Source organism: Amblyraja radiata, chromosome 24 (assembly GCF_010909765.2).
Source record: "Amblyraja radiata isolate CabotCenter1 chromosome 24, sAmbRad1.1.pri, whole genome shotgun sequence".
Taxonomy (NCBI): domain Eukaryota; kingdom Metazoa; phylum Chordata; class Chondrichthyes; order Rajiformes; family Rajidae; genus Amblyraja; species Amblyraja radiata.
Genome location: NC_045979.1, coordinates 12,414,006 through 12,558,184, shown reverse-complemented (window position 1 = coordinate 12,558,184; position 144,179 = coordinate 12,414,006). Strand labels below are relative to the sequence as shown.

Below are 144,179 nucleotides of genomic sequence, written 5' to 3'. Positions count from 1 at the left end.
AAAATGATCCACTTATTTTTATTCAGCGGGTCAGGCAGCATCTTTAGAGAAAAATAATAGGTGACATTTCAGGTCTTCCTTTCAGTCTGAGATGGGTTTCAACCGGAAACTTCACCCGCTCTTGTTCTCCAGAGATGCTGCCTGATCCATTGAGTTACACCAGCATTCTGTGTCCATCTTCAGTATAAACCAGCATCTGCAGTTCTTACCTGCATTTATTTTTGTTTTCTGTTTTCTTCCCAACAACCAATCCTCAATCCAATCCAAACCCATGTCCTTCCCCAGAGCAAAGGAGGCTGAGAGATAACCTGAAAGAGGTAGATACAATTATGATAGCCATAGATAGAGTCAGTGCTTATTTTGTGATGGTACGTACCAGTTTGGTGTACTGGCAGCACTAACACTAAATGGATGTATAGCAGCTATTAGATTGCATGAATTGTTCTATGCAAACCAGCATATTAAAAAAAAGCACTGGATAGAGTAGATGTCAAAACATTTTCCCTACGGTAGGGAGTGTCAGAAACAAGTGGGCATGGTTACAAGGTGGAAATAAAGTGTTTTAATGAGGATCTGAGAATAAATAATTTCCATGGACGGTGGTTGATATCTAGAACATGTTGCCAGAGGAGATGGTAGAATCAGACACAATTACTACATTTAAGAGGCATTTAGACTAGCACTGTTACAAAATGTTCAGATTTAAAAAAACAAGTCTGCAATTTATCCCATCAGATAAAGCATAAAAAGAAGTTTAATTTGACACCTAATTCACTTTCATATCTTTAGTATTAAAACAATTATGGCCATTTTCATACTGAAATTAACATCTTGTTCCCTATTGCTTTTCCATTGACCTCAAAAGCTGTGATCAAGGACAGTCAAAAGCCCATAACTTTCTTAAAAATTAAGAGAACTGAATGAATTTTTCAGTTATTATAGATTGAAGCATTCTGAAACAAATATGAAACAATCTTACTTGGATGACCTGAAATTAAAGCATATAATTAGTTAGTTACCTAATTGTAGCTAATTCCAAAATTCAATTACTAGATCTAAACATCTAATTCCATTTCTTAAAAGGTTAACATTTTTAAATAGCCTAAGTGTCCAAATAACATTCACACAAGGTTAGCAGCTGGCTTTCATCCTGAAGTGTCCATGCTCCAATCATTGCAACAACCGCTAATGCGACAAGGATCTTCCTGCCACAATGCTAATTATTATTCAAATCAGCGTGTGATACACCTGGCAGAGTTAAGCTGTTGAAAGCACTCTTCAATGATCAGATTAACCTGTTCAAATCATCAATGCCTGCACTGGTGAGGACTCGGAGCGAGTGCCGTGAGTGCAATGATCTCAGTGTGTTGCGGGGACATGGCTCCATGAGGCCATCCCAGAGTCTAATGCGAGTGTGGACAGCATTCTGACTGTTTGGGCGGACAGGGACTGCAGAGAGGGTGACAGTGGTCAGTACAACTCTGGTCACATCACGGTGAAGGAGCGTGTGTGTGGCCCGGACATTGAACTGATGGCTGTGGGTCTCCGCTTATGCTGTGTGCCCTGGGGATTCTCACACGCCGTTGCGGTGGCTGTCTATGTTTAATTGTCATGTGGTTATCAATCTTGCTGCTTTTTGGTATGACCCTTGGCAAGTTATATTCCTTGTATGTTTACATACTTGGCTAATAGATTAATTACAAGTGCACATTTAACTCTCAAATGCATGTGCCTCCAGCATTTTGTGTGCCATGTGTAACCTCAGCACACAAATGTTCAATTCTATTTAACATTTAACTATTTAACAGCACAGTTAAAGGCTATTGAGAAATGTGAAGTCCAGCTAGAGATGTGTGCCACTGAACACAGGGAGCAATTAATGGAATAAGGGATTATTGGAATTCTTTCAAGGTTATTGATACTGTAATAAGCTTCTGAGAGCTAAACAAGCTGATCTCATCTCTGGAGACACAAGAGACTGCAAATGCCTGAATCTGGAGCAAAAAAAAGTGTTTGAGGAACTCAACGAGTCAGGCCGCATTTGTGGAGGGAATAGACATCTGACATTTAATAAGGTCATAAGGTCATAAGGAATAGGGATAGAATTAGGCCATTCAGCCCATCAAGTCTACTCCGCCATTCAACCATGACTGATCTATCTCTCCCTCCTAACCACATTCTCCTGCCTTCTCCCTATAACCTCTGACACCTGTATTTTTCAAGAAACTGCCTTAAAAATATCCACTGACTTGGCCTCCACAGCCTTCTGTGGTAAAGAATTCCACAGATTCACCAACTTCTGACTAAATAAATTTATTCTCATCTCCTTCCTAAAAGAACGTTCTTTATTTCTGAGGCTATGACCTCTAGTCCTAACTCTCCCAGATTTCCTAGATTTTGGATCAGGATCCTTCTTTAGGCTGATGGAATAGTGGAGAGAAAGCATGGAAAGAGAGGAGAGGCTATACCCTTTCAAATGATTCAAATTTCTTAACAATTTTACTTTTTGGATAAAATAACTTTCTACATAACCTCATTCTTCATCCCATCTGGCTTCATCTTACTCTGAACATTATCCATTGCACCATCCACATTCACCATCCACATTCAGATCTCTTGATGTGTGACCAAAGACCAGAGCAAACTCTTCACATAGTCTTCTTCATTCCTTTTTTGAATTGAATTGAATCCTTTATTTGTTGGACTTACACTTGAGCTTAGTGCCTCTGGGCCAGAATTTCAAGCTGAGACCTCCCTTTGAGTAGAACCGCTTCCCCTACTCCTGTGGCTTTAAAAACAGGTCATGGTTCTCATCTTTGTACATATGTTGGCTTCATCCACAGGGTTAACGAAGAAGATTGCAAAAAGTGGTGAACATTGCCCGGTCCATCGCAGGTACTGACCTCTCCACCATCGAAGTGGTTGGTCCCCACCAGGAGTTGCTGCCTCATAAAAACAGACAGCATTGTCAGAGACCCACATCATCCTGGCCTCAATCTCATTTAACTCCAGCCATCAGAGAGAGGAGCCTGAAAACTGTAACATCTAGTTTCAGTAGCTGCTTCTTGCTTACAGCTATCAGGCTATTACACACTATAACTTCCAAATAAGCTCTGAACTACATAGACTTGAGGGCATTGTTTTTGTCTTTGCACTATTATTGTTTGTTTATATATTGTTACAACAGAACAGGTTAAACGATCTGACTAGTAGAACAGAAAAAAGGCACACACGTCCGTTAAGTTGTTATTTTATTGACACGAGAGAGAACAAAAGCAATGCGCGGGGGCCCATCTTAAGGGCCTGTTCCACTTTCACGATCTAATTCATGACCTCTGCCGAGTTTGCCCTTCACTCATACTCACAGCATGGTCGTCACAAGGTCGTAGGAGGTTGTAGGTAGGTCGTAGGTAGGTTGTGATGCTAGTCGTAGGTACTCGTGGCATCAAGTAGGTCGAGGCGTTTTTCTAGCCTGATGAAAAATGTCCACGAGTAAAAAAGGTCGTCAATTAGTTCGTGAAAGTGGGACAGGCGTTTACAGCAGCACATCTCCCTGTCTCTCTCAGCCTCCATCCGCGGCGCTGATCACAACCCAGCCCATCGGTGAACCCCTCTTGTCAAGAACTACCTCCTGGCTTACCGGCGCCTGCCTTTATACTGGCAGAAATCAGTTATTGAAACAACTGCCGGTAAGTCCTGGCTAATAGTGCGGTTTCCAAATTCAAACTACAACCAATGGCAGGGGACTTCATCCGATCAAGCCCCCCCCCTTTGGAAACAAAGGGCTATCAGCTGCAGACTGGCGCGTAAACCAATACACACAGCGCTACAGACGGCGCACAAAGCAATACACACGGCGCTGCTGGTTTGGTGCGCAAAGTTTTAAAAAGAGCGCTGTCAGCTTAGAGTGTGGGAATTTAAACAAAGCCCTGTCAGTTGCAGTGTTGTGGGTTCTAAATATAGCGCTACCGGCCGCAGCGCTATGAGCTTTAAACTTAGCGCTATGCGTTTTAGACAGAGCGTCGTGGGTCACAGACTTCGGGAAAAATTCTCGTATAACATATATATACTGAACTTTTTTGTTTAACATGATGTTTACAGAGCACTATGCTTACCAATCTATTTTGCTACTGTAAGTGGCAGTTGGGGCCGCAACTGTTTACCATATATATTTATGATTTGGAAGAGGGAATTAGGAGCAACACTAGCAAGTTTGCAGGGTGACCTGGACAGGTTGAGTGAGTGGGCAGATGCGTGACAGATGCAGTATAATATAGATAAATGTGAGGTTATCCACTTTGGCGGCTAAAACAAGGCGGCAGATTATTATCTCAATGGGGTTAGGTTAGGTAAGGGGGAGGTGCAGCGAGACCTGGGCTTCCTTGTTTAAACTCAAAGGTAGGAGTTTCTCGAATAACATAGGCAACTCATTCTCCTCCCCAGCTAATCTCTGCTGTGGGGTTCCACAAGGTTCCATCCTTGGCCCCATTCTCTTCTCCCTATATATGCTCCCTTTAGGCCAAGTCATTGAAAGGCACGGCATTTCCTTCCATTGCTACACAGATGATACCCAACCCTATCTCCCCCTGAAGCCCAAAAACCAATCTAATCTGTTTAACCTTACCCACTGCCTCGAGGATATAAAGTGTTGGATGGCCCAGAACTTCCTTCAACTAAACGAGAGTAAGTCTGAGGTCATCCTTCTCGGCCCCTCGGACTCAATCAAAATGATAGCAGGCAGCCTTGGAAGCCTTACCCCACTACTCAAACCTCACGTCAAAAACCTTGGCGTGATATTTGACTCAGCACTGAAATTTAACAAACAAATCAATGCCGTGGTGAAAGCTAGCTTCTTTCAGCTTCGGACGATAGCTAAAATAAAACAATTCCTCCAGTTTGATGACCTGGAAAAGATCATCCACACATTCATCTCCTCCCGCCTAGATTACTGCAACTCCCTTTACACTGGCATCAGCCAATCTTCCCTGTCCCGCCTGCAACTGGTCCAAAACGCCGCAGCGAGACTCCTGACGGGCACCCGAAAAAGGGACCACATCACCTCGATCCTGGCCTCTCTCCACTGGCTCCCTGTGCGGTTCCGTATAAACTTCAAGATACTCCTCCATGTCTACAAAGCCCTCAATGGGCTTGCCCCCACCTACATAAAAAGTCTTCTCACCCACCACTCCACCTCCAGGCCCCTCAGATCTGCCGACTTGGGGTTGCTGAATATCCCACGGTCTAGGCATGAGCTCAGGGTCGACCGCGCCTTTGCGGTTGCAGACCCTAGACTGTGGAACAGCATCCCCTTTCCCATCAGAACTGCCCCCTCCATCGACTCTTTTAAATCAAGACTAAAGACTTATCTATACTCCCAAGCCTTTCCTGGCATCCTCTGAGTGAGGGCTACATGTATATATGTATGTAGTCTGTTTTGTTGTGCTATTCTTATAACAAATGTAAAGCACTTTGGCCAGCGAGAGTTGTTTTTTAAATGTGCTATATAAATAAATGTGACTTGACTTGTCTTGACTTGTATACCGGTCACTGAAAGTTGGCTTACAGGTATAGCAGGTAGTGAAGAAAGCTAATGGAATGTTGGCCTTCATAACAAGAGGAGTAAAGAGGTTCTTCTGCAGTTGTATAGGGATGTATGGAGATGTGGTCTCCAGATGTGAGACCACATCTGGAGTATTGTGTACAGTTTTGATCTCCTAATTTGAGGAAGGACATCCTTGTGATTGAGGCAATTCACGAGATTGATCCCTGGGATGGCGGGACTGTCATATGACGAAAGATTGAAAAGATTAGGCTTGTATTCACTGGAGTTTAGAAGGATGAGGGGGCTCTTATAGAAACATATAAAATTATAAAAGGACTGGACAAGCTAGATGCAGGAAAAATGTTCCCAATGTTGGGCGAGTCCAGAACCAGGGGCCACAGTCTTAGAATAAAGGGGAGGTCATTTATGACTGAGGTGAGAAAAAACTTTTTCACCCAGAGAGTTGTGAATTTATGGAATTCTCTGCCACAGAGGGCAGTGGAGGCCAAGTCACTGGATGGATTTAAGAGAGAGTTAGATAGAGCTCTAGGGGCTAGTGGAGTCAAGGGATATGGGGAGAAGGCAGGCACGGGTTATTGATAGGGGATGATCAGCCATGATCACAATGAATGGAGGTGCTGGCTCGAAGGGCCAAGTGGTCTCCTCCTGCACCTATTTTCTATGTTTCTAAGTAAGAATTTCATTGTTCTGTTTCAATAAAACACTCTTGACTCTTGAACCTTCTAGCTCCCAATTTTCTAATATATTAACTCATTCTATTTCCTAAATTTGCCAGTACAATTGAGAATAAGATTAAATCTCAGCAACCTTTAATAAATTGAATTAAAGTTCATCTTGAAACTTGATCTCAACTAGTTTATTTTGAATGAGGAGAGGGCAGGGATTGAAATAGGAATGGTGGTAGCAAAGTGGAGATGGCATTCAATCCATTTCGCAGTCTGTTTCTCTCCAGACTGGAGAAGCAAATCTGCTCGCTCAGCTTTACAAAATTGATCACAACTCCTCTTTGCTTGTTCTGTTCTCAGCATGAATTTAAATTGCAGTTCCTGCAGGCGATTTTATTCTAAAGAGTCAAGCATATTGAAAAGCATGCAAATGAGTATTGTCCTGGACTCTGTCTGTAAAACACAGGAAGAGAGATCTGTCTACAATTTAATTTCCTTCAGCCTGCAGTAGGTCTTTTCATTGTATCTGCATTTCCTTGTACGGCCCCTCTTTTTCATCCAAACGCAAGCTCATCCATGGGGCAGGTATCCTTTCTCCAGTGGCGATAACCATTCAATTGGCTTCCAAAGTAACTGTAAGGCATTTACTTCTGCAGGTCTTATGAATAGACTATGTCCTCTCAGTATTCTGATCAGGTATTCTTTTCAATGTGTATTTCCTTATGACTCTTTTGTAAATGCATCGTTCACTGTTTTTAAGGCCAGCGTGCACCATTAAAGATGGGGGTCAAATATCAAGCCTAAATTGAAGAGGCAGACTGGAATATTTTTTGCATTAGAATTCAATCTCGCTATGTGAGTGTTGCTGCCCTGCTTAATGTTTAAACTTGATTCTTGATGCTCTTGAAATATTTACTTGCTGGGTTCAATCGGGAAGTTTGAAGCTGGTCACAGATGTGTGCGGTTAGAGTTACATTTGGACCCCACACAGGATAACGAGAGCACACTTCATCCCTACGGGACATTAAGATGCCAATTGTTATTTTACTCTCATCTGCAAGTGGCTGTCATCCTTATTCCTGAAAGCTCCAAACCAGCCGAATGCATCAGCCAAGCAAAATACTCGAGCATCAAGAACCGACTTCAAACATTAACAAGGCCAGAAACACTTACATGGTGGAATTGAATAATAATACCAAGAAAATTGAAAAGTTGTTTTTATTTTATATTATAAAACATCGCACATAGAACAGTGCAGCATAGCCCTTCAGGCCCTTCAGCTCACAATGTCTGTGCCTAAGTTCAACTAATCCCCTCTGCTTACACATTCCCCTCCATTCTCTGCATATCCATGTGCATACCTAAAAGTCTGTTAAATTCCACTGTATCTCCACCAGTACCCTTGACAGAGTGTTCTAGTCGCTAGACACTCTCTGTGTAAAAAAACTTGCCCCAAACATCTTCTTTAAATATTGCTCTACTCACGTTATGCTGTAATTCAGGCTTTTCTTGCACTCGTATTAGGGTTATTAATTAATTTATTATTGTTATCTTTAAGTATTGTGTTTAGGATAATATTGGTCAATTTAGCATGTGACAAAATGGAGGTTCTCTGTCTTTGCAAAGCCTGCTTGTCATCTTTCTGCAAAAAGCTGCAAAGCCATGAGGCTCATGGCTCCAGAGTGTCTGGACCCTGGGAGGAAGCTAAGCACAGGGTGATGTCCAGATGTCCCCTCAATTGTTAATATGTATGAGGGTTTTGCAGAAAGAGCTGAGCTTGGCTGCAACTGCATGATCAGGATTGGTTACAGAATGGGGTGTTGTAAAAGTATTGTTAACTATGTTGCAGGGTCTTTGCACTGTTATCTTGTGATTGGTCAAAGCATGGAGCCTTGCTCGAATTGTTTATACTACCTGGGGAAATGGACACTGAGGGAGATCCCGATATGGCCAAAATAATGAAAGCGGAACAATATCTCGTAAGCAGTTCCCTGTCAGGGAAATGCCTAATTCAGCCTTTGATCCGGCTAGTGCAGTGGGTGTGAACAATCCCCGAACCATTGATGTATATACCTCATGGAAACCTAATGAGTTTTTAGAAAGATTCTCAGTTATATATGGATCAGTCAGGAGATCGAAATTTTCAGAATGGGGCAAATTCTCATCAGTACTGCGCAATATTATTGAACTGCCGACCAAGTAATGTGGGTGAAGCAATTAAAACAAACAACATGGATTGGCCAGAAAACAGTTCGAGTCAGATGGCTCAGGCAGTGAGGTATCACTGGATATTAAAAAGCAGGAAAGTCAGCCTGCAGTAAAAACGAAAGCAGAATATGTAATTAAAAAAGAGGCCAAAGTCTGACTTAAATCTGTGGAGTCCTAAAACAATAGTGAAGTATGGAATGAAAGATTGGACAAGGGTACCAGAATATCCAGATCACTTTTATGATGATATGCCTGCCTTATGCTCCTGTCCCACTTAGGAAACCTCTGGAGACTTTGCGCCCCACACAAGGTTTCTGTGCGGTTCCCAGAGGTTTTTGTCAGTTTCCCTACCTGCTTCCACAACCTGCAACCTCCGGCAACCACCTGCAACCTCCGGGAACCGCACGGAAACCTTGGGTGGGGTGCAAAGTCTCCAGAGGTTTCCGCTCAGGTTTCCTAAGTGGGACAGGGGTTTTAGAGCCAATTTCCCCGAGACCGAATTGGAGAAGAAAAAAAAAAAATACAGCTACCAGACCAATGCTAAAGTTGTGGTGGGACAGGACACTGGAGTAGGGCATGTCTGACCAGGGGATGAAGTGAAGTGAAGGAGGGGATCAGAGAAGAAACTCTCGAGATCAAAGAGATCCTCGAGATCATAGAGACTTCAGAGATCAGAGGGATCTAAGAGATTTCAGAGATCAGAGAGATCAGAGAGTGAGCTGGCCAGGGAATCAGGGACAGAGAAGACAAACACCTTTTTCTCAGACCAGTCCATTTTCGCAGTCCTGATTAGCCAGTCTGTCCAAAGTCAATGGACAAGATTGCCTGACCCCTATCCCTGGACCAATCAAAATAATTTGTCAAGATGAAGAAATTAGACATCCCATCACAATAATTACAGAAAATTGTACAAGGAAGAAATTAATGAAGGATACTCCCAAATCAAGGAAAGATGACAGACTTTCCCTGAAGAGATATTTTAAAATTGATAAAGTAATAGCATCAGGTGCTTGCTTTAATTGTAACCAGCTGGGTCATTGGAGCAGGGAATACTCTTCACGAAGACAGAGAAGGAGAGGATGGAGCAAGAGCCAAGTGGAAGCTACAGAAAAACTTAGAAGGGAAACAAAGTAACTGCTATTGAGATGAGGGAACAGAGTGGAATATACAAATGTTGGTACTAGTGATAGGAAAGTAGGGCACTGCTGAATATGCTGAAATACCTGTGAACGTATGGAAATGAACTGCAGAGGTTGCTCCACATATTACCGGAAAAATAAACTTTCCAGCAAGTGCAAAAGATCTAGGAGCAATGGTGAAAAAGGCAATTGACATGGCAGACCCGAATAAGTACGAAAAGAAGAACTTGTCTAACCAATGTTCTGTTAAGTTCTATCAGGCCCCAAGGACAGTTGTTACCCAGCTACGCCAGCATCTGGGGAGTGAAGTATGTGAGTATGTGGACCCGCTAGTGTGGGCAGAACATGCAGCTCAGGTAGGATGCGTTCGCATTGATCCAATCCAAGTAGCTTACCAGAAAGGGGTGACACTGCCTTCGATATAACCGTACCCATTGAAACCACAGGCCATTAACAGCATAGACAAGTTAATTCGGGGACTGATGGAACAAAACATCTTAGTAAAATGCCAGTCTATTTGCAACACACAAATCCTTGCAGTTCCGAAACCAGGAAAGGAGGGCCAGTACAGATTGGTCCAAGACCTAAGATCAATGAATGCAGTTGTAGAACCGCTCCATGCACTAGTGCCAAACCCTGCTCACATCTTAGCTCTAATCACAGCCGAAGCAAGAATCTTTTCAATAGTGGGCCTGTAACATGCCTTCTTCTCATTGCCTCTACATAAGAACAACCAATATTTGTTTGATTTCACGTACAGGGGCCAGCAATACACTTGGACCAGATTGCCTCAGGGATTCATTAATTCGCCTACCTTGTTTTCCCGATGTCTACAGGAACAATTGAATACTTTACATTTCAGAAGAAGATCTACCCTAGTACAATACGTCGATGATTTATTGGTAGCCAGCATGGATGAGCCAAGCAATCGTGAAGACACTGCTCAATTACTAAATCACCCAGCAAATTTGGGGTATGTGGTCTCTCAGTCAAAAGTACCAGGAACCCAGGAAAAGCTGAGCCCAGAAAAAAGTGAAATTCTTAGGAGTAATAATTTCGGCAACAGAAAGGAGTCTGGAAAATAGTAGACTCGAACCAATTTGTGAATTCCTAAAGAAGCAAAACAAATGAGGCAATGGCTTGGTATGGTAAATTACTGTAGACCTTGGATCCCGAACATGGCTCTAGAAACCAAAGAATTGACACCCTATACAAGCAAAGTGGGTGAATTCCAACTGTCCAAGGAAGCACAAGAGACTTTTGAGAACTTGACGAAATCATTGATGCAGGCCCCAGCATTGGGAAGACCACTTTATCATAGACCCTTCCAACTGTATTGCACTATTCTCTCTGAATGCTCGACTGCAGTCCTCACTCAAAGACATGGGGATAGGCACAGACCAGTGGCCTATTATTCATCTAAACTCGACCCAGTAGCAAGGGGACACCCATTATGCACCCAAATCCTGACCGCCATTTACAATAGTTTACAGTCTGCTACAAATGTAACCCTACAGCAGGAGATAGTAGTATTTAGTTCGCATTCAGTGGCAGCCTTGTTTGGGCAACTCCAAACTCAGCACCTAACAATGGCTCGTCAAAACAAATATGAAATTTACTTATTAAATAACCCGAAGCTTCAGTCTAAGCATTTTACAACAAGGTCCCCCTCCGAAAAGCCGATGCCAACCATCCAGGAAATTATACAGTTGCAGGAGGAGGCGACTGAAAGGGATAAAGATCGATGGAAGCAGGTTGGTTGTACACTAGATTGTATGACAGGATTATGGACCATGCTGGCAGGGCAAACTTGTATGACAGATCCTCTTGTAGTGTGGGTTGTAGGGTGCATGCATTATGCAACTCATTGTGGTGCAAGAGCAGTAGGAGACACTCTCTTAGCTACTTGGTGGCATCCAAGATTACAAACTTTGGCCCAGAAAGTGAGCAGTAGTTGCCTGATTTGTCAGAAATACAATCCTGGAAAAGGTGTATATTGTGGAGATGTAAAGACACCTTTACCCATGGGTCCTTTTGAAACATTACAAATGGATTACATTGAGTTAGAAAAGTGCCAGGGATACAGATATGTACTCGTCATAGTCCATGTATTCAGCAGGTGGATCAAAGCTTATCCAACACTTGATAACTAAGTGGCTACTGTTGTCAAGGTGTTAATTAAATAAATTGTCCCTAGATTTAGTTCAGACAACGGTCCACATTTCATTGGGCAAGTTAATAAAGAGTTTTGTAATAAAGAGAATTGGTTGGATTAAATTACTCCCCATGGCTTTATTTCAAATGCGAGTCACGCCTGCAGGGAAATATAGACTGAGCCCAGCTGAAATTGTTTATGGTAGACCCCTAAGAACACCTTGGAACCAGAATGCGATGAAAGTTATAAATCTCCACCATATGACTGTGGAGATGACTGACTACATTCTGGCTTTGACTCGAGCCCTGAAAGATTTGCGTTGTGGGGTGTGAGCAGCGTATGGTGAGTTGCCTTTGTTGACGTCTTCTATTAAGATGGAGCCTGGAGACTATGTCCTTATAAAGAACTGGGTAAGGAAAGGGTTGGAGGTTCGCTGGGAAGGACCTTACCAGGTTCTCCTAATGACTCCAACAGCTGTGAAGGTAGAAGGTAGAAATGCATGGGTGCATCTCCACCACTGCAAGACTATCAGTGGAAGAGTAGGCTGCTAACTTATTTTATCTAGGAATCTCTTAGGTAACATCATACTCATCGAAGATTCAAGAACAGATGCACCTGGCAGGATAGATGGAGGGGATTCACGCCCATGAAAACTCGGGAGGTGGAGACTCATCAGACAGGAATCAGAACTATGCCCATGAAAACTCGGGAAACTCTTTGAAATTCTGAGAAATTACATCCGCATCGTCATGTTAGGATATCTGGCTAGAATTGGGTTATCTTTGTGTGTTTCGGTTATCATAGTATGATAAAAGAGGGGAATGATAATACTGGTCAATTTAGTACGTGACAAAGTAGAGGTTCTCTGCTTTTGCAAAGCCTGCTTGTCATCTTTCTGCAAAAAGATGCAAAGCCATGACGCTCATGGCTCCACAGTGTCTGGACCCTGGGAGGAAGCTAAGCACAGGGTGATGTCCAGATGTCCCCACAATTGTTAATATGTATGAGGGTTTTTCAGAAAGAGCTGAGCTTGGCTGTAAAAGCATGATCAGGATTGGGTACAGAATGGGGTTTTGTAAAAGTATTGTTAACTATGTTGCAGGGTCTTTGCACTGTTATCTTGTGATTGGTCGAGCATGGAGCCTTGCTCGAATTGTTTATGTCACCTGGGGAAATGTTTCTTTAATTTTGTGAACTGTCTTCCAATAGAACCTTCTGTGGAAACAATGTAATGGGGTATTTTGTGATTGGGTTAGGGAGCTGTCAATAAATGCATAATAGGATCTTTATTTGTGACTGGCTTGTAGTTGCCCCCCCCCCCCCCACACCCCTCATGTATTTTGCACCACGGGTTACTGCATAAAAGAGGGGACACCACATGGATCAAGGTTGATCTTCTGGGGTAGCACTTGGGACCGTGCTGACCATCTGGAGGTGTCTATTTGCACGAGGCTGAAGGGCTTGGACAAATAGAGACAAGGATCGGACCCATGGTGTTGGTTAGGTATCGTATAGGAAGTTTGTTTGTGATTGAGAATAAAGAGTTTAGTAGATCCAGTGCTTGACCCAGTGTTTTACTGAACCAGACCAACGGGGTAAGCTTCAGGAGCATAATTACATTTACAGATTTGTTATGTTGCCTCAAGTAAGAATTTCATGTGTAAGAAAGAACTGCAGATGCAGGTTTAAACCAAAGATGGACACAAAAAGCTGGAGTAACTCAACAGGCCAGGCAGTATCTCTGGTGAGAAGGAATGGGTGACATTTCAGGTCGAGACCCTTCTTCAGACTGGCCTTTAAACGTTTCGACCCGAAATGCCACCCATTCCATCTCTCCAGAGATGCTGCCTGCCCCGCTGAGTCACTCCACCTTTTTGTGTGTATCTCCAGTAAGAATTTAATTATTCTGTTGTCGGCACATATGACTATTTAACTCCCTCTCCCTCTCCCCCTCCCCCTCCCCCTCCCCCTCCCCCTCCCCCTCCCCCTCCCCCTCCCCCTCCCCCTCCCCCTCCCCCTCCCTCTCCCTCTCTCTCGTCTTTGACATTCCCACCCTGTGAGAAAGGTTCTGACTGTCAATGCAATACTGTCTATTGCCTCTTATCATTTTATATGCTTCTATCAGGTCGCTCCTCATCCTCCAATGCTCCAGCACCAATAATCTGAATTTGTCTAACCTCTCCTTTATGTTATGTTGTCAATTTTGATTAAACCATTATGTTGACATGGGTAAATTGTGTACTTTACCAAGAATGAAAACTCAGTGAGTGAAGATTTCTATGTGCTAAATAATTCTGTTTACAATATGAGTCCCATTGTTGATTCAAGTAAGTCATCGGCCCAGACACTTTAAGAAAAATAATACACTTACAAAAAACTGAATAATTTTAGGTTATATTTCACAGAGACCGGAAAAGCATTTTAATTGTACTAAACACAAACATTATGCAATTTATGGTTTTAGTTAAAAAAGGAAGATGATATTTTAAAAATCCCAATCTATAATTCTGTGTTGGTTTAGTTGAATACTCCCTGTAATGAGGCCTGTGGCTTATTTAAACCGTGCAATAATGGAAGCTTTCTTTAAAAGACCAGAGCAACAAAGAATAACTTCAGCATAAAAAGGAACTAATTGTCAGTCCGTGCTATTAAGTAAACAGAATAACTGGGGCCTGTCTAATCATGTGCCAGGGCTAAGGCATGCTTAATTATTTATGATTAAGGTCAAATTATTAAAGCAGACAGATAAATTAAGCTTGTGTTTACTTTTAATAAATGCAACTTGGCAGTGGGTGCATATCTAATGTTGAAATCAACTGGTGCTTTTGTTGAAGGCAAAAATGTGCTAGTTTGCATTATCAATTAAAAAATGTAGCTACATTGATCGACAATTTTTTCTGGTCAATTCTCCCAATTAACTTGTAATATAATAACATAACTTTAAGTCTAAATAAATAAATCTTCTAACTCATTCAATCATGTTATCCATTAATTAAGTATGAATAATAAATATATCTGTTATGCTGTACTAGTGCATACTGTCATAAAAAAATTGCAATGAGATCAACTCAAATTATCATTAGAAATTTAATTCAGTTTTAGAGATGTGATGCTCAGGAATGCATCATTTGATCTCAGTGATAGAATATTTTCTGTTCATTGAACCCTTGAGTGTGCATCTGCAGAGTGAATAGAATTAGAATTAAGTTTTAATGAGACATCACATTTCCTAAAAGCAAATCTACCACAGTGGCGATGCGGTAGAGTTGCTGCCTTACAGCCTTAGAGACTCGAGTTCAATCCTGACTACATGTGCTACCTGTGCGGAGTTTCTACCTTTTCCCTGAGACCAGGTTTTTCCCTGGGTGCTTCCGTTTCCTCCCACATTCCATAGACCTACAGGTTTGTAGGTTAATTGGCTTCGGTAAAAATTGTCCCTAGTGTGCAGGATAGTGCGAGAGTACGGGGATTGCTGGTTGGCATGGAACCGTTGGGCCGAAGGGCCTGTCATCACGCTGTGTCTCTAAACCAAAACTAAAAATTAATCTCTCTTGCCCAGGTCCCCCATCTGCCACAGTGTCATATCAGTTTGCTTAAGTTGAAAACGTGTAATCTTGAAGGAAAAGGTGAATAAATGACTGAGCCATTCACCAGAAGGTCCAGCTGAATTACACAAAGCGCTGCCTGCGCTCCGTTCCACCACCTTTGTTGTATCATCACTAAATGCAAAGACATTTAGATTCCTTCCCCTTCAAATGCTTTGCGTAAGCTGTCTCCTCTATCATCTCTACCGGCACCTCCAGTCTGTAGTTCAAGGAATTCATGGACTTTACTACCAAGTCTCAACCTCCCTGTCAGGTCCTTTTGAATTATTCCCCCTTTCCCTGGCCTAGTCTCAAACTTGCATTATTTTCCTCTTTCTCGTCTCCTGTTTGTGGGTGGTCTGAGCTTATCTTGACAATGTTGGCCCTTATGTACCCATACCATTTGGTCCTTCAGGTTGTTTGGTCCTTCCTAGCCCCATTGAGAGTTGTCATTAATAAGTTCATAAGTTCATGTCAAAGGGGCAGAATTAGGCCATTCGGCCCAGCAAGTCTAGTTTCCATTCAACCGTGGCTGATCTCTCTTGCCCTCTAAACCCCATTCTCCTGCCTCCTCCCCATAACCTTTGACATCCTTACGAATCCAGAACCTGTTAATCTCCGCAGCCGTAAGTGGTGATGAATTCCACAGATTCACCACCTTACCAACTAAAGAAATTCCTCCTCTTCTTCTTTCTAAAGTTATGTCATTTTATTCTGAGGCTGTTCCCTCTTGTCCTAGACTCTACCATTAGTGGAAACTTCCTCTCCACGTCCACTCGATCCAGCCCTTTCACTATTCGGTAAGTTTCAATGAGGTCCCCCCTCATCACTCTAAACTCCAACGAGTAGATGCCCAGAACTGTCAAATGCCATGGGTTCTTTCCCCTTGGGTACAATAGTCCTCACTTCCAACTACTCTCAGTTTGTAGCTGGACGCTTTGGGCCATACATCCAGTTTAAAATTATATTGCAATGAAGAACTTAGTGTATTGTTATATTGTAAATAAGAACTAAGATGGTGCCGATGACGGTTGCCACAGTGTACTGCTCCTTGCTGTTTTGTCTGTACTTGTTCATTTGTATCTTCTATGGAAATCCCACAAAGATTACTTACATGAGAGAGGAACTCATTAACATCAGACATTCGGTTCCTCCAAACATCATTCCGGATTTCTCTCACTCGCTGGATTATTTGGACATACTTGTCGGCGGGGATGTGATTATGCCCAAGGCCATGAGAGGAGGACCCGGAGGAAACAATCAGGAGCACTTGTCCGACTCCAGCAACAAGGATTACGCACACCGCTCCTGAGTATATTCCTTGCAAACCTACGATCTTTCACCAAAAAAGTGGACAAACTGCAACTCCTGTGCCAAACAAACAAGGACTTCTTTCAATCCGCTGCCCTGTGCTTCACCAAGACCTGGCTGTGTGACGACACTGGACAATGCGCTGCAACTAGCTGGCTTTCAACTACACGGAGCGGACCGCGAAGTGGAGGCAGCGGGGAAATCAAGAGGCGGTGGAATATGCACCGTCAAATTCCTTGTATACATACCTGGCTAATAAATTTGTTCTGATTCTGATTCTGATGAGTGCTTTTTACTCTACTCATGCTATATTCTTGTTTGCACTCTTTTGTTATAGGTTTAAATATTTTATCTGAAATTCCAGGCCCATGCACATGGACATGTGTCTGGAGAACATGGCTGCACCTCACTGACCCTGCACCTTTCCCCAGGAGTCACACGCACGAACCAAATGAGGCGGGAACTAATCTACTCTGATCAAGTTCCAGGTGGTTCCCAATCTGAATGCCCATGAGACACTATTTGATCCATCAGATAGACACACAAGCCCAGGAATTTGCTCTCAGTGGTAAATCCTGTTAGTTTTCTGACCTCTGAATTAACCCTGAAACTTGCCTCAGAATGATCTTTCCAATGGGTACCTGTAGGATTCATTGGAATCCATCGTGAGGGCGGAAGGCAAGAACCACTACCCAATGCTATCCCTTATTTCTAAATATCATGGAGCATTCTCCAGGCCAATTGCAACATGGTCCAGATATGGGGCCTTCTTTCTCTTTCTTCCCTTGCAACACTTCTTTAAACCCACCTTTTAACCAAGCATTTGCTATTTATGTGGTTCGGTGTCAACTGGGCATGTGACATTCTTTAGGATGTTAGGTTAGATTAAAATCACAATGTAATGGTAGGTTTCATTAACACATATTCAGTGATATATTTTCCAACTTGTTCAAGTCTGATCGTCAGTGACTCATTCTTCCAAAGATTGGCAGTGTCATCACTCTGAGACAAAGCTCTGCCTGGTGGATGTATGTGGAAATGGGGGGTTGGTGGATGTATGTGGAAATGGGGGGTTGGTGGGTGGGGGAGAGCAACTACATGGAAAGAATAATTCATGTTTATTTATCTAGCACCTTTGATAGCGCAGAACATCTCAAGGAACTTCACAGGAGTGATAATCAGACAATTCTTGATTGAGTAACTTCAGGACATATTTTCTCAAAGTCGTCTAGAAAGATGAAATCATGGTGGAAACAAGAAACTGCAGATGCTGGTTTCCATAAAAGGACACAAAGTGCTGGAGTAACTCAGCGGGTCAGGCAGCATCTTTGGAGAGCATGGATAGGTAACGTTTTGGGTTGATACCCTTCTTTGGACTGCTTGGTGGATCATCAAGATCCTCACCTTTGAGCCCACAAGGCTGTAAATGTCATGCCAGCTTTGCTGCTGAGACCATAGAATGAGGTGGAGCCAGGCAATGACCGCAGTGGATCGGTAAGAGTCCAGAATTGGAGCTATTTCAAATCGATTAAGTTTCTATCATACTTAATATACATAAGGATTTATTTATCTATTTATTTATTTATTTGTTTAATTCTTTATTTCGAACAGAATAAAATAATAAAAAGCAAGTGTGAAACAAACAAAAACATACAAAAAACAAAACAAGAATATTTATAAAGTGTCATAAACAATATCTACAAATAAATGAAATCGTATGTGTCCGAAAAGGAGCAGGAAGAAGCCAAAGCTTATTAATTCCCACCCCTTATTCAACTGCTTATAATTATCTTACACAAATTTAGCAGCTATATGTACACCATATGTACACCAGCAGCTATATGTACACCAAATTATTTACATTTATACACTAATCAAATATTTACAAAGCCATACAAAAAAGAGAGAAAACCCCCCCAAAAAAAACCCTCATATACTATACAGTATCTCTTAGTCATATATACAACCCATCACCCTATAATCACCGTTCCCAATACAATCAGTATAACAAATATCCCACTCACAATCACCTATCCTCATCCAAATTTCCTTTTAAACAAGTGTTTTTGTACATCTTTTTAAACTGAATAATGTTTGTGCTAAATTGTATCTCCTGTTCCAGACCATTCCACAAATTCACACCACAGATTGCTATGCACATACTTTTAAGAGTTGTTCTGACATTGAGTATTTTAAAATTATGTTCCCCTCTCAAATTATACCCACCCTGTCTTTCCATAAACAGTTTTTGTATATTTTCTGGAATTAATTATTTCTTGCTTTGTACATGATTTGCGCAGTCTTAAATTTAACCAGATCGGTGAACTTCAGTGTATGTGACTTTAAGAATAATAAATTGGTATGTTCAAGATATCCAACGTTATTGATAATTCTTATTGCTCTTTTTTGTAATGTGCATAACGGCTGTAGGTTGGTTTTGTAGGTGTTACCCCATATCTCCACACAGTAACTCAGATATGGCAATATGAGTGTATTATACAGAGTATGTAATGATTTGTGGTCCAGAATGTGTCTTGACTTTCCCAATATTGCTATAGACTTTGCCAGTTTTGCTTTGACGTGGTTTAATTGTGGTTTCCAGCAGATTTTGTGGTCTAAGATCACACCAAGAAATTTATTTTCATATACTCTTTCTATACTTATGTTATCTATTTTCAATTGTACTTGAGGATCAAATACTTTATTGAAATAAGTTGATTCTGCAGGCAATGGGCAATGAGTTGAATGACTGTATGGAGTTTGTACATTCTCCCAATGAGCGAATGGATTTTCTCTGGGTGCTCCGGTTTCCTCTCACACTCCAAAGACGTCCAGGTTTGTAGGCTAATTGGCTTGGTGTAATTGTAATTGTCCCTAGTGTGTATAGGATAGTGTTAGTGTGCGGGGATCATTGGTCGGCGCGGTCTAAGTGCCGAAGTGCTTGTTTCCGCACTGTATCTCTAAACTAGACTTTTGTAGCCAGTTTTCACCATGATGTAACTGGTGGAGGTGTTGCTTCACAGTGCCAGAGAACTGGATTTAATCCTGACCTTGGATGCTACCTGTGTGGAGTTTGCACGTTCTGCCTGTGACTGCGTACAGGGGCGGAAAACCCGGGGGGGCCAGAGGGGACACGTCCCCCCATGTTTTGAGAGGTAGGGGACATCACCCCAAGTTTTTGTGATCCCGATTTTAAAATCTCCGCTTTCCGCGAGGCAGTGGGTGTGGGACTGATGATCGAGGGTGCGATGATTGGAGGAGGGAGACGTGACACAGACCTGCACCTCATCCACAGGCAGGATCGATCCCGGCGGGCTCTCCGGCGCTGTCCCGAGTGCCCCCCCAGAGAAACAGCGCTAAACCCAGCTCAACTCTGCCTGTCCTGCCAGGTGAACCTGCCTGGACTTGCGGGAAATATGACCAGCATGGAGAAGCAGCGCTGGTGTCCCGTCAGTCCAGTCAGGGCTGTAGTTAACCCGGCGAGACAGGCAGAGTTGAGCTGCATTTAGCATTGGATTGAGCCTCCGAAGCCTCGCGTGTGTGTGTGTGAGTGTGCGCATGCGCGCGCGGCCGCCAAAAAATTGTGTCCCCCGTGTGCTCCATGTTTTGATAGCGAGTTCCGCTCTTGACTGCGTAGGATTTCTCCAGGTGCTCCAGTTTGCTCCCACATTCCAAAGACTTGTGTGTTTGTAGGCTAATTGGCTTCTGTAAATTGCCCCAAGTGTGGAGGGATTAGATGGGAAAGTGGATAACATAGAACTAGTGTGAATGGGTCGTTTTGGGATTCAGTGATCTGAATGATTTGTTCCCATGCTGAAACTCTAAACTAAACTAAAAATATTCCCTTTCCTGATTCATCAGGATGGGGAATTGAACCAACATATATATATATATATATAATTATATCTGCAACAATGAAAAGGTAATTTGCCTCGCCAGTACAAGGCCTTGTTCTCGACACATTTGCTGCAATGGAGAATTAGTTTGAGAAATTTGTGAAATAATTGTAATGCCAAATCCCGTCAGACTCACAGGCAGCTCAAATTAAAACTGAGTGCAATATATGAGTAAGCTTTCAGTCTTACACGGACTCTCAACCCAGGGCAGATACCCACGTGGAGGTTATGTCATTTGACATCTCATTGAAAACCATGGCAACCCAGAGGCAAGTTGTCACCAGTTGTCGAGGTGCTGATAATGCAAACTAGTTGAGACGTGCATAGCAAAGTCTTGCAGCACAAAATCTAGTGCCACCTTCAAAATTTATCACAATCTGCAATGGTCAGCGCCATTCACTTTCAGAATTTAATTTGCAAGCTAATCTAAATCCTCAGTGATCAAAGGAAGTTTATTTATGGAATTTTTATCATTGTGTCGGGGGACACAATGATAAAAATAAATCAGAATTGAAAAACTGGGAGATTGTGAGGAGAGTTTAAATTAGTGAGAGGGAAGTTTAGAATTTCAGGACAGTTTTAAGTGAGTAAGTGAGTGTTGGAATCAGTGAACATCAGAGAACACTGATGAGAGATGAAGGTGGTGAGAGAACTGGTTGGCAGGAGGGAGATTAAAGCAGCAAGACATTGCAACAGCAGGGAGTGGGAGAGCAGAAAGACAGCTGGAGCGAGCTTGAAGCAACGAGAAAATGATAGTAGGAGAGAGACTAAAGCAAAAGGAAACCGAGACAAGGCTTTATATCAGCAAGAAAACAAGGAGAGAATTTAAGGACATCAAGATTATGGTGAGACTTTAATGCCATAGATGTTTGCCTACTATCTCAGTCTTTCACATCAATTGAGACGTGGGCAATAAAGATACCATAGCAGCTAAACAACTAATATAACTAACTTAAATGATCATTAACTGTTAGTTGAAGTATAAAGAGGCGGATTTAATAACGATGATTCCAAAAAGGAAAATTTAAAAAAAATCATATTTTGTATAAGAAGGAACTGCAGATGCTGGAAAATCGAAGGTAGACAAAAATGCTGGAGAAACTCAGCGGGTGAGGCAGCATCTATGGAGCGAAGGAAATAGGCAATGTTTCGGGTCGAGACCCTTCTTCAGATTAAGGTGGCAGTGAGATCATAACAACAGGTCATTTGCAAATATCTTGCATGAGAACTTCATGTGCTATATTGGAGAAAGAGACAAATACCCAGACATTAGGAGGCAACTATACTCATTTAACTTTAAATTATCCTAACTTTAGATTTTGTCAGTGATCTGCGATGATAAGGTTCAGCTACATGCTAGGTTGGATTGGGAGTCAGTCTCCAGTGAAGACTTTCATCCATTAGTGATTGAATGGAGGAGCAGGCTCAATGGGCCTAATGCCCTAATTGTGCTCCTATGTCTTATGCTGACTGGAGAAGAACTTGGTAGGAGGAGGAAGCTCGTTGTTGTGGTGCACAAAAAAACCCAATAATATAGTAAGATTAAAAGGAAGATATGCACAAAAAGCTGGAGTAACTCAGCAGGACAGGCAGCGTCATCATTTCACTGAACACCTTTGCTCAGTCTGCCTGAACCTACCTGATCTCCAGGTTGCTAAACACTTTAATTCTCCTTCCCATTCCCACACACACATTTTTGTCCTAGGTCTCCTCCATTGTCAGAGTGAGGCTAAACGCAAATTGGAGGAACAGCATCTCATATTTCGCTTGGGCAGCTTACAGCCCAGTGGTATGAATATTGATTTCTCTAACTTCAGGTAGCCCCGGCATTCCCTCTCTCTCTTTCCCTGACCCACCCAAGTCACACTAGCATTTTCACCCAACAAACAGCTACCAATGGCCTGTTTTCTTTCCCATTGTTTCCTTTTTGCATATCTTTCATATATTGTTTTTTGAGCTTTTGGTGTCTATATTTTTGTGTCTATCTTCTGTTCAACCCAGCATCTGCAGTTCCTTCCTACAGATTAAGGAAGTTCTATTGAGTCAATGTGAGGAGCATGGGTCTAAATTAAAGACGCTGAACAGTGGTGGTCAATATATCTGGATTACCACTGTGCTGCCATAGAAACAGATATAAATGAAAAATGTTGTTAGGGCTTTAAAACTAATATTGCTGAGGAATAGATTGGGTAGATGCACAGAGTCTGTTGCCCAGAGTATGGGAATTGAGAACCAGATTATATAGATTTAAGGTGAGGGGGGAAAGATTTAAAGGAACCAGAGGGGGTAGATGAGACAGGTAGTATCGCAACGTTTATGAAACATTTGAATAAGTACATGGATAGGACAGGTTTAGAAGGTTATGGGCCAAACGCAGGCAGGTGGGACTAGTGCAGATGGGACATGTTGGTCAGTGTGGACAAGTTGGGCCGAATGGTCTGTGTCCACACTGTTTGACTCTATGGGTCAATGAATGTGACAATGAGCCATATCCAAATTGGTGAAGGGTTAAACTGGCCAGAGAGTGGAATGTGTTCTTGAAGAGTGTGTGGAACAAAGAGGTTTTTATTCACGGGCCATTTGCAGGGCCTCTGTGAGGAATTTTATCAGTGGGCACAAAGTTTATTTCAGGCCCCCTTCCCTTCACCATTAGTCATCCTGTTTTTATCCACTACGGGTTTATGCCATGAGCTGTAGCCTGTAAGGCCATAAAGGGTATGGTAGATGAGAGGGGTGGAATGGAGCACTCTGTTGATTGTCTGCATTTGAGGCCTATACTCCCTCCATGATAAATATTAATAAAAGAAAAGGATCAAAGAGAAGAAAGCACATTTGTTTTGAACATCTTTGTTTATGCTACAATACAGATAAGGAGAAAGAATTCACATTGAAACATCCTTTTATATTTCAATGCAGATCAGATCATCAAAAGACGTAATTATTAGTAAAAAGTTTTAAAAAAAAAGCCAGATATGCATCGTATTTACTTTAAATAAAGAGCTTTCCTGGCCTTTTTTTGTGTGAAAATTTTCAAATCACAGCATAAAACATTATTGTTCTGGCAATTGATTCAATACTTAGCCTGACAAATCCACAAGATGTTCCTGAGACATTGTAGACCTTAAATAATTGTTAATAAGCTTTAGTTTGCTGAATGACCTCCCTGCAGAAGTTACTGTTGCTGGAATTGTTAATAGTATTCTTTAGCTAACACAAACATTTGGAAACAGGACACCAAGTCTGTACTCTGTTAACAAGTTCAACAGATCTGATGGTTTTAACAGTGCATTTACAAAATTTGCTTTATGTACTGAGGGTAAATGTTGCATTTCTTTTCCAAAATCATCATCGTTAAGGCCAGCAGCATATTGCTCTGATAAAGATAAAGCTTTTCTCTCCACATCACTTTCAGAGAAATTTCCACAAGAAGTCATTTTTTTCTGCCAACTGCTTAACAGCATTGAAGCGGAAAGTTAATCATGCTATAGCATTGTCTACCAAAACGTAAAACACACACCTTCTGAAATAGGCCTCATAGACAATAGACAATAGGTGCAGGAGTAGGCCATTCGGCCCTTCGAGCCAGCACCGCCATTCAGTGTGATCATGGCTGATCATCCCCAATCAGCACCCCGGTCCTGCCTGCTCCCCGTATCCACTGACTCCGCTATCTTTAAGAGCCCTATCTAGCTCTCTCTTGAAAGTATCCAGAGAACCGACCTCCGTTGCCCTTTAAGGCAGAGAATTGCACACTCACAACTCTCTGTGAGAAAAAGTGTTTCCTCCTCTCTGTTCTAAATGGCTTACCCCTTATTCTTAAACTGTGGCCCCTGGTTCTGGACACTGCCAACATCGGAAACATGTTTCCTGCCTCTAGCGTGTCCAAACCCTTAATAATCTTATATGTTTCAAAAAGAATCCCTCTCATCCTTCTAAATTCCAGAGTATACACTGCCACCCACCTTTGTGTCATCTGCAAACTTGCTAATGTTACCTTGAATCCCTTCATCTAAATCATATATTGTAAATAGCTGCGGTCCCAGCACCGAGCCTTGCGGTACCCCACTAGTCACTGCCTGCCATTCTGAAATAGACCCGTTAATTCCTACTCTTTGTTTCCTGTCTGCCAGCCAATTTTCTATCAATGTCAGCACTCTATCCCCAATACCTTGTGCCCTAAGTTTGCCCACTAATCTCCTATGTGGGATCTCAACAAATGCTTTCTGAAAATCCAGGCACATTACATCCACTGACTCTCCCTTGCTAATTTTCCTAGTTACATCCTCAAAAAATGTCAGAAGGTTAGTCAAGCATGATTTCCCCTTCGTAAATCCATGCTGACTCGGACTGATCCTGTTACTGCTATCCAAATGTGCCACTATTTAATCTTTTATAATCGATTCCAGCATCTTACCTGGCAGGGGAGAATCGGTGGTCACGATGGCCGATCTCCCAGGATGAGGCTATCCCATTGCACTTCGGGTGTGCTAAACCTAATCTGAGGAAGGACATTCTTGCCATAGAGGGAGTACAGAGAAGGTTCACCAGACTGATTCCTGGGATGTCAGGACTTTCATATGAAGAAAGACTGGATAGACTGGGCTTGTACTCGCTAGAATTTAGAAGATTGAGGGGGGATCTTATAGAAACTTACAAAATTCTTAAGGGGTTGGACAGGCTAGATGCAGGAAGATTGTTCCCGAAGTTGGGGAGGTCCAGAACAGGGGGTCACAGTTTAAGGATAAGGGGGAAATCTTTTAGGACCGAGATGAGAAAAACATTTTTCAACAGAGAGTGGTGAATCTCTGGAATTCTCTACCACAGAAGGTAGTTGAGGTCAGTTCATTGGCTATATTTAAGAGGGAGTTAGATGTGGCCCTTGTGGCTAAAGGTATCAGGGAGTATGGAGAGAAGGCAGGTACAGGATACTGAGTTGGATGATCAGCCATGATCATATTGAATGGCGGTGCAGGCTCGAAGGGCCGAATGGCCTACTCCTGCACGTATTTTCTATGTTTCTATCTTCTTCACCACCGATGTCAGGCTAACTGGTCTATAATTCCCTGTTTTCTCTCTCCCACCTTTCTTAAAAAGTGGGATAAAACTTCTGGCGTATCATCTGTGTCATTCATTTCTTCCAAATTAGCATCAGGTGTGCTGTCATCATGTGGCCCTACCCTCTTGCGCCTAACTACACCACATCTAAGGGAGAGTTTTATTTCTATCTTTAGGTTTCACGCAGCCGATTTAGCTTAATTCTACATGGATTTCCAGTTGTTTCAAAGTTTTGTCAGATCTGTGAGGAGAGTTTCTATGTTTGCTGCTTCAACATCCAGTGTGGCAAATATCTATGCCAGCTAATATTTTGTACCACTCAGCTGACATTAACACACAGGCAAAAGATGTCACATATAATAAAATTCCACGGACATCATTTCTTGTTTTGGCCATCACTTTGGCCACTGCAGCCACTGTCGCCGACCTTCACTGTCTTCAGAAAGCCACTGATGCTGCTGCCCATATCTCTACTCCAGCCCCCCCACCAGCAACTCCGCTGACCCTCGCCTCTCCACCGACCACCAGCAGGCCAGAGCTGTCACCTCACCAGAGTTCCAGGCGCAGCAGTTGGCCCACAACCTCCATGATGCAGACAGCTCATGGTCTGACTCTATTGGGTCCTAGTGCTCCCCCCCCCCTCCTACAGAGAAGACCCATCAGTAGTGAGGGTCTTCCCCCTCACCCTCTTTTAGTCAGGTTACCCCGACCACGGGGTAACTTGTTAAAATTCCCCGCTTTATTATCGATCATAATTTCTACAAATGACGATATATAAAACTATGTAGGCTCGCACAAAACGTGAATGCTAATCTTCACAAAATATATGCTAACAATTTCTGAGATTTCAGGAAATTCCCGGCCCCCCGTCTTTGGCTCCCGGGCCTCCTTTTGGACCCCGGGCCCCGGTAAGATGTACTCCCTGCACCCCCCTCTCATAGTCCCTGACTACTGGTTCCTGTACAGCAGTATTTGATTCTGTGGGGATAGACTTTGTGAGTTGGGCTGGAACTCATGTCCTAGAATCAAGTAGTTACACACTAATTGAGAAAAACAGCATTGAAACAGACTGTCAGACCACCAAGTCTGCACTGCAATCATGAACCTATTTTTCTACACTAATCATACGCTTACTCATTTGTATGCTGCCTATATTTCCATCCAGTCTCCTCATATTCTATGACTTATCTACATACTAAAATGCTATTTAGACTGGCTAATTAACTTACTAACCCTCAACGTCTTTGAAAGGTGGGAGGAAACTGGAGAACCCCAATCAATAGTCATAGAGTCATACAGCGCAGAAACAGGCCCTTCAGCTCAACTTGCCCATGCCGATCAACATGCCCCATCTACACTAGTCCCACCTGCCTGCATTAGTCCATTATTCCTCTAAACCAATCCTATCCATGTACCTGACTAAATGTTTCTTAAACACTGCGATAATACCTGCCTCAACTATCTCAATCGGCAGCTTGTTCCATACACCATAGGGAGGGTCATAGGGAGAACATGGAAGCTCTCACACAGACATCTCCAGAGGCCAGCATTGAACGCAAGCCTCTTGAGCTGTGGGGCAGCAGTTCTATCAGTTGCACCATTGTGCCACCATATAAACAATGATGTAAATGAGAAATATAGATAGACTTTAAACCACACAATGTGGAGGAATGTGACAGTCAAGTGAGGGAAAATGTAGAACATTAATGAGAAAAGACAAGGTAATTATGCACTGTATTGACATAATAATTAGTGCAGGTGTCAGGGGTTATGAGGAGAAGGCAGGAGAATGCGGGTAGGAGGGAGAGATAGATCAGCCATGATTGAATGACGTAAACTTGATGGGCCGAATGGCCTAATTCTACAATTCCTTATGATAAGCAGCATTTGCCAGGGTTGGACAGTAAAGACTGTCCCTGGGACATGAGCTGATTCCGTGTTTACAGAAGTACACGTCCACAAGTTGATTGTGACTATAATTCATAAAATAGACAATAATCACTGTGTGGTAACTAGACCTCTACAGTATTGTAATAAATAGCATCCGAAACACGTGAAACTGATACGAAAGAACACTTACTAACAATGCAGAGAAAGAAAAATCTAACTGTAGGAATAAACGGATGTACGCTCTCCCAACTTTTGAATTTAATAATATCATGGGAACTCGTTTGTATATATAGATGACAATAAGTTGGGCATTTGTAACATGGGGACATCCTATATGCAGGAGATAGATACCTCATGGGAAAAAAAAACAGAAAGCTCCTCATCTGAATGCACAAAATATTTATAAGAAGCTAGTTGAATTAATGGCACAGTGATGGTCCAAAACTCAAAAAAATACATGGTTGCATATTGACCAAGACTTTGAATCGAATATTACAGATTGCTCGACATTATAGGGCAGACAAAATGAATTACATGATGAAGATAGTTCTGATAATATCAGGATGATAATGAAGAATTCTTGGCTCAATGAGCAAAATAAGTCTGAATGGAGATAAGAAATAACAAGTGGCAGAAAACACTGGTGGGAATAATCTATCCCACTCCCCCACCAACACTACTAAAGTATAATAGGATCTTGCAACAGAGTAATGCAATAATACTGAGTGACTCAGAGCTTTATATAGTCCAGACATATCAAATTGGCAAAGTAGTCTTGAGGGCTAGTTCATTGAACAACACGCTATGTCTCTAACCAAGATACATACTATATTTGAGTTTGCCAGGTGTAAAATTAAATGATTAATTCATAATCTCATAATCAGTGTCCTCTGAAAAATGTTCTTCCGTGACAGAATTTCAAGTTTTGTTAAATTCTCTTGAGGCATGAAATTTATTAGTGAAGTTTTAAGTATGGAAGACAGAAGGGAAAAGCAAAAAGAAACATCGAGGCTGATATTTGTTTTATGTGTTTAAATTGATTGATATTTGTTTTGTAATTAGTCACATCATTAATTGTATATAAATTAATGTTGCACACCTCTAGATTCAGAGACAGTTTCTTCCCAGCTGTTATCAGGCAACTGAATTATTCTACCACAACCAGAGAGCAGTGCTGAACTACTATCTACCTTATTGGTGACCCTCGGACTATCCTTGATCGGACTTTGCTGGCTTTTCCTTGCACTGAATGTTATTGCTTCATCATGTATCTACACACTGTAAATGGCTCAATTGTAATTGTGTATTGTCTTTCTGCTGACTGGATAACACACAACAAATGCTTTTCACTGTACCTCGGTTCACAATAAACTAAACTAAATAAATACAGACAACTAAAAACAAACACACACACGCACGCACGCACACACGCACACACACGCACACATATATATATTTAAACATAAATCAAACATAAAATCAAAGTAACATATTTTTTAAAAGGTCACATTTACCCCTTCCTTCAAACCAAAGTTCCCCATTAATTTGAATAGGACATCTAATCTTAGGGCATATTTGGCATGGTGTAGGGTTCGAGATGCTATTTTACTTCGGAGTCACATGAGTGACTACGTGAAGAACCCCGCCAGGACGCATGCGTGTCATTTATCGCCTCACGCTATGCAACGAGTCAGCACGGGAGAGGACGTCTCCCTCAAGCGGCAGTATTTCAAAAGCCGACAACAGCAGGTAAGGGACTCTGCGTTTTTCGACTTATTTTTAGGTGAAAGATGGACAGAGTAACGAGGAGAAAGGCTGCGAAGAAGCTGGAGGGGGAGAACCGCGGAGTTGCGGACAGCCGAAAACAGCAGCAATCCGACGGCAATGGATCTTCTAATTGGAGTCAGCTGTCCCGAATTCGCTCTCGCTACGGCGAAATCCACTTTTCGGCCGGGCGGGAATCAAATAGAAAGACCACCACCAATGCCGGACTCAATGAGTCGGACTTTGAGGAGCCGCAAGCGCCCAGTGCCCTGAGCACCGGGGCCGGTTCAGCGACCGGCAGTAGAGCACCGGGAGCGGCCAGTGGTGAGCGTAGCTTGAGGGTGTGCTCCAGCGAGAGCCGCTCACCAAGTGCTGCCCGACGCTGGGGCGAGGGAGGCTAGCCACAGTGGGCACCCAATAAGCCCCACAGCGGTACCCCTTGCGGGCTGCATAGTGTCTCCTCCTCGTCAAGGAGAACACGGAATCTGTTCTGCGGTTAGACTCTGAATGTTCGGTCCACAGAACCACATACCCCAGTAGCCCTGGGGTGAAATAAGGCATGCTGGATTGTGAACCAATTCTTCCAGCCAGACCTAACCGGGGAAGACCTGGAGCCCAAAATTGCAGCCAGTGTGGAGAGCTGAAGGCACAAGCCCCGTAAGGGATCAGCTGTGCCGACTTTTGGTCCCGCGCCGGCCAGAACATCACGGCCGGGCGGGAGACTATTTAAATGGGGCCGTTGACTTTTGGACAAGTCAATAACGGCAGCAGACGGGGTGGAACGACGTTCACCCGTAGCGACAATTTTAACCTGGACCTGCAGGTAAGAGCTGCGGTCTTTTTGTGTTTTTACCATGCTGATTGCAGGTGGAGAAACCAACGGGCTGCGACAAAGCTGGTGGGCTAGATGGGATCAGCAGTGCCCGATGTCGCCTCCACACTGGCCATATCCACTCCACGGAAGGGCAGTAAGGACAAAGCTGGAGAAGGAGGACCGCGGAGCAGCGGGCAGCCAGCGGCAGCCAGCGGCACTCGGATCACCGATAGTGGGATCAGCTGTGCCCGATGTCGCCTCCGCACCGGCCAGATCCACGCGGCCGGGCGGAAAGGCTAGACACAAAACAAACAAGGTCGTGGACTCAGAGGAGTCCGACTTTGAACAACCGCGGGCGGCCAGCGCCCGAGAGCGCTGGAGCCGGATGGAGCGGTATATGGAGCTTTGCTCCAACGTGACAGACTCCGGGAGATGGAGTCGGGTCACTGTGGGCCCTATGATAAACCCACAGCAGTACCTCTTGAAGGGCTGCACAGTGCTTCTACCTCATCAGAGGGGAGCACTGTGGGTCAGTTCTGGGCTGACCTGGAAGAGGGGTCCGCAGAAGGAAAGACAACTGTGCAGGGGGTGCAAGAACAAGAGAACCTACTGGAACCCACTACGGCCAAAGACAGCACCCCCACGCACCCACCAGCAGAACTAGTGAAAGCTCGAAGGTCCGGTACCCAAAACATGAGTCTTTTTAGGCCATGGCCCAGGCCGGCCTTCTTGGAAGATGCGGGGACCTCCAACGCCAACCAAACCGAAAATCCAGACCCCAGCGCGACAACAGCAGCAAAGAACCTACAAAAAGTAAACCTACCACTGGTAACTATGGAGGTAAGTGGGTCTGGTTCCCTACAATATACAGGGATCACGGAGGTTGGGTGCAGATTACACTCTTTCTGAATGCATGGAGCATGATAACAACCGATACTTACATCTTAAGCAGTATCCAAGGATATACAATAGAGTTTATACACAAGTACAGCCCTCCAGTTCAACATATACTGAACCGAATGTTCGTGCCTTCTGATAAAGGAATATCAAAAGCGCAAGCTGAACTGAAGCGGTCTTTACATAAAAGGTGTAATTGAGAAAACTCAACACGAACCATTAGAATTCATGTCCAATATATTTATCAAAAACAAAAAAGATGATGGTTATCGCATCATCATAGATCTGACAAAATAGATACCTTTGTTACTCCTTAACAATTAATTCCCAAAGGTTACTTCAATGGCCAGCATCGATTTAAAAGATGCTTACTATTCAGTGCCTATACGAAGTGACCACAGATGTTACTTAAAATTCAACTGGATGGGACAACTCTGACAGTATAAAGCACAGCCAAATGGGTTATCATCAGCCCCAGGCTGTTCACAAAATTTTTGAAAACAGCCCAAGCGTTTCTACGGAAACGTACTCACATGGTCATGGCATATTTAGATGACATACTCATTGTGGGCAAAACTTTGGAATTGGCCAAACAAACTGTAACAGCCACAAAAAAGTTATTTGGAAAACTGGGATTCATTTTCCATCCAGTTAAATCTAAACTAACGCCTTCCACTACTATGGACTATCTGGGGTTTCACCATTGACTCAGTTCACATGTCGGTGACTCTGCCTAAGGGAAAGGCTAGAGATTAAATAGAGGCTTGCAATAACCTCACTGACATCAGCAAACCATCCATCAGATTAGTAGCAAAGTAATTGGCATAATGATGATGGCTGCCTTCCAGTCACACAATTTGGACCTCTACATTACCAAAACTTACAGAGAGCAAAATACAAGCACTCTAAATTATGCAGGTCACTTTGACAGATCTATGAAACTACCAATCAAGCTAAAATGGAACTAAAATGGTGGATAGATAACATCTGGCTTTGTTCCAATCCAATCATTGTCAGTAACCCTTCCATGGTACTACAAACTGATGCCAGTGCACTTGGGTGGGGAGTCACCAATACCAATACCACCGTGGTAGCATACATTGACCACAGGGTGGAAACAAATCGACATCATGTGACAATCTGGCTATACAATTTGGCAATGGTGAATCCAGAGAGATATTTGGATATCAGCCACTTACCTACCAGGAAGACTAAATTCAGTGGCAGACACCAGGTCACGCAATTTTAATGAAAACACCAAATGGATGTTGAATAAAATAGTATTTGCTGATATCACAGCAAATATGGAACACCAGATATTGATTTATTCGCATCCAGACTTAACCACCAGTTATCAAATTATGTTTCATGGGAACCAGACCCTGCGGTAGCGGCGACAGATGCATTTTCGCTGCATTGGGGGGGGGGGGGGGGGGGGGGGGGGGGGTGGGGTGTGGAATTGTTTATTTACGCATTCCCTCCTTTTCCTGCCTCATCAGTCGGGTATTAAGGAAATACAACAAGACTCTGCATCTGGTATTGGTAGTACCCGATTGGCCTACACAACCATGGTTCCCAGTGGTATCAAACATGGTATCAGAGACATGAACATCCCGTCTGTTCTGGAATATCTGGCAGGCCTCCACTATGATGAGGGGCTCAGTTACAGTGCCATCAACTGCGCCAGAAATGCCCTATCGACTTACCTATGGCAGGGGACAGAGCATTACACTGTTGGGATACCACTCACCCACTGGTACTAAACTTATGAGGAGAATTTTTAATACTATCCCCAAGAACCAGATACTCCCAAATATGGGATGTAAGAATAATCCTGAAGATGCTCAGGAATTGGTCTCAGCAACAGTTCTGTCCCTACACAGACTGACATTAAAACAGTCATGCTAATGGTATTGGTCACGGCACAGAGGATACAGTCACTGCAAAAACTAGACTGGACAACATGACTTCCTCAACAGAAAATATTACGTTTCATATTTATGAGTTAGTAAGCAGAACAGAAAGGGATCAGCAGGCCTCAATATACAATTAGGTCATACCCAACAGATGACCGTCTGTGTATGGTAAGACATCTGTCGTTATACATGGAGAAAACGAATATCCTAAGAGGCAATGAAAAGGCACATTTTGGTCAGCCACTAGCAACCACACCAAGAGTGACGGTCCAGACCATCTCAAGATGGCTGAAACAGGTGCTAACACAGGCTGGGGTGGATACTAATATTTTAAAATCTCTTTCCACCAGGGCTGCAGCTACATCGGCAGCAATACAGTTGGATGTACCAATGGACCAAATCCTCAAGGCAGCAGGATGGTCTGGAGGGGAAAACATTCCAATTATTTTATAATAAACCAGTAACGAAACCTGGAACGTTTGCAGAAACAATTTTAAGTTCTGTAAATTAATTTAAACCCATAAAAAGGGGTTATAAATTTGTATTAACGAATTTTATGATTTCAATGTCACATTCATGTCCAAATTATGTTAACACAATTCCTCCCACAGTCAAGGCAGACGTGATGCATGGACTCGTTTCCACGGCATGAAATCACAGAGCTTTAAAATCTTCGCGTAGTCACTCACGTGACTCCGAAGTAAAATAGTAAGATTAAACGAGAACTTACCAGTTTGAAGTTTGATCTGTATTTTATGAGGAGTTACGATGAGGGGTTACGTGCCCTCCGCTCCCACCCTGATCATATACTTAACTGGTATCTCTTCTCTAATCTTACTATGTTTAGTCATTACAGTTATCTGTGATTTCACACCGCTGCTTTGAAGAATGACACGCATGCGTCCTGGCGGGGTTCTTCACGTAATCCCTCATCGTAACTCATAAAATACAGATCAAACTTCAAACTGGTAAATTCTCGTTTAATCTTACTATTCCTAAGCATACTGCTGGGAACCCAGAAAGCAGCACCTATCCTCTGTGAGCTCTGGATTTATAGCAGATGTTTGGAAGTCTAGGATTTACTGGCATGAGAGCAGCTGAATGCTGGAGGTTCCTTTGCATCTGCCAAACACAGCTGGAGTGAATTGGCCCACTAGAAAAAAAAGTGGGATCTAAACCAAGGACAAATCCCCTGGACTTTCCCTGCGAAGTTTGAAAAATACTGAAAATATACTGCTGATCTTTTTTTTAGCTTTCCAAAATTACAGTTGAAGAAGGTAACTTGACTTTGTCTTCTTGAGGGCATCAGGGGAAGGTCAGTTGGAACTGAGGGATTGTTGGAGGCAGGGGATCTCTGCGTTTCTGTGGCAGATTTGGAGATGTTGTGAGACTCCATAGGCACTGACGATATTCTGGAGGCACTGGGAGTGAAGACTGAAGATTCTGGAACGCGTGAGGCTGCTATGCAGAGGCACCGATTCAATCAATTGAAGATTGGAAAGGCCTCAGTGGTTTATAACACAGCAAATGTAACATAACATCTTCAGGCAAGAAGCATGGAGGAGAGAAGTGAAGAACTTCAGGCTTTGTCAACATCAATTGTCGGTCAAATGCTGGAATTAGTTGGAGAAATGGCAATAGAACAAGTGTAGCATAATTAAACGGGTTCATTGAAAGGATAATATTGTTTAATGAGATTTACTACACTTCTGGGGTCAAGGAAAGAGCGTACACTTGGCGGCCTTGTTTCCACCAATCTTTCCACCACCACGCACTAGAAGCACAAGAAGCGACAAGACAGACACCATTGTATGCAGATGCCGAAAATCAAAGCACCAAGCACACAGATGATAACTGGTGTTCACTGGCTAGGATAGAATGTCATCATGTGCAATCACTACCTTTGATTAGTTATCTGGCTCCCAGATATACAGAGTAACACCATTCCAAACACCCAAGAAGATGAACATCAAAGATAATTTTGGTTGTCTTAGGCTGCCCATGCTGGGTCTCTTGTTAGCTTCCCATTGAGCCACTACATTATTGGAAAAGTAAATATCAATGTGACTCATGTGTAGGAAGGAACTGCAGATGCTGGTTTAAACCAAAGATAGACATAAAAAGCTGGAGTAACTCAGTGGGACTCATGGCTGCCATTGGAATGATAATGTCAAAAAAGAGGTACCAACAGTTACATTGAAAGTCAAACATCAAAGGATAATCAAACTGTAATGAGATTAGTCCAATTTACACAACAGGCAACAGTAGAGCTGCTGCCTCACAGCTCCAAAGACACGGGTTTAATCCTGACTACGACTGCTGTCTGTGCGGAGTTTGTCCGTTTTCACTGTGACAGCGTGAGTTTTCTCTGGTTTCATACCACAACCAAAGACATGCAGGTTTGTAGGCTCATTGGCTTCTGTAAATTGCCCCAAGTGTATGGGTGATCGATGGTCAGTGGTGGCTCGATGGGCCGAAGGGCCTGTTGAAACGCTTTATCTCTAAACTAAACCAAACAAATCTAAACTAATAAAGAAAATATTTCCATCTCATGTTTTATGTGGTTTAAACATGAGTGCATCCAAGTAGATTATAGTTCCTGCACCAAAAGTTATTGATTAGTATGGGTGTCTGGGTTTATGGGGAGAAGGCAGGAGAATGGAATTAAGAGGGGAAGATAGACCAGCCATGATTGAATGGTAGAGTAGACTTAACCTGTACCTGCATGCTTACTTTCAGTGACTGATGTACAAGCACATCCAGGTCTCGTCTTTTCCTAATCTGACACCATTCAGATAATAATCTGCCTTCCTGTTCTTGCCACCAAAGTGGATAACCTCACATTTATCCACATTATACTGCATCTGCCATGCATCTGCCCACTCACCCAACCTATCCAAGTCATCCTGCAGCCTTATACCATCCTCATCGCAGTCTACACTGCCACCCAGCTTTGTGTCATCCACAAACTTGGAGATGTCACATTTAATTCCCTCGTCTAAATCGTTAATATATATTGTAAATAACTGGGGTCCCAGCACCGAGCCTTGCGGCACTCCACTCTACACTGCCTGCCATTCTGAAAAGGACCCGTTAATTCCTACTCTTTGGTTCTTGTCTGCCAACCAGTTCTCTATCCATGTCAATACCCTACCCCCAATACCATGTGCTCTAATTTTGCACACTATTCTCTTGTATGGGACCTTGTCAAAGGCTTTTTGAAAGTCTTTCCACTGGCTCTCCCTTATCCACTCTACCTGTTACATCGTCAAAAAATTCCAGAAGATTAGTCAAGCATGATTTCCCCTTCATAAATCCATGCTGACTTTGACCGATTTTGTCACTGCTTTCGAAATGCACAGCTATATAATAATCGACACAAGCATCTTCCCCACTACCAATGTAAAGCTAACTGGTCTATAGTTCCCTGTTTTCTCTCTCCCTCCTTTCTTAAAAAGTGGAGTTATATTGGCTACCCTCCAGTCCACAGGAAATGATTCAGAGTTGAGAGAACATTGGAAAATGATCACCAATGCACCCACGATTTCTAGGGCCACTTCCTTGAGTACTCTGGGATGCGCACCATCAGGCCCTTGGGATTTATTTGCCTTCAGTCCCAACAGTTTACCTAACACCATTTCCTGACTAATTTGGATTCCCTTCAGTTCCTCCCTCCCACTAGATCCTCTGTTCCCTAATATTCCTGGGAGATTGTTTGTGTCTTCCTTAGTGAAGACAGAAACAAAGTACTTGTTTAACTGTTCTGCCAATTCCTTGTTTCCCATTATAAATTCACCTGTCGCTGATTGACCTACATTTGCCTTCACTAATCTTTTCCTTTATACATATCTAAAGAAGCTTTCAGAGTCGTTTTTTATATTCCCCGCAAGTTTTCTTTCATGCTCTTTCCCCCCCTCTTAATTAACCCCTTTGTCTTCATCTGTTGAGTTCTAAATTTCTCCCAGTCCTCCGGTATGCTGCATCTGGCCAATTGACATGCCTTTTCCTTGGATTTAACACTATCCTTGATTTCCTTCGTTGGCCACAGCTGAGCCGCCTTCCCCTTTTTATTTTTTCTCCAGACAGGGATGAACAATTTTTATAGTTCATCCATGCGGTCTTTAAATCTTTGCCATTGCATCTCCACCATCAACCCTATGTATAAATTGCCAGTCTACCCTAGCCAATTCCTGTCTCATTCCTTCAAAGTCTCCTATCTTTAAGTTTAGGAACACAAGAATCTGACATGATTAAGATGGACGCTGGTATTCAATCAAAGAACAGACTGCTGGAGGGACAGGCTAAGACTGAATCTTCATCAATCTGTGGCTTTGGAAGGAGGGAGGGATGGAGTTAGTATATTAAGCATAACAATATTGAAACTCCTGGTCATTGCACTCAGCACCGCCCATAATACCCCAAGGTGGACTTAGTGTAGAATTGCCAAGATTAATTTTAAGATTCCTTTTTGAAGATCAACCTCATCACCCTGACTGAAACGTGTTGCCCGTACAATGGTGTAGCTCCTGGTGTTAAGGTGTGTAGTCAGAGATTGAGACGCCCATGGGGAAAGAGGTGAGGAGAAGAGCAGAGGAGTGTGCAAACTCATGTTTAAAGCTGTTGTCAATAAATCTTCCCCACACAAGCGCACTGTTAAATGATGCTGACTGAAGATGCTTGGGACCAGTTTCACACTAGCTATTAATGATAGCAGTTGGGATGAGGAAGAGACACTTGTTAATCTTTATACTGAGAATATGGTCACTCTGTGATAGTTTGTGAAGAACATCAGATTAAGAAATTGTCACCTGAGGGTTTCAGACTGTATGTACTGTAAATACATAAGAAGCATCACTGAGGATTGATGAAAGAGATTCAGCAACAGATATGACAAATAGGCTGCTGGAGTACTATTGTCTGAAGTATGATGATGACAAGTAGTTGGCGTCAAACAAGCTCTGAGACTTGGATGGCACAGTGGCGCAGCAGTAGAGTTGCTGCCTTGCATCGCCAGAGACCCGGGTTTGATCCTGACCACTGGTGCTGTCTGTACAGAATTTGTACCTACCTTCCCATGACCGCGTGGGTTTTCTCTGGGTGCTCCGGTTTCCTCTCACATTGCAAAGATGTACAGGTTTGTTGATTAATTGTCTTCGGTTGTAAATTGTCCGATTGTGCCAGTGTATGGAGAACGTTGGTTGGTGTGGGCAAGGTGGGCCGAAGGGCCTGTTTCTGCGTTACATCTCTAAACTAAAAGCTAAACTTCACCTGTCTGTCTACTGTTGTGTTCTGCTGAGCCTGTTTTCCAAACAGTAAGAAGTCCACTGACAATTCATCCATTCTACTAATGATTCAGGCACATAATGAACGTTTGCATCTGGATAGACAAGACAGGCAAGCAGAGACTCTAGAAGGAATCAGCCATTGGTTGGTGAGCGCAAACAGTCCATGCATCCTCCATATAAGCTCAAAGCTTGCAGTATTGATTTTCAAGCAATTATTCCAGTGTCTTCTGCATCTCTTCACAGCCCTAGGGCACAATACGTTCAATAATACCGTTCCGCAATCCAAGTCAGGTAATCCGGTCCACTCCCAGGGCTGCTGGTTCAACCTATATCACATAACTATGAAGGGTAACTGGAACCATCCATCAGAGCCAGACCTCAAAATCTTACCCATGACGCTGAAGATATCTCTTGAGTACACCATTTACATTTACCTCAGAGAAATAGAATGGAAATATCCCTGAATTTCTTCTTATTTCATTACAATCTAACCATAGCCTTAGCCTACATATATTTATAGTGAGCCTTTCAATCTACATTTATCATCTTCATTGCTTTTCTCAGACATGCAATAAGTATTCGTATTTCCAGCTCTGATTCCATTATATGTACTGCACCCCAATATGTTCCATAGACTTGTCTCTCCACTTCCAAGAAATAGCTTTCTCAACTAACCTCGAAGTGAACTTGCATTTTTGTTTGCTTTTCACTATCTTATGGGGCAACTGTAAGATCCAGCCATTTTGAATGAGCCCATGAGTTTCCTGTTTATCACTCAGGGTGTTCCATGGGTGTTTAGTTGAGTTTAGTTTAGTTTAATTCAGTTTATTGTCATTTGCACCAAGGTACAGAGAAAGGCTTTTGTTGCGTGCGAACCAGTCAGTGGAAAGACAATACATGATTACAATAGAGACATTCGCAGTGTACAGATACATGTGGCTGATCCTTTATCCAGTTTGATCCAAAATGTTCTGGTCTTTTGTCTTTTTGCCTGGTTCTGGGCTTAGTCCAGCCTAGATGTTTGATCCGTGAACCCAGACCCTGCTTGTTTCCTGGATCTATCAGTCAGACCAGTCTTTTCCCAGAGTTCAATGATTCAATTCAATGATTCAATTCAATGAGTCATTGATACTTTATTGTCACATGTACCTAGGTGCCGTGAATTGCCTTGTTTTGCAAGCAATCCTGTAAAATCATACATCAGATCTCATCTAGGCAGTACACAAGGATGTGACATGAGGAGAAAATTGGAGCAAAACCAAAAGCCAGAGGGAGGGATACAGTACATGTGGAAGGAGATTGGGGGGGAGGGGTGGGGGGGGGTGGGGGTGGAGGGGAAGAGGATGGGTGGAAGGGCCATGAAACGGGCATGATACATAAGGGCCACTTCCACTTTAGAAGATATCAAGATATTTTTATTTATTGTCAGTTTGATTTTTTTCTCTCAGTTTGACTTTTTTCTGAAATACACTCAAAAATGTTTCATGTTAGCTTTCTGACTATTTCCATGACCGTTTGATTCTCCATGCGTTGTTTATAATATTGTCTCAAGATGAATTAAGCAACTAAATTGCTGATGCAAGCTTGAAAACAACGTTGAATCGTAAAATATTAACAAAATGACTAGCAGAAAATACTTGCGGAATTAAAATTAAGCCAAAACACAGAAATTGAATCCCAATCTCATCTGAAGAAGTATCACATATGTACAAGCTAGTCCCACATGACCAACTTTAAAATAAAGCCGCAAGCTATTTAACACCCCAACTTGAAATACCTAGTTTATCCATCTAAAAATAGCTCTATATTTGAAGAAGAAATCTCAACTAAGCCTATAGTTATCTTGAAAACTCCTTCTGAAAATAAAGTTCTTCAGAAAATAACGTCAAGAAAATTAAGTGAAAATAAAGTCAGTCTCTCAATTACGGCTGACAAACCACAATTACTTTGCTTGCCTTGTGGTTTCAGCTGATAGACAATGTTTTTTTAATGGTTTATTTGTCACATGTACCCAGGTACAGTGAAATTCATTTTTGTATAGAGTTCAGTACAAGTATCATTATACATAAGCAATTAGATACATCTTCAATAAACATCTCAGATGCAGTACAAGTGTATAGCAGTGGTACACTGAGACAATATACTGAGTCGCCAGTTCTTGGCCCCATTTTCAAGTCTCAGTTGTTGTACATGCAGGTTTCTTGACCTTCCCTTAAAGGCCTGTTGTCCTGGCAGCATCCTGGAATCCTTCTGTAGAACAGATATGTTGCTTAACGGCTAAAGATAGACACAAAATGCGGAGTAACTCCACTGGTCAGACAGTATCTCTGGAGAAAAGGAATAGGTGACGTTTTGGGTCGAGACTCTCCTTTAGACTAAGAGACAGGGAAGAGGGAAACTAGAGGCATGAAATGATACAGAACAGAACACAGCCGGCACCGATGATTCAAGAAAGGGGAAATCCACAATGTTAGCTGTGGAAGAGGTGACAATGAAGGGATATAAACAGCAAAACTAGCAAGACGACTCTGGTGGGGGAGTGATGGAGAGAGAGAGGGATTGCAAGGGTTACTTGAAATTAGATAAATCAATTTCTAACCGCTGGGTTGTAAGCTGCCCTAGCAGAATATGAAGTGCTGTACCTCCAGTTTGCTTTAGGCCTCACTCTGACAGTGGAGGAGGCCCAAGACAGTATGGGAATGGGAAGGGGTGTTGAGATGTTTGGCAGATGCTGAATATCAATTCGTCCACATAGTCCAGCCTTAAGCAGTGCAGTAAATGTACACTTTGCTTGCATAATTTACTAATATGCATATAAATACATGTCCTCAAAAGAAAGAAATATTTTCTCAACTTTTCAAAAACAAGTGGCTTATAGTTTATCTGGCGTGTGGAATGTATTGGTGATTGGATCCGATCACACTCCTCTCCATTATTCATTTGTTCATTGTTAGAGGATGACAGCTGGGCGCATTGTTAATTTATTTGGTAGCATAATGCAAACCACTATGGACATTTTTTTTCAATTTGCATGCATGCATCATATTTCATGGTGACTGATTGTGGAAAGAATATTCACTGGGACTTTGCTGAGAAGAATTTTTATGTGTCCTTTTACACATAAATCAAAATTACAACGAAACATGGCCAAGCCGTTCCGCAGAATGGTTATGGTACAGAAGACTTTTCATTCCCACACACCACCTTCTTTCCACAGCCCTAAAAAATATATGCTTTAGTTATCGAGCTCCCTTTAGAATGCTATACTTGAATTCATCTCCGCTACAATCTTACCAGTCCATCCCAGCTATTCTTTACAAATGTTTAACCCGTCCAAAATTCTTTAAATCTTTTTTGCTGTGTCTCCAACATATCTTCTTCCTTTCAAAGAAGTCTAATCTTCTCTTCCTCTACTTAGGTTGTCCTTAAGGATTGATGAGGTCAGTGTTGGGGGACTCGCTCCTGACAGTGGTGGCTGATGGGTTGTCACCTTGATCCACCTATCATTTATAGACACAAAAAGCTGGAGTAAACTCAGTGGGGCAGGCAGCATCTCTGGAGAGAAGGAATGGTGATGTTTTGGGTTGAGACCCTTCTTCAGACTAACCCTCCCCAAAGCACAAAGTGCTGGGGTAACTCAGTGGGTCAGGCAGCATCTCTGGAGAAATCTCTATAGGTCCTTTTCATACCTCTGGTTTCACTCTCAGTCTGAAGAAGGGTCTCGACACGAAATGTCACCTATTAATTTTCTCCAGAAATGCTGCCTGACCGGCTGAGTTACTACAGCATTTTATGACTATCTTGGGTGTAAACCAGAATCTGCAGTTCCTTCCTACACAGTATGCCTTAAATGATGCTTTAAGTTGAATATGATAATGACACAATCCCATGTATAATTGATAGTCACTTGAAACATTTGCATTAGCATTTTGCTTAGCATTTTGATAACATAGCAGTCTAGGATATGATACCAGTCTATAATATAGCAGACAGCACAGAGAATGCTTGTTCTTGGAAGAATTACTCACGTTGTTTATACTCTATATTCAGTACAAGGAGTTTTTATATGAATAATGTAATCGTGTACACTGCAGAATTCCAAATAAGAACAGCTATATCTGGGACTGTTTCTGGTCTGTGTCCTGACCATTGATGATTAACTGGCTGTGATCTAATGGCTATCCACAGTTTCATCTAAAGTTCATGTTTTCCGATATAAGAGAGAAGGCTGAAACTTTCCGGGGATATTGCACAGGACAACTAAAGTAGCTTGATAATTAATTATATTTTTACACTCACTCAAATGTTGCACTTATACAAACAAATACTTTCCTTCAAACTCAATACTCCCTCCCAAAGTGGAATTACTGTGCAAGACAAATATAAAGATTTTTTTTTTTTTTAAATGAAGGCCTCTTTTATCTGAAAATGATGACACATATTCCCCTTGAGTCTGCCCTCGCCTGCATGGCCGCCTTTTAAGCTGCACCATTGTGGCAGCCATGACAAGATTCCTTTGAGACTGAGAGGTTGTGCCTCACTTCCCAAGATTCCAGCTGCTGCAGTCTCGAAGGCAGCAGGCAAATTAACTGTGTGGCACACGTTTTAATGCAGCAACACTCCAAACAATTTTATTTTAAAGACACATTTTCCTCATGTTTACTATTTATTTGAAGGACAAAGTACCCTAAATGATAATCAACATTAAATGTAGTGCTCTTCTGTGTGTAACCAAATATGGCTTGTAAGTTTTGGGAGTGCAATAATATCATGCAAAAGGAATTTGTATGAAACTCATTTGGACAGTAACTGAGTTAATATCCTCATTACGATTCAAAGAAGAAACACTTCAAATTAATGAACATAAGCACACAGAATAATTATTAGAAATAATTCTACACATATGTATTAATTCATGCAAATACTAATATGCAGAATGCGATTCCAAACTCTTTTCAAATTTTAACAGAACTTGTTTATTTGCTTTCTAATTTTTTTTTAAATTAGTTTCTTCCCCTTTAGTTTGTATGTATCTTAGAGCATCATCCTTTATCTTCCTGCAGGTATTTTGTGATTGTCTTTTCCAGTCTAGCTACACCACATTATTGAAGTCACAGTGCTATGAAACATGGAAACAAGCTCTTCAGCCCAAATTGTCCATGCGAACCAAGTTAGCATTTTGGCCTGGTCTCATTTGCCTGCATTTGGCTCATATCTCTCTAAACCCTTCATATCCATATATCTGTCCAAAACTCTTTTGAAAGTCATAAATTATCCGCTTCTACTGTTTCTTCTGGCAGCTCGTTCCAAATACGAAATACTCTATGAGAGAAAAAATTGCCCTGAGGTCCCTCTTAAATCTCTCCCCTTTAACCTTCGGCCTATGCCTTTAATTTTTGAGTCCTCTAAAAAATTAGATAAATAAATCCCATCTTATCCATCGTCTCCCTATGACTCAAGCCTGCAATGCATTCTTGATTAGTAAGGGCATCAAAGGTTATGGGGAGAATGCAAGAGAATGGGGTTGAGAGGGTAAGGTAGATCAGCCATGATTGAATGGCGGAACAGATTCAATGGGTCGAATAGTTTAATTCTGTTCCTATGTTTTATGAACTTACAAGTCTTGGTAACATCCTGGTGAATCCTTTCTGCACCCTTTCCAATTCAATGATGCCCTCCTATAACTGGGTGACCAGAACTGCACTCAGTACTCCATGTGTGGGTCAATGTAGCCTGCAACATTCTCCTACAGAAGGCTGTGGAGGCCAAGTCAATGGATTTTTAAAGCATAGATAGATAGATTCTTGATTAGTACTGGTGTCAGGGATAATGGAGAGAAGGCTATGGGGAATGGGGTTAGGGGGAGATAGATCAGCCATGATTGAATGGCGGAATAGAGAATGACGGGGTAGGCTGAGGATAATAACATTATTGAGGCATAGAAAGGGTACACGGTCACAATCTTTCCCCAAGGGTAGCACTATCTTAAACTACAGGACATAGATTAAGATGTTTTGGGTCAGGACACTTCTTCAGAGTTCAAATTTAATTAACTTCCACCATGCCCTCATATTAATCAGGTCCATTTTTGACACTTCTCTCCCCTTTCTTTGACCATCACAGGGGACAGACTATCAACTGCCATTGAGTTACTCTGGCATTTTGTGTTCTTTGGTGCAAACCAGCATCTGCAGTTCCATATTTCTACCCTTAGTAATATGTTGTGCGTGGAAAAACAGGTCAGGATATTAAATACATTAAATACATATTAAATAAGATTAGCCATGATTGAATGGCGCAGTGAACTCGATGGACCGAATTTCCTAATTCCTCTCCAATAACTTGTAATATGAGAATAGATGCAATAAAGTGTTCAAGTATTGCTGTTTGTCATCTTATTTATTCTAATACAACTGGTCACAACTGTAAATATATATTTCATTTACATGTTTACCCATTGTATGAACATTACATTGAAGTCTTGAAGTTTGCATTCACCAAATAATTTGAATAATATTTTATTTGTACAGATACTTTTCCCTTTGTGCTTTGTGGGAATTACATTTTATTAAATAAACAGTATCAAATGGAAAATATTGTATACAGTACAGGAACATTCAAATTGCCTAACAACATGAAATGAATGGTTCAGCTGTGGAATGTGAAGAAAAGACAACATATATTCAAAAGAGTGGCAGAAAGAGCTCAGCTCAATGATTGTTTAAACACCTTTTAATGGTCATTACATTTTTTTTAAGAGAGAATGAAATAGTTAAACTTTAGAATCAATGCATTTCACCACAATGCTCAATTCCATTGGTAAAACACAATTGATGTAATTAATGCAAGGTAATATTGCCAAAGAGGTCCAATTCAATGCTTTATGCCCCTGTCCCACTTAGGAAACCTCTGGAAACTTTGCGCCCCACCCAAGGTTTCCGTGCGGTTCCCGGAGGTTTTGGTCAGTCTCCCTACCTGCTTCCACTACTTGCAACCTCCGGCAACCACCTGCAACCTCCGGGAACCGCACGGAAACCTTGGGTGGGGCGCAAAGTCTCCAGAGGTTTCCGTTCATGTTTCCTAAGTGGGACAGGGCCATTAGTGTTATGATCTAGCTGAAGGGCCCAGTGTATTTTTGACAATAATGGTTGTAATTGCTTCTTGTTCATTCTTCAAAACTATCATTGTGTGGGATCACTCTTAAATCTTATCTCTTATTGTAATTAATGGTCATCATAGTCGTATGAATTTTTCATTCCTCTCTTTGAATGAGATATAGTGTCGCTGGTCATAAAGCAAACAGACATTTATCGCTTGAAGAATTACTACTTCAAAAAATCAACTAAGCAGCAGCATTCATTTTATCTCGATCGTAAATTATTTTTCTAATCTTGATTAAAACTTTATTCTTATAATGTAACAGAAGAAAATAAAAAAAAGCTTTGAAGTGCATTTGTTGAGATGTCATTCAAGTAGCTTGCACAAAGGCAAGGAAACATTGTGTTATAAAGCCCTGATAATGGAGCCCACTGTGATACTGTTAACACAGCGCGCACAAATACCTCACACTATTTCAGATATTCATAGGCACAAATACCTCAGACTATTTCAGATATTCATAGGCACGATGAAAGGAAACTTGTCATCACGTGTTAGTTTTTAGCTGGCTTGTGTATGACGGATTAAGGAATATTTTTAACAAATTCACCAACTACATTCTTAACAATCAATAGAAAACCTAGAGGTTTAGAAATTGGTCTAGGCAATTAAAAGTGTGCTAAAGATTCACTGTGTTTCACGTCAGAGCCTGACCATTAATAATTGCCATCTCTCCACCGCACAAGAAACTGCAGATGCTGGAATCTTGAGCAAAACACAAAGTGTTGGAGGAACTCAGCAGATCAGTCAGCAGGTGTCCAACTTGAAGGGGCTCGAGCCAATATATTGTCCCTTCATTCTCTCCATAGATGCCGCCTGGCCGACTGAGTTATTCCAGCAATTTGTGTTCTCCACAGTATTTTGCTGTGCAGGTCATGGATTCCTCCTGGTATTGGTGGTGGTGAAGGTGGGGTGAGGGCAGAGTGATTCTGGTCCATGGGGGAGAGGCGGAGAGGGGAGAAGGGGATTAGTGTGGGGATGGATGTCAGGGCCATATTTTGGATTGTGGAGTGGCTGGAGATGAGGGAAAGGAGGATGGATGAGTAAAATGCTTGGCAACGGCATCTTGGTGGAATGGTATGAGTTGGAACCCTGAGGATGACAGGTAAGTTAGAAAAAAACACAGGCGCCATATTTGGTCGGGTTCCAAAGCTGGACTGGCTATAAGTCCTTTACTATAGTAATGCAACTCAAAGGCCTAGGAATGTTTGTGTTAATTTTTTAGTGTGTTTTTGTGTGTTCTTTATCATTGTACCGCTGCTGGCAAATTCATTTCACTTGCACTTTATGTGCAATGTGACGAGTAAACTGATTGTGATTGTGATTGTGATTGATAAAGGAAATCACAAAGAATGGTGGACAGCTCGGTCCATCACTGGTACTGACCGCCACCAATAAAGGGATGTATAGGAGATGCTGCCTCAAAACGACGGCCAGCTTCATCAAAGACCCACACTACCTGCCACACATTCATTTCACTCCTACCACCAGGAATAGGTATACAGTGCATTCAGAAAGTATTCAGCCCCCTTCACCTTTTCGACATTTTGTTACGTTACAGCCTTATTCTAAAATGGATTCAATTCATTTTTGGTATCATCAATCTACGCACAATACCCCATAAAGCAAAAACAGGTGTTTAGAAATTTTTGCAATGTAAATAAAAATAAATAACTGAAATATCACGTTTACATAAGTATTCAGACCCTTTACTCAGTACTTTGCTGAGCCACCTTTGGCAGCGATTGCAGCTTCAAGTCTTCTTGGGTGTGGTGCTGCAAGCTTGGCACACCTGTATTTGGGTAATTTCTTCCATTCTTCTCTGCAGATCCTCACAAGCTCTGTCAGGTTGGATGGGGAGCGTCAATGCACAGCTATTTTCAGGTCCCTCCAGAGATGTTCGATCGGGTTCAAGTCCGGGCTCTGGCTGGGCCACTCAAGGACATTCACAGACTTGTCACGAAGCCACTCCTGCGTTGTCTTGGCTGTGCACTTAGGGTCGTTGTCCTGTTGGAAGGTGAACCTCTGCCCCAGCCTGAGGTCCAGAATGCTCTGGAGCAGGTTTTCATCAAGGATCTCTCTGTACTTTACTCTGTTCATCTTTCCCTCGATCCATGACTAGTCTCCCAGTTCCTGCCGCTGAAAAACATCCCCACAGCATGATGCTGCCACCACCATGCTTCACTGTGGGTATGGTATTGGCCAGATGATGAGCGGTGCCTGGTTTCCTCCAGACATGATGCTTGGCATTTAGGCCAAAGTGTTCAATCTTGGTTTCATCAGACCAGAGAATCTTGTTTCTCATGCCTTTTGGCAAACTCCAAGCGGGCTGTCATGTGCCTTTTACTGAGGAGTGGCTTCCGTCTGGCCACTCTACCATAAAGGCCTGATTGGTGAAGTGCTGCAGATATAGTTGGCTTCTGGAAGGTTCTCCCATCTCCACAGAGGAACTCTGGAGCTCTCTCAGAGTGACCATTGGGTTCTTGGTCACCTCCCTGACCAAGGCCCTTCTCCCCCGATTGCTCGGTTTGGTCAGGCGGCCAGCTCAATGAGGAGTCCTGGTGGTTCCAAAGTTCTTCTATTTAAGAATGACGGAGGCCACTGTGCTCTTCGGGACCAACAATGCTGGCAAAATTGTTTTATACCCTTCCCCAGATCTGTGTCTCGACACAATCCTGTCTCGGAGATCTACAGACAATTTCTTTGTCTTCATGGCTTGGTTTTTGCTCTGACATGCATTGTCAACCGTGGGACCTTATACAGACAGGTGTGTGTCTTTCCAAATCATGTCCAATCAATTTAATTTACCACTGGTGGACTCCAATCAAGTTGTAGAAACATCTCAAGGATAATCACTGGAACCAGGATGAACCCAAGCTCAATTTTGAGTGTCATAGCAAAGGGTCTGAATACTTATGTAAATGTGATATATCAGTTATTTCTTTTTAATTATTGCAAACATTTCTAAATACCTGTTTTCGCTTCTTCACTCTGGGGTATTGTGTGTAGAATGATGATAAAAAAAAATGGATTTAATCCATTTTAAAATAAGGGTGTAACATAACAAAATGTGGAAAAAGTGAAGGGGTCTGAATATTCTGAATGCACTGTAGAGGTATGAAAAATGTGAACGCCATATTCAAGAATAGCTTCTTGAACATCAGGCTCTTGAACATTACACAACACTAACCTCGACTATGAACTATAGACTATCTCTGGTGGCACTAAAGACGGGGCATTTATTTTTGCACAATTATTAGAGGTATTAATTTATTGAATTTTTCTTTATTACATATTACCTTTGTGTATTGTGTTTTACATGCCTTCTATGCTGCTGCAAGTAAGAATTTTATTGTTCCATTATTGGTACATATGACAATTAAACACTCATGACTCAAAAAAAGACACAAAGTGCTGGAGTAACTCAGTGGGTGCGGCATAATCGGCTGGAGAACATGTGGATAGATGACGTTTCGGATCGGGACCTTTCTTCAGACCAGCCTTTATCAGACGTGCCAATCTGAGGAAGGGTCCTGACCCTTATAAAGAAGGGTCCTAACTCGATATGTCACCCATCCATGTGCTTCAGAGATGATGCTTGACCTGCGGAGTTACTGCAGCACTTTGTGTCGATTTAGTAAACCTTCAGCTGCTTGTATCCACTCTTGACTCTCTCTTGACTCTTGGTCCAAGAATAGCCAATAATGCATTTTATTTTGTATTGATCAACATTAACAATAAGAATGCACGTTCCTTCCAAAAAATGACGATTTCCCAGCAAAATTACTGCACTATTGGGACAAAACTCTGATTATTAACAACCACTTTCTGTTATTTGCACTTTACCAGTTTATGTATTCATGTGTGTATATATTTATATCATGGTATATGGACACATTTATCTGTTTTGTAGTAAATGCCTACTATTTTCTGTGTGCTTAAGTAAAGCAAGAATTTCATTGTCCTATACAGGGACACATGACAATAAACTCACTTGAACTTGAACTATTGTAGAAATGTTTCCTGTATTTCTTGCTTTGCAGGAATTTCACTGTTAAACAGCCACTATCTAGTGATAATCTTTCAACAAGGTCAGTTCTACTGTACATTGCCCCAATAAAAACTGTCAGTTTTATGGACATGAAATAGTATGAAACACTACAGCCAGTATCACATCCATTTAATTTTAGAAAATGATTGAAAAGGAAAACAGGCTAATAAAAACCCTTAATATTCACAAGTGTTTCAGATGCTATAAAGCTTATTAATGCCCGGTTTTGAAATCATGGCATTGACATCTGCTAAATTGCAAAATTCAAGCATATTCATTCATTTCTCAAGTTGCCATCGTTAAAATTAATTTAATGCAGTGGAACTTATTCACAGTTGTCTAGGTCACAAAAGGGATACCCTGAATTCACATCTAGATTTATGGGGAACATTGAGGAATGTCAAGCCATCACTTTGCTTCTCACTCTGACTTTCTTCCTCGTAAAGCTGCAACTGCAACAATAGAAAGATAAAAGAGATTCCTCTGAAGTCAATAAAGTATATTTGTGAGGTTACTGACATAAAATAGATTTGCCATCTTCCCTAGAATATATATTGTGCGCAGATTTTATTTCAAAATCGCAGAGACCAACAAATTATTGATTTCAAAAATCTTTAAATAACCGGATTTTTTAAAATTGAATTGTTAATGACCGTACGTTAGAATGTGTAGTTCTTTAGAACATTCTCTCATGAAGCCTAACCTCTACATTTGCAGATCACTTGATTTCTCTCTAAAAGAAGAATTTATTTTTAAAGGAAATCCATTATCCTATTAAGGATGGAGCATAGTGGTAAATTGCAGAAAGCTAGGTTTCATTCCTGGAACAGATTCTTGACGTATTATTCTGCAGGAACCAACAATGATCTGGTATTTCACATAAATGGACATATTTCACAATTGCAGACTAGACTGCAAATAAACGGGCATTATCTCACTAGGAAATCGCCCCAGTGTTTCTCGCACCCATTAACCACATGCCGGTGGTTGAACATGAGTCATTAGATAATAAGCAGAAATAGAGACTAGCATTTTATCGGGATGCATCACTGCATGGTTTGGGAACAGCTCCATTCAAGTCCACAAAAAATTCCAATGAATTTTGGTCGCAGCCCGGACCATCGCGCAAACCAACCTCCCTTCCATTGATTCCATCTACACCGTGCTGCCTCGTTAAGGCTACCAGCATAATCAAGGATGAGTCTCACCCTGGTCACTCCCTCTTCTCCCCTCTCCCATCAGGCAAGAGGTACAGAAGTATGAAAACGTACACCTCCAGATACAGGGACAGTTTTTTCCCAGCTGTTCTCAGGCAACTGAACCATCCTATCACCAACTAGAGAGTGGACCAGAGCTACCATCTGCCTCATTGGAGACCCTCAGGCTATCTTGCACTAAATGTTACTCCCTTTATTCTGCATCTGTACACTGTGGACGGCTTGATTGTAACCGTGTATAGTCTTTCCACTGACTGGATAGCACACAACAAGAAGCTTTTCACTGTACCTTGGTACAGGTGACAATAAGCTAAACTCAACTAAACTGAAACGTGTCTGATTTTTCAACCTCTTTTACAGACGGATGCCAAAGTTAATTGGAACACCTTTATGCTGCTCAGGTTGAAATCAGCCAACATAACACAAGTTCTGAATCTAAACTAAAACCTTCTGCATAGGATACTTTACGTTTGAATTTTTAAGGAGATGCATTTGACTGTCAGTGAATTGATGCCAGACATTTTTTAGTTTGATCTGTAACAAAGTGAGGCTCAAACCCAAATATATAAAGGTGGAGAAAATATTACATGAAATATAATTATCAGCAGGTAATGAGGGATGAAAGTAATTCTTATTATGACAGTGGCTATTGACATCTCTATATAAACCAGTGTGTAGGAGTAGGAGAGAACTTAAGGTCAGTCATTCCCATATCTAATATTCAACAGATTCCACTGAATCATTTTGCGGGCAGTATATACCTTTCCTGAACCGGTGGCATTGGTGAAGAGGAAGGCACTTATCATTTTTGCAATATAATTCATTAACTGCGTCTCTTCAAGAGAGTTAGATTTAGCTCTTAGGGCTAAAGGGAATCAAGGGATATGGGGAAAAAGCCGGAACGGGGTACTGATTTTGGATGATCAGCCATGATCATATTGAATGGTGGTGCTGACTCAAAGAGCCGAATGGCCTACTCCTGCACCTATTTTCTATGTTTCTATATTTCTTACGTTAGATCAGCTTTGCTAAGTAGCGCAGCTGGTAGAGCAGCTGCCTCACAGCACCAGGGACCCGGGTTCGATCCTCACCTCAGGTGCTGTCTGTGTGAAGTCTGCACATTCTCCCTGTGACTGCATGAGTTTCCTCTGGGGGTTCCAGTTTCCACATCCCGAAGATGAGCATGTTTGTAGGTTAATTGGAGATTGTAAATTGCCCCTAGTGTGCAGGAAGTCGATGCGAAAATTAGATAACATGTAACTGGTGTGGACGCGCGATCGATGGACAGCATGATTATGGTGGGCTGAAGGGCCCTCTCCATGCTACGTTGTTCAATGCTGTTTCATTTGCTTTCTTTGCAATTTTCTGTTTATATTACCGATTCCAAGCATCTTTACTTTACTTTCATCCCTTCATTTAACTTACTCTTTAGGGTCCCTAAATATCCTGAATATTCTAAATATCCATGGAACGCCAAATGCCAACAACATTGATGTGACCGATTATGTAGCTTCTATTCAAGGCTTCTACTGGGCAGTTTTACCCTGTTGTGTTCACTCCAGTTGTAATGCCAGCAATGGAGGAACTGAAACTCAAAGAGAAATAATGATTTCAAAGAGAGATGGTAAGAATTTGCTGATAATGATTTTTGGAAAAGCATTGCAGATGAAAATATTTTCAGTAGTACAATCAGAATGAACAATATTAATAATTAATATCAAGTGTTGTAGCAGTGTCCACAGAAAATATTGCAATAAGTACCTTCATCACAACAATTGAAAGATAAAACCATCGACCATAAGACTTAGGAGTAATATAGAAACATAGAAAATAGGTGCAGGAGGGGGCCATTCGGCTCTTCAAGCCAGCACCACCATTCATTGTGATCATGGTTGATCATCCCCAATCAATAACCCGTGCCTGCCTTCTCCCCATATCTCTTGATCCCACTAGCCCCTAGAGCTCTATCTAACTCTCTCTTAAATCCATCCAGTTATTTGGCCTCCACTGACCTCTTTGGCAGGGAATTTCAAAAATTCACAACTCTTCGGGTGAAAAGTTTTTTCTCATCTCAGTCTTAAATGGCCTCCCCTTTATTCTAAGACTGTGGCCACTGGTTCTGGACTCGCCCAACATTGGGAACATTTTTTCCTGCATCTCGCTTGTCCAGTCCTTTTAGAATTTTATATGTTTCTATAAGATCCCCCCGCTTTCAAGAGAGGGCTAGATAGGGCTCTTACAAATAGCGGAGTCAGGGGATATGGGGAAAAGGCACGAAAGGGGTACTGATTGGGGAGGATCAGCCATGGTCACATTGAAAGACGGTGCTGGCTCGAATTAGGAGACTAAAACTGTACACAATACTCCAGATGTGGTCTTACCAGAGCCCTATACAACTGCAGAAGAACCTCTTTACTCCTATACTGAAATCCTCTTGTTATGAAGGCCAGCATTCCATTAGCTTTCTTCACTGCCTGCTGTACCAGCACGCCAACTTTCAGTGACTGGTGTACAAGGACACCCAGGTCTCGCTGCATCCCCGCCTTACCTAACCTAACCCCATTGAGATAATAATCTGCCCCCTTGTTTTTGCCACCAAAGTGGATAACCTCACATTCATCTATATTATACTTCATCTGCCACACATCTGCCCACTCACTCAACCTGTCCAGGTCACCCTGCAACCTCTTAACATCCTCTTCACAGTTCACACTGCCACCCAGCTTTGTGTCATCTGCAAACTTGCTAGTGTCGCTCCTAATTCCCTCTCCAAATCATTAATATATATGGTAATATATATGGTATGCGGAATGGTATGGTATGGTACTGAGCCTTGCGGCACTCCACTCGCCACTGCCTGCCATTCTGAAAAGGACCCGTTCACTCCTACTCTTTGCTTCCTGTCTGCCAACCAATTTTCTATCCACCCTACCCCCAATACCATGTGCTCTAATTTTAGTCACCAGTCTCCAGTGCGGGCTTTCTGTCCAGTTCAAAGGCTTTCTGAAAGTCTATATCCACTTCATCCATTTTACTTGTCACATCCTCAAAAAATTCCAGAAGATTCCCTTTCATAAATCCATGTTGACTTGGACTAATCATTTTACTGCTATCCAAATGCCCATTATTACCTCTTTAATAATTGACCCCAGCATCTTTCCCACCACCGAAGTCAGGCTAACTGGTCTGTAATTCCCCGTTTTCTTGAATTCCACAGATTCACCACCCTCTGGCTAAAGAGGTTCCTCCTCATCTTCATTTTGTAGATGTGTCCTTTTATTCTGACACTGCGCCCTCTGAGTCTAAACTCCCCCATCACTGGAAACATCAAATCGATCTTCTCAAGGGTAACTAAGGATGGGCATCAAATGTTATTTTTACTATAATTTCCAGAGATAATGTATGAATTAAATAAATGAAAAGCAATTTGGAGTGAAAATAAACAGTTGGTCATATTGGGAGCATGTGTATGAAGTGATACAATGCTAAACATTTAATATATACATGGAAATAGTTCAAGTTTGCCTTTGCTCTCCTGCATCAGAATGTAGTAAGAGCTCAAATTAAATATAGAAGAATATCATATACATGTTGTTTTTTACAAACTCTGTTTTCGGCAGCAAGATATATACATACGTACAGTAACATCAACACAGCTAATATTCACCAATGCTAGTGCAAATTTAAGGTCAAAAACAATGTTTTCTGTCTTCTAACATGTTGATAAGGATTAAGATGCCAATTTAAAATACAAGCTTAATAGTTTTGCTTATTTTCAACTAAAATTAAGGCTTGCTGGTTATATCTTACTGTGTAGAATGGCAAAGTGAATTATTTTGTCACAAAAATGTACATAATTTATTAAAATCCATTTGCTGGTAAAGTATATTGTCAGACTATTATGTTCTTTAAAATGATTCACAGCTATGGCCTTAAGCTCTGCTTTCTTTTAAAATACATCAGTGTTTCGATTCAGACAAAATGCTGGAGTAACTCAGCAGGACAGGCAGCGTCTCTGGAGAGAAGGAATGGGTTCCAAAGATGCTGCCTGGCCCGCTGAGTTACTCCAGCATTTTGTGTCTATCTTCGGTTTAAACCAGCATCTGCAGTTCCTTCCTACACAGTGTTTCGATTTAAATTGGCTCCATGTTGCTGAAAGTCTCCTTCTTCTGTAAAGTTGCTGCAGTAGCCCGGACCCTCGTCACTCAGTTGTCCAGCAATCCATCATCATGTTAGTGCTTCGGTGCCTTTCTCTGAAACTGAGAACGTTGTGAGCTCGACAAGGAAGCAAATTAAAAGAAAAAACAGAGGAGGAACAAAGAGTTGCCAAAGCTTCACCAGATATGTTCTAAATGTTTGAAAAAGATTCTTTGCTCGATAGCAGGTGACTTTGACAGTTGTCATTTTGCAAGTTTATTTTTGCGTCAGAATATTCTGATGCTCTTTCAGTTAAATCAATAGTAATGTAATGAACTCAGCATCGATAATGATCTGACTGATTATCCAGGGCAATTACTTCAAGTACAGTATATAAGTTACATAGTACTTCTCTGTTCTCTTCTACCTCTTAACTGTTCTCTGCTTAAGTTATTTGAGTTGTGATCTTTGTTACAGCAAATGTAATGGGTCCATATCTGGAGAAAGGTCACTCGAAACTTGTTGATCTTGAAAGCGTACACAATGGGATTTACAGCAGAGTTTGCGTGTGTTAGAAAGATGGCAATGTACAGTACTATCCTCGGTTTGTCGCACGAAGGACAAAAGAGTGTAATGCAATTGATGATATGTAGAGGAAGCCAACAAATTGCAAATAACAGCAACACTAGAGCCAACGACTTTGCGAGTTTTAGCTCCTTCCCGAAGTACCTTCGTGGATCAGTATTGTTGATTGAGATGTTTTGGTTCAGATGTTTCCGTATAAGATTAAATATCTCCACATAGATCACAAAGATCAGTACAAGAGGTAGCAGCACCCAACCAAAGAAGTTGAAGTAGACCATATAGTCCATACTGATTACAGTCTCAAACTGGCACACAATGATATTGTTCATGCGACTGGAGTTCTCTCCACTTTGGGTAACTTCAGTGTACTTGTTCCATCCAAACATGGGAATCATGCCGACAATTATAGATATGGCCCAGCATAGAAACACAGCAGTTCCAGCTCGTCTCTGTGTCACGATACTCTTGTAACTGTAGAGGAAGAACAAGAGAACCAAGTGAAATCATCAATGCACATAAGCTCATTTATTTTATTTTATTTTCTGTCAATTTATTTTCTGAATGATTTAAGTATGATATCTAATTTGGCTCAAAGTGCTTGAGCTGCGTTATAAATGGCCATGGACTGATAGGCCCACCATATCTCCATCACAATAGATGCCAACCTGAGTTTTCCATCGATATAAGGAGGAAAGCTAACGTCTCCCTGCCCTGGGCCCCACGTGGACTCACACCTATTTACCCCATCTGCCCCCCCCCCCCCCCCCCCCCCCCCCACCTACATTCCTTCCTCTAGCTTCATAATTCGCAACTCGCCAATCCTTTTGTTTCATACTTTTTTTTCATTTCTGACCTTTGTCCAACTATGTTGCTATCAAACCGCCCTCGCTTACGTTCACCTATTACTTACCACAATCTGTCCCGCTCCTCCTTTATTCTAGCTATCTTCCCCCACCCCACTCAAAAATCAGTCTGACGAAGTTCCCAACTAAAAACATCACCTATCCACGTTCTCAGAGATGCAGCCTGACTCACTGATGTACCCCAGCACTTTGTGTGGGTTTTTTGGAAACCAGCATCTGCAGTTTTGGAAAGCAGCATCTGCAGTTTCTCATATATGTTAGGTATCTCCAAGATAATCTCTGATAAAGGAACATGGAAATATAGTGTCTAGGGTGTAACTCACATCATAAACCTTCATTTGGAGTTACATATAATCAAAACGTGACTGGCATACATTGATTGATATTCAAATCATTTTAAATAGAAGGCAAAGCACAGAACCAAGTCCAAGTAATAGATGACATGAAAAACTTGCCTGCTCTATAGACAATGATTGGTCACTCAGAGTAGCTTGCCAATATTGCTAAATATTTACCTAGCAGGGATTCAGCAGGAAATGAATATTTAAATTATAATCAGTTAATTGATTAAGATTAAAATCGCACAATCAGCATTATCGTGCGAGCACATGGGTCTAGCTTAGATGTGGCATTTTGGTTGGTATTGACGAGGTGGGCAGATTGGCCTGGGTAGAGCCTGTTTCAGTGCTGTATGACTGTGACACATTGACCAACGTCTTTGCTTCAGGCCCCTGGAGTGGAGTGCATGGTGGCATAAAACCTCACAACATATTGCGAGCATAGCTCAGGCACTGCCAACCCACCATGACATCAATTCGATTAGTAAAAGGAAACTCCGGAGTTGAATGCTCATCTGCAGTCAGTCACTTTCCAGCAAACATTGCTCTCTTAGTCAGTCAGCGTTAATGCTGAATTCTGAAGATGTTTTACACTATGTTGGGTACAAAATCCTTGTTACACCCTATCCAATCTATTTACTTCGGCTGTTCTATTTAATTTACAATCTTGGTGTAGTTTAGTTTAGTTTAGTTTTCAGAAACAGCGCGGAAACAGGCCCTTTGGCCAACCCAGTCCGCCCCGACCAGCGATCCCCACACATTAACATTATCCTACACTAGGGCCGATTTGCAATTTTACCAAGCCAATTAACTTACAAACCTGTATGATTTTGGTGTGGTGGAGGAAAGCGGAGATATCGAAAAAAAACGCATGCGGTCACGGTGAGAACGTACAAACTCCACGCAGACAGCACCCGTGGTCAGAATCGAACCCGGGTCTCTGGTGCTGTAAAAGGCAGCAACTTAGAAACATAGAAACATAGAAAATAGGTGCAGGAGGAGGCCATTCGGCCCTTCGAGTCAGCACCGCCATTCATTGTGATCATGGCTGATAGTCCCCAATCAATAACCCGTGCCTGCCTTCTCCCCACTCTCCCACTGCGCCACCGTGTAAATTCGCCCAATTCCACACTGTACTTTGGAGTTAATCCATGTCTGAACAGAAGTTCACCAGTCTCGAATCTTCCACGATGCTGATGTCTGAAGTACACCAGTTTGTTCAAGCCAAACAAAAGGTAATAATTGGCCTGTACATGGAATCTGTGAGCAGTGTACCTTATTCATTATTTGAGGTGGAGCCATCTTGGTGAACGGCTGCTAGCCAGCAGCCGTCCGTTTTAAATTCCGTTTTTTTTATAGTTTTTAGTGAGTCCTGTTTTTTGTTTGTAGGGGATATGGTCTTTTTAATGTGGGGGGTAGGTGTAAACTTAATTTCTAGGTCCCTACCTGGTCGGTGTGGCAGCTTCTTCTCCGGGCTGCCCGTCGATCCGTCCTCGTGGCCTACCTGCGGGCTTGGAGCGCCGTTTCCTGGCGGGAACCGCCCAGCACCTCGGCCTCGGCGGCAGCACAGCATTGGAGCGCTGGAGCGGAGCGGGCGATGCCTTGCCTGGGTCGCCGCGCTGGAGCGACGCGCTGGAGCTCTGGCGAGCTGGACCGCCGAGAGCAACAACTCCGGGCTGCGGGTCTGCGGAGCGGAGAGGCGGCGCCGACTTTGTCATCTGGAGCCTGGGAGCTCCAAACCGGCGCGGCCTTGTCGGCTTCGGCAGCTGCGGGATCCAACCAGGAAGCGGCCGTTCCAAGTGGCCCAGCCGCCGAAAGGACTCTCCCGACGCCGGGGCAAGACCACCCGGTGAGAACGGCCAGGGACATCGGGCCTCCGTAGAGGCAATTGCGGTGGCCTCAATAGGCCTGACTTTGGGGTGAACATGGGGTGGGGACTGGACATTGTGCCTTCCCCCACAGTGCTATCCATTGTGGGGGGATGATTTTTTTGTCTATTTGTAGTCTTGTAGGTCTGTGTTCAAGATGGCTGCCGTGAAGAGAGAGTGGACGCTGGCACGATTTGGTTGCCGCTGCTCCCTCTTCACACTGTGTTTTTGATTTTCTGTTTTTGGATTGAATCCTGTTTTTAATTTGTGTCTCTGTGATGTCTTTATTGTTATATTCCGATTATATGTTATTCCGATATACTATGTAAGGTGTCCTTGAGATGTTTGAAAGGCGCCCATTAAATAAAATTTATTATTATTATTATTATTATTCATGGGAAAGATACTGCAATTATGTTATTTGAAGTAAGACCAGAAAATCACCATGTTGTTTTTTTATTTTACAATCTTAAGGTCAGATCAAATGACTTCAAAGAATGTGTACTTTACTCATTCCTACGTCATCTGCTGGAAATACTCAGCTGAACAAGCAGCACTGATAGAGTGATAAACAGAGCTAACATTTCAGGAAAAGGATCTCTGATCAGAAACAATTTAATAGTGTCGCAAAACGTAATTCAAAAACCACCTACTTTAATAATCTGAAAAAGGATCTCGCCTTGAAACTTCACCTATTCCTTTTCTCCAGAGATGCTGCCTCACCCGCTGTAACTCCAGCATTTTGTGTCTACCCTCGAGTTATACCAGCATCTGCAGTTCTTTCTTGCATACTTTAATAGTCTCCTGGAAATGCTTAGAAATAAAACCATGCTGACATTTTTTCACGCAATGGTGATCTTCTGACCTCATATTCATAGTTATTGAATCCATTTATTACCACCCTTGTAACATTACCCAGATTCTAAGCTGCTGCATTCTATCCACTACTAAATTCGACATCCGTGCCCTCATTACCCCAATATTTCACATAAAAATAAGTTGCAAAATATAAATTCACATATAGGTGCATAAAATCATGAGAAATATATTGGGTAGATGCACAGTCTCTTGCCCAGAGTAGGTGAACCGAGGACCAGAGGACATAGTTGTAAGGTGAAGGGGAAAAGATTTATAGGAATCTGAGGGATAACTTTGGTGGGTGTATGGAACAATCGGCCTGTTTCCACACTGTATCACTCCATGGCTCCATATGATGGTTTGCTTAATATCCTCATTTGAGACAGAAACTCTAGAAAATAGTAAGGAGACCAAGTCTTGATGGGATATTGTGTAAGGGTCTTTCTCATCATAGACAGAGAGAGCACAGAAGCACCCATTAAGTGGTTTATTCAATGGATATATTCTCCAAAAAGCACTCTTTACTAGTTTGAATGCATTCTATGCATCTTGTGTGAAATTTGAGTGGTCTTTAATATGTTGTGGAACTGCCATTTGATGGCCATTTAAATGGCATGTGAACATAAAACTCAACAGCTTGCAATCCTCGTTGATTTATAACTGCAAATGACAATTATTTTCTGAACTTGGGGGCTCCAAGTGATATTGGGATGGCATCAGATAAATGCTGCACAATGATTAATGTCACCAGGTGTAAATTTAACACACGGAAATGCTGGAAGTGAGACCATGAAAATTATAATTACTATTAAAAATTAATGAAGCTATCAAAAAAACAAAGTTGGTAAAAGATAAATATAACTTAAAACATTTAAAGAAACTAAAACAATCAAACAAAATCTGAAGAGATCGTAGTGTAGGAAGGAACTGCAGATTCTGATTTACTCCAAGGATAGACTCAAAATGCCGGGGTAACTCAGCGGGTCAGGCAGCATCTCTGGAAAAACTGAGTAGGTGACATTTCGGGTCGGGACTTCAGACTGGTTGCCCCACAATTCTAGAGACCTGGATTCGGTCTTGACCACAGGTGCTGTACTCCAAAGATGCTTCCTGACCCACTGAGTTACTCCAGCATCTTGCGTCTATCTAAAGATATCATTCTTCCCTTCCATTCTTTCCCGCCCTACTGATACCAATGGAGAAGAATTATCTGTGCCAGTTTAAATCTCACGTAAGTTACTCAAGTAGTGGGAAAATATTCACAATTCATGCTAAACTTCACAAGTAACATCGGCAAACATCCATCAGCGCAGTGGCACAGCTAGTAGAGCTGCCGCTTCACAGAGATCTGGATTAGATCCTGACTTAGGGTGCTGCATGTTCTCCCTGTGTATACCTGTGTTTTCTCCTGATGCTTTGGTTTGTTCCCACATCACAAAGCGGTGGGGGTTTGGAGGCTAATTAGCCTCTGTAAATTGCCCATAATGTGTCGGGAGTGGATGCGAAATTGAGATAACAAAGGGGGTGATCAATGGTTGGTGTGGACTCGGTGGGTCAAAGGACCTATTTCCATACTGTATCTCTAAACTAAACTAATCAGCAAGCTCGGAACTCTTGCAGTAACAGACACCTAAGCAGAAATCATGAGCTTGCTGGAACGTATGTGTGAAATTCCAGCAGTTATTTGTGGAATTGCTCAGCATATCCCTGAAAAAAACCTGAGACCTTTAGTTTAGTTTAGAGATACAGCGCGGAAACGGTCCCTTCAGCCCACTGAGTCCTCACTGATCAGCGATCCCCGCACCGTAACACACGCTAGGGACAATTTACACTTATGCCAGACCAATTAACCTACAAACCTATACATCCTTGGAACCTGTATATTATTAGAGATGTTGTGACCTTTGCGATAATAAAGTTAACATTTCAATCTTAGTGGAAGTGGAACATGATTTAAAAAAAATAAATAAACATCTTTCTCCCCTCTCTATGTCCACTGCAAACACAAACACTCTCCCAGGTGCATGGTTCACAGTTATAGGTAACCACAGATGCTTCATTCAAACGTTCAATATTCTCCATGCCACAAGGTTAAAGTAATAGTAGTGGCATCTCAGTTCCTAAGTTGCCTTCCAATTGGTTAAAATATCATTAGCAATGGAACATAGAACGTAGAACAGGCCTATCAGCCCACCATGTTCATGCCACACTCGATGCCAAGTTTAACTGATCTCATCTGCCTGTACATGATCCATATCCCTCTATTCCCTCCACTTCCATGTGCCTATCTAGAAGTCGCAAACCCCACTTTCGTATATCTGCCTCCACCACCACCCCTGGTAATGTGATCCTTGCCCCTACTCTGTGTAAAATCTTGCCCTGCGCATCTTCATTAAACTTTCCCCCCTCTCACTATATAGCCATGCCTTCTCTAGTGTTGGCCATTTCCACCCTGGGAAAAGGGTTTTGACTGCCAAAGTATTAGCTCAAGTAGTAAGCAAAAAGCTAGACCTTGTAGACCAGACATCCGGGAATTAACATCCACAATTGGTTAGAATCTCACAGCAGGGTAAGGCAAATTAAAAACACAGTGCACTTTCCTCAGGAGTTTCTCTACCTGATTATTACCGGATTAAGCCTTCTAAGAGATGGAGCATATGGATATTTTTATGGCAATTCGTTTGTTCAGTCCTCATTGTCAAAGTTTTGTGTTTATAGACTTTAGAGATACAGCGTGGAAACAGGCCATTCGGCCCACCAAGTCCGCGCCAACCAGCTAGGTCACAATTTTAAGGACAATATTACAAATTACCAAAGCCAATTAACCTGCGAACCTGTACAGCTTTGGAGTGTGGGAGGAAACCGGGGCACCTGGAGAAAATCCACGTTCACAGTCGCGGTCACAGGGAGAATGTACAAACTTCGTACAGACAGCACCCATAATCAGGATTGAACCCGGGTCTCTGGTGCTGTAAGGCAGCTACTGGACTGCTGCACCACTGTGAGATACTCAGGGAGTATTGCAAACATTTCAGTGCGGATTGACAGTGTGCACTCTATCAACCATCCTCTGCTCATTAACAAGGCACAGCTTACAGTCTACTCAATGCTTACCATCTAATTCAAGGCCAAATGAAAAGCTGATGCTGGAGCATTATGAGAAAGATAAGAAGGAATAAATGGAGTAAGATGAAGAAATAGGCAACCTCTAAGGTCCAGAGTCAAAACCTCTAAACCACTTAGCTCTGAAAAAGGTTCCCAACCTGCCGCATTGTCTGTCCATTCCTTCCACAGAGGCTACCTGACCCGCTGAGTTCCTCCAGCAGTTTGTTTTTAACTTCTAAAGCCACTTCTTGCGCAGGTTGATAAATTATTTTTCATCTGCTGGTAAAATGACAGTACTTGTAACCCAGCCAGTGTGTGCAAGTGGTTGATGGCAAGCTGCTGCCTTTCAATGGAGGAGAGTCCAGAAGATGACCTCAAAGAGATGTGGAGTAAAAATAATCAGCACTGTATGATGCCACTTCACCACAGACAATCTGAGCTGCCTTGCGGACAGGCACAGTCAGAGATTAAAACATGAATGTTGTCCTGAGAAAGTACATCTCTTTCATGGAGAGGAGAGGAATGAAGACTTGAAACATCATAATGACTTATTTTTCCTTCCTATGTTTCATGAAGACTTTTGATTCATTTTCTTAATGCCTACTCCAGTCGCAGATATTTGTTGAGTTTACAAAGCAATGGACCAGGAGCTGGGAAGTGGGAATAATCTAGTACATTTTGGGCTAACAGAGATATGATGGACCAAATGGCCTCCTTTTGTGCTGTAATTTTGTTTCAAAATTCGATGATTCTTGGTGGCTCCATTGCCACTTTTGTGGAGCAGTGATTCTAGTTCTTAGTAATCGGTTGGTTAACAGATTGCTTAACTGTGTTTATCTCTAGCGCTATCTGCGTGGTGTTTGCATCTTTTTGCTGAGATTATGTGGCTTTCCCCTTGGGTGCTCCAGTTTCCACCACATCCCGAAGATGTGCTGAATGGTGGGTCACTGTAATTTATTATGACTACAGGTGGGTGGTAGGGGAATCGGTGCGGAGATGATGAACAAGTGACAGATAATGTCACGGGGAAATTAGTGGCAAAAAGGAATTTCTCCAAAAGCTGCCATGGACTTGATGGAATAAATGGCCTACTTTCATGAACTTAAAAAATCTGGAAAAAAATAAATTTCACTTGCACACAAAGAGTCGCCTGGCTTGGGGGCCATCTTGCATTTCCATTTCATCTACGCTGTACAACTCTCAGAGTCCTTTACACATCTGCATGACAATAATGATACTTTTCATGTAAAATTCTACTAACAGAGCCCTACAAACATTACAGCTATGTTCATTATTAATTTAACATTATATGAGAAGCCAGTGACTAAAAGCATATTGACGAAGAATATCAACTGCTTCTAATTGTTTCAAATGTAAAATAAATGTCTTATCCAGAGAACAATTTGTGCGACCTGCAGTTCAGTTAATTCCATTGTAATTTCTTACTAATTGCAGAAGCAATTCAAAATTATTATAAACACAGAAATGTGCAGAGGAAACACAAGGGATCAGATGCACTCAGAACATAATCTCCAGTTAATCTTAAACTCTGAATATTGTTTTCTGCGTACACTACAAATACAAGGAGGTCATCTCTAATGTAAATGTTATTGTATTCTGTAACCTGATTAGAAAAGTCTCTTGGGTTGTATCAATAAATCCCAAATTGTGGTTCATAAGGTCATAAAGTCATAAGGTCATAAGTGATAGGAACAGAATTAGGCCATTCGGCCCATCAAGTCTACTCTGTCATTCAATCATGGTTGATCTATCTCGCCCTCCTGACCCCATTCTCCTGGCTTCTCCCCATAACCCTTGACAAGTGTACAAATCAAGAATCTCTCTATCTCTGCCTTAAAAATCTCCATTGACTTTGCCTCCACAGCCTTCTGCGGCAAAGAAACCCACAGATTCTCCACCCTCTGACTAAAAAAATCCCTCCTCATCTCTGTCCTAAAGGAACATCTCTTAATTCTGAGGCTATCACCTCTCGTCTTGAAGTCTCCTACTAGCACAAACATCCTCTCCACATCCACTCTATCCAAACTTTTCACTATTCCATAAGTTTCAATGAGATCCTCCCTCATCCTTCTAAACACCAGCGAGTACAGTCCCAGTGTTGTCAAATGCACCATAGCAGTTCCAAAGTAGTTGATACTTTTCTACTGAACATTGTCTATTTTTTTTAATGGAAGGATTGTTTGTTACATTGCTGGGTATAATCGTTTGTTCTTCAAATGAATTTCATTGCTTTTATAGTTTCTTTCATTTGGCTCCATGCCTCCTGATTGACATAATGCATTGTGCGTCATTTTCAGAGATTTGAGATCATATTGATGATCTGAAGAAGGGTCTCGACCCAAATCATTATCTATTCCTTTTCCCCAGAGATGCTGCCTGACCCGGTGACTTATGTCCGCAATTTGTGTCTATCTTTGGTATAAACCAGCAACTGCATTTCCTTCCCACACATTTTCATATCTTATATGAATTTAGAAAGTATTCAAACTGCATTTGTGATTTCTACAGTGGTTTGGGGTTTTGAATTAAAGTGAGTGCATTTTACTGTATATTAATTGATGACAGAATAGATGCAACCTATTCACTTATTTTAATAGTGGAACAGGATATTCTCTGCTTCCTTGCATCTTACTTTAGAAAGCAGCATGAGGGAAAAGAGTGCAAGGTACAGAGAAAAGCATTCTGCTTCAAGAGGGAGGAGGAGAGGCGGAATGGTATCTTGCGAGAAACCGTATCCACTAACCGTATCCACAATGAATAACAACTCATTGAAGAACTAAGGGAGTTTTTAGGGAATGACAACATTGAAGAACAAAGCATATAAAATTTGTGATCAGTAAGTACATTCTCATTGATCCCAGGTCCAACTCCACCATAATGTTGGTTAGGATCTGCTCTGCAAATGCAAGGTATACACATGGTGCTTGACCCATGAAAAAGCGTGATGGAGTGATAGAAACTAATGCCCCAGAAAGGTCAGAGTTGCTCTCCAATCAAAGAGAGGTGACTGCATCTATTTCCCTGCAGAGTGAGCACACATTTTCATAAAGTTGTGGACTTTCATAATTGAAGATGTGGACTTTCACATTTATAGTGTACCATGATTCACTTTAGAGTTTAGAGTTGTCACGCGTCATCTCAGGGATGTATCGTAATCAATAGGGGATCCATGAAAGAGTCAAACTTCGTTCCTTGGCTTCCTCTATAACTTGTCTAATAAAAGCTTAAGATTCTCATCCCATATTTGTCATATCTCTGTCAGTGCCAAGTAATTAGGGCGTAACAATTATTATTGTTGCCGAGAAAAGACGTATTGTCTTCAAAATAACAGATGCCAGGAGCCATGGTGTTCTGGCGTCCTGCCACAGCTAACTGTTTTGTAATGTGACTGTGAAAACAACTGAGGATTCACAAGTCTATACACATGATTCTGGAAACATTTCATCAAAATGTCAGGCAAAACGCATTCTGTGTGAACACATTTAACCCTGGTATTAAAGAAAAGCAAAGTGTAAGAAGCTTTTAAATAGGTACATGGATATGTAGGGAATGGAGAGATATGGAACATCAGTTTAGCATAGATCAAATAGAACAAGTTGTCTTACAATTTTAGGCTGTGCACGCCATGCGCAAGAAGAAGAAGGTTTAGCATGACAACATGTTCAGCACAGACATTGTGGGCCGAAGGGCCTAAGCCTGTGCTGTATTTTTCTAATTCTATGTTCTGAACCAAAACTTTAATCATATAAAATCGCAATTTTTTCCCCCTGTAAAGCCACCAGATAAAGTTAAGTAAGCATTATTTCATCAACAGCTTCCCAAACATCAAGATTAAAGTTATGCTAAGAAGCCAACATAACTCTGCAATGGTCTCAATTAAATTATTGGAATGGGACCTCAATTAATCCACATGAGACTGTAATACTTGCAACCTTTCAATGATTATAAAACAAACATCCCCTGCAATGCTTTTCAATACTTTCCTTGCGAAGGATGCTATGTAAGTTCAAAGCTGAACCTAGAAAGCAATGATGGGGAAAATAAAGCATTGGAAATGCCCTGGAGATCAAATAGCATCTGTAGGGAATGTAATTAAGTGACATAGCAGTTCGGACACAAAGTGCTGGAGTAACTCAACGGGTCAAGCAGTATCTCTGTAGGAAAAGGATAGGTGATGTTTTGGGTCAGGACCCTTCTTTAGACACACAAGTGAGGGCCCAATCTATGACAGAAGGGGGGGACCCACGTTCCCATAAGAATGAGGATATTTCGGATGTCCTAGCATGGAACACCTCATCTTAGGAGCAGATGCTACGGAGGAATTGAGAGTAGGGAATAGCATCTTTGCAATAGGCAGGGTGGGAGAGGTGTTGGCCAGATAACTGTCGGAGTCCCTTGGTTTGCAATAGACAGCTGTTGATAGTCTGCTCCTGTGATGGTGTCAGAGATATCGAGAAAGAGGGGAGAGGTGTTCGAAACAGTCTTGGTGAATTTGAAGGCAGGGCGGAAGTGAGTGGTGAATTTAATGAATTCCATCATCCTGAGGAAGGGTTTTGACCTGACATGGCAACTATTCTTTTCCTTGGGAGATGCTGACTGACACATTAAGTTACTCCAGCATTTTGTGTCTATCTTTGGTATAAACCAGCATCTGGAGTTCTTTGGCTCCACACTTTAACATAACAGTATTGTCGGCTAGGAAAGATTGAATAGTCGAGTCAAAGGACAGAATGACCAACTTCTACTATCTTAGCTTCAAATGTGCTTAGTATGGTCTGGAAATATTTGTTGGTGCTGTTGGTTGCTAGGCATATTAACAAGTTAAACCCTGACCCCTGGAACCAATGTATCATTTCATAATTCATATCATTAAGTACTGAAGGTTAGGAGTACGATTGAAACATCTTATATTTGGGCTAAAAAGAAAAAGTGCTTGTAATATATAGGTGTCATTTGCAGGACTAATCTTCGAAGAAAATACAGAGTTGAGTGTAAATTCCGTTTAGGAATTAGTATTCCTAAATCTCTTCAGGCAGCGTAACAATTTTAACAATTAATATACTGATCCCACAAATGATGGGTGATTTACACACACACGTATATACATACCTTTATGTGTGTATGTGTTGTGTGTGTTGTGTGTGTGTGTGTGTGTGTGTGTGTGTGTGTGTGTGTGTGTGTGTGTGTGTGTGTGTGTGTGTGTGTGTGTGTGTGTGTGTGTGTGTGTGTATAAAACTTAATATATCTATATATGTATATTTATATATATATATATATATATATATATATATATATCACCCATCACTCAAGATATATATTTATGTGGGCAGTTTATATCATGAGAAGTGTGTATGTGCGTATGTGTGTGTGTGTATATGTTTAAAGGAAGGTTGAGGGTGGGGTTAGTAGTGGGAAAATGATGAACATATTTAGGTTGTAGAAATGTATAACAATACTGCAGAGGTTATTAATGTTCTCCTGCATAGTTCAGCAGTTTACTCGGTGACCTGAAGGAGAGGGATTCTGAGCGAGCCTGGTAATAGCCTGCACATAAATCAACAATAAAACCAGGACACTGGTACATCCTGGTGCATGTGCAATCAGGGCATTTGATTAATAAGTGAAATGGATACTTTGCTATCAGAAAGTTGGACATCTTCCAGAATGTGACCGTACTAGAGGAACATTTCCAGTCAACCCACAGTGTGTTTATGACGTCTGCTAATGATATCTGAAGAATTAATCTTAAATTACTTTGAAGGGTAAAAGGAATATTTTTATTCTCTTATACTTTTGCTTCAGAAATTTTAAAGATCGAATCCTTAAATATTTTGTTATTATAACATTAGAATATTCATAATTTATTCATTCCTGTTTGCAACTATTTATTTTATAATATCATATTTATTTAATATTATATTTATTTTATAATATCGTATTTATTTAAAATAAAATAAATATTATATTTACTTTAACTGTTCTTTGTTCAGTATTCCAAGGATGAGTGTTTCATGGTGTGGAATATAATTTGACGATGACTTTATCCGACCTACTAGTATTGATTTGAACCTTTTGCCTCCAGATGCTGCCTGACCCAGTGAATATATATTATTATTATTATTATTATTGCTTTATTTATATAGCACATTTTAAGTCAACTTGCATTGACACCAAAGTGCTTTACATAAATTAAATAATAAATTTACATACAAACCATAGAAAAAGGTTAAAAATAAATAAAGAAAGAAAATGGACACAACACATTATAGAATTCAACACAAACATCCCCCCACAACAGAATCAAAAATGTCCACTGTGGGGAAAGGCAGCAGAAAGTTAAGTCCTCTTCCTCTGAAACACCCGAGGTCGTTCACTTGTGCTCTCTTCCGGATTACAGTATCTGCAGTCTCTTTTGTCTTCTTACTTAAAGCAACATTGCCAGCATGTTGCAGGTATATAATGCTAGGGAGTGATGTAGCCAATTAATTATTGGAATAGGAATGAGAGAAGGACAATATGTAGGTATGTTACAAAACTTACCTTCAGCGGCGCTGCAGATCTGTCGCTGCCCGTGTGCGTGACTTTGGCGCCTTTGAGAGGGGGGCGGGTTTAAAATGCCTTGTTTCTCCAGCCTATTCAAATCGATGTCTGTCAAGGCTGTTTAGCTGCTAAAGAAAAATCGCTTCGACTGCCGTTTTATTATGTTTCTTTTAAACTACACTGGATATTTTACGAACAGGAGTAAATTAAAATTAATCTTCTAAAGCCGTCAACGCCGACGGATTTCATGTACTGGACAGGTAAAGGAAAGCCGTTTATTTTATATATAAACTTGCTTCTAAGGATGCCTTTAATCAAAATTTCACGTTGCGAAAATGTCATTATGTAAATACACGAACCGGCAGTATTTTTCCTGCCGATATGGGGTTTAAATTCACCGCAAATGCAACGTTCCAAACCAGCGCGTTCCACAAAATCTCACTCACAAGATGATTTAAATGGCTATTAATTTACGGGAATTAAACACTAAATTCCTTCCATTTGGCCTATAAATTAATGACAATGAGATTTAAAAATCATGTTATATTGTGAATTATTGTGTGAATGTTATTTGAACACTTAGGCTATTTAAAAATGTTAACTTTTTCTTAAGAAATGGATAGATGTTTAGATCTAGTAATTGAATTTTGTAATTAGCTACAATTGGGTAACTAACTAACTATATTCTGTAATTTCAGGTCAACCAAGTAAGATTGTTTCATATTTGTTTCAGAATGCTTCAATCTATGATAACTGAAATTTCATTCAGTTCTCTTAATTTTTAAGGAAGTTATGGGCTTTTGACTGTCCTTGATCACAGCTTTTGAGTTAAGTCAATGGAAAAGCAATAGGGAACAAGATGCTAATTTCAGAGTATGAAAATGGCCATAACTTTGTAAATACTGAAGATATGAAAGTGAATTAGGTGTCAAATTAAACTTCTTTTTATTCTTTATCCGTTGGGATAAATTGCAGACTTGATTTTTAAAATCTCAAAATTTTGTAACATTGCTAGAATATGGATGCTGGATGCCTGTGTCCAGAGGTTCTGCATGAATCTGTGCTGGGACTGTTGAAATGGATGGAAATATGCACGAGTTGGTCAGTAAGTCTGCAGATGACACCAAGATTGCTGGGGTCGCGAACTGTGAGGAAGGCCGTCAAAATATACGGAGGGATATGGATCAGCTACAGAAATGGGCGGTGAAATGGCAAATTCAGTTGAATCCCAGCAAATGTGAGGTTTTGCACTTGGGGGGGGGGGGTAAAATCTAAGGGGAAATATATAATTGATGGCATGACCCTTAACAGCATTAATGTACACAGGGATCTTGGGGTCCAAGTCCATAACTCCATGAAAGTGGCAACACAGGTAGATAGAGGGGTAAAGAAGACACATATGGTTTGCTTTCATAGGTCGGGGCATTTATGGGAGTCAGGAAGTCATGATGCAGCTCTATAGGAATTTGTTAGGAGGTGCCAATCCCTAGCATCATTGGTAACAGCTAGGTCCAATTAGTTGATATTTGTTTGTCCACCTGAACCTCGTCAGCCTTCTGCCCATATAACCCACACATTCTAGCCACTCAGCTAGCTGTGTTCTCTGCCTGCAGATTCAAGGAAGTCTAGGCCAAGCCTGAGACCACCAGCGCCACTGTGTGGTAAAGATTGAGCAGATGGGAAGAAGCTGCAGACCAACAGTGCCCAAACTGAGGCTACGACTAAGTGGCCAGGGCAAGCCTGAGACACCAGTGCCACTTTTGGTCCACAGTCAATGAGGGACTGTGCCCACATTCACACACTGAGGCTACTGAGCTGCCAGGATAATCCAGAGACCACCAGCATCGCCTCTTCAACCCCCAAAGCTGTGCCTCCAGGATCGACCTGAGACTGCCAGTGCATCTCAAGTCAAGGATGAATTGCAAGGAGAAGCCTGAGATCGGCAGGCCTCCCCCTTTGAAGACCAGGACAGCGCTGCGAGACAAGCCTCAGATTAGCGTCACCACACGTGCACCCTGATGGCGAGGTATGGTGCCGCCATATGGTCCTGGGCTTCTTTCCCTCTGTAAATAAAATGGATCACTTGTGTTTTGTTTAGTTTAGAGATACAGGGTGGAAAGAGGCCCTTTGGCACACCAAGTCCGTGCCGACCAGCGATCCCTGCACACTAACGCTACCCTACACAAAGTTGGGGAAATGTACACTTATACCAAGCCAATTAACCTACAAACCTGCACATCTTTGGAGTGCGGGAGGAAACCGAAGATCTCTGAGAAAATCCACGCAGTCACAGGGAGAATGAACAAACTCTGTACAGAGAATGCCCACAGTTGTGATCGAACCAGAGTCTCCAGCATCGTAAGCACCGTAAGGCAGCAACTCTACCGCTGTGCCACTGCGGCCGCCTATTCACCCTGGTCACCCTACTGCCAGTGGCGGTGTGATCACTGCCGAACCTGACATCATCACCGATGCTACAGGTCACATTCAGATTATTGGGAGTAGTTCTGGTCGCCCTATTATAGGAATGATGTGGAGGCTTTGGAAAGGGTGCCGAGGTTTACCAGAATGATGCCTGGATTAGGAGGGAATTCGCTACAGGGTTCGACAGACTTCTCTGGAGTGCTGGAGATCGCGAGGAGAGTACATGAAATCAAGAGGGGCAAAGATAGGGTGGGCAGTCAGAGTCTTTTTCCCAGGATGGAAAAATCCGTCATGTTCAGCACAAACATTGTAGGCCGAAGGGCCTGTTCCTGTGCTGTAATGTTCTATGTAATATTTATGAGAACGCCTTTTTGATCTGTCAAGGAATATGGTGCACATGCGCTGAACTGTTCAACTTGAATGAGAAAGAAAAATTAATTTGAATCTTGAAGTGAAGAAAAGAAAGTGGTGAATATAAAGATGAAGCGATCTTGTGCAAATGTTTTGTCAGAACACGAAAATATTACAAATCCTGGAATTTTCTACGTTAACTCCTTTTAATGTAATCCCCTTAAGTACCCCAATCTTTTGTAAATCATTCCAAGGACCAGAAATTGCTGTCTTTTGATTGTCTGAAATAAAATATCATGCTCTGAATATATAAATGCAGTTTCTAGTTTATTTTTTACTGCTGGAGCTCAAAGTTCATCTTTTAAACCATTTTAAATATGCATAGCTGATAAGAATTAAATGAAAGGATTGAATGGTTTCCAAAAGTATTTGAAAGGAAATAAGTTAACCTTGGACCTATATTTTCTCTTAAAAACATTGATAATTAGCATACCAGGCTGACTTCCAGACTAGATATCCAGAAATCTAATACAAATAATCTAGACGTTTAAGTTAAAATCTACAATTTAAATAAATCTGGAATTGAAATGATGAGGATGTTGCCAGGACTAGAGGGTCTGAGCTATAGGGAGAGGTTGAGTAAGCTGGGACTTTAATCCTGGGAGTGCAGGAGGATGAGGGGTGATCTTATAGAGGTGTATAAAATCTTGAAAGGAATAGATCAGGTAGATGCACGGAGTCCCTTGCTCAGAGTAGATGAATTGAGGACATAGGTTTAAGATGAAGGGGAAAAGATTTGATAGGAATCTGAGGGGTAACTTTTTCACACAAAGGGTGGTAGGTGTATGGAACAAGCTGCCAGATGAGGTAGTGGAGGCAGGGACTATCCCAACATTTAAGAAACAGATAGACAGGTACACAGATAGGTTTGCAGGGATCTAGACCAAACGCGGATAGGTGGGACTAGTGTCACTGGGACATGTCAGAAGTTTATACTGTCTACCTGGAACTGTGTGTTTTTTCTCCGGGTGCTTGGGTTTCCACCCATATTCCAAAGACGTGCAGATTTGAAGGTTAATTGGCTTCTGTAAATTGCCCCTAGTGTGTAGGTTAGAGCTCGTATAGGGGTGATCGTTGGTTGGCGTGGACTCGGTGGTCTGAATGGCCTGCTTCCATGCTATATCTATAAATTAAACTAATATTGTATATCATAGTGGATCAGGAGTATGTAGACTAATGGTGTTTTCAGTGTATGTTTTTTGTTTCTACACTGTATCACGCTATGTCTCTCAATAAATCTGGAAAAATATGTAGTTTTAAAAAGATGCCATTTAAATTGTTTAGAGGAGGAAAGTTGTTCTCCTTGCATTACCTGACCTGTATGTGATGCCAGAGTCACAGTAATGTGATTGAACCTTAACTGCCCTCTGCCAAAGCCATTCAGTTCAAAGGCAATTAGGCAGAGGTGATAAAAGCCATCAATGCCCACATCATGTGAAGGAATAAAAAGCATGTTTCATTTTTCCTTTGTGGTCTTCTCACTTTTGAGCTGAATCCCATCAGAAGCAGTGGAAGATGTGTGTGATAACATTGAACGTGTGTGAACAGATGATCGATTGTCTGCGTGGACTCGGTGAACCGAAGAGCCTGTTCCCTTGCTGTATCTCGAAACTAAACTAAAGCACAAGGAACCCATATAAAGATGAGATTCCGATACTGTAAATGAAACTATAAAATTTTCACTTGAGAGGAAAGCAACTCAGGCAGTGAATAATTGAGTTGTAACAGTTAATGTGATAAGGTTGTTCTCATTCAATTAAAAATATGCATTTGCAGCATCTTTTAAACTTCATATTCATAAAGCTGATGTATGTTAATACAGAAATGAATTATTTTTTTTTGGTACTCATTAGTCACCCTGTCAAAGGTAGCACAAAATGCTGGAGTAACTCAGCAGGCAGCATCTCCGGATAGAAAGAATGGGTGCCATTTCGGGTCGAGGCCCTTCTTTAGACTCGCCCTGAGTCACTCTGTCAGGTGTACAAAGCATTGCTTATTGCCCGAGAACTAAGAATCCATTTTGATAACCACCCACCCTATAGCTTACCTGAGCAAAGTACCAATATACCATTCATTACTGCCAAGCTAAAATCAGTTGTGTTCTTTTGACCTATTTATCTCACTACATTTTGGAAACCATCCAAACCTATTTCACTATGTAACCCTTCCTACTGCACAATAGAGGCAGATTTAGTCTACCAGCCTGAGATAGATCCCAATCACACTTGTGTGGCAGTAGATCTACCTCTGTTACCCTGGCCAGATTGGAGGGGCTAGGACTTTAAAATTTGGTAAAAGCTTCAGGGCTGCTGGGAGATTTGGTCAATTTGAAAGTGCTCTCTATGGAATTGGGACAAGCTGCAGAGTCGTGCCAGTTTGTCCAGAGCTTAGATCCAAGCTGCAGGAAGGGAATGGGAACTTCTGCAGACCCTGTCAATTAGGTGCAAAATGCAGAGAATGGACTGGATGACTGCAAACCAGACATACACCTTGTAAATAATGTTGCAGAGTTTCACTTTGCCGAATGTTGATTGGATGAGGTATTGAGCCTTGTCTGGTTTTCTTGCAGATCAGGGTAAATGTTGCTATGTTTGCTTCCCTGAGAAGCCCTGTTTGAATACAATGAAGCTGCTGAATTATTGGGTTAGGGGAATGTCTGTTAAGTATGGAGTTAGTCGGTATCTATAATTGGATTGTAAAGAGACCACCCCCATGTGGTTCGGCCCCTCAAGGTCCGGGGACCTATAAAAGTCCACTGCCACGAGGTCCCGCGTGGGAGAGCGCTTAGGACTGCGTGACCTTCTGGAGTGTCTCTGTTTGAGCGAGGCCTAGAGGGCTTGAACAGGCAGATACGAGGATCAAACCCGTGGTGGTTAGGTACAGTAGTGGGAACTGTAATTGTGTTTTGTCAAAATAAAGATTAGTTCATCAAGTGCTTGATTCAGTGGTTTTTGACTGAAACTAGACCGGGGGAAGCTTAGATCGAGCAATTTACACCTTACAGCGCCAGAGACCTGGGTTCGATCCTGACTACGGGTGCTGTCTGTATGGAATTTGTGCGTTCTCCCCGTGACCTACGTGGGTTTTCTCCAAGATCTTCGGTATCGTCCCACACCCCAAAGACATACAGATTTGCTGTTTAATTGGCTTGGTATAAATGTAACATTGTCCCTAGTGTGTGTAGGGTAGTGTTAATGTGCAGGGGATCACTGGTCAGTGCAGACTCGATGGGCAGAAGGGTCTCTTTCCACGCTGTATCTCTAAACTAAACTAAACATCTTTGGAGACCAGATTCCAATACTCAAATGCTGCACTAATATTATGATTTTAATATATTGGTAGTCATATTGTTCACCAGGGAGTTGTATCATACGCTGGTAAAAATTCCCCATGTGTCAGCTTGTCACGTATTGTTTGGGTAATATAGTGAAGTTAGTAATTGAAGAGTCATCCACTATTGGTAATCTTCCATGTAAGGTTGTTGTTTTATTATTGAATCCTTAGGCCCAGACTTCTGGTTTTCACATCCAAATTGTTGCCTTCCACCGCCTATCATTATATGCCTGGGAGTTTTCCTTGTGTTTTGTTGTATGTAGCCTCTCATGCAGTTTCTTAAAATTATACCTTCTGCTTTCACTTATTTTGTGCCAGGTCTTCTATACTATACTGAAGGTGCTACCCAAAGTGCCGGACCGGCACCGGTACGCAGACCATCAGTTGCCGGTACGCGGCGAGTTTCCAGAAAAGAAAGAAAGGATAGCACCTTCAGAGATCATACTTTTGTTTAATTAAGAAAAGAGTCAAAACGTAGGAAATTTATCTGTAATAATTATAATCAGTTTTCTTTCTCTCTCGCTCTCTCGCTCTCTCGCGCTCTCTCTCTCTCTCTCTCTCTCTCTCTCTCTCATTTCATATGCAAAACCAATCATGCTATTTTTCTTTTTATTACAAAATTAATCAAACATTTTATTTTCATTTCCGTTGTGTACTCGTTATTTGTATTATATATCAAATAGTGGGTGCTACTATAGCGTGTGGGATGCAGACAAAATGGGAGGGTGTAAGGGCGAGGGGAGAATCTGGAATAAGTGAAGACGGCATGTTTGCTGTTTCCCCGCCAAATTTCACCCCAATCTTCTCAAGCTTCTCTTTCTTGGGGGTTTGTGTGGGGAATTCCTCAGTTATTGAAGAATTTATGCTTCAAGACGAATTCTTAGGAAACGGAGTTGCCTCCACGAACAAAAAAAAAATGAGAGAATATATTATTTCATTTCTCCTAACGTTTAAAGATGTTACACCCACCCCAACAACCGTACAACGGGTCACCCGTGACCCGCAGCAAGGATTATAATATTAGAGAAGGATGGCCCACTCCAATTGGCGAACTTGCTCCCGCCGCGACGGTGGCGCCTGTAGCGGTCGACAAGTATCACTAATACAAATTCATTAGATTTGTTAATAATAGGAAACTCCAATACATCGCTATTAATATAAAATAAACTAAAAAAAAATGGTTTGATATTAACAAATCTAATGAGAGTTGTATTAGTGATACGTGTGGACCGCTAGAGGCGGTACCGTCGGCCCGGGAGCAAATATATAACAGAGTGGGCCATCCTTCTCTAATATTATAATCCTTTCCTGCAGTTACCATCAAGAAGTTGAACAGAGAGTATCCTACGGATGACAGCACGTTTGTCCTTTGAGGCCCTGTCACAATCCACTGATCTGAGAATGTAAGTACGAAGCCATCAAATGAAGCCATCAAATCTCAAGAGACATTTAAATACAAGACATAAAGAAATTAGTTCAAAGCCAAAAGAGTTCTTTGAAAGAAAGCATGTTGATTTAAAAGGCCGTCAGAAAAAGATCTTTGAAGTGTCACACATAAATACTTGTGCTTTGCGGGCTTCTTATAAAGTAGCACTTCGAGTTGCTAAGGCTAAGAAGCCATACACAATCGGTGAGACGCTAGTGATAGGCTGTATTAAAGATGTCTGCATGGAAATGCTGGGTGAGCCAACGGCAAAGAAAGTGGCTCAGGTGCCACTTTCAAATAACACTCTATTTCGACGAATTCACGATCTGGCTCACGATATGGAAGATCAGGTCATAGAACAGATTAAATTAGCAAAATATTTTGCTTTGCAGCTTGATGAATGTACAGACGTTGCTAATCAGGCAATTCTGATGGTGTATGTACGTTTTGAACATGGCGGTGATTTGAAGGAAGAGTTTTTTTTCTCTGCTTCACTACCAACAAAAACAACTAGTTCTGAATTGTTTAAGACTGTGAGCGACTACATCGTTAACAAATGTGGATTGGATTTTAAGTTTTGTGTAGGCGTTTGTTCTGATGGCGCTGCCGCCATGATAGGACGGCATTCAGGAGTGGTTACCCAAATTAAGGCGCTTGCCCCAGAATGCAAGTCGACGCACTGCTTCCTTCACCGAGAAAGTCTTGCAACAAAAAAAATGTCAACAGAACTATACAGTGTGCTCAGCGAGGTTGTAAACATTGTAAACCATGTAAAGGTGAATGCTTTAAATTCGAGACTATTCACTGCATTATGTGATAATATGGGAGCTGATCATAAACAGCTTTTATTGCATGCTGAGGTACGTTGGTTATCGAGGGGAAAAGTCCTGTCAAGAGTATTTGAGCTACGAAACGAGCTTGTCGAGTTTCTTCAGGACAAAAAAACAAATTGGTCACAATTGTTCCGAGATGTGGATTGGCTAGCGAAGCTGGCATATTTGGCTGATATCTTTGGCATCTTTAATGATCTCAACACCTCCATGCAGGGAAGCATGGCTTCGTGTTTTACAATGGCAGACAAGATTGATGGGCAGAAACGAAAACTAGAAGCATGGAAGAGTCGAGTGTCAAGAGATTGTTATGACATGTTTCACCAATTAGCGACAATCATCGCTGATGCAGGCGAAGATTTAAATATTACATCTCTACGAAATGTCATCAGAGAACACTTGACGAATCTGGCAGACAGTTTTCAGTTTTACTTTCCAGCAGAAGAAGATCCACGGAAAGGGAATGGATGGATCCGAAATCCGTTTATTCCATTGAAAGACGACTTAAGTGTCATTATGGAAGATAAATTGTTGGAGTTGGCTGCTGACGAAGGATTGAAGATGAGTTTCAACACTACAACATCACTTGGTTCCTTTTGGATAAAAGTAAAAGCAGAATATCCTGAGCTTAGTGAAATTGCTCTGAAAACCCTTCTCCCATTTCCTTCAACTTACCTCTGCGAGACTGGCTTCTCAACCATGAGTGTCATTAAAACAAAGTACAGGAATACTATGGATATTCATTCTCCATTGCGCGTGGCACCGTCCTCAATTGAACCTCGACTGGATAAGCTGACAAAGAAGAAGCAGGCTCACCTTTCCCATTAGTAAAGAGTATTGTTTTAACATGGCTATTATTGTGGTAATAAAATAATTAGTTTCATTTTTTAGTATTACGATATATTTTCAATTGTTCTGTCTACAATTGAACGTTACCTATTCCTTTCAATCTTTGTGTTAACATCTTTATTCATTGCGGTTTAAAATAACTACAAATTTTGTATATTCTTTAAAATTAACCTACTGTACTTTATTCATTATATATTTTTTATTACTTATATATTATATGGTAAAATATCTTTGTTAGAAGACTGCTGGTTTAAATTTTTTTTTAAATATTGTAATATTGTATTATTTGTTTACAAACTTTAATATAAGATAAAAACTAATTATCAACTTTTCTTATATTCATTATATATATTGTTTCCTGCATAAATTAATATTACTACGCATATTACCGGTACCTGGCACATTGGAAAAAAAATTACCGGTACGCCACATCAGATTGGGAAGCACTGTTCTATAGAATTGCAGTCTTGTCCCAAATCGCTCCTATTGTCTACTACAGCCACTATGCACCTTATTGTTAATCATTGCAGGCTAGCTTTGCACATTGCAGGCTGGCCTGAACTGATGACAACCACTCAAATGGGCCACTGCCCATGTTCCCAGGCAATCACCAGTGTGATTAGTGCACAAGGTCATTAAATCATGATAATTAGCAGGATTTGTTGCAATCTCTTCTATTGATTTTTTTAAATTCTCTTGCCACTTCCCTTCTCTAGATTCATCATTTCTCACTTGCCTTTGTTGAATAATCTCAGTTATTCATCTAATAACCTAATTTATCTGGATATAATTGTTCTGTTTATAAGCATTTCATATTTGGTATTATCAGCAGATTTTGATACTTTCTCTCTATATCAGGGACATGCCTTGAAAACTCAATTAGACGATATAAGCCTGATCCACTGTGATATACAATATTAGTTTAATTTAGAGATATAGCACGGAAAGAGGCCATTTGGCCCACCAAGTCCATCACCGATATATGAGTTCTATCCTACACACTAGGGACAATTTACTGAAGCCAATTAACCTGCAAACCCACAGCAGAAGGGGGCGCTGCACTGCTAGCATCCTCTGCCTGCAGCCTGTCTGTTTTTTCCTATCTTTTTTTAAATTTTAGTTTGTCTAAACAGTTTGTTTTGGGGATTCTTTAGTTTTTCTATGTGGGGGAGGGGGGTAGGATAAGGAGGGAACCGTTTCTCAGTCGCTTCTTGGTGAGGATGCGACTATTTCTCCGAGTCACGTCCTCGTCCCCCCCCCCTCGCGGTCTACCACTGGATCGGAGCAGCCTTTCCTACCGGAGTCTGGGGACCGGACCAGAGCTTCAGCAGCGGCGGCGCGGCACTGGATTCACCTACCTGGATCGCCGTTTGGAGCTCCGGAGTGTTGGGCCCGCTGCTCCAACATCGCGGAGCTCTGGTTCGCGGAGCTCACAACGCGGGCGGTGCTGACTCCAACATCGCAGAGTCCCTGGGGTCCTTTGCCGAGGGCCGCCAGCGTGAATCTCTGCCCAGCGCAGCCTGGAAACGTCGGGAGCCGTGGACTCCGGTAGGAAGTGGCCAATTTGGAGGTTCCAACATCCCGGCGAGCAGGCCTGAGCAGCAGGCCACCAGTAGCGGCGACTGTGGAGGGCTCCGGAGGCCCTGACCATGGGTGAACATCAGAGGAAGATGACTGACTTTGGTGCCCTCTCACAGTGGGAAACTTTTCGACTGCTGTGTGGGGATGTTTTATGTTGGACTCTATTGTGTGTTGTGTTCTTTATTTTACTGTACGGCTATATGCAAAAACAAATTTCAGACCTCGGTCTGACAATAAAGTGCCTTCGTATTGTATCGTATGTCTTTGGAATTTGGGAGGAAACCCAAGCACCCGGATAAAACCCACACAGTCCCAGGTAGATCATATAAACTTCTTAAAGACAGCATTCATAATGAGGATCAAATCCAGATCGCTGGCACTGTAAGGCAGCAACTCTACTGTTAGACAATGGTCACTTTCGACCTCATCCTATTCCCCAACTCAATCAGCTGATTAACCATTTTATAAGATTCTCTCCTCTCTGTGATGCTTCGATAAAGCTTTTTTGTTAATAAGTGTGTTGTGCTGTATTTATCTACTAAAATATAGCCTGACAGTTATAGTGTGGGCCAAACAATTCAGATACTGAACAGCTTTGTTATGAGTCAAGTCATCACTTGTTTTTATTGCCATATGCACAAGTACAGTGAGCTACTATATAAGTATAATGAAAATCTTACTTGCAGCAGCAGAACAAAAACATAGACTCATACAAAAATACAAAACATAAATTAAACATAAATTACGTAGAGAATTGTGCAAGACAGCATAAAATAACGAATGCAACAAAACAGGATATTGGTGCAGAACAATTAGAAAATAAAACGTCTATGATGGGTGAAATGACCTTTTTGATGAGTGAAATGACCTCTTTTGCTGTATTTACAATTAATGCAAGTGAATTTCTCTACTATTGTTAAATATTCTGAATTTTACCTTGTTAACAGCTATCTAAGGATAACTATCTTTTATTTCAGAACCCATTTGAACCTTTGCCTCAGCTCCAGTATTTCTTTATCTGAATTCAGCACAGTATTATCCTCCCCTGTTATATATTGGAAACCTAAAAGGCTTGTGCAACCTGCCCCACTGATAAAGACTCACTGAATTGTATTGGTGATCCACAGGCCATTCCCATTTGAGGGCAACTACTCTAGCTTTGACCATAGATTGCTTGCTTATGATACAACATCTCCTCCCAGCTGGCTGAAGGAACACAGTCTAATGGGCCTGTCTCACTTCGGTGATTTTTCAGGCGACTGCTGGTGACTGTCGAGTCGTAGCCAATTGCAAATTCATTTGTTCTTTTAGCAGCACAGTAAAGTTCATTGCAAGTAGTGCCAATGACCGAGTTAGTCTTGGACCAACAGCAATTAAAGTTGGGAGCAATCAAGGTCCACATGAGTAACAGTGCAGTGAAAACATGGTGACCTACTTTCTTGTAAAAATGGTTTCGAGGACCAGTGGATGAGGAATTACGTCATCTCATGTATAACTGACATAGAAATCACACAAACAGCTTGAGTCTTCTTCAACCAGAACTGTCCCGCTGATTTCCAAAGTAGTTAACCCATGAATGGGTGAATTTAATTTCCGCTTGAGACGTAGTATTGGAAAAATAGGGTCTGCTTTCATATTTTCCATGCTAATATGACCAGCCATCTACTTCAACCAAACATACTTCAGTTATCTTATATTGGGTCTGAAATTGCTGTTATTCTGTAACCAAAAATGCTAGTTTCTGAAAATAAATATCATTTTCATTTGAGTGAATGAATACAACTTGAAATATGCAAATTGTATGCATTGAAGAATCAGCCTGTTTTTCACTGCATTGGAGATCAGCTATATACGTGATTCTTTATTTTCAAGTTAGACACAATATGCTGGAGTAATTCAGCGGGATGGGTGAGGTTTCGGCTCGAGACCATTCTTCTGTCGGAAGAAAGGTCTCGACCCCAAATGTCACCAATACCTTCTCTTCAGACTGAAGAAGGGTCTCGACCCCAAACGTCACCGATCCCTTCTCTCCAGAGATGCTGCCTGTCCTGCTGAGTTACTCCAGCATTTTGTGTCTACCTTCGATTTAAGCCAGCATCTACAGTTCTTTCCTTCACAGTCTTTATTTCCAGTAGTTTTGTTTGGAGATCCAGCAAGAAAACAGGCCCATCGGCCCATTGAGTCCACGCTGATCATCGGTTTACACTAGTTCTATGTTATCCCACTTTCTCATCAACTCCCTACACTCATTTACAGAGGTCAATTTTCCTGCCAACTCGCTTGTCTTTGGGATGTGGAAGGAAACTGGAACAACCAGAAGATACTCACACGGTCACAGGGAGAACATACAAACTCTGCAATGACAGCACCCGAGGTCAGGATCAAACAAGGGTCTCTGGTGTTGGGAGGTAGCAGTTCTACCAGCTGCAATGTTGTGTAGAGGTTTCTGGTTTGAAATGCACCAAACTGGGACTACCAGAGCAATTAAAAAAAAATGTATTACAAAAGATTTCTGAATCTGAGTTAATAAATAATTCAGATGGTCACACCAATTAACTATTGGTCCCAGTACTGCAGCACAGTGCAGATTCTACAGTGCCATCTCTATCAGCATAAACATCTATCAGTTCATCTTTTCAGTATCTGTATGAACAGACTGAAAAACTATGGTTGCTTGCAATTTGAAAAGCACACACACACATCATCATCATAATGTAACAGTAAATGATTTAAGGCATAAATGCCACAGTGAAACAGACTTATTGGTGTTTGGGAGGCTTAAATATTCTGTACAGTTAATGGGCTGAGCATTATTGTCAGATATTAATTTACTGCCTTCTGGTTCATAGCAGATTGAGCATATTACTGTGCAGCAGTGTTTTGCCTGAGTTTATTTCTCAAACATTGTCGCTGCCTCTACTAGAGGGAGCCTGACTGAGGAAGTAAGTAACCATCGTCTTTCAGCAGCACCAACCTCACACCTTTAATACAGCTGCACCTCGACCAACGATGGGGTTACGTTCCGATAAACCCATAGTAAATCGAAAATATCATAAGTGGAAAACACATTTAATACAATGTGATCACGTGAGCTGTGGCTCGCTGCCGTTGCCCCGCGTTTGCACCATCGTAAAGTCGGAATATCGTAAGTCGAAGCATCGTAAATCGGGAAGCATCTGTATACGGAAATGTCACAAGGAGTTTCAGAGAGATGCAGACAGACATAAATTGAAACCAAGCCAAACAAGGGTGAGGGCAATTTGGAGACAGGAACAGTATCAAACTCTTGACAGGGCGAGATGGAGGGAGGTTAAAGGAGTCAGTTCCCTGAAGAGAGAAGGCAAGTCCTCAATTGGTATTGAAGAAGGATAGTGGGTGCACTAACAACTGGAGTTGTAGGAATACAAACCTGTAAATCACATTGATTGATATGGAGGGATGAGACCAAAAAACAAAAAAGCATGAGGTAAAAAGAAAGATGTTCAGAAAGATATCAAACCCAACAATGAGTTATTTCAAAAGATAGACACAAAATGCTGGAGTAACACAGCAGTTCACACAGCATCCCTGGAGAAAAGGAGTAGGTGTCATTTAGGGTCAAAACATCACCTATCCTTTTCTCCAGAGATATTGCCTTACCCGCTGAGTTACTCCAGCATTTTGTGTCTATCTTCGGTGTAAACCAGCATCTGCAGTTCCTTCCTACACAATCAGTTACTTCAACCTTAACTACAATTTTAACTATCTATAGAAAATGTGTTTTCTGGTATACAAATAATATCATGACTATTGCATCCCACGGTGCGACCTGAAGCAAGATGTCACCCGAGTGAAGTGGTCGTGGTCCAGCACGAGTTCCGCATGATAAAGAGTTCTCACGATAAAGAGTTCCCACGGTACTCGGCATTTCTGTTATTTGTGCGAGTGACTTGTCCGTCTCCCGATCTTTCCCGTTAATCTTGAATGAACATCGTGGACTGTAGTGTTGTTAATCACGTGGCACAAATGATGTTACTTTTTTTCACACACTATATTGGTTTTTTTCACCCAAGCTCTTTAATGAGCTGAAGAATAATCTGTTTTTTTTAGACAAATGTTGTTTGGTGTGATGCACCTTCTCTCAATATGTGCAAGAAGTCGTCTTTTTATTTTGTCAAATAGGAATAAAGACTGTGTCTCACATTGACCGTGATGATTGTCTTATTTTATTATCTACTGAGAGGTGAAACTTTCAGTCTGAAGAAGGCTCTCGACCCGAAACGCCACCCGTTCCTTCTCTCCAGAGATGCTGCCTGTCCCGCTGAGTTGCTCCAAGCAACTGGTGTCTATCTTCAAAGGACTGGATGTCGGGGCTGGCGTGTTGCGTTTCACAGACCGAACTGTCCAATTAACAGTAACAGATGGGCACTCCCTCTCAACCACATTCTCTTGCCTTCTCCCCATAATCTCCTGACAGCCGCACTAATCAGGAATGTATCTATCTCTGCCCCTATTCTTCACCCTTTTGACAGTAGTTTTGTTTTATTGGAGACGCGGGAGACAGCGGATGCTGGAATACTGAGCAAAACACGAAGTGCTGTAGGAACTCGGTGCATTTGTGTTTAAGAAGGAACTGCAGATGCTGGAAAATCGAAGGTACACAATAATGCTGGAGAAACTCAGCGGGACAAGCAGCATATCAGAAGGGTCTCGACCCGAAATGTCACCCATTCCTTCTCCCCAGAGATGCTGCCTGCCGTCGAATTACTCCAGCATTCTCTTTAAACCGGCATCTGCTGTTCCTTCCGACACATGCACAAGAAATAGGCAACTTTTCGGGCCGAAACGTTGCCTATTTCTTTCGTTCCATAGATGCTGCTGCACCCGCTGAGTTTCTCCAGCATTTGTGTGTGGGGGTGGGAGTTGGGGGGAGGGGGGGGGGAGAGATAAGGCAGCCTGAAGAAAGGGTTGCATGTCCATTTCCCTCCGTAGATGCTGCCTGGCCCGCGGAGTTCCTCCAGTCTTAGAAACTGCTTTAGACAAAAAGAGACACAAACTGCTGGAGTAAAATAGCTCAGCAAGTGAGGTACCTGAACACTCAAAAATAAAAAAGAATGAAAATGTGATTATTTCACCTCCCTTCAACTATTTTGTGTTTCAGCATGAGAGGGATTATAACATTAGAGACATTCATCTTGTAGTGATGTGTTAATGAAGAATTGCAGACATCAATCTGATAGTAAAAAATATATTTATTTAACAATGAGGTAAAACAAGCACTGACAATCAAACTGCTCAGCTACTCACCGTTCGCAGGAGTTCCCACGGTACCCGCAAGAGTTATTACGGATATCGCACGGGCCACTGCGTTCATACAATGTTGCAACGCTCACCAAAAAGTGCTCTAGGCACTCTTGGAGAAATTCAAAAATGTTTGAATTTTCTCCCGACCTTACCAAGTCACACGACTACCTGCCGTTAGCGCCACGGAGGTCCTCGGTGGTCCACGAATGCCGTACTGCTATCGCAGAAGGTTCCCACGATGTTAAATCTTGTTAAGTCTTGCTTCAGGTCGCACAGTGAGAAAGCCCTTTCAGACTCACAAACTAATCTGTTCATTTCAACAATTTACCTGAATTAGTACATTCTATCCTCTGGCATAAAACAAATTGCACAAATATGTTTGCCTAATAATACCACCACTAATATCCAACCTGAACTAGCTGTATCATAAACAATGTTCAATTGGTGAAAGGAAAATATACTGACTGATATTCATTGGTGGACAAAAATGCTGGAGAAATTCACCGGGTGATGCATCATCTATGGAGCGAAGGAAATAGACAACGTTTCGGGTCGAGACCCTTCTTCAAACTGATGTGATGTGATATTCATAGATAGGTTTCATGTAGCAATCAATTATGAATATCTTCCTGCATAACTTTTATTCCATTTAGGTGATTATTCCATTTTAGGATTTCACCTTGAATTGCAAAAGGTATTGAGGCTGTTGTCAGAGACAAGAACGAAGCTGGGATCCGGTACATCCTTGGTGAAGTGTAGGCGGTGCAGCAAATAGGGAGCATGAGATAACTTTGTCAGAGAAGATTAAGAAGAATCCAAAGCGACTTTACAAGGATACTGAAGACCAAAGTGGACATTATGTGCAGAATCACAGGAGATAGGCAAGGCCCTCAATAAATATTTTTTCTCTGTTTTCACCATGGGGAAAGACATGAAGACTAGGGAACTTGGGAAGGTTAATGGGGATGTTTTGGGTTTATCGACGTTACAGCAGAGGAGGTGCTGAACATCTTAACATATGAAAGCAGATAAATCTCCCAGGCCTAATTGGGTATATTCAAGAACACTGTGGGAAACTAGAGAAGAAAATATGGGAGCCCTCACTGAGACATGGGTATCACCACCAGACTGATATCATCACTATGGATATCATCACTAGACATGGGTAAGTTCCTGGAAGACTGGAGGATGGCTTATGTTGTGCCTTTATTTAAGAAAGGCTGCAAAGAAAAGACTGGGAACTATAGAACAGTATATTTAACATCTGCAATAGGTAAATTAGTGGAGGGGATCCTGAGGGATAAGATATCCATGCATTAAAAAAGACAGGCGTTGATTAGGGATAGGCTTTGTACATGGGAGACCAAGAAGGTCGATAAGGGCAAGGTGGTAGACGTAGTCTATACAGACTTCAGCAAGGCCTATGATAAGGTTCCACAAGGTAGATTACTCAGGAAAGTTAGACCGCATGGGTTCCAGGGAGAGCGAACTAAGTGATTGTCTTGATAGATGGAAGCAGAAGGTGATGGTGGAAGGTTTTTTTCTGATTGGTGGCCTGCGACTAGTAATGTGCCTTCAGTTGGTGCTGGGCCCATTGTATTTTTCATCCATATTAACAATTTGGATAAGAATGTACAAGGCATGATTAGTAACTTTGCAGATACACTGAAATAGGTGTATCATAAACAGTGGTTAACAGGAATTGCAGATGGATCTTGATTAGTTGGGTAACTAGGCTAAGGAATGGCAAATGGAGTTTAAATCAGATAAGTGCAACGTGTTGCATTTTGGGAAGTAAAAGCAGGATTTCACAGTGAATACTAAGGCCCTGGTGAAAGTTGCAGAACACAGAGAACTCGGAGTTCAAGTATATAATTCCCCGAAAGTGGAGTCTATGGACAGGGTGGTGAAGAATGCATTTAGCATGCTATCAGTAAGAGCAGTGGGTATAGCAGTTAGAACATTATGTTACTGTTGTTCAAGGTGTTGGCAAAGCCACACTTGGAATATTACATTCAGTTTTGATCACCCATCTTCAGAATTTTTTTTATTAAGCTGGAAAGAATGCAAGAAAGATTTATGAAGATGAAGGCACGATTCAGGGGACTAAGTTAGAGGGAGGGATTGGGCAGACTAAGACTATTCTTTGGAACGTAGGCAACTGAGGAGTGATCATCTCGAGGTTCATTAAATCACGAGAGACAGAAGGATGCACATGCATCGAACGTGCTGCAGGAGGAAGTGGTTGAGGCGGGTTCAATAGCAACATTTAAAAGACATTTAGACAGATATTTGGACAGGGAATGTTTGGTAAGATATGGGTTAAACATGGACAAGTGCATCTCAGTCAGCATGGACAAGTCGGACTGAAGGGCCTGTTTCCATGTAATATGACTATGGCCATGACTCTAAATATGTTCCGACAGAACGACAGGCTTTGTAATGTGTGTAGGGAAAGAACTGCAGATGCTGGTTTAAACCGAAGATAGACAGAAAAACTGGAGTAACTCAGTGGGACAGGCAACATCTCTGGAGAGAAGGAATGGGTGACGTTTCGGGTCGAGACCCTTCTTCAGATAACTTCACCTAAGAAGGGTCTCGACCCAAAACATCACCCATTGTTTCTCGCCAGAGATGCTGCCTGTCCCGCTGAGTTACTCCAGGTTTTGCAGCATATTGACAGTGAAGTAGTTCTCTGGCATTAGTAGATCAGTATTAAAAACTCAATTAATTTAAAAAATCCATGATCTTTCCACCAGATGACTATTACTTTGCAGAATATAAATAATAGATACCAATCTCTTTCATGCATCATCATCTATATAATTAAAAGTCTCATCTTGACCACTTCCTGTCTGCGCCGTATATTGAATTTAGAAAAAAAGCTACCATATATCGCTATGATTTTTGGCCATCTTACTCACAGTCCTCCTCCACTGAGCAGGACCCGAGGATTTTTCCCATCGATGAAAAAAAAAAGTTATGAGTGTGTAAAAAACATTGAGATCCACTTGCCTGTCAATCACCGCAATGATGGTAATGCCCCTTCCGGGAGGGGGGGTGAGGGGCAGGACTATAAAACCCCGGATGCCTGGAAGTGACTCAGTCACTCTGCAAGATCGCGAAGGAGAGGCCACGACTCTCATCTAAGCTGTGAATCAACTGATCTGTGAGTCTGCAATGTACTTGCAATAAATGATTTGTTAGCCCTTAATGACAATGCCATGAGTTGTTTGGCCTGCTGCCCAGCCTGTGCTTGAAATTGCAGTGCTTTATTAGGTCTGACTGTGTTTGTAAGGAATAAATGCTTTATTAGGTCCGACTGTGTTTGGTTCCAAAGTCCCGCTCATTTCGTGACTTCCGCTTAGTGGACTGGTCCCGTTGATTGCGTAATGTCCGGTGAGTGCAGAGGTCACGCTGATTGCGTAATTTCCTTAAGTGCAGAGGTCACGCTGATTGCGGAAGTGCCGCTGACTGCGTTTGGTTCCAAAGTGGAGAGGCCGCGCTCAGCCGTGTGAATATTCAAGAATGTTTACTGCCATATATATGGTGTGTGAGTCAGTGTGTGTGTGTGTGTGTGTGTGTGTGTGTGTGTGTGTGTGTGTGTGTGTGTGTGTGTGTGTGTGTGTGTGTGTGTGTGTGTGTGTGTGTGTGTGTGTGTGTGTGTGTGTGTATATGAGTGTCTGTGGATGTGTGTTTGTGAGTGTGTGTGTGTATGTATGCGTGTGAGTGTATGTGAGTGTGTGTGTGTGAGTACGTGTGAGTGTGAGAGTGTGTGAGTGTGTGAGTGGTCTCAGTGACTGAGCTGCCAGCCCAAGAATTCGGCCCACAATGTCCATACTAGTCCTCTAGAAATCAGTCCCTTCGGCCCACAATACCATGCTAGCGCTCCAGAAAGCCCCCCCCCCCCCCACTGGCCAGCAATATTGAAATTGGTGGAGAGGTGAAATATTGCGTTGGGGGACCATCCCTCCAGTGTGGAGCTGTGACCCAACGGGTCCCACTTAGTCTAGTTGTTAGTTAAAAATCTGGACAATCTCTCCATTTAACATAATTACATTCAAATTTAATGTTTATACTACTTTCCAAACTGAAATATTTATACTTGCTGCAACATTGTTATGTGTTCTTTCCAACAGCAATTTTATACTATTAATCTTTAACTATAAATGTGCAGAATCTATACTTGAACAGAGCTAATGTAGCTCTTATGTCACGATTTGGGGGAACACCAAATATCCCAATACTGCAGGTATAGTATACATGCATTTTTTGACAAAAGTACAAAACTTCAAGTCATATATTGTTCAGAACAATATGAATTACTTTTTATGTTTTTGTGACCTCTCCTATCTCAAATCTGTGTTCTGGAGTTTCCTCCATGAATCTCTCTATCTCTCTCACAAAATAAATAAACTGCACTAGATTGTTTGTAATGTTGGCACCTATCCCCTCACCCCTCCCCTTCCCTGTTCGCTCCCACCCCCTGACCCTCCCACCTCTGTAACAATCAGATTCTGCCCTGCCCTTAGTTACCCACTTCGGAAGTCCTTTCCATACGCGAGACTATTCTAATGCACTCTTGACTAACCTTGCTTATTCTATCACTTGCAAACATTAGGTCATTTATACTTTAACAGAACATAGAAATTTACAGCACAAGACAGGCCCTTCGGCCCACAACATCTCTTAGGGCTAAGGAAATCAAGGGATTTAGGGAAAAAGCCAGAACGAGGTACTTATTTTGGATGATCAGCCATGATCATATTGAATGGCAGTGCTGGCTCGAAGGGCCGAATGGCCTACTCCTGCACCTATTGTCTATGTTTCTATGTCTGTGCCAAACATAATGACAAGTAAATTAATCTCAGCTACCTACACACGATCCAAACCCTTCCATTTCCTGCACATACATGTGTCCATCCAGAAACACCAGCATTGTATCTGTCTCCACCACCACTCTCAGTAGCGTGTTCCATGCACCCATCGCCATCTGTGTAAAAAACCTGTTCTTTTAGACTTTGCCCCTTTCACATCAAAAATTGTGCTCTCAAGCCTATGAAAGGATAAAGGTTCTGACTATCTATCTTATCTATGCCTTTTATAATGTTATATACTTCTATCAGGTCTCCCCTTACCCTCCATGCTCCATGGAAAACAACCCAAGTTCATCCAACTAATCCAGGCAGTATTCTGGCAAACCTCTTCTGCACCCTCTCCAAAGCTTCCACATCCTTCCTGTAATGGGGCAACCAGAACTGCATGCAATACTCCAAATGCAGCCTAACCATAGTCCTGCTGCACCATGACTTCCTGACTCTGATGCTCTGATCAGTGCACGCAAGTGCACCTTCTTTACCACTCTAACTACTTGTGCTGCCACTTTTGTGGAGCATTGGACTTAGACCAACGATCCCTCTGTACATTAATGCTGTTAAGGGTCTTTCCATTAACTGTATGCTCTCCCCTTACATTTGACCTCCCTACGCAAGAGGGGTGACACAGTGACGCAGCGGTAGAGTTGCTGCCTTACAGTGTCAGAGACCCAGGTTCGATCCTGATGGAATTTGTAGATTCACCCTGTGAGCGTGCGGGTTCTCTCTGGGTGCTCCGATTTCCTCCCACACTCCCATCAATATAATGATTGTAGATTAATTGGTTTCTGTAAATTGTAACCTGTCCCCAGTGTGTAGAGTACAGGGTGATTGCTGGTCGGCATGAACTCAGTGGGTCATAGCAGCTCACACTTGCTCAGATTAAACTCCATCTCCCATTTTCCTATTTTTCCAGCTGATCTATATCCCATGTATAATTTGTCAGCTTTCTTCATAATCCACAGCCCAGAAATCTTGGTGTCATCTGCAAACTTACTAACCAAGCCTTCTACAATTATATCCAAGTCATATATATATATATTTCAAAGAGCAAAGGTCCCAGCACAGATCCTTGCAGAACTCCACTGGTCACAGACATTCAGAATGAATAATGCCCTTCAACCACAACCCTCTGTCTTCTATTAATATACAATTTCTGAAGCTATACAAGCAAATTATTATGAATCCATGCACCTTAATTTTCTTGACCAGCCTATCATGGGGACTTCACCAAATACTTTACTAAAATCCATGCAAAAAACATCCATGCCCTACCATCATCAATCACCTCCTCAACAAGCTTGATTGTTAGGATGACCAGCCATGTACAAAGCCATGCTCTCAGTCCTTCATTTGCCTATTCCCTTCCAAATGGGACTAAATCTTATTCTAACGAATCCTCCCCAATATCTCCCCTCCCACTGATGTGAGGTCCACTAATTCCATGGATTCTCTCGGCTTCTGTTGAACAAAGGAACTTTTGTGCTTGACTCAAAATATGACACTGAGCCTGCTTTACCATTGTGCCATGTGTGTCAACCTAAACTAGTATCTACAAAAGGACACCAAGAACTGCCGATGCTGGTTAACACACAAAGGGCACAAGGTGCTGGAGTAACTCAGCTGGTCAGGCAGCTTCCTTGGAGAATATAGATAGGTCATGTCTTGGATCGAGACCCTTCTTCAGACTGGGTTCCATGCTCCATGGTTCCAGTCTGAAGATGGGTCTCGACCGAGAACACCGTATATCCTTAGTTTCCAGAGATGCTGCCTGACCAGCTGAGTTAGTCCAGCAGTTTGTGTCCTTTTGTGTATTAACCAGCATCTGCAGTTCTTTGTTTCTAAACCAGTTTCCAACTGAGCAACAACTCAGTATTATAATTCTCAACCATTCATTAAAACTTCTCTGGTGTTTCCCCTCACTCTACCACTGCAGGCTCCTTCAGCACCACAGATATCTGGCATTTGCATCCTATCTAGTCGTAGACATGGACATTGCTGATTTTAACTGCTCCAACTTCACCGGCGGACATCCTAAATGCTGGAATTCCCACAGAATGTCTTTCACTGACTTTCTCATCATTTCTTTAATTAAGATCATCTTCAAAAGTGACATTTCAGTTACCTGTCATTTCTATGTAGTTTTGTCCATTTCTGCCTGAGTGTTCTGTCTATGACCAACATTTAGTGTTGCACTAAAGATAAGTGAGAACTAAATCTAGCATGTTCATTGTCGTGGATGAGTTGAGCCAGAGTGATGATGGCTGAAATATGTGGTCAGAAACTTATCTTGGGATTAAATGCTGAGCAGGCTGACATGGATTGACAGTAACCAGGGAGGGTGATGGAGTTAATGCCCAAGATTGTATTCTGCCTCACAAATCAAAGACGGTTCACATGCAATATTATGTGTAGGCACCTGTCATTTGAACACTTTGAATGTTGATTTGATCTTACGACACTTTTTGTGGCACAAGATATCCTCCATACTAACAGGATAGACATTAAAGTCACCAATTTCAAGGACCCCCCCCCCCCCCACCAATTTCAAGGACCCCCCCCCCTCTTCTCTTCCACCCTTATCTAACCCCAGGCCCCCCAAGTGTGCACATCTTTTTCCCACTACTCCATCAGCTTATCAACCCAGTGGTATGAATATTGATTTCTCTAACTTCAAGTAACCCCTGCATTCCTTCTCTCTCCATCCCTCCCCTATCCGTCGCACCAGTTTCTCGTTCTTACCTAGCATACAGCTAACAATTTCCTGTTTCCTTTATCATTGTTAGTTTTTTGCATATCTTTCATTTATTTGTTCTATATCTCCCTACATCACTGTCTGTATCTCTTGTTTACCTTTCCACTGACTAGTCTGAAGAAGGGTCTCGACCCAAACCTTCACCATTCCTTCTCTTCAGAGATGTTGCCTGTCCCGCAGTTACTCCAGCATTTTGTGTCTATCTTCGGTTAAAACAGCATCTGTAGTTCCTTCCTACATGCCCCATTTCCCTGTTCCTTTCCCCTCCTCCTTCCACTCATCTCCCAACTCCCAGTCAGAATTCATCATTCTACTTTTATTCCCCCTTTCCCCTCCCGCCAACGTCTTCCATCCACCATTCCCCTTTTGGCTTTACATTTCACTCTCTCCTCTTCCTTTGCCTATCAGGTATACTATTCTCTCCATTTCAATGGACAATAGACAATAGGTGCAGGAGTAAGCTATTCGGCCTTTCAAGCCAGCACCACCATTCAAGTTAGGGGAGTTAGATGTGGCCCTTGTGGCTAAGGGGATCAGAGGGTATGGAGAGAAGGCAGGTACGGGATACTGAGTTGGATGATCAGCCATGATCATATTGAATGGCGGTGCAGGCTCGAAGGGCCGAATGGCCTACTCCTGCACCTAATTTCTATGTTTCTATGTTTCAATGTGATCATGGCTGATCATCCACAATGCATTTCGTTGTCTCTGTACTGTACACTGACAATGACAATTAAAATTGAATCTGAATCTGATCTGAATCTGAATCAGTACCCCGTTCCTGCCTTCTCCCCATATCCCCTGACTCCGCTATCTTCAAGAGCCCTATCTAGCTCTCTCTAGTATCCGGAGAACCGACCTCCACCGCCCTCTGAGGCCGAGAATTCCACAGATTCACAACTTTCTGTGTGAAAAAGTGTTTACTCATCTCCGTTCTAAATGGTTTACCCCTTATTCTTGAACTGTGGCCCCTGGTTCAGGACTCCCCCAACATCGGGAACATGTTCCTGCCTCTAGTGTGTCCAAACCCTTAATAATCTTATATGTTTCAATAAGATTCCCTCTCATCCTAAATTCCAGAGTATACAAGCCCAGCCGCTCTATTCTCTCAGCATATGATAGTCCTGCCATCCCGGGAATTAACCTTGTGAACCTACGCTGCACTCCCTCAATAGCAAGAATGTTCTTCCACAACCTCATCGCCTCTACTTCCTGAGAAGATTAAGGTGAGTCGGTATGTCAAGGAGGACTCTCTCTAATCTTCTACAGGTGCACAGTAGAGAGCATGCTGACCGGTTGCATCATGGCTTGGTTTGGCAACTTGAGCGCCCTGGAGCGGAAAAGACTACAAAAAGTAGTAAACACTGTCCAGTCCATCATTGGCTCTGACCTCCCGTCCATCGAGGGGATATATCACAGTCATTGCCTCAAAAAGGCTGGAAGCATCATCAAGGACCCACACCATCCGGGCCATACACCCATCTTCCCACTACTTTCAGGTAGAAGGTACAGGAGCCTGAAGACTGCAATGACCAGGTTCAGGAACAGCTGTTTCCCCACAGCCATCAGGCTATTAAACTCGGCTCGGACAAAACTCTGAACATTAATAGCCAATAATCTGTTTATTTGCACTTTACCAGTTTATTTATTCATGTGTGTATATATTTATACAATGGTATATGGACACACTGATCTGTTCTGTATTCGTGCCTACTATGTTCTGGTGAGCAAGAATTTCATTGTCCTATCAGGGACACATGACAATAAAACTCTCTTGAAATCTTGAACTTAGAGACCAAAACTGCACACAATACTCCAGGTGTGGTCTCACTGGGGCCCTGTACAACTGCAGAAGGACCTATTTGCTCCTATACTCAACTCCTCTTGTTATGAAGGCCAACATGCCATTCGCTTTCTTCATTGCCAGCTGTACTTGCATGCTTACTTTCATTGACTGATGAACAAGGACCCCCAGGTCTCGTTACACCTCCCCTTTTCCTAATCTGACACCATTTAGATAATAATCTTCCTTCCTATTTTTGCTACCAAAGTGGATAACCTCACATTTATCCACATTATGGCCCTGTCTCACCGTCTTATGCGAGTCCACCCACGAGTGATCCCAAGTGGAAAGAAAAATCACACTCGTGGTTGTCTACGAGATTCCAAGTTTATGTTCATGAGTTTAAGCGAGTTCCCACGTGTATGTCTAAGTTTGCCGTTTACTTCTCATTTCTGCGATGTACCAACTTCCTCTCCCGAGTTACCAAGTTCCTTTCCCAAGTTACTCTTGAGCCAACAACGACTACCGACTTGTGGAAAAATCATCACATGGTAAAAATGATGTCATGCAGTTTTTTTTTCACTATAAAAAGACCCAGCCTGAAGAACGATCTCGACCCATCATAGAAACATCACCTATTTCTTTTCTCCAGAGATGCTGCCTGACCAGCTGAGTTAGTCCATCATTTTGTGTCTATCTTTGGTTTAAACTAGTATCTGCAATTCCTTCCTTCAAAGTTTGTTTCAAGAAATAATCCTTCCAAAATTGCATTCAAAAGTCCATTTGAACTGCATTTGTTCAAGGTCTGGCATCAATCATAGGCTGTTTTGTGTCGGGAGGAACTGCAGATGCTGGTTTACACCGAAGATAGACACAAAATGCTGGAGTAATTCAGCGGGACATGCAGCATTTCTGGAGAGAAGGAATACGTGATGTTTTTGGTCGAGTCCCTTCTTCAGACTGAAAAAAACGTTTCGACCCTTCTCTCCAGAGATGCTGCCGGCTTGGCTGAGTTACTCCAGCTTTTTGTGTCTAGTAAGATTGTTTTATTCCCTTAATTTATCTCTCATCAAAACGTTGGTAAACTTCTAACAAAAATATTAGGTAAATTGAACATTAACGTTATTTTTTACCCCGACAGCAAGGTCCATAGACCAGAGGGATAGCAGTGTGAGTCTCTCTACTCACCCAGTATGTCCGTCAGAACAGCCGTCCCACCGTCGTGACTTAAACTGTATTAAAAGCAGCGGCTCAAAACATTGCTGATTGGGCAGATCTGCCCAGAAACCACCCCTTTCACACTCACCCCATCCCTGGGAAACAAAGTTTTCAGAGCCCTACAGTCACCCCAGCCCGCCCGTGAACCTCGGAATGAAAGACAAAGCTCAGATGTTCTATTCAGCAGTGGCGTCCCAGAGCTTCCCAGCGCCCGGCCCAAGTTTTAATTTAAACTCGGGTAAACTGAGTTTTTATTAAAAATCTGAATACAATTGGCCCTTAATTGTAAATATGAGGATGTTTTCCTATATATTGTACGGTCGACTATCATTCGGTGTAGATACCATAATTGGTACCATAATTACAACTGGTTACATCATTGCATTACATCATGAACTCTCCAAAAGCTATCGGCCGGCGCATGATATTTCATGAATATCCCGTAAATCAATGGCAGAGAGCTGACTTTCTGGCTTTTCATTCTTTCAACATTGAAGGAGGCCATTTGGCCCATCAAGGCGATGCCAGCTCTGACAGCAATCCCATCAATCACATTCCCCATTCATTTTGCTGTAATTTATTCTCACTCACATGCTCGTCAACTGACCCAGATTCCATTACTCACCGACGCACTCGGGTTAATTTACAGCGGCAGATTAACCTACGTTCTTTGGGGATGTGGGAGGAAACCAGAGCAGCCGGGGGAATCCCGCTTGGTCACAGGGAAAAGGTGTAACCCTGACACGGACACCACCGGAGGTCAGGATCGAACCTTTTGATCGCTGGAGCTGTGAGAGAACCATGCGCCACCGTTCCCAGGCAAATCAACTGCAGGATCCATACCACATCCACGCTGCTGAAGCCAGAAAAACAATGAGGCAATTTTCCACATGGTTACTGGTGCCACCAGATCCAGCCACCTTCAGTAAGGCAATGAAGCTGCTATCAGCCACAGAGGGGAAAGTGTGCAGCTCAACCATGTACCCTTCCCCTTCTCCCCACCCCATCCTCCCACCCCTTCTTTCCCTCGCATTATTACTTGATGGCTTATTTTGGAAGAAATCACTTTGAAAATTATTGTTTTCCAACCCTTCTTATATTTCACTGCCGAAGCACTGTTTGATCAATGGGTCTTGTACCAGTGGTAGTTCAATTATTTGTTTCATTATGCAATCTTCACAATTTGCCTGGATGTTAGAATATGACAGATGATGAGGATATTTATAGGCAACGACGCATGCTGTATGTACAGGCGAATATTCTCTTGCGTAAATTTGGTGCATGTGCAGATGTGGTGAAGATGTCGCTATTTAGAGCATACTGCACACCACTCTACACTGCGCACCTGTGGTCGAACTATGGAAAGACAAGTTTGCAGAGACTAAAGGTGGCACATAACGATGCCATGAGAACACTGCTAAGGAAACCTAGATGGTGTAGTGCCAGTAATATGTTTGTGGCTGCAGTACTTTAGAAGCTATCCTAAGAAATCACATGTATAAATTCATTTGCAGGATAAATGACTCTAAAAATGTAATTATTGTGGCCTTGTCAAACATAAGGGTCAGCACCAATGGATATCCTACACACCTTGAAAAGCTAGGAGGCACCTTGTCGCTTGAAAGAAAATGATTCACCATCAGGGCATCAAGTGTACTTCACAAGTGGCTACAATCTGGGCTTACAACTGAAAGCCTCCTTAACGTGGCCAGACTGGGTGGAAAGTGATGCCTGAGAAAATCCCCTGTATAAACGCATAAAATTTGTCGCATATAAATCCTGAGACGGGACACCTGTCCCATATATCTTCTTCTCCATAAAAAGTGCATTAATCTAACAAGGATTCATGGCACCGTTTCAATGTGAAAAGTTAAAGTTGTGAAGGGAACTAAACTCTCACAATGCGGCTTTCCCCACACTGCATGGTTCATTCTTTTTGCAACTGATTCTCAGATCCCCGGTGAGTGCTTTTTGCTCCTTCACTGAAAATTTTCCATTAAGATCTGACTAATCTTCAACATTTCATTTCTGGCTCTCAGGCCAAACCCACGTGTTACTCACGAGTCACTACGGTAAACTCACGGGCTACTACGGTATTACAACGAGTTTAAAAGATTCAAATTTTTCCTTCAAGAGTAAATCTGACTCGTGGAAATCTTTCAACATGATGAAAATTTTTCACGAGTTAACAAGTTTTCCAAGTACCTGCCGTTAGCGTTACGAGTCGTTAAGTTACTTCCACGAGTTCCGACGTTCCCGCTACATTAATTCTACGTGATTACCACGAGTTTGATTTATATTTAACTCGGGCTCACTCATGGGTGGGCTCGCACCGTGAGACAGGAGTTTTAAACTGCATCTGCCATGCATCTGCCCACTCACCCAACCTGTCCAAGTCACCCTGCATTCTCATAACATCCTCCTCACAGTTCACACTGCCACCCACCTTTGTGTCATCTGCAAATATGCTAATGTTACTTGTAATCCCTTCATCTAAATCATTAATATATATTGTAAATAGCTGCGGTCCCAGCACCAAGCCTTGCGGTACCCCACTCGTCACTGCCTGCCATTCTGAAAGGAACCCGTTAATCCGTACTCTTTGTTTCCTGTCTGCCAACCAATTTTCTATCCACGTCAGCACTCTATCCCTAATACCATGTGCCCTAATTTTGCCCACTAATCTCCTATGGGGGACCTTATTTCACCTCTGGTATTTGTTCCTATCTCCACCCATCTATGAATCAATCGGCCTCACCTATATCCATCTGCCACGTATAGAAAGGAACTGGAGATGCTGGTTTACACTGAAATAATCACTTGAGAAATAATCAACTCCCTCAGTAAGGTACCAAGGGCCTGTTATTAGATACACCCATTACTATCTGTGCATTCTGTCATCGTTTGTCTACACATCATCCAACGGGATTTTTAAATTAATTTTCAAAATGTATCAAAAATGTGCAAATCATTAAGCTCATTAATATCTGTAGGATTAATTAATTGTTTAAATCTCCTCACACTACATTTCTCTCTATTATCTTCAGTCTTATTATAATGCTGGCTTACCATTCCCTCATCCCCTGCTGTGATGAAGGGCATGTTCCTGAAGTAAAACAACTGGCCTTTTCATGGACACTGATTAAGGTGATTTATTCCCAATGTTTTCAGTATCTCCCGTTTGTTACACTGTCTCTGTGGTGCAAAGAAATATGAACAGAACCTTCAAACTGGAACTAAAATCTGTCTGAACTGCACAAGCAAAATTCAGCAAATAATTGTGACTGAGTTAGCCCATAGAGATTGATGATGTGTTTCAACAAATGAGGCCCGTGTCATGGATTCATACAGCTCACAAACAACCCCCTTGGCCGGCCCCCCTTCTTTCATGCTAACCAAGTATTCAAACAATATTTTCACCACCTACAACGGGATCCCACCAGTAGTCACATCTTCCCATCTCCACCCTTTTCCACATTGCGCAGAGAATGTCCCTCCGCAACTCCCTGGTTAACTCATTCCTTCCCACCCAAACCACCCCCTCCCCAGGTATGTTTCCCTGCAACCACAGAGATGCAACGCCTGTCTCTATTCCTCCTCCCTTGACTCTCGACTCTGTCCAGGGACCCCGACAGTCCTTTCAGGTGAGGCAGAGGTTCACTTGCACCTCCACCATCCTCACCCACTGTATGTGCTGTTTCAGGTGTAGATTCCTATATATTGGCGAGGCCAAGCACAGACTGGGCGATTGTTTCGTTGAACACCTTCGCTCAGTCCACCTTAGCTTACGTGGTCTCCTGGTTGTCAAACAATTTAACTCCCCCTCCCCTTCCCACACTGACCTTTCTGTCCTGAGCCTCTGCCACTGTCAAAGTGAAGCTAAACGCAAATTGGGGGAACCGCACCTCATATTTTGCTTTGGCAGCTTACAACCCAGCAGTATGTATATTGATTTCTCTAACTTCAAGTAACCCTTGCATTCCCTCTCACTCCCTCCCTCCCCCACCCTAGTCATCCTACTAGTTTCATTGTCGTCCTGCTTAGTTTCACTGTCTGTATCCACTCCTCGTTATCACCTTCTCCACAGCCAAACAATGCACCATTGTGGGCTCCACCTTTCTTTGATCATCATGATGGCTTTGATTTGTTCTTTGCATGCCTTTCCTTCTTTTGTTCTTTGTACCTTTTAATATCTCTAGTTTCCCTCTCCCTTGACTCTCAGTCTGAAGAAGGGTCTCAACCCAAAATATCACCTATTTCTTTTCTCCAGAGATGCTCTCTGACCCACTGAGTTACTCCAGCATTTTATTGCTATCTTCTGTGTAAATCTGTATCTGCAGTTCCTTCCTAAACATTTTGTTCACATGGGCTAATTCCACATGCCTGCGTGCCCTCTAAATCAAAGTGCCTTTTAAACGTGTAGATGCACTTGCCTCCAAACCCTCCTCTGGTAGCTTATTGTCTATACCCATCACCATTCGTGGGAAAAGGTTACCCATCAGGTCCCTTGCACATTTTTTAAATAAAGGAACAGCATTAGCCACACTCCAGTCTTCAAATACCTCACGCAAGTCTAATAAAGGTGCATTTACTCATGCTAAAGCCTCTACAACTTCTCACCCCATAACAGTTATGTGTTCCCTCCTGTAACTGTTCAGTCACTTGTCCTGCCTCATTTCTTAATGGAAGGCCCAGTGTTGCACCTTCTCTGCTGGGGACATGTAAATACAGTATTGTTTGAGAATACTTCCTTGGGCACATTTAATAAATTCAATTTCATCCAAGCCCTTAACATATGGCAGCCCCTGTCAATGAGAGGAAAGCTGCAACCACCTATGATTAAAACCTTATTATTCTTACAGCTATTTGCGATCTCCCGACATATTTGCTCCTCTAATTTCCGTGGATTATTAGAGAGTGGGGTGGGGGGGGGGGGGGGTTGGAATATAATACAATTCCATCAGAGTGTTCATCCCCTTCTTATTTCTAAGTTACACACACTGGATTCTCTCCAAGAACTGCAGTGATGTTGCCCTAATCATAAACACAACTCCTCCTCCTCTTATACCTCCACCTGAAGCATATGTACTCTGGAACATTGAGCTGCTCGTGCTGCCCCACCCTCCACTATGTTTCTCTGCACAACCCATGTTCTGAGTTCCTCTGCCTTATTGACCAGGCGTCTGGCATTAAAATAATTGCAGTTTAGTCCATCAGACCTTGCTCATTCCCTGTCTAGCCTATCTACTGAACTTGCGCACTTTAACATTTATATTTGTCTCAATGTTCCCATCTGCTACCCGCCAGCTTTGGGTCCACACACCTCCAGATTATGGGCCAGTTTCTTCCCAGCTGTTATCTGGCAACTGACCCATCCTACCACAACTAGAGAGCAGCGCTGAGCTACTGTGTACCTCATTGGAGACCCTCGGACTACGTTTGACCGGACTCTACTGGCTTTACCTTGCACTAAACGTTATTCCCTTATCATGTATCCGTACACTGTAAATGGCCCGACTGTAATCATGTATGGTGACTGGTTAGTACGCATCAAAAGCTTTTCACTGTACCTCGGTGAACTAAAACTGAGACTGAAACTTACAGATTAACCTAAACTCACCAGCAAACCTCCCCAAATAAATTCACTGTAACTGTACTAGCAAAATGACAACCACTTAACTAAATAATGAGGATAGAATTCACCATCCTAATTGTAACAGTTTCTGGCAATGACTTGTTGAAGGATAAAAGTAAATGCGTTTGAGAACCCGTTTCCACATTGATTTTAGAAGTTGGTGCAACTTGCATGAATACACAGGGCAGTGAATCCTCTCTCAGAGGGCAGGATAAATGGTGCCTGACGTAAATGGTGTTTTCCTCAGAGGTAAAATTAAAGGAAGATCAACACTGTCTCCCTGTAATTACAGTTGTCTCTGTTATTCCAAAAATAAAAAAAAGTAAACATGCAGTCATCTGGTGATTGTACAGTGGTTGTACTTTGTGGAAATTATTGCTTTCAGATTGTTATTAACCCAACTCATCAGATGAAACACCATTTATCACTGACATATTTTAAGGTGGAAAAATCCCAATCCTTCTTGATTTGGTCTGCAGATGATTTTTAAAACTCACAGCAGGTTTGGTTTGCCCTAACCTCCCTCACAAGTAGCCCAGCAAATTCTTCACTTGTATCCCCACTTCTTAAACTGCAGGTTGATTTTCTTCTATTGTAGTTCTGTGGGTTCTGAGGCATCTTCTGAGGCTAACATGGGACCCGCCAACTGTGCCACAGGTGGGTGGGTGGATCATTTGAGAGATTCTGGAGTATTGCGTACAGGTTTGGTCTCCAAATCTGAGGAAAGACATTCTTGCCATAGAGTACAGAGAAGGTTCACCAGACTGATTCCTGGGATGCCAGGACTTTCATATGAAGAAAGACTGGATAGACTCGGCTTGTACTCGCTAGAATTTAAAAGATTGAGGGGGGATCTTATAGAAACTTACAAAATTCTTAAGGGGTTGGACAGGCTAGATGCAGGAAGATTGTTCCCGATGTTGGGGAAGTCCAGGACAAGGGGTTACAGTTTAAGGATAAAGGGGAAATCCTTTAGGACCGAGATGAGAAAAACATTTTTTACACAGAGAGTGGTGAATCTCTGGAATTCTTTGCCACAGAAGGTAGTTGAGGCCAGTTCATTGGCTATATTTAAGAGGGAGTTAGATGTGGCCCTTGTGACTAAAGGGATCAGGGGGTATGGAGAGAAGGCAGGTACAGGATACTGAGTTGGATGATCAGCCATGATCATATTGAATGGCGGTGCAGGCTGCACCTATTTTCTATGTTTCTATGTTTCTATGTTTCACTGGGTATCTGTGCACATCCGACAAATGGACAAGGTGTTCAATGCTATTCTGAAATTCCTTCTCTACTTCCAGCGGTCGTGAGCTAGGTATTCAGATGAGTCAAAGGAAAGGCTACACTTTACAAAAAGACTGAGAGAATATTCTTAAATCATCTCCTCTATTCAACTGTTAATTTCTTGCCGTGGCAGACTATGGAACTGAAAAAGGACCCTGACCCAAAATGACTTCTGTCCATTCCTTTCACAGACACTCTCACCTGCTGTTCCTCCAGTACTTCATTTTTTGTCTGTTTCAGGAGTGAAGTAGGCATACACATGACATGGCCTGCCCATTGGACCCAGCTGAGTGTAGATTTGGCCATAATGCTGGGAAGGTTAGACTGGGAGAGGATCCTGAAGTTGGAAGATTTCTTGTGCTGGTGGATTAGAGATTGTTGCAATGGTGGTTCCCCTCCAATATGCTCTGATGTATCTACTGTAAGAAATCCATTGTTCAGAACCATATGGCCATGCAGCGATCATTGCTGCCTAGTAGAATATGAAACATAGAACATAGAAACATCGAAAAATAGGTGCAGGAGTAGGCCATTCGACCATTCGAGCAAGCACCCCCATTCAATATGATCATGGCTGATCATCTTAAATCTATACCCCTTTCCTGCTTTTTCCCCATATCCCTTAATTCCCTTTAGCCCTAAGAGCTAAATCTAACTGTCTCATGAAAACATCTTGAGCATTTGATCTCCAAACAGACAGTTCTGTATACGACCAAGTACTATGCCAGGGCATTGAAGACAGGTGGACCAAATTACCTGTGACATATATCATCTATAATGGTACCATCAAGTCAATACACTACACCTATTTAACAGCTACTGTAGGAGGAGAGCATGTACACTGCACCATAAATGAGAAGTCAAACTGATAAAGCTACGACACAGGATTATGTGTCTGAAACAGTGAAGAGTTAATTGCAAACAGTCCTAAGTAATTCCTTTACTTTACTTTACTTCAGAGATACAGTGTGGAAACAGGCTCATTGGTCCACACTGACCAGCGATTACCCCATACACTAACATTATCCTACACACTAGGGACAATTTACAATTTTACCGAAGCAAATTAACCTACAAACCGGAGTGTGAGAGAAAACTGGAGAACCTGGAGAAAATTAATGCGGTCATAGGGAGATCGTACAAACTTCATACAAACAGCATCCATAGTCTGGATCAAACCTGGGTCTCTGGCCCTGTAAGGCAGCAACTCCACCCGGCACCACTGTGCTGCCTCAAACAACAAAACCGATCAGAGCTCTATAATCCTTCCACATCAAGTTGGAATTAAACAATTAATCAGAGGATATGAAAGGCTAATCCTTCTCAATGGTATTAGAGCCCCAGCATTGAAGTACAAAACAATTCCAATATATTGAAAACTCCATGTGGCTTCCTGCTGAAATCCCCACCATAACTGAATCCCATCCACAACCAATTCAATGTCTTAAGTCTAACCACCTTCAGCTTCTTCAAAATTCCTTCTATTACAAAAGACAGTGGCGTGATGTTCTTTGATGATCCCCAAGGTTCAGTTACATTCATAAATTCTAAGATAATAAAATAGATCATACCTGGTCAACTTTCAGGTGAATGCTGATTAATGGTAAATAATATTAGTGCTGTACAAGTGACAAACCATAACCATTTTCGAAAAGAAGCCGTCCTATCTGGCATTCACCATCATCAAATCCCCATCATCAATAGCCTGGGGTTCGGGGCGTTGGGTGGGCCGGGCGATTGCTGTTAACCAGAAACTTATCCCGATCAGCCAAAAACCCGAAGGCACTAAGGTTGTTGGCCAATGAGTTACCATCTTAGAAGCCTTCTGTCATCTCGAAAGCATCTAAAGAGTGTGAAAGAATGCACTCCTCATTGAATAAAGTGCCAACAGAACTCACAAGCAGCGAGGAGCGTATGGCCCGGATGGTGGAAATCCTTGATGTTAGATGCCACACCTTGGGGTAACACCTTGTGTAGATTAGATGTTGGGGAGAGCAGTGTCCATGATGGACTATGCTCTATAGGCTGAATAGTCAGTTTTGACACCGAAGAAAGACACAAAATGCTAGAGTAACTCAGCGGGACAGGCAGCATCTCTGGAGAGACGAAATGGGTGACGCTTCGGGTCAAGACTTTTCTTCAGACTGAGAGTCAGCGGAGAGGGAATCTAGAGATATGTGGAAGGGTAAGGTGTGAAAATGAGAGATTAAAGCGGATGATAATAAGAAAATGTAAAGTGGTTAGTCAGACACCAGTATAGGGTCAGCTCAGAAGATTGTAAGTACTCAAACATTGCAATGGTATATCTGTAACTGTGCACTTCCTGAAGGCTGATCCGAGCTCTGGATGTGCTCCTAGCCCTGAAAGCTGCTCCTAGATCTGAATGCAGACGTTGCATTAAAGCCTGCAGTCGTTTGTGCCTCCATTCAGGAACTGTCTTGTTGGAAATATCACTGTTCAGGTGAAATTAAGAAACAAAGCACAATTTGCCCTCTTCGATAGATGTAAATTACTTCAAACCGGGAATAAATAGGTTTGCAATGAATCCTGGATAATATCTACCTTTCAACCAATGTCACCAAAGCAGATTTTCTTGTAAATCTACTGTTTCGCTTTGTTAATCTTGTCATGCGTAGATTGTCTACCATGTTTCCCAAACACATTGTCAGTGAATTTAATATTCTATTTTATATTTTAGTGCAATCTGAGGATCCAATTAAATCCAAGATCTTTCTTTCTGTTCGAGACAGATAATTGAACATCCATACTTTCACAGTAGTGAGACCCAACAAATAATTTAATTTTAGTTGTAGAGATACAGCGTAGAAACAGGCCTTTCTGCTCACCGAGACCACGCTGTCCAGATATCACCCATACACTCGTTCTATTCTACACACTGGGAACAATTTACAGAAACCAATTAACCTACAAACCTGCAGGTCTTTGGAATGTGGGAAGAAACCGAAGAACCCGGAGAAAATCCACACTGTCACAAGTAGAACGTACATATGCAGTTAAGACAGCACCCGTAGTCAGGATCAAACCTGCGTCACTGGTGCCGTAAGGCAGCAACTCTACCACTGCGCAAAGTTGCTGCCCTATGAATTAAAAATCAAATTGTCTAAAGAATTTGGAAGGGACTGCAGATGCTGGTTTACACCAAAGATAGACACAAACTGCCGGAGTAACTCAGCGGGACGGGCAGAGAGAAGGAATGGGTGACATTTTGGGTCGTGACCCTTTTTCAGCCTCGACCCGAAACGTCACCTATTCCTTCTCTCGGGAGATGCTGCCTGTCCCACTGAGTTACTCCATCATTTTGTGACTATCTTAAAGAATTAGGAATCTTTCTTTTCACATGCAAGCAAAGGGGATTGGGGTATATGGGCAAAAATGCCAACTGAAGGACCTGTGTCTGCATTGTTAAATGCTAAGATAATTTGCTAGATAAATATAGTTGTTTACAAAACATCTGGACACCCAACCACAACTCAAAATAATACTCCCACTTGCAGTTCCCAGACATTTTCAGATTTGAAGTACTTGAGTGCAGTCGCAGTTGTCATATCAATAGTTACACTGGGATTGCAGGGACATTTGGTTCACACAGACACATAGGATTTGCTCTTGAGAAGGGAGAGAACAATAATTAGACAAAATAGAGCATAATCCAAATGTGAAGAATAAGAATATTTTAGAGGCTAACCATCCTTTCAACACGGTGCAACTAGTGTGGACCGGAAAGACCTGCACACCATGGACAGAGGACCAAGAATCGCTCAGTAGACCAGCTTGCCTGTTCTGGACCGGGGAACTGCACGCCATGGACAGAGCACCAGGGATTGCCCAGTAGACCCAGCTTGCCCGCTGAGAACTGATAACATGCTTGCCATAGACTGAAGACGGACCTCAGGTGTCAAAGATTATGGGGAAAATGCAGGAGAATGGGGTTAGGAGGGAGAGATAGATCAGCCATGATTGAATGGTGGAGTAGACTTGATGGATCAAATGGCCTAATTCTACTCCTAGTCCTTATGATCTCATGACCCTCCCGGTAAGCCCGGCCCGTGGACCGAGGACACCCTCACCAAAGATGGAGGACCCACCCGGTAAACTCAGCTTGCTCACCACGAACCATGGATGGAGGACTCGCCTGGAAGACCCAGCTCGCCCACTGTGCACTGAGGAACACCCGGCTCGCCCACCGTGCACCGAGAACCCGCCCGGGATGCCCGGTTCACCCACCGAAAGTGGAAGTCGTCGGAAGGAGGGCCAGTAAGCAGACCAGCAGTAAGGGGGTGAGCAGTGGCTCAACAGTGGAGCAGGCTGCTGTAGACCCAGTAAAAGCTTGGGGCTCGCCTGGACCAGGCTCAGATACAAAAGGCCAAGCGTGTGGATCGGACGCGGCCTACAGTGGTGGACATGTGTGGAGGACACCAATGGCCACACTTGGCCAAGCTGAACCTGCAACGCTGCCAGGACAACGGCCCTTCATGGTCAGGTCAAGAACCCTGCACTTTCAACAACTGGGACTTGAAAATGGTGCCAATCTGGTGACTCAGTGTACTACTGCTATGCACTTGTACTGTATCTGAGATGCTTATCTAAGATGTATCTAAGTGCTCATTTATAGTGATACATGTACTGAATTGTATACAAAAATGAATTTCACTACCTCGGTATAAAGTACCATTGATTGAACCATTGGAGCAGAAGCACCATAGAAGGAATCTATAGGAGTCACTGTCACAAAAAGGCAGTCAGTTTGATCAAAGACCCACATGCTCTGATCACTCTCTAACTTCACTCCTAACTTTAGAAAGAAGATATAGGAATCTAAAATCAGTGAGCACCAGCTTCAAGAATAGCTTCTTCCCGACAACCACCAGGTTCTAGATCATTACACACCAACTGGTGAACTATGGACTGTCTTTGATTGAACGATGGACTTTGGGCTTTTTTTGCACCAGTATTGGGGTTATTCATTTATTTAATTGTTGTATATTATACACTATCTATATGCATTGTGTTACTGGGCTGTTATGCTGCTACAGGTAAGAATATAATTGTTCCATTGTCAGTACATAGGAGAAATAAACATTTGTGACTTAAATAAAACATTGTGATAGTAATTAAGAGTATTTTTTGTATTGTAAAAATTCCAAATGTTAGATTCCTTCACTCGGACGGACCTATGAGAATAAATCAAGGTAGCAAAGCTGAAAATGTTATCTTTGTAATAATGTTTGAAACTTAAGTAAGTAATGATTATGAATTTAAAAAAATCTGAAACCTTACTCTTTATAATCTGTAGCTTTTGCCTCTTTTCTGTGTTTTTTTTCTTTCTCTCTCAGTTCATTCTTTGCTCTTCCTCCATTTACAGTCAATTGCCAATAGAAACTTAGAAACATAGAAATTAGGTGCAGGAGTAGGCCATTCGGCCCTTCGAGCCAGCACCGCCATTTAATATGATCATGGCTGATCATCCAACTCAGTATCCTGTACCTGCCTTCTCTCCATACCACCTGATCCCTTTAGCCACAAGGGCCACATCTAACTCCCTCTTAAATATAGCCAATGAACTGGCCTAAACTACCTTCTGTGGCAGAGAATTCCAGAGATTCACCACTCTCTGTGTGAAAAATGTTTTTCTCATCTCAGTCCTAAAAGACTTCCTCCTTATCCTTAAACTGTGACCCCTTGTTCTGGACTTCCCCAACATCGGGAACAATCTTCCTGCATCTAGCCTGTCTAACCCCTTAAGAATTTTGTAAGTTTCTATAAGATCCCCCCTCAATCTTCTAAATTTTAGTAAGTACAAGCCGAGTCTATCCAGTCTTTCTTCATATGAAAGTCCTGACATCCCAGGAATCAGTCTGGTGAACCTTCTCTATACTCCCTCTATGGCAAGAATGTCTTTCCTCAGATTAGGAGACCAAAACTGTACACAATACTCCAGGTGTGGTCTCACCAAGACCCTGTACAACAGCAGTAGAACCTCACTGCTCCTATACTCAAATCCTTTTGCTATGAACTTGCTATAACTTTGCTATGATCTTGCAACCTAAAACCTTTAGAGATTTTGTCTACATTTTTGTCAAACTCGTTAGACATTCTCCTCTTCTTCTATTACTTGCCTTTTTGTTAAAAGTTGTAAAACTAAGTAGGAATTTGCTCTCCTGATGTATGCTCTTTGTAGCAGCTTCATATAATTGGGTCAGTTATTGATTGATCATTGCAGGATAAAGCTACTAATGTGGAATGTCGGCCTAATTTTCAAGCAAATTCCTGGGAGAATTTCTGTCACGTTTGCTCTATCCTGAAAATCAGTTGAGTTTAGTTTAGACTGCACCACTCTGCTACTTTTGCGTTACTCCAGCTTTTTGTGTCTATTTTCAGTTAAAACCAGCATCTACAGTTCCTTCTTGCACATAAGACTGTACAAACAGGTTTCTGATATTTTAATCAGTTAATTCATTCCTAGAATGTAGATGGTGTAAGATAACCTGTGTTTATTGTCCATGCTAATGGTCCCGGAAATAATGAGCGTGAAATCACATTTGGACTAGAAGGCATAAACCCAGCTGGTTTTCTTCCCTGTTTGATATTAATGAATTGGAGAGGTTCACGACAATCCAATAATTCCACCGTTATCACTACTGCGATTTGTCCTTCATGTCAGGTTTTTTATTGAATTACTTGAATTTAAATTCCCCAACTGTTTTAATGGAATTCAAACTCATTTCATTTAGTTTAGAGGTACAGCGTGGAAAAAGGCCCTTTGGCCCACCGAGTCCGCGCCGACCAAAATCACCTGTACACTAATTCTATCCTGCACACTGGGGACAATTTACAGAAGACAATTAACCTACAAACCTGAGATAGACACAAAATGCTGGAGTAACTCAGCAGGACAGAGAGCATCTCTGGAGAGAAGTAATGGGTGACGTTTCGGGTCGAGACCCTTCTTCAGACGTGAGCCAAAATATCACCCATTCCTTCTCTCCAGAGATGCTGCATGTCCCACTGAGCTACTGCAGCATTTTGTGTCCATCTTCGGTTTAAACCAACATCTGCAGTTCCCTCCTACACATCTTTTGAATGGGGGAGGAAACCGAAGCACACAGAGAAAGCTCACGCGGTCACAGAGAGAATGTACAAACTCAGTACAGACAGCATCTGTAGTCAGGATCAAACCCGGGTCTCTGGCGCTGTAAGGCAGTAGCTCTTCGGCTGAGCCACTGTGACACCCCATAATGATACAACGTGGAAACAGATCTTTCATCTCACCAACTCCACCTGTTTGTACTGGTTCCATGTTATCTCACATTAACATCCACCTTCTACACACATCAGTGGTAATTTGCAGTGGTCAATCTGTTTGGCCAACAGGTACAATTAGTAGATTTGTGAGCGACTGACTTTAAAATGACCTCTGATGCAACTAAAGTCTTTAAAAAATCACATTTTGTGCTAATTTATTTTAGTCGGTGACACACTATCACAAATGGGGATACCTTCTCTACACTTCTAGTTCATCATTTTCATTGATCATTTCAGCCAACTCGGTACTGATTGCACAGCTATAGACTTGAGAGCAAGTGACAAACAACAAGTTAATCTTTAATAGCTGTTAATGGGAATCAAGGCTTTCTGAACACATTTGACAATCCATGGGAGTTTCCGTTTCTGTTCTGGTTAACAATTAACAAGCTGTGTGAGATATGACTGCAGGTCAGGGACCTCAACTGAAAATGCAGATGCCCTTCAATGAGATTCTTCTGGAAGGTGAAGGGAGAGGAAGGCATTGGTTAGTGGCTAGTCTGGGTGATTGGGACCTATGTATCAGTTCATAAGTTCATAGGTTATAGGAGTAGAATTAGGCCATTCGGCCCATCAAGTTTACTCCACCATTAAATCATGGTTGTTCTATCATTCCCTCTCAAACCCATTCTCCTGCCTTCTCCCCAAAACCCCTGTCACTAGGGTTGCCATCTGTTCCGTATTAGCCGGGACATCTAGGCTGTGGGCCGAGGAGCTTTATTCTGCAGTTTCGTGACCCAAGTCACCAAACTACATGAAATGTTCACATATTGTGTAAAAAAAATTATATAAATCACCCCTGAAACTCGATATGAAGAAGACTTGCACATTTTTATTAAATTAGAGAAAAACCGGAAAAATCTCGGGAATTTTTTAGTCCAATCAAAGCACATTTAACATTGAGTTGTCTGCCAGTTGGCCAATCACGCGCTTTGTTTCAGGCTAGCACACAAAATGGCTGAGGGGGCTTCACAGATGCCTGTTTTACTGGATATTCCGATGTGTTGTTCTGTGGAATAAATGTCGTGGAAACTTGCAGCAGGTAATTGTATTTAGTGGGAAAAGCATTAAAAAGGCTGAAGAAAGTGCTGCGAAGTGGATTAAAGTGCAAGAAAGCCTTCAAAGTCCCTGCTGATGTGCTGGAACACAAAGAAGGCCCCCATGAATCAACTCTAACTGAAAGGTAAGATTAAAGTCTGAATTTATGAAAATCTATCTGTATGGACTTTAATTAATTTCACCATTCATTCATTCCTTATTCATTCATTCACTCACTCACTCACTTATTTATTCATTCATTCATTCATTCATTCATTCATTCATTCATTCATTCATTCATTCATGAAATTGAGGGCCTAAACTATAACACAGTCAATTAAACATTGTCACTAATGCCAGCTTGCTGTAGAGTAATAAGTCTTTAACAGCTAATCTCGGAGCTGCCTGCGAAAACTTACCGGGAAAAAGTGCTCCGACCGCGGGGCCTAGGCACTCGCGGTAAAGAGCGATCGATATCGCTCCGTTTTTCTCCCGTTATCGGGGTCTGAAAACGACCGCTACAGACGGCACTATGTACAGCCTCCCCCCCCGCTCGCGGAGATGATCCGTGGCTCCGCGATCGCGAATCGGCCGCTTATTATTTGAGACCGCGGCTTCAATTTACCGCGAGTACCTAGGCCCCGCGGTCGGAGCACTTTTTCCCGGTAAGTTTTCGTAGGCAGCTCCGAGATTATTTGTTAAAGACTTATTACTCTACAACAAGCTGGCATTAGTGACAATGTTTAATTGACTGTGTTATAGTTTAGGCCCTCAATTTCATGAATGAATGAATGAATGAGTAAGTGAGTGAGTGAGTGAATGAATGAATAAGGAATGAATGAATGAATGAATGGTGAAATGAATTAAAGTCCATACAGATAGATTTTCATAAATTCAGACTAGTCTTACCTTTCAGTTAGAGTTGATTCATGGGGGCCTTCTTTGTGTTCCAGCACATCAGCAGGGACTTTGAAGGCTTTCTTGCACTTTAATCCACTTCGCAGCACTTTCTTCAGCCTTTTTAATGCTTTTCCCACTAAATACAATTACCTGCTGCAAGTTTCCACGACATTTATTCCACAGAACAACACATCGGAATCTCCAGTAAAACAGGCATCTGTGAAGCCCCCTCAGCCATTGTGTGTGCTAGCCTGAAACAAAGCGCGTGATTGGCCAACTGGCAGACAACTCAATGTTAAATGTGCTTTGATTGGACTAAACAATTCCCGACATTTTTCCGGCTTTTCTCTAATTTAATAAAAATGTGCAAGTCTTCTTCATATCGAGTTTCAGGGGTGATTTATATAATTTTTTTTACACAACATGTGAAAAAGTTTGGTGACTTGGGTCATGAAATCCTATTTCTAGACACATTTTTGATGCTCGGCCCACAGCCTAATCCCGTATATTGAGCTAAATTGGTTTGTCCCATATGGGACCGCCCTTGTCCCGTATTTGACTGCTACTCCTCGAGTCGAGGGGACTGCCGGGTCGGAGCGCCGCGTCCGGCCTCGCCTCACCTGTCCCGACGTAGTGCAGCCCATGGAGTGCAGCAGCAGCTCCTTGCCCGTGGCCACGTCAATCAGCAACTCGGCCAGCTGTCCGACATTCGGACCTACGCTTGCCGCCGACACCACCATCCCTCCTTCTCATGGCCGACCATCGGTTCATGAGTTGGATGTCGTGCCGGACATTGCACGCGACGTCGCCCTGGGCCAACTCATCATTCACCTAGCCACGGCCGAGTCGACCAACGAATTGTCATCGGGAATTTGTCCCTTATTTTGACCTGTTGACCCTTAGTTGGCAACCCTACCTATCACCCATACGAATCTAGAATCTGTCAATCTCTGCCCTAAAAATATCCATTGACCTGGCTTCCACAGCCATATGTGCCAATGAATTCCACAGATTCACCACCTTCTGACTGAAGAAATTCCTCGCCATCCCCTTTCTAAACGTACGTCCATTTATTCTGAGGCTATGCCTCTGTTCCTAGAAACTTCCATTCGTGGAAACATCCTCTCCACATTCACTCTATCCTGGATTCTATGAAAGGACCTAAATGTTTTTATTTCGGTTGACCTTCTCATCTGGAAATGAACCAGCACAGAAATTTGAAGTGCATGCCAAAAGATTGACACAAATTTGCAATGCAATATTTTACATTGTAAAATGTTTCCATCTACGCAGCTATAACATTCAGGAAACCTGACTAATACTTCAAATAAAAAAACAACAAACCAAAAAAAAAGAAATAAACTGAAAAAAACCCCATAACTATTAAGCAGTTGTTCAAAGCTGCATTCCACTTTAGCAAATGGGTTCTTGCTAAGGGCCTGTCCCACTTTCACGACCTAATTCACAACCTTTTTTACTCGTGGACATTTTGCATCATGCTAGAAAAAAACGTCTCGACCTACTTGAAGTCTCGAGTACCTACGACTAGCATCACGGCCTGCTACGACCTACCTACGACCTCGTGACGACCATGCTGAGAGTATGAGTCAAGGGCAAACTCGGCAGAGGTCGTGAATTAGGTTGTGAAAGTGGGACAGGCCCTTTAGTATGAGTAGATAATATTCCCCAGTTTCATTTTTCTGTAACATTAAAAAAAACAATAACCTCTTAAAGACCTTGTAACAACTTGTGGGATGTAAGCTTATCATGAGTTATACTGAAGCCATGCCATTATTCCATCAGTTTTTTTTTACTGGATAATAAATAATATGTGCACAAAACCAAAATATAAAAAATAGATTTTGAAATTTCAGAAAAGGAAGTATGCTTAGATGAGATGGAATTCATTTCATGGTATCAGGAGGAGATTTTTGATTTTTTACACTTTTTAAAAAATTTCCTAGCATTTTGAAACATCGTCTTATTCGGCATTTGGAACTAATAATTGTGGGGAATGACTAGATGTGATCAATCAATAAACTATTGATGGAGGCATAGGGAACTGAAGATGCTAGAATCTTGTGCAAAACACAATTGCTGGAGGAACTTAATGAGTCAGGCAGGCATCTATGGAGGAAGTTGACATTTCAGGTCAGATTCCTGCTTCAGACTGAACTAATAATACATTTTTGAATAAACTATTAATGCTATTTCCCAAAAAAGGATGACCGTGGTAGCTCTTCAATCTTCAGCTATACTCAAAAGCCAAGCTGATATAATATGCTTTTGCATTGGTTAATCAATATAATATTAATAAATATTCAGGGAAGGTGTGCTCAAAAGGGATACATTGTGGCGAGCTGTGACTAGGTTAGGTCGTTCACCCACCTTCCGTCACCCTACTTCCTTATTCCAAACTTCCTCCACCCTTGTCGTTTAACCAGTTCCGCAGTTTGCCACAATATATCCCTCTTGAGATCACACCTTCCCCAGCCAACAGTTGGCCAACCAGGGCACCACCCTGCCTGAGGTCATCTGCTACCAGCCCTGATTTGTCCTGGTCGCTTCTCACCTCCAGCTCTTCTCACCACCCAACCAACCCCTTACTTTCAGTCTGAAGAAGGGTCCTGACCAGGGTCATCTATTCCTTTTTCTCCAGAGATGCTGCCTGACCCACTGAGTTACTCCAGCGATCAATCGATTACTGAGAAAAAATTGATAACGCTTTAAATCTAAGTCATTTTGCAAAGACAATTATTGTCTCATATTAGCATTGGGTACATTTCTTCAGGATGGTTAATCATTTTATATTTTTCACACTGTTATTCTTATGAACAAACCTTTTGAAAGAAGTTTGTTAAGATTTCCAAAGAAGTTAATGTATAGGACGTTGGAATATTGTGTGTGGGTCTGGTCACCATGTTATAAGAAGGATGTGATTATGAATGGAGAGGGTGCACAAGGATTCACAAGGATGTTGCCTAGGGCAGAGGGCTTGAGTTATAAGGAGAGAATGGATAGGCTATAACTGCTTTCCTTAGAGTAAAAAGGATTGAAAAGGTGACCCTCCAGAAATTGATAAGATTAATAGCTAAGCTCGATGGTCACAGTCTTTTCCTTGGGTTGGAAATCTAAAACTAGGGAGCATTGGTTTAGGGTGAGAAGGGAAAGATTTAAAGCAGGCTGAAGGGGCAATCATTTCACACTGGGTATGTGGAACTAGGTGCCAGAGGAAGTAGCTGAGGCAAGTATAACTACAACTTTTAAAAGACATTTGGACAGGAACATGGAGAGGAAAGGTTTAGAGAGATATGAGCCAAATACAAGAAAATGGAACAGACTCAGGAAAGCATAGATGAGTTGGGCCAATGGGCCTGTTTCCATAACTCCATTACTTTATAGCCCACCATGTCTGTGCCAAATCTATACTAAGCCCAGTTACTTTCATTAATCCTATATCCCTCTATGCCTTGCATATTCAAGTACCTTCCAGGTATCTTTTAAGTAATATTTCTACTACTGCCTCTACCATTGTTTCTGGCAGCTCATTCCAGACACCAACTATTGTTTGTATAAAATGTTTACTCATTAGATCCCCTTTAAATGTCATCCTTTACCCAATGCCCTCTAATTTTAGACATCCCTGCCATGGAATGCACACCATGGTATCTATGGCCTTCAAAATCTATCCTATCAATGCCCTTCAAAATCTTATATACTTCTATCATGTCACCTCTCAGCCACCTTCGTTCCAGGGAAGACAGACGCTCTCTTTCCAAAGTCTCATAGGGACATGAGGTGTCCAATTCAGGCAATATCCTCGTGGATCTCCTCATGACCAATATCCTCGTAACCTCGTGTTTTCTGCAAACTCTGTGGTTTACTGACATCCTTCCTGTATGTGGCTGCGAGAAATGCACACTCATGCAAGCTCACCAAAGGTTATGTTCAACTGTGACATGACCTCCCAACTCTTGCCCTCAATATCTTGTCCGTTGAAAGCAGGCATTTCATTAGCCTTTTTTACTGCACGGTGTTGCCATGTTCAGGGCACTATGTACTTGGACCCCAAAGACTCTCTGTTTAATAATATTCTCTAAGGCCCTGCCATTCCCTGGAATATCCTAACTTGAGTTAACTTACCAAAATGCATCACCTCGCGCTTGACTGAGTTACATTCCACCAGATATTCCCTTGCCCACTGTCTCAGTCAATCTATATCCTATATAGTAATATATCCCTGGTCTGTTCTTAAAATGTTTACATGGGGCATAGAATGGTACAGCACAGGAACAGGCCCTTAAACCCATGAATCATCATTGTCATATTTACCATCACGACAGTCAGTTCGTTCCAGGCACCTGCCACTCTCTGTATAAAAAACTTGCCCTGCACATCTCCTTTAACCTTTCCTGCTCTGACCTTGTCCTAAATGCCCCGACTGCTGAAGGAAAGTATACCACATGCCTTCCTTACCACTTTATTACTTGTGCGGGGGTGGGTGATTGCAACCTTCACGTGGTCCGCCCTGTTTCAACGAATGCAATCAACCTGGTGTGCACAATCAAATAAGATCAAATAGAACAAGTTGCCCTACAACTTTAGGTTGTGCACGCCATACGCAAGAAGAAGATTACTTGTGCAGCTACTTTGAAGGTGCTTTGGACCTGACCCCAAGATCCCTCTGGACATTCATGCTTTATTGAGTGTTCTGCCATTATCTATATTCTTTCCCCTTACACCTGACCTCCCAAAGTGTAACATCTCATATTTGCTTGGAATTAACTCAATGCCTGGACTAAACTCCATTCAACGTGATTTACATGCAAACTCCATTCATTAAAGATCAGATTAAGCAGTTGGATTAAGCAGTTGCAAGCAATATTATTTAATATTGTCTGATAGTACTTTGAATATGCTGGGCTGTAAATTCTACTGCACAGCAACAGTTATTTTTATGGGCTAGCTGATACATTTCACATGAAAACCAGTTGCTAACAGCAATCAGAAACTCTGTATGCACAAGGTCATTTCTGGAAGGTTCATTGTGACCTTCTTTGCATAATGTACACTTAAACAGAACACTCAGAAGTGGGTTTAATCAGTGAGAGATGGCAATTGACATTCTCTTTGTGACCTTAAGGGATGACTACATGCATCTTGTTGACTAAAGCTATGAACACAAGGCAAGGCTCTTCATCTTCTCCAATGCTGAAAGGATGGAGTAAAATATTGTGCTTCCATAAAACAAGTCCTTAGTTCTTCAGTGACAGATGCCACTAATAATTGATCCGTATCACTACCATGGTCCTTGTCCCGAGCGCGTGCGGCAAGTGGTGCAGCGGAAGAATTGCTGCCTTTACAGCGCCAAAGACCTGTTTGTTCAATCCTGATTACGGGTGCTGTTGGTATGGAGTTTGTACATTCTCCCCGTGACAGCGTGGGTTTTCTTCGGGTGCTCTAGTTTCCTCCCACACTCCAATGATGTACAGGATTGCATGTTAATTGGTTTCTGTAAATTGCAAATTGTCCCTAGGGTGTAGGATGACGCTCGTGTACGGGGTATTCGTTGGTTGGCACTGACTCAGTGGGCCAAAGGGCCTGCTTCCATGCTGTATCTCTAAAGTCTAAAGTTCAATGGCACAATGAGCTGTTAAAGACACTCGGTGCATGTTCCAATCACTAACTCACCACCTCAAGGCAATTCAGTTGCAAACAGTCCATATTATTTGAACCAGTGTTTCCCATTTAGAATTGCTGCATACAGATACGCCAGCATTAAATTAGTTTTAGTTTTGGAGATACAGTGTGGAAACAGGCCCGTCGGCTCACCATGCCGACCATTTACTTACTTACTTACTTACTTAATTTTTATTACAGACTCAAGTTCCAGATAAAAGACAAGACATTACATAGGATAAATTGCATGCAAAAGCACAATAAATTACTTACAACAGCACAATACATGCATTAAGATCAAGAATTTAAAAAAAAAATCAGTCCTACAATGAGACAACTATACCAATGTCTCCACAGCTGGGATTGGTAGCGTGCAGTGCTAAACCTTATGTTTGATAAAGCCAAGATGATTTCATTTTCAGAGTCATTAATCTGACAAATAAATTTATACATAAGATTTCTTAAGACAGTTTGTAAAGTATTGACTCCTGCAGCCACAAACATTTCACTTGCACTACACCATCTTGGTCTCTTAAACAATATTCTCATGGCATCATTATAAGCTACTTAAAGTCTCTGTAAGCTTGTTTTTCTGTAGTTTGGCCACAGCTGTGCAGTATAGAGTGGTGTACAATATGCTCTGAACAGAGAGAACTTCACTCCATCTGTACATGCACTAAACGCGTAAGAGAATGTTTGCTTGTGCATACATCATATGACTTTGCCTATAAATATCCTCAAAACCTGTCATTTGTTCTGTAATAAAATATCCAAGATATTTTACCTTAGTACAGACATTAAGATTATTATCCGACAATTTAAAATTAGGAAACTTTAGACATTTATCCTCTTTGGTTCTACAGAACATAACACTCTGGTGTCAGGACAACAGCCTCCTCTTGAATGTCAAAAAACTAAAGAGCTGATCATGGACTTTAGGAAGGCATAACGTCCGAGGACGTATACGCTACTGAAGATAAATGCGGCTACTGTTGACAGGGTGAACTGCTTTAAATAACTGGGTGTGCTCATCACAGAGGATCTGACATGGACATCCCACGCTGCCGCACTGGTGAGTAAGGCAAGGCAGCGCCTTTACCACCTCAGGCAGCTAAGGAAATTCAGAGTCTCTCTGAGGATCCTTCAGTGCTTCTACTCAGCGGCTGTAGAAAGCATCTTGTCCGGCAACATCACAATCTGGTTTGGGAACTGCTCTGCCCAGGCCAAGAAGGCTTTGCAAAGAGTAGTGCGTTCGGCAGAACGTACTATGGGAACTACACTCGCCCCCCTGCAGGACCTATACATCAGAAGGTGCAGACCCAGAGCCAGCAACATTATGGGAGACCCCTACCACCCCAGCAACGGATTGTTCCAGCTGCTACGGTCAGGCAAACGCCTCCGCTATCATGCTGGGAAAACAGAGAGGATGAGACGGAGTTTCTTCCCACAGGCCATTAGGACTGTAAACTCTTATCTCACCCGGGACTAATTTACTGTACCAATTTACTGTTATGTTGTGTCTTCTTAAAAATTGCTGGGGTTTTTTCTAATAATGTAAATACTGATTCTGTTCTATTCTGTTCTGTAGTTTTTTGCACACTCCGCAGGCATTGCCACTTTCATTTCACTGCACATCTTGTATGTGTATGACAGCACTCTTACCAGCATTATATTTGATATCATGTCTCACACCATACACAGAACATATAATAAGGAGCTGTTGGAGACCAGCGCTAGATGGACTAAAGACCACAAGATCACCTGCATACATAATATGGTTCACTGAAGTATTACCAAACATGCACCCAGTATTACAGGCTTTCAATTGCTTGGACAGATCATCAATATAGAAATTAAAAAGAACAAGGGACAAAATGCCCCCTTGTCTAACACCATTGCTAACCCCAAATGGGGCTGAGACCCTATTGCCCCATTTTACTAGCATAGTCTGGTAAGCCAGAATTCGCACAATGTATTTAGGCACCCCTCTGACTCAATCTAACAAACAACTTTCAATGATTAACACGATCAAAGGCTTTGGAAGCATCAATAAAGCACATAAGAATTGATGAGTTTTTACCTCTATATTTGTTTACAATTTCCGTTAAGGCATATATACACAAGTCAATGCCATGTTTAGCTTTAAAACCAAACTGGTTATCTGTGGAGTTAATAAACTCATTTAATCTATCCAGCAGAATTCCTTCTAGGACTTTTAACAGTATGCTGGCTAAAGCTATGGGCCTGTCATTATTTAGGCTTCCTACTTTACCAGCTTTGTCCTTAATGACTGGCACTAACAGAACAGACAACAGTGAGTCAGGTAACAAGCCGGGAAGCATAAAGCCAGTAAAACAAATAGCAAGGGGAGGAGCTATCCTCATAATGGCATACTAAGATGTTCAGCAGAAATGTGAACTAAGCCACTTGCTTTGATGCCGGACAGCTTGTTCATAGCTTGATACACCTCATGTGACATAATCACCATTGAATCATTACTCTCAATATTGTCCACTCTATACAAATCACTTTGGACACAGTTGAATAGAGTACTATAATGCTGTCGCCATAACTCCGCGATATTAGCTGTTCCAGAGATTCCATCTACAATGCATGGTAGAGATGTTTTACAGTCGTTAAGAACTCTTACATTTTTCCAAAAATCAGTAGCATTGTTACTTAGCAGCTTCTTAGCCATGGAATCAGTCCTCATGGCTTGCTCATTTTTACAGATGAAGCAAACAGCATACTTATATCATGCATTAGTGAGCTTCTTGTACTCAAGACAATCCCTTGTCTGGGTCGATCTGCCATGTCCCATGATTTAGTGGCTTCACAGGCTTCAGCATGCTACTCAGCTACATACTGATTCCAGCCAGGCCTGATGTTATGTGTCTTATTTTTATGCTTGCGGTAGGGCTTACTGCCTATATATAAAGCACTTACTATATCATTATACATGGAGTAAATAGCTCTCCTATGCTTCACATCCTTACAATTAACATTAGTCAAGTCAAGTCAAGTGAGTTTATTGTCATGTGTCCTTGATAGGACAATGAAATTCTTGCTTTGCTTCAGCACACAGAACATAGTAGGCATTTACTACAAAACAGATCAGTGTGTCCATATACCATAATATAAATATGCACACACATGAATAAATAAACTGATAAAGTGCAAATAACAGATAATGGGTTATTGATAATCAGAGTTTTGTCCGAGCCAGGTTTAATAGCCTGAAGGCTGTGGGGAAGTAGCTATTCCTGAACCTGGTTGTTGCAGTCTTCAGGCTCCTGTACATTCTACCTGAAAGTAGCAGGGAGATGAGTGTGTGGCCAGGATGGTGTGGGTCTTTGATGATACTGCCAGCCTTTTTGAGGCAGCGACTGCGATAAATCCCCTCGATGGAAGGAAGGGCAGAGCTGATGATGGACTGGGCAGTGTTTACTACTTTTTGTAGTCTTTTCCTCTCCAGGGCAATCAAATTGCCAAACCAAGCAACGATGCAACCGGTCAGCATGCTCTCTACTGTGCACCTGTAGAAGTTAGAGAGAATCCTCCTTGACAAACCGACTCTCCGTAATCTTCTCAGGAAGTAGAGGCGCTGATGAGCTTTCTTGATAATTGCATTAGTGTTCTCGGACCAGGAAAGATCTTCAGAGATATGCACGCCCAGGAATTTGAAGCTCTTGACCCTTTCAACCATTGACTCGTTGATATAAACGGGGCTGTGGGTCCCCATCCTACTCCTTCCAAAGTCCACAATCAGTTTCTTGGTTTTGCTGGTGTTGAGGGCCAGGTTATTGTGCTGGCACCATAGGACAGTTGCTCGATCTCTCTTCTATACTCTGACTCATCCCCATCAGTGATACATCCCACAACAGTGGTGTCGTCAGCGAACTTGATGATGGAGTTCGCACTGTGACCGGCCACGCAGTCATGAGTATAGAGTGAGTACAGCAGGGGGCTGAGCACGCAGCCTTGAGGTGCTCCCATGCAGATTGTTATCGAGGCTGACACATTTCCACCAATACGAACAGACTGTGGTCTGTGAATGAGGAAGTCAAGGATCCAATTACAGAGGGATGCGCAGAGACCCAGTTCTGCGAGTTTGGTAACCAGCTTGGAGGGGATGATTGTGTTAAATGCCGAGCTGTAATAGATGAATAAAAGCCTGACATATGAGTTTTTGCTGTCCAAGTGGTCCAGAGCGGAGTGGAGGGCCAACGAGATCGCATCCACCGTTGATCTGTTGTGGCGGTACGCGAACTGCAGTGGGTCCAGGTTTTTGTCGGGGTAGGAGTTGATTTGCTCCAATGATCAACCTCTCAAAGCACTTCATCACCACCGGCGTTAGTGCCACTGGTCGATAGTCATTGAGGCACGTCACCTTACTCTTCTTGGGCACTGGTATAATTGATGCCCTTTTAAAGCAGGTGGGGACCTCAGACCTCAGAAGGGAGAGGTTGAAAATGTCCGTAAAAACTCCATCCAGCCAAACTCCGCACAGGTTTTTAGAACACGACCAGGTATACCATCAGGTCCAGTACTAAACATAATTGTATCTTTAGGTAGATGAATAGTGCTTAAGGATGTATCTGTATGAGCATAATAGGCTAAGATGTCTACCTTTGTGATGGTTGACCAGTTCAGTTTTGCTGTGTTAACACAATTTCCATCTTTGGACACCACAGGTAGATGATGTTCAACATTTATTGACATGATCAGTCATCGCTGCCCCATACAGAAAGCTCATACATCCCAATGAGACATGTGTATCAGCTGTACTAGTACAATGGTCCAGCCATGACATAGTGTGCCAGGCCTCACTCATATATGTTCACCTGCACACTATTTCCATGTTATCGTACTTTTGCATCCTACACACTTGAGGCAATTAACAGAAGCCAATTAAACTACAAACCCACACATCATTGAGATGTGGGAGGATACTGGAGAACCTGGAGCAAACCCATCAGTCACTGGAAAAACATGCAAACTGTACACAGACAGCACCCAAGGCCAGGATTGATCCCAGATCTCTGGGGCTGTGAGGCAGAAGTTCTATCCCTCATTTCGATCCAGGGACCCCAACAGTCCTTTCAGGTTCAGCAGAGGTTCACTTATACCTCCAATTTCAGCAACTGTACCTGTTGTTCAAGATGTGAACTCATTCATCGGCAAGACCAAACGCAGACTAAGCGATCATTTCGCAGAACACCTTCGCTCAGCCCCCCTGAACCAACCTGATCTCCCGGTTGCAGGACACTTTAATTCTCCTTCCCATCCCTACACAGACCTTTCTGTCCCCGGTCTCCTCCATTTTTAGAGTGAGGCTAAATGCAAATTGGAGGAACAGGATCTCATATTTCGCTTGGTATGAATATTGATTTATCTCACTTCAGGCAGCCCCGCCATTCCCTCTCTCTCTATCCCTCCCCCACCCAAGTCACAATAGCTTCTCATTTTCACCTTACAAACAGCTTACAATGGCCTGTTTCCTTTATCATCATTACTTTTTTGCATATCTTTCATTCACTGTTCTTTATCTCTCCACATCACTCTCTATTTCTCTCGTTTCCCTTATCCCTAACCAGTCTGAAGAAGGGTCTCGACCCGAAATTGCACCCATTCCTTCTCTCCAGAGATGCTACCTGTCCTGCTGAATTACTCCAGCTTTTGTGAACCTGATGTTCATTTACATAAAATCCTGTAGAACATAGGAGAGAGTTGGCAGGCACAATTACCACTCATGCACTAGTCCTGCACAAGCAACATCTAATGAATCCTGGCCACAATGAATCTATGAAAGAATTTCAGGACCCCTGAATTAAACACCACTTTAACCAATATTTTATATAGCGGTCTGAAGAAGGGTCTCAACCCGGAATGTCATGTGCTGTATCCATGTTCTCCAGAGATGCTGCCTGACCTGCTGCGTTACTCTACACTTTGTGTCCTTTCAATATTTTAATTGATTCAATTGCAGTGAACCACAGACCGTAAGAGGCAGAAGGCCTTAAGAAATTGCTTACTTTTCAACTTTGAAACCCTTACAAAGTCTGTGCTCCCAAGAAATTATTGGATCATGAGTAAAGATTTTATTTTGGTGCAACTTTAGTTCTATAGGGCCCTCTTTATTCAACATCTACATGCTCCCACTAGGGCAAATCATGCGATATAATAATATTGACCACCACTGCTATGCCGATGACACTCAAATCTATGTAGCGCTATCACCAAATGACTATCGCCCCATAGATCTGTTGTGCCAGTGCATTGAGCAAGTCAAAGACTGGATGTGCCAAAATTTTCTCCAACTAAATAAGGACAAAACGGAGATAATTGTTTTTGGTGCTAAAAAAGAAAGGCTTAAAGTAACCCAACACCTTCACTCTCTGTCCCTGAAAACTTCAAACAAAGCCAGAAATCTTGGGGTCATTATGGATTCAGATTTAAATTTCGACAGTCACATCAAATCAGTAACAAAATCGGCCTACTATCACCTCAAAAACATAGCAAGATTAAGAGGACTCATGTCAGCTCAAGATTTAGAAAAACTTGTACATGCCTTTATTAATAGTAGGCTAGATTATTGCAACGGTCTCCTTGCAGGTCTTCCAAAAAAAAACTGTCAGGCAGCTACAGCTTGTTCAGAACGCTGTTGCTAGAGTTCTAACAAAGACCAAAAAATTTGAGCATATTACACCAATTCTTAAATCCTTACATTGGCTCCCTGTATGTCAGAGAATTGATTTTAAAATCCTGCTGCTCACCTATAAATCACTACATGGTTTAGGGCCAAAGTATATCACTGACATGCTTCCACTATATAAGCCTTCTAGACCGCTAAGATCTTCTGAAACCAATCTGCTAGTGATTCCCAGAGTAAATACAAAACATGGGAAAGCAGGATTTAGTTACTATGCAACAAATAGCTGGAATAAACTTCCTGAAGATTTAAGACTTGCCTCAACTTTGACCACTTTTAGAACAAGACTGAAAACTTTTATGTTTACTTTAGCTTTCAGCTAAATCTTAACTACATTGCACTTTTAACTTTTGCACTTTTTATAATGCATTTTTAATTTTGCTTTTCTTTTCTTTTAGTTCTTCTATTTTATTTCATTTTATTATTTCATTTATTGTATGACATGTTTTTATGTGAAGCACTTTGAGTCTGCCTCGTGTATGAAATGTGCTATATAAATAAAGTTGCCTTGCCTTGCCTATAGTAAAAGATGAAGGCACCAGGCTTGAACGTTCTGCAATACACCAGCTACTGCTTTGACAGGTGATTACTGAACATCCTTGAGGTTTCACAGCCCCTGGAGTCACTACTCATCCAAAAGATGAAAAATGCACAAAAACTGCAGTCACGACATTAACAGTAACACGTGCAGAAGAGAAGGATTAAACTGAAACTGGCAGATCATTTCTTTGATTTACGAAAGAATGGAATGTTAGAAGACTGCTACCACTTGAGCCAACAGAACAAACACAATGATCACAAGAGCCGCTAGTATGAATTTTATGCAGATTACATGCATTGCTCACAGTGATCGATACGGCAATTCTCTGCAATGGTTGTTTTGAAACAATTTGGAAAAATATGGAAGATTTGTGAATCACTTCAATACAGCAGAGCTAACAGTACGCACGTAAACACAACCAGTGTGTGGATAGAACTAATAACCTCAAATACGAGTTATTTCAAACAGCTGACATTGCACATTGGGTATGGTTCAAAGCCTGCTTCAAAATAAGATCACTATCCTGCTCATACTTGTCCATCAAAGTGGTGGGGCACACTGGCTCAGAGTTGCCACCTTACCAGAGACCAGGGTTCGATCCTGACTACGGGTGCTGTCTGTACGGAGTTTGCACATTCTCCCTGTGACCGTATGGGTTTTCTCTGGGTACTCCAGCTTCCTTCCACAAAGTCATACAGATTTGCAGGTTAATTGGCTTTGGTAAAATTGTAAAATGACCCTAGTGTATAGGATAGTGCTAGTGTATGGGGATCGCTGGTCGGTGCGGACTCAGTGGGCTGAAGGAAGAGCTAAAGACTAAAAACGCAATATTTTACTGTGATTTTGAAAAATAACGAAAGCTGAGAAATATTTAAGCCCTGCAGTTTTGTGACTGGACTTTTGGGTGTTGCATTTATGTCTTTGACTCAGTGGTTATGCCTGCATTCTGCCATATTCCTTGTGTTATGATGACACAACATATGCTGGTTGGCTCAATAATATTTTCTCTAATAATTTTCTCTGCCAATTCAACAAATTGTGAAGAAGGTACCAGCATGAGATTTCTAAAGATAGCTACATAACTCAATGCAAAGTCTAAGAGTATGAAGTGCATGGAATTACATACAACATAGAAACAGGCCATTCAGCCCATCCAATGCTATATTTTTCTTTATGCTGCAGTTGAACCTTTACTCTTATTTTCTCGTCTACACAGATCAGTATAAATTGTTTACGGGAGACTGCAAACAATTACTGGGATCTGGAGCAAAAAAAAAAACAAACTGCTGAAGGATGTCAGTGGTCTGGCAGCATCTGTGGAGGCAAAGGGACAGTCAATATTTTGGGTCAAGACCCTGTGTCAGGACTGAGAGCAAAAGTGGAGAGAAACAGCGTAAAAGGGGTGAGTGGGAGAAGCTGGCAAGTGATGGGTTGATACAGGTGGAATTAATGGGCAGATGGAGTCATGTTCTGGAGGGAGGGTGTAGATTGGGACAGAGGCTGTAGGTGATAAGTGGATACAACTAAGGGTTGCAGACTATGGACTCTGAGAGGAAAGGAAGGTGATGAGTGGAACCATGTAAGGGAGGGATGGTGGGCAGAAGGGAACAATTTAGGGGACGGAATAGGGGACCAAGTAGGTTGAATGGCTGGGGAATATATGGGGCAGGAGACATAAAATTAGTACTAGGGAGCTGGGAGCAGGAAGGAAGGGGAGATGTTGGAAAGAAGTTGGATGTAATCAAAAGAAGAGACAAAGAAACAGTGAGTCCTTGGTCCTAGATCTCCTCCATTGTCAGAGTGAGGCTAAAAGCAAATTGGAGGAACAGCATCTCATATTTCGCTTGGGTAGTGGTATGAATATTGATTTCCCTCACTTCAGGTATTCCCCGGCATTCCCTCTCTCTCTATCCCTCCCCCACCCAAGTCACACTAGCTTCTCGTTTTCACCCAACAAACAGCCAACTATGGCCTGTTTCCTTTATCATTGTTAGTTTTTTGCATATCTTCCATTCATTGTTATTTACCTCTCTAGATCATCATCTATATCTCTTGTTTCCCTAAGCCCAAACCAGTCTGAAGAAGGGCCTTGATCCAAAACGTCACCCACTCCTTTTCTCCAGAGATGTTGCACGTCCCGCTGAGTTACTACAGCTTTTTGTGTCTATCTTCTGCAAGAAACAGAGAGGTACAGGTTGAAAGACACGAGGTGCTGCTGACTGGTAACTTAGTGGGTCAGGCAGCATGACTGGAGAAAAGGAATAGGTGACGTTTCAGGTCAAGATCCCTCTTCAGATTGTGAGTCAGGGGGGAGGGAAACTAGAGGTATGAAAGGTTAGAGAACAAATCAGGACTGGCTGATGAGCGACTATCAGATACATGTTACATGATATTGGATCATTCAATGGCCATGCCATTCAGTTGTAGACTACCAATGGCAGAATATGAAATGTTGTTGCTCCATTTTAAGTTTGACCTCAGCCTGGGAGTGGAGGAGGTTGTGAATAGATAGTTTGGAGTGGGAATGGGGGGGGGAGTTAAAATGGCTTGCAACCTGGATCACCAGATGGCCTTGGCAGATGGACATCCCAAACACAAGCTGACAAACAAATAATTTTCATCTTCTTTCTTTAGCATATGGATGCTCGAGTCCCCTTTAAATGTCTCCCCATATCATTTTCATTCATCCATCTCCGTGGTAATGAGCACCATTTTCTCACCATTAGTATATTAAGAAATGTCTTCACAATTACCAATTGGACTATTTGATGACTATCTTGTATTACAAATTCAGATACAGAGATACAGCATGGGAACAGGCCCTTCGGCCCACCGAGTTCGTGCTGACCAGTGATCACCCCATACACTAACACTATCCTACACACCAGGAACAATTTACAATTTTTACCCAAGCCAATTAACCTACAAACCTGCACGTCTTTGGCATACAGGAGGAAACCGGAGCACCCAGTGAAAACCCACGCAGTCACGGGGAGAATGTGCAAACTCCATAGAGACAGCACCCATAGTCAGGGTCGAACCTGGGTCTATGGTGCTGTAAGGCAGCAGCTCTACCAATGAGTGACCTTGACACCCCAAATGATGGCTCCTCCCCACAAATGGAAATATTGATCCTGACTTGAGCTCTATGCAAATCCTTTTTTAATTCAAAGATCTCATTTAAGTTCCCTCTCCCAATCCTCCACTTCCCCTCTTCCCCCACTTGCAATTCACGAAATAATAACAACCCATTCTGTTCCTCGTATGTACCCCCGTCAGATTTCTGGTATAACTTTTCTGTCTTTTCTGCATCCTCTTTTCTGCTTGTATCATTTTTATAATGTGGCAACTTGAACTGTTTTCACAAGCATGGTCTAACTAAGGTCCAAACAGATTTAACATAACTTCCCCACCTCTCTATCACTCTAGAAATAAACCTTAGAGCTGGTTTTGATTTTTCGATGAATTTGCTAACATGAGGCTTGATTTTTATTGACTGACTACTGTGCAGTTTCTCTACCACTGCCTATACTCACACCTTCAAGTAATACCTGATATTCCGGGATGGCAAGACTGACATATAATGAAAGAATGGATCGACTGGGCATATTCCCTGGAATTTAGAAGGATGAAAGGAAATCTTACAGAAACATATAAAATGAGGAAAAACGTTTTCACCTGGAGAGTTGTGAATCTGTGGGATTCTCTGCCGCAGAAGGCAGTGGAAGCCAATTCACTGGATGTATTCAAGAGAGGGTGAGAGATAGCTCTTAGGACTAATGGAATTAAGGGATATGGGGAGAAAGCAGGTACGGGGTACTGATTTTGGTTGATCAACCATGATCATATTGAATGGTGGTGCTGGTTCAAAGGGCCAAATGGCCTACTCCTGCTCCTATTTCTATGTTTCTATGTTTCTAGAGAGGTACATAGAAACATAGAAACATAGAAAATAGGTGCAGGAATAGGCCATTCGGCCCTTCGAGCCTGCACCGCCATTCAATATGATCATGGCTGATCATCCAACTCAGTATCCTGTATCTGCCTTCTCTCCATACCCCCTGATCCCTTTAGCCCCAAGGGCCACATCTAACTCCGTCTTAAATATAGCCAATGAACTGGCTTCAACTACCTTCTGTGGCAGAGAATTCCAGAGATGCATCTGTGTGAAAAATGTTTTTCTCATCTCGGTCCCAAAGGATTTCCCCCTTATCCTTAAACTGTGACCCCTTGTTCTGGACTTCCCCAACATCGGGAACAATCTTCCTGCATCTAGCCTGTCCAACCCCTTAAGAATTTTGTAAGTTTCTATAAGATCCCCCCTCAATCTTCTAAATTCTAGCGAGTACAAGCCGAGTCTATCCAGTCTTTCTTCATATGAAAGTCCTGACATCCCAGAATCAGTCTGGTGAACCTTCTCTGTACTCTCTCTATGGCAAGAATGTCTTTCCTCAGATTAGGAGACCAAAACTGTAGGCAATACTCCAGGTGTGGTCGTACCAAGACCCTGTACAACTGCAGTAGAACCTCCCTGCTCCTATACTCAAATCCTTTTTCTATGAATGCTAACATACCATTCGCTTTCTTCACTGCCTGCTGCACCTGCATGCCTACCTTCAATGACTGGTGTACCATGACACCCAGGTCTTGTTGCATCTCCCCTTTTCCTAATCGGCCACCATTCAGATAATAGTCTACTTTCCTGTTTTTGCCACCAAAGTGGATAACCTCACATTTATCCACATTATACTGCATCTGCCATGCATTTGCCCACTCACCCAGCCTATCCAAGTCACCTTACAGCCTCCTAGCATCCTCCTCACAGCTAACACTGCCCCCCAGCTTCGTGTCATCCGCAAACTCGGAGATGTTGCATTCAATTCCCTTGTCCAAATCATTAATATATATTGTAAATAGCTGGGGTCCCAGCACTGAGCCTTGCTGTACCCCATTAGTCACTGCCTGCCATTCTGAAAAGGACCCGTTTACTCCAACTCTTTGCTTCCTGTCTGCCAGCCAGTTCTCTATCCACATCAATACTGAACCCCCAATACCGTGTGCTTTAAGTTTGTATACTAATCTCTTATGTGGGACCTTGTCGAAAGCCTTCTGAAAGTCCAGATATAACACATCCACTGGTTCTCCCTTATCCACTCTACTAGTTACATCCTCGAAAAATTCTATAAGATTCGTCAGACATGATTTACCTTTCATAAATCCATGCTGACTTTGTCCAATGATTTCACCACTTTCCAAATGTGCTGCTATCCCATCTTTAATAACTGACTCTAGCAGTTTCCCCACTATCGATGTTAGACTAACTGGTCTGTAATTCCCCGTTTTCTCTCTCCCTCCCTTTTTAAAAAGTGGGGTTACATTAGCTACCCTCCAATCCTCAGGAACTACTCCAGAATCTAAAGAGTTTTGAAAATTTATCACTAATACATCCACTATTTCTGGAGCTACTTCTTTAAGTACTCTGGGGTGCAGCCTACTGGCCCTGGGGATTTATCGACCTTTAATCCATTCAATTTACCTAACACCACTTCCCGGCTAACCTGGATTTCACTGAGTTCCTCCTTCTCATTTGACCCACGGTCCCCTGCTATTTCCAGCAGATTATTTATGTCTTCCTTAGTGAAGACAGAACCAAAGTAGTTATTCAATTGGTCTGCCATGTCCTTGTACCCCATGATCAATTCACCTGTTTCTGACTGCAAAGGACCTACATTTGTTTTAACTAATCTTTTTCTCTTCACATATCTATAAAAACGTTTGCAGTCAGTTTTTATGTTCCCTGCCAGTTTTCTTTCATAATCTATTTCCCTTTCCTAATTAAGCCCTTTGTCCTCCTCTGCTGGACTCTGAATTTCTCCCAGTCCTCTGGTAGGCTGCTTTTTCTGGCTAATTTGTATGCATGGTGTGGATCAGAATTACAGAGAGAAACAGTGCAGAAGACTATGGATCGAAAAAGAACATCTACTTTTTGAGGCATTTGGTTCATGTCATGAAAATGTAAATGCATCCATTTGACCTACTTTGGGCTGAGCAAAGCCTGTTACCAAGGTGGAACATGCGCTCTGGAAGCATGATGCAGGTATTCACAAGCACGGCACATCTGACACTTAAATAATGTGTAAAACTGACTACAATCTCCAATGTGAATGCTTGCTCTCACTTTCATGTGACATTGTAAATAAAAAAATGGGCAGGGTTTTCCCCATGACGGTAAACAAGTAGGGCATAGTGCACTTGTAGACTTTAAAGTTTTACAAGGTTAAAAGTTGCTTATTTAAAAAAGCGTTTTATGAAAGTGCAATTTACAAATAAAGAGAGCGCAATGCAGACAAGACTTGAAATGATTCAAAGAAAATTTCTTGAGGCAAATCGTAAAGTAATAAAATGACTACTATACATTTTGTTGATATAACTGATCTTAAATCAATATTTTAAAAAGTAGGTGCAACAATTGCTTCCTTGTGCAAAGCAACCACAATTAGCTTTCTTTTTTTTTTTAAATGATGAGATTAATCATAATTGAGCTTAGACTTTAGACTTTAAGACTTTCAGGATACAGTGTGGAAACAGGCCCTTCGGCCCACTGAGTCCGTGCCAACCAGCAATCACCCCCCGCTGAAATTTAACAGGGCCATGACTGACAGCATGCAAAAAACAAGCTGATGAACAAATCGTTCCACATTTCTAACCCCGAGTGACCATTCATAACTGCACAGTGGTGCAATTCTACCTTGAATCCAGTCTATTTGTGTGGCCTCTCTGAGCACAGATAATTTAGTGCAAATTAGTACAACAACAAGGACATCTTTTGTAAACACACAGCCACTGTAAGCTAAATCAGAACTGTCAGAACTCATTTCAATTATGACTTCATCACCTGGCAAGAAAAACAAAACTTTCAATACACCATTCTTGGATAATAACCAGATATTAAAACAATTATTTTCTGCCCTAATGGTAAAATTGTTCTCATATCTTTTAAAAAGCATAATAACTAATTGAGGTCAGTTAAATTCAAGGTCAAACTAATGAATGGAAAAAGCATAGCTTGTGTACAACACAGTTTAGTCCACTTGAATGCAATAGAAATAACAAAAAGTGAAGTATAATGAATAGGAACACAAATATCTCATTAGAGTCATAAAGTCATACTATCATACAGCATGGAAACATGGCCTTCGGCTCAACCTGTCCATGCTGACCAAGATGCCCCATCCACGCTCGTGCTACCTGCCTGTGTTTGCCCCACATCCCTCTAAATCTTTCCTTACCATGTACCTGTCCGAATATCTATTAAATCTTGTTATGGAACCTGCCTCAGCTACCTTCTCTGACAGCTCGTTCCATATACCGATCACCCTCCGTGTGAAAAAATTGCCTGTCAGGCTCCTATTTCCCCTCTCACCTTAAACCTACGTCCTCTATTTCTTGAGTCTGAAGAAGGGTCTCGACCCGAAACGTCACCCATTTCTTCTCTCCAGAGATGCTGCCTGTCCCACTGAATTTCTCCCGCATTTTGTGTCTATCCTCTATTTCTTGATTCTCCTGCTCTGCGTAAGACTTTCTTATTCATGCATGGTTTCGACCCAAAATGTCAAATAACACATTTTATTTCCACAGAAGTTTCTTGCCCTGCTGAGTTCTTCCAGCATCCTTTTTTGTGTAGATCATTTGGCCCTTCATTGCTTTCCCATTCAAAGTCACGATTGCCTTCCCTCATGACTCTACCTTCCCATTCCTTTCCCATACACTCCCTCACTGTCAAAATATCGATTGTTCTCTGCCTTGAATACAGTCAGTCACTGAGTAACACAGACCATGAGTAAAGAGTACACTGAGTTCAGCGTGTAGAAATGTGGCACAGTGACGCAGCAGTACCAGAGACCCAGGATTGATCTTGACTGTGTGTGCTGTCTCTATGGAGTTTGTACATTCTCCCTGTGACAATGTTTTAAGTTTTTTTAAGATACAGCACGGAAACAGGCCCTTCGGCCCACCGAGTCCGCACCGACCAGCGATCCCCGCACACTAACACTATCCTATACACACTAGGGACAATGTACATTTATACCGAGCCAAATAACCTACAAGCCTGTATGTCTTTGGAGTGTGGGAGGAAACCGAAGATCTCGGAGAAAACCCACACAGGTCACGGGGAGAACATACAAACTCCGTACAGACAGCACCCGTGGTTGGGATCGAACCTGGATCTCTGTGGTGTAAGCGCTGTAAGGCAGTATCTCTGCCACTGCGCCACCGTGCCGGCCTGAGTGGCGTTTCCTCCCACACTCCATACATGTTTGTAGGTTAATTGGCTTCTGTAATATTGTCCCTAGTGTGTAGGATAGTGCTAGTTGTGTACAGGGATTGCTGAAGGGCACAGTATCTCTAAACTAAACTAAATGGTTTCCCACAGGTGCATTTGTACAATCCTTTATTCTAAGATTATGGCCTAAGCACCACTCCCTGCATTTACCCTGTAAATTGTTATACCTTTCAACTATATCATCTCTCATTATTCTAAACCCTAGACAATAGTAGTTACATCTATTCAATCTCTCTGGATCAGGCAATTCCAATATGAATTCAGCATTACCTCACAATTATAGTACAGCTTCTTTACTAACAAAACCTCAATGCCCTTGACATGAAGATAAGCATTCTAGTTATTTTGTTAATTGTTGGGAATAGCTTTTACTGTGATTCGTATGTGAGGACATATAAATAAGACAGACACCTAGAGGTGTAAAATTATAAAGATTCCCCAGTCCACTGGTTTTAAAAACATTCTGATTTTTCACATTTGATCTCAAAGGAATAATTTTCACATTTCTCTGATCTTTCACCTGCACATTCTTGCCCTTGCACTCAATATTTCTAACAGACTTGGATATGTTCACTGAAATCTCTCATTCGAGTTATCGATGTGAATTGTAAATAGCTGAAGCTCAAATCATTGAGTCATACAGCGTGGAAACAGGCCCTTCAGCCCAACTTGCCCACACCGACCAAGATGCCCCAGCTACCCCAGTCCCACCTGCTCACGCTTGCCCCATATCCCTCCAAACCCGTCCACTCCATGTACCTGTCTAACTGTTTCTTAAATGTAGGGGTAGTCCCTGTCTCAACCAATTCCTCTGGCAGCTCGTTCCATACAACCACCACCCTTTGTGTGAAAAATTATCCCTTAGCTTGCTATTAAATATTTCCCCCTTCACCTTAAACCTATGTCTTCTGGTCCTGGTACTCTGGCCAAGAGACTCTGTGCATCCACCCGATCTATACCTCTCATGATTTTATACATCTCTATATGATCACCCCTGATCCTCCTACGTTCCAAGGAATAGATTCCCAGCCTACTCAACCTCTCCTTATAACTCAGACCCTCTAGTCCTGGCAATATCCTCATAAATCCTCTCTATACCCTTTCCAGCTTGACAATATCTTTCCTATAATATGGTGCCCAGAACTGAACACAATACTCTAAGTGGGGCCTCACCGACATCTTATATAACTGCAACCTGACCTCCCAATTTATATACTCAATACTCTGACTGATGAAGGCCAATGTGCCAAAAGCCTTTTTAACCACCTTACCTACCTGCGATTCCACCTTCAAGGAACTGCACCTGCACTCCTAGATCTCTCTGCTCTACAACACTCCCCAGAGCCCTCCCATTCACTGTGTAGGTCCTGCCCATGTTAGACTTCCCAAAATGCAACACCTCACATTTCTCTGTATTAAATTCTACCAACCATTCCTCAGCCTACCTGGCCAATCGATCAAGATCCTGCTGCAATTTTACACAACCATCTTCACTATCTGCAAAACCACCCACTGTTGTGTCATCTGAAAACTTGCTAATCGTGCCATGTATGTTCTCAAATCAAGTGTTGATCCTTGCTTTATATACCTACTCAGTTGCGATCTACAAGGGAAAACTGCAGTTTTCTCCCAGTCTCTGTTTCTTTTCCAGAAAGTAATCCTCAAGCCATTCTATGTTTCAAATTCAATGTACTTTGTTTGAAGTGAAAACTTCTTGTTTTTTTTTAAGAGGTGATGAAGATTATTGATAAGGATGAGGCCAGGGATGCTAGGCTGGTCTGGAAGGTTAAATCACATGGGATCAAGGTTGAGACAAGCATCACATAAAATTGGCTTGATGGAAGGAGTCACTTAGTGGTAGTGGAGGGTTGTTATTCAGAAAGTTGTTATTATTGTGTCGGCTCTGTGCCACAAGCTTCAATTCCAAGTCCCCTGCTGATTATCAATTATATTATTAATCTGGATGACAATGTTGTTAACATGGTTGATGAAATCATGATTGACATCAAACCTGGAAGTGTAAAAGGCAGCTTAGCTGGTTTTCTAAACAAATTGTGGGATCTAGATCAACTGAGGAAGTGGGCAATGGCAGATGGAATTTAACTTGGACAAGGGAAAGCTTTGCCATTTGGTAAGTTAAACCAAGGCAGGACGTACAGAATAAATGGTAGTGCCCTGAAGAATGAAGTAGACCAGAGAGACTTGGAGCTACAAGTATATAGTTCCATGAGAGTGGTGACATGGGTGGACAGTGTGGTGAAGAAGGCATTGTTATTCTTGACTTCATCAGTCAGGGGATTGAGTACAGGAGTTGGGCCAGCATATTGCAACTGTACAAGTCATTGGTGAGACCTCACATATTTCCTCAAAGGTAAGTTATTACAAGTTCAAAAGACAACTAATACACTATTCCAAGGAAAAGAATATAGATGCAAGCAAGTATCAAAGAAAAACGTTATAACCCTTATCACATGCACTCAAGCCTCTTTGAGGCCAGCAGTCCTGGAACATGGCTAAGGTACCCTTGGACATCACTTGCTCCTTCTCCTAGGAATTCGGGCATGGACACAGCCCAGAAGAGGGGCAAGTGAAACCTCCCTTATGATATTGTGCACAGTTCTGGCCGCCAAGCCATAGAGAGAATGTAATCAACCTGGAAAGGATACTGGAAGGATTCTTACCGGGACTGGAGACTTGAGCTGTAAGGAGAGAATGGATGAGCTGGGAATTTTTGCAATGGCACATGGGAGGCAGAGGGGTGACCTTGTCGTGCGATATAAAATCCTGATGGGCATAAATAAGATGGGTAGTCTCAGTCGTTTGCCCAGGGTAGGGGTTTTAAAACTAGCAGGCATAGATTTAAGGTGAGAGGAGAAAGATTTGCTTGAGGAGCAACTTTTCACGCAGAAAATGGTGGGTAAATGGAAGACCTGGTCTATGGTAGATAAAATTACAGTGTTTACAGATGTTTAGGCAGGTAGATGGATAGAAAAGATTTTTAGGGATATGGGCCAAACAGGTGGACATCTTGGTTGGGCTGTTAGGCTTGTTTCCAAGCTGTGTAACTCTGTGACTCTATGATTACAGTTGGCATCATAACTGAATGGTATTTTAACATCCAAATATACCACACTTAAAATGTTTTATCCACACTATAAATTATTAAATCATGTTGAATGCCGAATTCTATTATGCTTTCTTGAACATCGATAATTAGCACTTAGCACTTTCCTTATTGTGGGTGTTGAGTTAACTGGTCCTTTGTCACATTCCAATTATTTTGCTCCTCTATTGAACAATGTAGGCATGCTGGAATTTATGTAAGTAAACGATTGGAATGTGTTTTCCTTTTTCCTTGACACACGCAGACCTACAATCCTCGTGGAAATCAATGGGATCTTGGATCCTTGTGATGGACCTGATCTGGTGACACCTCAGAATAAATACTAGAATTTTAGCAAAATGTAGTTCAAAGGTGGAGGGGTGAACTCGGAACCATAATAATCCATGCATTATAGGTCTTCTGTGTTTGATGCAAGCATTAAGTCCCAAATGTCCTTCCATTCAAATAGGTACGCTCTGGAAATTCAAATTGAATTACTGACATTCTCTCGGCAAGATCAGGAACATGAAATCCTTTTCCTATTACCTTTTGGTCTCCACTACTTCTTGAAGTTATTTATCCAATGACGCATGACATATTGAAAACAAATCTTAAATCTAGATGCACTTGCAGTCAGTTATTTTTTATTTTCAATTTCAATGTTTTCATTTCGAGACAGGACTGTCGACATAACTTTGAAGCGCTGGTTGGACCATTTAATTGCCTCCACTACAAACTCACATGTACCTGCATCCCAGTCCCTCTCACTGGAGATAACAATAGTCTAAGGAACTATATAAAGCAGAACGTTTATCCAATTAGTTTCCACTCTAAAAGGGGAACATGGAATTTGAAATAAAGAGAATATATATAATGTGCAAGAGGGAACTGCAGATGCTGGTTTAAACCGAAAATAGACACAAATAGACCCTTCTGCAGACATGAAGAAGGATCTTGACCCGAAACGTCACCCATTCCTTCTCTCCAGAGATGCTGTCTGTCCCACTGAGTTACTCCAGCTTTTTGTATCTAACTTCAGAATATATATAATTATAAATAATAGGTTTGGAATTTGGATCATATACCCTGCCAATTAATTCAATAGCACCAAGTCATACTTTGCCTGGAAACCACATGGTATAGATCCAGTACCACATGGGACAAGTAGTTGCTTCATTAACCATTCATTTTCTTGTCAACCATTTTACTTTCAATTTTCATACGTTCAATGGACATTATATGGGCATTATAATTTACAAATGGATCGCCATATAGCAGCGTAGATGTGTTCTAGCTCCTCAACATGCACTGCAGAAATATTTCAATGATACTCTTATCATTGAAATATTTCGGGACGACTGATGGCACAATGGGCTAAGTGTTCGGCTGGCAACCGGAAGGTAGCCGGTTCGAATCCCGCTTGGAGTGCATACTGTCGTTGTGTCCTTGGGCAAGACACTTCACCCACCTTTGCCTGTGTGTGAATGTGTGTGAGTGATTGGTGGTGGTCGGAGGGGCCGTAGGCGCAGATTGGCAGCCACGCTTCCGTCAGTCTGCCCCAGGGCAGCTGTGGCTACAGAAGTAGCTTACCACCACCGAGTGTGACTGAGGAGTGAATGAATAATGCGATGTAAAGCGCCTTGAGTATTAGAAAGGCGCTATATAAATCCCATCCATTATTATTATTATTATTATCATAGCTTTGCAGGTTTCAATATACATTGCTATTTAACTGTAAATGATAACCTCATCTAATTATGCCATGGCCTTTTACAACACTACACCCTGAAGACATCACTTCGATTTGGCTTCCTGCAAAATGTGTAGGAAATTACAAGTATATATTATGAATTCTGGATTGCAAAGTGCTTAGGCATCATCTATATTTAGTTTTCGCAACTCGAAATACATGCATGCCATTTAATCCACTAGTATTAATTACAGTAGCTTAATGTTGTTTTACTCATCTCTTTATTTCAGTCCACAACTAGCTGTATCTGTTTATATAATATACGATTGGCAACATTTTGTGTGTGCACGTTCGCCCTGCATCACCGACAAAAATATTATGTATTCATTGTTAGGTTTGGGTTTGCAAAATATGTGTGATGCTTAAAATTTAGAGCAGATTTTCACTTATCTGCATTCATTGAGGCGAAGGATAAACTAATCTCATCTGTTTGTACGTGATCCACACCCTCCACTCCCTGCATATCCAGGTGCCTCTCTAAAAGATGCATATGGTAACATGCTTCCGCTCTGCTTCCCCCCAGTAGGAACCAGGATAGAGTAACCCTGGTCCTCACCGTTCACCCCACCAGCCTCCGCATCTAACACATCATCCGCTGACATTTCCATCACCACTAACATGATCCCACCACCGCTCACATTTTCCCTTCCCCAACCCATTCTGCCTTCCGCAGAGACTGCTCTCTCCACATCTTTTTGGTTCACTCATCTCTTCTCACCCAAACTAGCCCCTCCCCAGGTATTTCCCCATTACTGCAAGAGCTGTAACACCTGTCCCTATCCATCCCTCGCCTCCTTCCAGGGACCCCAGTGGTCTTTCCAGGTGAGACAGAGATTCATGTGCACATCCTCCAACCTCATCCAACAACATGTTCCCGATGTGGCCTTCTATACATCGGCAAGACCAAGCGTAGACTCGGCAACCGTTTCAACAAATACTTGTGCTCAGTCTGCCAAGGCCTGTTGGTAGTTAAGCATTTTAACTCCTCTTCCCATTCGCACACTGACCTTTCTGTTGTGGGTTTCCTCCATTGCCAGAGTGAGGCCACACACAAACTGGAGGAACAACAGCAAAGGAATGAACATTGAATTCTTAAATTTTAGGTAATTACATAACCCTCCCCTCTCCATTCTCCCCCCTCCCCTGCCGTGCCTCACCTGGACTCACATCCATTTTCCTCTCTCACCCCCTCCCTTCCACCTGTATTTCATCTTCCAGCTTCAACTCTTCAATCCTTTTGGCTTGCTCCTTTTACACCTTCTTCCCTGATCAATCTGAAGATAGTCCCGACCCGAAACGTCACCTATCCACTCTCCAGAGGTGCTGCCTGACCCGCTGAGTTACTCCAGCACTTTATGTCTTTCAAAAGATACGTGATTTGCACCTTTAAAGAAAATGTCCTTCACTCCATAGATGCTGCCGCACCAGCTGAGTATCTCCAGCAATTTTGTCTGCCTATAATTCTACCTGCTTCGCGCTACCGCTGTCTCACATTAAACTCGCCAATCTCTTGCAAACGGTGCGAAGTGTGGTGTGGCCAAAGGGAGGGAAGAGACGACTCTTACAAAGCCCGGATATCCCACGGAACTGTTAGCGATTCCAACGAGCTGTTCGGAGAGGCATCGCAAATATACTGTGAATATTGTCCACGAACACACTCGGTCATCCCGTCTCATCACACCAACCAGCTCATAAAATATCTCAACAAAGATAGCGTTGAAAGGCACAGACAACGTGGGGATTATACTACAATACCCATGCACAGCTGATTGCCCACAGAGACAACACAACAAAACAAACCCCCACCACCACCGCTTCGCCACCACGTTGGCAGTTTGAAAGGTAACCGGATGGAAGTGCATAGTTCGCTACCTTCTAACCCGCATCGGGCAGCGCTGATTCCCTGCCGCGGGGACATGTGGATCCCTGCGATCCATAGACATTCCTTGCTTATCAGTGACCTTCCAGCACTTAAACACCATCTCTACGGCTCAGAGGTGGTTTTGAAGTATTTTTAATTAAAGCACAAATTGGCCATATATATTAAAGTGCATTATTATTATTAATATTATTATTATTATTATTATTAATATTATTATTATTATTAATATTATTATTAGCATATGATAGTATATTATGGCATATTATAGCGTATTATTAATAACATTATAGTATATATTTTAATAAAAATGTTATAATATTACAATATAATGTTTTATAATAATACTATTAGAATACAATATAATATGTTATGATCATGCTATTAGAATATAATATAATTTTTGTATAATAGTACTATAATAAAACTATATAATATTTTATAATTACACTATAATAACACAATATAATCATTATAATAATACTATCATAATACAATATAATATTTTATAATAATACTATATAATATATAGTAATACAATATGATACATGTGGATGGGAGGGGGTGCGGAAACTGCATACGGCGCAGGTATAGAGCGATGTCACAATTTAAAATTGTACTCTTTACTGTGAGTGAGCAAATATATCAGGCGCACTGAGACTTTGGGAGTTTCCCTTGAGAGGAACCGACCGTGAGTGTCAACGCTACAGGGCAACGCCGCCGTTCGCTGCCTCTCGGGTGAGAATACCCTTGATGTGTCAACCCGGGACGGTGAACGGGGCGAGTGGGTACTCCGGCTTATTTCCCTCGCTTGTCTAAGCAAAGTGATGTCTATATCTCAGGAAGCGGCGCCTCACCTGGTGGGGACCTTGACTCGAAGGTAGCGATCGATAGCGATAGCCAGCAGCGCAAGGATGGAGCTTTGGGTCAGGACCAGGACGGTGCAGGAGAAGAGGAGGCAGCTGTAGAAGTGGGTCTTGAGGCCGATGCTGATAGTGATGGCCAGAGGGATGACCAACGTGCCCACGGCGATGTCAGCCAGCGCCAGCGACACGATGAAGCAGAAGGTGGTCTCCCTGAGAGCCCGGTTGATCTTGACGGCCCAACACACCAGCACGTTGCCCAGCACGGCGGTGACCGCGATCAGCACCTCTATCCCGATGTAGATCGCCAGCGAGGGGGAGATCGCTCCGGCCTCACCTTCCACAGCCACCGTCATCCTTGCATCCGCCCCGTTCCCGGCGTTGGGTTGAAGACGCGCCGAGCACGGGAATTATCTTTAGCTAAGTGTCAGTGCTGGGAGGGGGGCGGTGATTCTCACTTTGTCGTCTCTCCGCTCCGCTTCCCTCCCCTCTCCTCTCCCCAGGCACAGTTTCGCCTCAGGGAAGCTGGGTTTACGAGTCAGCGCCGCTGCTGCCTGCGGTCAACGAGGATGCACGACTCGCCCGCCCTCCTGACACCGAGTGGGACTGGGACATTGAAACATGACACCTCACACACGGTCTCTTCACTGCCCAGCTCCCAGCTCCCAGCTAACACTGACAAGATCCCTCATCCCTTAAGCAGCCCCCTTTAAAACCTCTCAGCAAAGTCTTTTTATTTTGGCCGACGTATTCATACCACCCCCCTCCCCTCCCCCCTCCAATACATAAATATCGTCCGTAAAGCGTAGCAGCAGGTTCTAAATATATAGTAGCTTCCAACTGCAAGCGCTTGCACCTTATCAGTCTGTTCGGCGGCGTTGAGGTCTGTGTGTGAATGTGTGTGTGAATGTGTGTATGTGTGTACGCTGCCGCTTGTGCTCCCTGCTCGTGTTCCTCATTAGAGTTTACTGGAAGTGCGTTGGCCAGTTTCAGATTTGCAAGTACCGTACATACAAGCCTTTGGTTTGCGATGTCACTTTTAAAGAGGCAGTTCCTCGCCACCCGGCCAAGAATAAGCACTCTCCCGTCAGAAATTGACCCATTCCTTTACTGAATCCCCGCGTAATTCATTTGTTCCTTGCTCGGACAGAATAATCTAAAACCCAGAATAAGGCTGTAACTCTGCCGCAAGAATTTATTTCCCTAAATCAGAAGAAAAACACACACCCTGCTCTGGAGCACTGGAGGGGCTGGGTGTTTTAACACATAAGTCGAAAGTGAATGTGCGAGAGAGATTATATTTATCCACAGATTTTCACATGTTCCATATTTGAAGTTAAAACTCGTTTTATAGCGCGGCACTGTCTTTGAAAAGTGAGCAATTCCGAATAAATCTACATTCGAACACCATCCTCCGGAATCGAACGACGGGTTCATTATTTTCGCTTGTCAGCGTGGGGAGTTTAATACATTTATCACAACGGTTCATGGTTTATTGTCTCAACAATCAGCCCGTTGAAGTTAGACCCGGTTTAAAAGAAATTGCAAAGCTAGATCTGTATGAAGGAACAGCAGATGCTGGTTTAGACCGAAGAAAGACACAACATGCTGGCGTAATACAACGGGTCAGACCGTATCTCTGGAGAAAAGGAATAGGTGACATTTCAGGTCGAGACCCTTCTTTTCAGTGGCGCAGCGGCAGAGTTGTTGCCTTGTAGCGCCGGGGACCTGGGTTCGATCCCGACTACGGGTGCTGTCTGTACGGAGTTTGTGTGTTCTACCCGTGATCCTGCGTGGGTTTTCTCTGGGATCTTCGGCTTTCTCCCACACTCCAAAGACGTACAGGTTTGTAGGTTGATTGGCTTGGTGTATGTGTAAAGTTGTCCCTAGTGGGTGTAGGACAATGTTCGTGTGCGGGATTCGCTGGTCGGCGCGGACTCGGTGGGCCGAAGGGCCTGTTTCCGCGCTGTATCTCTAAACTAAACTAAACGAAACGAAACGTCTCCAGGGATGCTGTCTGACCCGCTGAGTTACTCCAGCATTGTGTGGCTATCTCGAAGAGCTAGATATCGGAGCAGCCGAATGCGGTGGGATTCGCTGTAGTGCTCATTGCAATCTGGATCTGGATCAGATGTTAATGAGCAGGACGGGACGCCCACACATACACACACACATATACTTCGCAAGTACCAGAACGTCATCATACGCTCAATTAATGACTGGGCAGAGAGGAGTTTCACGCGTTGCTGCAGTAGAGGGAGCTTTTCTGCAGTGAGCATAGAGGATGGATAACCTTCAAGAGAGTCAAAAGTGTTTTATGGTCACATATCCCGAAAGGGAACGATGACATTCTTACTTGCAGCAGAGCAACGGATATGTAAACATCGTAATCAGTAAACACTATAATAAACAACACAAAAGTTCAGTATATATATAAAAAATAAACAATAACTGCATTCACAAAACCATGCCCCCCCCCCCCCCCCCCCCCCAGGTCTATGGGGTTTGGAGCTTATTTGGAGGTTGGAGTGTTTAATAGTAAGATTAAACTAGAATTTACCAGTTTGAAGTTTGATCTGTATTTTATGAGGAGTTACGATGAGGGATTACGTGAAGAGCCCGCTCAGCACGCATGTGCGGCATACTTCAAAGCAGCGGTGTGGAATCACAGACAGACACAGTTATTGAAATAAACATAGTAAAGAAAAGGAGACCTTAGTTATCAGTTTGACCCATATTATTGAGGGTGGGAGCGGAGGGCACGTAATCCCTCATCGTAACTCCTCATAAAATACAGATCAAACTTCAAACTGGTAAGTTCTCGTTTAATCTTACTATTTTACTTCGGAATCACGTGAGTGACTACGTGAAGATTTAAAAACTCTGTGATTTCAAACCGTGTAACAGTTCATACTTCACTTGCTGCCGAAGTCTTTCGAGGGAGGAAGTATGTTATCGTAATCAACCATGAATCTGTTTGTAAAAATGATAATGGTGTTATTAACAACAACAAGACCAAATGCTCCCCCGGACTTAAATTATATATTTTTTGCAGATTATTTTTCTGCAAACGATACAGGTTCTGTCAGTGGTTTGTTATAAAGGTTTGGAACGTATACTCCCTAGACCACCCCGCTGTAGCCAGGATGCGGTCCATTGGCATGTCCATCCTCTTAGTCACTGATGTGGATGCTGTCCTGGTGGAGCAAGATTTATACATGTTAATATGTACTCCAGCAACTCCCAGTACCTGCTTGAGCCACTTGAGATAGTTTGGCTTGTCACCTGACCATAACGTTTCTTGTGGCTGACCCATAAGGCTTTTTCTCTCCCTCGAGGATTACTTATTGTGTCGATGTAGTTCAATAAGTGGGTCATGACACATAACCGTGGTTCAGGTGGGTATGCCCGGAATTCCATGACTGGACCTGATGATCCTGGTCTGCTCTGTTTGCCCAGTCCCTAATAGTAATGTAAC

General features: G+C 42.2%; 1 protein-coding gene and 1 pseudogene across 1 annotated transcript; one reads left to right on the top strand and one right to left on the bottom strand.

The window, feature by feature from the left end:
• The first annotated feature begins 24,927 nt into the window (after positions 1-24,927).
• Positions 24,928-25,042, top strand: LOC116987103 (annotated as a pseudogene).
• Positions 25,043-54,630: 29,588 nt separating this feature from the next.
• Positions 54,631-141,429, bottom strand: adora1 (adenosine A1 receptor). Its single transcript, XM_033042443.1, has 2 exons — positions 140,696-141,429; positions 54,631-55,761 (listed from the first exon to the last, which is right to left on the bottom strand). Exons 1-2 carry the CDS (start codon positions 141,055-141,057, stop codon positions 55,104-55,106), a joined length of 1,020 nt encoding a protein of 339 aa, XP_032898334.1. The 5' UTR covers positions 141,058-141,429; the 3' UTR covers positions 54,631-55,103.
• Positions 141,430-144,179: the final 2,750 nt, after the last annotated feature.

Coding starts and splice junctions, on each gene's coding strand:
- adora1 (XM_033042443.1), bottom strand. CDS start 141,057: ATGACGGTGGCTGTGGAAGGTGAGGCCGGAGCGATCTCCCCCTCGCTG. Junction 55,762..140,695: donor CGAGTCAAGGTCCCCACCAG/GTGAGGCGCCGC, acceptor CTTCCTCTACAG/TTACAAGAGTATCGTGACAC.